The sequence below is a fragment of the Manacus candei genome, unplaced genomic scaffold, assembly GCF_025592945.1.
Source record: "Manacus candei isolate 608988 ecotype Guabito, Panama unplaced genomic scaffold, ASM2559294v1 h1tg000028l, whole genome shotgun sequence".
In the NCBI taxonomy this organism is placed as follows: Eukaryota; Metazoa; Chordata; class Aves; order Passeriformes; family Pipridae; genus Manacus; species Manacus candei.
The window spans coordinates 307837-452015 of NW_026138076.1; the positions used below are offsets into that span (position 1 = coordinate 307837).

The 144179-nt window shown below is 36.7% G+C and overlaps 2 protein-coding genes across 2 annotated transcripts; one reads left to right on the top strand and one right to left on the bottom strand.

The window, feature by feature from the left end:
* Positions 1–47132: 47132 nt before the first annotated feature.
* ADGRA3 (adhesion G protein-coupled receptor A3) lies at positions 47133–102858 on the bottom strand. Its single transcript, XM_051790809.1, has 19 exons — positions 102454–102858; positions 88628–88699; positions 81119–81190; positions 79728–79799; positions 78725–78796; positions 77044–77204; positions 75973–76186; positions 74954–75118; positions 67060–67261; positions 63801–63950; positions 60940–61101; positions 60474–60677; positions 59150–59363; positions 58795–59003; positions 53969–54093; positions 53298–53421; positions 51302–51447; positions 48902–48997; positions 47133–48713 (listed from the first exon to the last, which is right to left on the bottom strand). Exons 1-19 carry the CDS (start codon positions 102726–102728, stop codon positions 47471–47473), a joined length of 3978 nt encoding a protein of 1325 aa, XP_051646769.1. The 5' UTR covers positions 102729–102858; the 3' UTR covers positions 47133–47470.
* Positions 102859–130877: 28019 nt separating this feature from the next.
* On the top strand, positions 130878–136776 carry LOC127472127 (cytosolic beta-glucosidase-like). The gene is made up of 4 exons (XM_051789820.1): positions 130878–130923; positions 131268–131330; positions 135498–135725; positions 136748–136776. The coding sequence occupies exons 1-4, from the start codon at positions 130878–130880 to the stop codon at positions 136774–136776; spliced, it is 366 nt and encodes a 121-aa protein (XP_051645780.1).
* Positions 136777–144179: the final 7403 nt, after the last annotated feature.

Genomic DNA, 144179 nt, shown 5'->3' on the forward strand with positions numbered 1-144179 from the left:
TAGTGGCAATTCCAGAATTCTATTAAGTAAAATTATTAAGGATTTTAAAATAAATGGGCAATTTATCTTAGGCTAGGAGTGTTGTGCCAATTTCATTAAGCAAGAAATATACTTAGTAGTCCATACTTAGAGTTGCCATAAAATGTTGCATTTTCAAATTTCTTTAAAACCTTTGAAGGTGCATTTGCCTGTGATATTTTCAAAATTACTGTAACAGATTTGACATATGGTGTTTTTGAAAATCACAGCAGAAACTGCCTACAACTGTTGAATATCTAATCTCAACAGCCTGTCTACCTAACATACTACAGCAGTGAACTGTCACTAAATAACAAAAGCATATGCATGCCTTTTTTCCCTTATTATGTCTTTGTACCTTCCATTCATTCCCCTAGGTGATCTACAAGCCAAACATCATCCTAAATCCAAAGTTTAGCAGAAAATCATGAATACAAATGTCTTTCAATGTAAGAAAGACAAACACGGAATTTAAAGCTAGACTTCTTTCTTTTTTCCTCCTTCCTTTTCCAAATGGTTTAGATTCTTAGAGTTTAAAATCAGAAGAAACTTTTACAAATATTTTTAGTGATTTTTGTATAACATAGTTCCTGTTTCTCCAATGGTATCTCAAAGGAAGAAGGTAGTTTTCTGTCAAATGGTTTTGAGTTTGGTTTTCCTCTTTGTTATAAAGGAATCAGTTTGTTCAAATCTGTCCTGGGGATAATATTCAGAAATACAGTTAGTATAGAATACAGACATTAGTAAATTGGGTTTATGGCCCTAAGAAGTTGGCCGTGAAGGCATGTAAGTTGAAGTCTAGAATAAAAAAAAATAAGAAATAGTAGAATTGAGTTTTATGATGTATCTTCCTGCTTCTTATGTCATGGATATTAATGTGATCCTTCTTCTCAAGGGCATTTATAATTAGATAATAAAATCATCATTGGTATCTGTATTCAGGATGTTCAGACTCGTAACCAGGACTCAAAAACCTATTTTGATTCCTGTATCTCTAGGTTTGACAGTGAGTTACAAACTGTATGTGATTATATCTTCTTCTGTAATTTTTGTGCAAAGTTGAAATTATTTTGATGATAATCTGAATGCATCTGGTATATCCTTGACAAAGCACTTCCAATGAGTTCACCAGGAAGTTTTTATGGGACAGACCATGACAATCCTTACAAGACTGTATTTTAAAAAGGGCTTGTTGAATAAGATCACATTCTTTGATAGTTCTTTATGTTTCCCACTTTACAAACAAGAGAACCCAAGTAAGGGAACAGTATATTACAAAATACCATAGACTATACATTGCTCTTTTTTAGATGTTTTTGACCTAAAGCTTAGATTTGAACCTCCAGATTTATTCGAGCTCTTTATCTAGATTTGCTTTCAAAGTTTCCACTGATCAGGAAGACCTGATTTGTAACTTATGAACCAGTATTTGTCAATTTGTCAATTTGACAGCTTGAGGCTACTGAAAAGCAGAATGATTCAGTTTATTAATATATGGACAGAAGTCATTATGAAATAAGTCTCTCAGAAAATGCTGAGAAAATGTATTAGGGTACACATGAATGCAAGTATAGGTGCCATTTTTATATAAATTATATATGTTTTCAAACAGCTAGAAGCTGGAGGTTAATATAGGGGAGACTAAGCTCAGAGATTAGTTGTAAATTTACATGATTAAAACCAGCAACAAACAAGTAAGCTTGATAAGATGTTTCTAGAAGCAGTTCATTCAGTAAAGACTAAGTGTCTTTCACAAGCAGTCTAAATTCACTGAAGAAAAACACTAGGAATTTTCTGGATGAGATTTTGCTGATGTATCTGGTAAAATCTCAGAAAAGAAAACCTTGCAGACGAAGCATTTGCTCAGTTTGTAGGCTTCTTGGCATCACGTTGACACCAAGACACTTCCCCATGTGGGCATTACCAGAACCAGAGTGCCTCTTCCTTAGCATTTTCGCAATTTCAATAAAACAGAGTAAGTTTTCCTGGTGTTGTTCTAAGTTACGTGGTTAGCCAGAAGTTAGGCTCAGGGATTCAAGTGGCAAAATCCTCTTGCATATACTGCATCTGAGTCCAGGTTGATGTAAGTATTGACTATTGCCTAAATAAATAAGAAAAACAGAAAATAATGGAAAAAAAGGTGAAAGCAATAAATACAATACTAGAGTTACAATGAAGCAAAGTCTTTGAATGTCTGCACATTTTAGGATTATATTCAGTATGTTCAATTTTAGGAATAGTTTTGACTATTTTCATATAAAAAACACTGCTGAGACCTAAAAGTATGCTGAAATTAAATTTATCCAGTGTTGACTTGATTCTAATTTCCACCAAAATCCTTGAGAAATATAATACTAGTTTTAATGAGAGATAAACAGGAGTTACTTGTGTGATCCAAATAGCCTTAGTTTATGCTATTTGATTATTTACAAGTATTTAATCAACTGGTGCTTTCACACCTTTTTGTTAAAAACAATGTAACTAACTGAAGACACTATATTTACATTATAATATAACTAAAGTCTTATGTCATAAATATGTAGGTCTTAAAGTGGGGGGGTTAACTTATGACAAAACCAAGAGAGAATGAAAAGGGCTACTCAGAGATACCTGTAGGATACCCAAATGGCTTGGCGACAGAGACTCAGAAAGTGATATAAAATGAGACTGCTATTCAGCATACAGTATTAAAAAATGATCAAATTCAGCTTACTTAGCAGGTACTTGCTTCCAATTAGCCAAATTCTCTCTAAAATTCCATCTTCTGCATAGTACATTCAGTACTGCAGAGAAATGTATCAGTTTAGTCAAGGTCCACATACTGTAACCTGCAAGGTCAATAGCCTGCTTTCTTTGGAAAAGCCAGGAATGAGTTATTTTTCAAATGTAGGTTTGTACAGTGAACATGAACCATGTACTAAGGAAGTAGGAAGCTCATGTTTCCATCCTCTACCTGAGGAGATTAAAACCCCTGTCTACTGTTTCCTGAAAGAATACTCAGACTCTCAAACCATAGAGTTTTTCTGTGCTTTTTACTGAGATTGTGCCAAAGGAAGGAAAACAAAAGATTCATTAAGCACAGATGAGAACCTTCTCGTACCATTAAGCTGCAGCATTTTTCACCTTGAAGAATAGATCCTCCTGTTCTGGTTTCTGAATGAAAAGCAGTTTGTGTAATTTAAAGAATCTCTAAACATTAACTATTAAATAAAGAAGGCTTTGGAGGATTAGATGGCAGGTCAGTGGTGGTTTTTAGGACTTCAGGATTGAATTAAGGCAAAGTACCAAGTCTCCCTCCTTGTGTCTTCTGACAGGTGATACCAGCATAATACAAGATGACTAATGATTCATATATGGTTCTTCTATTTTCTCATGCCACAACAATCTATTAGTGTATTAAAAAAGATCTATTGAGCTGGTTCCTTAGCAGGTATATATATTAATTTAAATATGAATTAATTGTTGCCTTATTTCATACTGTAATAATGTAAAGTGAACTGGTTTCCCCATTTACTAGCAACTTTAATGGATGTACCTAATTAAATTACAATATGATTAATAGATACTTGAATATAGACATAAGAAGCTTACAAATATTGTCTGTTTTCTTCTTTATTAAAATATGGCATGTTTTTGGCATCACTTCATTTCAGTTTTAATGACCAAGGCTTAGGAAGTGTTCTGCTGAAAGTGATTAAGAATGGAGACTTGAGGTTTCTTCCTGAATTAAATTAAGAGAGTTTCAGTGTCCTTTTCAGGGTCCAGAATTCACTTCAAGATCAACTGTTCTACAATAACATAACTTACAGACTTCTGCTCCTTGCAACTGTCCGAAGTTTCTCTCGGTTCTGTCTTTTAGTCTCAGAAACTAAAATGTCTTTCATTAATTTCAAGTCTTGCAAAACTCTTAATCAGCATTATAAATAAATAATTCATCCACACTTTAAAACAAAGGATATATTAATGCTTTAAAAGAAAGAAAAACAAAACAGCACAAAACAGACACACTTCCCTCAAGAACAGACAAATCCTAACTGCTGAAAACTCAGTTTTAGCAGCAGCTGGTTTTTGGGTGTCTGATAGAGTGCAAGTTATAAGGAAGATATCTAGAGATAGAAAAAGACTAAATCAAATATGTCCTCTTCCAGCAGTTGTGGGATTTAAAGTGTCAGGCATTACATTTGCTTTTTACCAAAATTTCCATGCTGCAGCAAATTCTCTTTATCAGTCATTTAGGTGCTATGGGAATTAACTTCATGGAAGTGTAAGAGTCAAGAGACTGTAGATATCAATATGCTGTCATTTCACAGTATGTATGCATTACACACTAATATTTGGCTGTGTCTCCAGAGTACTTCCCAATGAACATTGAAATGCTGTGTTAATAACAGATGTGACATTATTCAAAAGATAAAAAATGCGTATAAGTATGACACCAATGATATACTGATAGAAAACAGTGAGGAAACTGATAACTGGGGTCTTAAGCATACCCTGCTCCTAATGGAACAGCTAGAGCATGTGTATAGTTCAGTGCAGGTCTGATATCCCAGAAAACTCACAGAACATTTAATAGATAGTTAAATTTCATGCTTTACCACTTGCATTCTGTTTATGTAGTCCCAGCTACAGAAAAAAACAGTTACAGAGGAAATTACCATTTATTTTGAGATATCTTAGAAGCATAAATATTTTCTTCAACATCCTAACATTTTCATTCCATTTTTAGGACTGATAGTTATGAAACAGTATGCGTAGGATTTAATAGACACATACTAAAAGTGCAAAAATTAGTTAGTAAAGATTTTACCCTAATCAAAATAAGAAAATAGGATTACAGTAGCTTTCATACGTTCATTAATCTTATTCAAGAAAAACATGCCAGTATAGTTTGTTTACCTCTTATTGTTTTAGACAACTATAAAATATTCTGCAAGAGGCTAGATGATAGTCTAGTTGCTACAAATCAACCACACACCAGTGAATAATTTAATTCAAATTTGTGGTGGTATGTGCCACTAATAGTGGTTTTTTCACATACAAGGTTCCCAGTTTTGCAGTAAGAGGGATCCAAAAGGCAGCGCAAATTAACATCTCACTGGGGACTGTGGGGATTTGTAGTGTGTGAGCTATTTCTAATTTGAGCTCTCAAAGAAATTTTCCTTTTTGGCTTATGTCACTAATGATAAATGAGTCAGTTGGCTGTTGAGCATTGCCAATCCATTACAAAGAGATAAAATTATGGCTTTGTAATAGTGAAAATTGATTGCAAATTTTAGCTTGGTAAAGTTAATACCTCAGACAGAAAGAACCACTATCAGTCATTGTACTCTATTCTAAAATGAAAGCTCTTATTCCTGTTCATATAAAATGTTGTCCAGGTCAACAAGATTCCCAGCAGAAGGTCCAACAAACAGTTCACTCACTCTGCTATATGGCAGATTTCCAGCATATATGCATTGTCTGATACGTGTGACAAAAGCAGATATTTCTGGTACCATTTCTTACAGATCAGGACAGAAGAGGCCTTTTAGTGGTCCCATCCTAGAACTCCCCATCTTTCTCTACAAATGGAGCCTTTTCTACTTTGTCTCTGTTTCAAGTGATGATTTCAAGTAACAAGCAAAACTGAGAGTGTTTATGAGGCCTCTTAACTCTCATACTGCCTCTCAGTGTGAGACTTGAACATCTTCTTTCCCCTACCTCTTTCCCTCCACTCCAGCTGTACAGCACAGTCACTGTGAAGCAAAGGGGATTGCCTCCCAGCATGAGCTGCACCCAGTGCATAAAGCCTGAGAGCATGGACAATGGGTAATACTAAGCTGAAGGCAGCACTGTACCTCCCCCTGGGTCCACGTGTTCCCATGGGATAGTGGAAAAAATACTCCTCCAGTCGTTGCAATCCTGCTGCTACCTGTTGGCAAGGACACTCATGACCAACACTGGAAACCCAGGAAACCTGCCTCTTGCATGATATAGCTCCATGTCTGAAAGCAGTGAAATACCTGTTGACAGTCCCCTGTGCATGAGGAATGACTTCTTCAATGAGGAATGACTTCTTCAATGAGGAATGACTTCTTCAATGAGGAATGACTTCTTCAATGAGGAATGCACCTGGGGAGTGACTTCTGGACAAGTATGCTCTGGGAGGAACATTTTATCCTCCTATGCAGATATATCCTGGCTTCCCCTTTAGCAACTAAACACAGATAAACTTATTATTCCTCACATCATTTCCAAGGACTAAGAAGAGTATCTTTACTCCTGTCAGATTTCATTAGACTAGGTGCTCCTGCAAAACATGCCAATGGTTTCTAATTAAACTAGCAGGGGAAAAAAATGCTTGATGTGGTAGCTAGTGCAGAAACTGTACTGTCACCTCGCTACACAAATTTCGCATTTTAAAAATCTTGACATGTCTGTAAATCAATGAGCTATTTTTATTTGTTTACCTGATCGTAAGCTGGCCAAACTTTGAATATATTTATAAATGCTGATATATCCTGTATTAAGAACTGCAAGTTCAATATAAAGCACACCTGAGCCCACTGAATTTTGTCAGATATTTATGTCATCTCATTATCTATCTTTTCAGACTACTTCACCTCCATTTCAGTTTCTTAATGAAAAACAGTCATTTCTCCTGCTGTTTTGATTTAGTATTTTTCTGAATTTCATACTTACTTGTGTAAGATAAATTCCCTATTCTGTTACATCTCCTGTCTATTCTTTAGAGTATTATTGTCAAAAGGTTATGCCAATTCTGCTGTCTATATAGCTGAATAATTTAACAATTGGTGGACCTGAACTAGGACATCAAGTTGATGCTTCCTTATATTTTGAACATATGAACATGCAGTGCAAATTTTGATCCAAGCTATCCAAAATAAAACATAGATTTGTGTAATAATTATTTCATTTTATGTTATTGTTTCTCTTAGATATAAGTGTAAGCAAAGTCACAACAATGCATAGTCAGAAAAGTTATTACTGAGAAATCAACACAGTTCCTATATTCTAATTTTATTTTCAAGAAATAAATGAGTGTTTAGGCATGATTTTATACAGCAGCCAGTTGTTCATTCTGGTGAAGACTTAAGCCTGGGAGAATGACTACAACTAGACAACAGCTTTCCCTTGGCATTGCCAAATTATTTGAGTTACTCAGCAGAGCAGGAAAGTGCTGAATTGCTTCAGTTGCTTGTTGCTGGTGGAAGATCACTTGGATGCAAGACAGGGTGTGTAGTTGGTTCAGAGGCTCCATGTCAATTTAGAGTAAAATTCCAGTCTGGTTTGTGTTCTTTCAGGAAAGCGTGGCAAAGGTAAAGACAGTTTGCAAGTAGGGCTGTGCACTCCTTTTAAAGATCTGTTTTTCGGGATCAGCTTTTTCGTCTTTTTGATGGCACGCGCACACATAGTCCCCTCAAACACTGACAGGCATGTAAACATGCACATGTGTTCATGTGGCAGAACTTCCTAAAGACAATGTTGAACTGCTGCCTATCTAAGTATGAAGATACGGAGGAGAGCAATCTCATTTCTTGATCTGGGTTAAGTCACTGCTCAAAGCATTATTTTTATTAATTCTTTAAAAGCCTGGAATAACTCCAAGCCCTGTGTCCCACAAGCTTTGAGGCTTTCTCTACCTTACATTAGTTTCCTTCTATAAAAATGGAATCTGCCAGCTTCCAACTACAGCATGGTGTAAGTAGTTCTCAGTTCTTCCTTCTGCAAGATTCCCACAGCTGACAGTTTCTCTGCATCCTGTTTTGAACAACATTCCAGCCAGCCCACACTGCACCCAGCATGTCATAAGCTATTGCAGCAGTCCTCTTGTTTTTCTCCTGTAAAAATTCTTCACCTTTTCTGCTTTCTGACAATTTGCCCTTGTTCTGACTCCTACCTTCTCATAGTATGGTGTCACAGTCTGCCAAAGATGGTGTGCCAAGAAAGAGGAACACATCTGCTTATACATCTTGGCTAGGTCAGCAGAAAGAGAACTGATTTAATAACATTTATTTTTTGGAGATTCTACCTTTCCAGCATCCAATATAATCAAATCAACCAGTGAAATAATACCTAAACTGCCTATTTTGCCTTCTGTGTTGCAACCATAGCACATCATCTCGGTTCTTCCAGATGTGTTAAAGTAACATTAACTAAAAAAATCTAAGGCATTTTGGAATTGAATTAATTTTATCTCAACCAGTTAAAAACCTACATTTGGATTCTGAGAAGGTAAGTTGGATCTTTAGTTAGGAATAAGACCTAACTAATGTACCTACAGTCATGAGTCAGACAGTGTTTGAAAGGGAAGATTTCACCAAAGTAGTCTTTTAATTCCACCAGCAGAGTTAGACTACCTCCTAATGCTCTAGAAAATGCCATCCTTTGCCTTTGTAAAGTAACAAAGACTTCATGGTTTCTTTATATGGAGTTTGTATCAGCTGAGTAAGAGGCAGATAAGGTTTGTATGGTAATAAGAGTTGGAATTCATTACCAGGGGTAGGCAAATGAACACAATAAATTATAAAACAAAATAAAATTGTCAAGATGCATTTTTGAAAACTCAGTGATTTTTCAAAAAGATTTTCTGTACCTTTCACAGTGATTAGATGTGACTAAACAACTGGCAGAAAATGAAAGTGTTAATTGTGAGTGTCTGGGCAGCTACAAAAATTAACAATAAATTTGTGTTCACTGAATATGAGATAAATACAGACTGTCCTGATGGGAGAATGAAGTCTCACTGCACAGTACAAAACTACAGGTTAGGGACAGTGTCCCAAGAGTTAGAGGAAAAACTTTGTTTAAGCACCAGCAGAGACAAATGCTGAAAAACCATTGCCAAACTTTATATTTGAGCCTCATATTTTAGCTAGTTTTTATTCTGATTACTAACGAGTTTTTTAAGCACTATCAGTACTTATATTAAAGGAATCACCATGGTAACAGAACTTTTACAACCTGTCATATCTCCATTTTTTTTGGAGTGATCCCATTGAGTAGGAAGACACACAGTGCTACTGTTAATTTATTTCTCCTGCGCCTGTGCTCTTACACTGTCTCAGAAAGTCTGATAACCCTGAGTCATGTTCGTCCTCAAAGGCCTCTAAGATGAGGTAAACAGGGAATGTTCAAGAAACTGGTGCCCAAGTATGAGGAAACTGATTCAAAGGATGCATTCCCTGCTACCTCCATCACGGGACTGGGTTGCATCTGCTGAAGCACATGGTTGGCTTCACATGCAGCAGCCAACCATTCAACTTGAAATGACTGCACAGAATTTAATCTGATATAGCACAAAGATTTTTGCCTTTACTATATTTTAAGTTGATGATTACTATGCCTTAATCCACCCAATACCCAATAGCTAGACCCATTGACTATGTGACCGATCCCTCACCAAACAATTTTCAGAGGCAGAAACAAATTGACAGTGGAACTACTTACGTAGAGTAAAATTGCTTTGGGTACATTTTTGAGGATGAATTTTGGAGTGGATTTACTCCTTCACATAAAAGATTTCTGCCACTAAGGTTTAAGATGGCTTTAAGGTGGCCTTAAAGCAAGCATATAGATAGTTGAAATGGGTAGGATATACTATGTATGGAAATTCAAAGTACATAACAAAAGGACCTAGGCTTAAGGTGTTTATTCTAGAGTCCATAGAGACATGCTCTTAGAGCTCATGGGTTGATACCCGCATGTAAGAAGCATTAAATAGCCCTTTGTGACTAATACAGGGATGAGGATCATAGGTAAATTCATAAAACACAGACCACAGTTTTCTTAGTTCTTTCTAGGAATTTAAATATGCTTCTTAAATTCAGATCCTCATTGTCAGAGTCTCTTTTTCTAACCAGTGGAAACCACCTGAGAAAGATCTGGCCATAGAAGGGTCAAATCATCTTCTGGAGATACTTGATTCACTTTTCACTGGAGATGTCTTATTTTGTCAATTATATAAGAAGTCTAGAGCAACTAGGCTCCTGGAAACCTCAATTAAATACCTAAAATTTTTCAAAGTAAAATGGCCCCAGGAAAATGGTTCCAAAAACTTCAAATGCACCATGCTCTGATATAATTCAGTTAACGGACTTTCAAATTAGTCAGAAAATGTGATCAAAGCATCACATTAAGGCACTATTAAGAGGAATACACTTTGATCATGACTAATGAGGTGCAAAAGCAGAAAAAAAAGACAAAACTTCTGTGGAATAAGAAGATAATTAAATATGAGAACTAATCTGCCTTATTGACAGGGCAGAGGTTAATATCAGTGCATAGTTAGGTATATGTTATTATCTAATTCTCTAACCATTTTTTTTTGTGAAAGCTGAGACTACTTGTCCTGACAGTAAAAAAGATCTTATATAAAACTATGATGTTATAAATGGGTGGCTCTAATTTATTTTTTCTATACAATTTCAGGACTCAAGTGTCAAGTCTAAATTTTAGGGTTTGGAAAAACTCATGAGGCTTTACTAATTCACCACAGGACTAGAACTAACCAAATACTCAATACATTGATTAGCTTTGTATCTCTCTGTGAGATTAAATGACAGAAAACCAGAAAAAACCTGAGTTATTCTTTTTTCTAGTAAAAAAAGAATACTTAATTTTTTTAGATTTATCACTTATTTGCCAGATAATACAGGGCCTCTGGTTTATGGATAAGAAATCTGATATTGATGTGGCTTGTATTGCAAAAGAGTATAGCCATGCTACCGGACAGAAAGGAGGACCCTGTGCTCTATGCTCTGCTGATCTAGCACAATATATAGGTGATAATAAAGTTAGATTTAAAGGGAATTTAAAAGCTGTTAATTTATCACAGTTTATCTTCAGCTCTCATTGATCAGGAAAAGGCTGTGCTACCAAAAAATGAAAAAAAAAGCCTTATAAATTACATGAATCAGCAGTTCTGATGTATTGTCACAACAGTTGCTAGTATAAAAAATAATAAATATAACACAAACAATACTCAAGATCTTAGGTGAAATTTCAACCCAGCAGCAGCTGGTCGTGATACACATTTTTAAGCAGTGCAACAAATTTTATACTCCATTTCCCTACCATCAATTACATCTAGCAGCAACAATGATGTATAAATATTATCCAATAAATAGCATATAATTATGATGTATAAGTATGCTATGCTACCTTGAGTAGGTGTGGTATAGTATACCTAAATATAGTGGGATATAGTATGAATATTATATTATCCTATAATTATACTATATATTGATATGGCATATATGTTATTAATAAAATTTTATTATAACAGGCATTATAAAAAGCAGAGTCACTAACATTTATGTCACCTTCTAGTAATATGCATATAATAATCAAAAAAAATATGTGGAGTCTATAGCTTGACTATGATACAGGATTTTACTGACCACTTTTTTATTGAATTAGTGCATTTATATTTTTAATTTAATTAATTTACTTACAGATCTGGCTAAGAATCTCTTTCATATTGTGACCACTAAAGCTAGGAAAAAAATATTTAAATTTGTCAAGTTTGTTGCATAGTTAGAATTCAATTTATACAGCCTGAGAATGTCATCCATGGCATTATGTCTTTTCTGTCTTTTCTCGTTGATGAATGACAGGCCTTATACTGAAATAAGAGATAACAAAACTAAACATGTTTTTGAGCTTGAGAAATGGAAATGCTTTTAAAGGGTGAATTAGAATTACCCTGTGGAACTTATTAATAAAATATCACTGATCCTAAAAGTTTATCTAGGATTATTTGGACAAGATGACCTCCAGAGGTCTCTTCCAGCTCCAACGTTCTGTGGTTACAATGATTAAGAGTTTAAATAGCAAGAAAAGTAATACAGTAATAAATTCAGAGGATTTAAAAAAAAATACACAGTAGGGGAAAAAAATCTCACCTGCATTATGCAAATTTCCACAGAAAAAGTAGAAAGAAATATTCCCCAGAAAAGTATTATTTTATTATTCTTGCACTTTAAGTCATTGTTCAAAAACACCAAATCCTTTCTTTAATATATACTGTAAAATATTTCAAGGTAACAGTCAATTCTGATAGGAATTTGCAGGACATAAACTCCAGCTACAGTGGAGAATTGACTTATGAAGTGTTACTGGTTATGTATTAGACTATTTTAGCTATGATTTTCCTTTTTTATCTAGTTTTAATTTCCTATTTTTCAGCCATCAAATTTTTGAAATACTAGATAAGAGAGTGTGTTACTCTGCCTCTTCTTGACATTAAATGAAGTTGGTGGAATTTTTGACCCTAAAGTTTAATTTTAGTGTAGTAAAAACTCGAGATCTATGCTACGTACTCATTCATTAAACCTATATGTTACTACAATCAGAGAAACATCTTATTGTTAGAAACTCTATGCCATCAAATATAAAAAGATCAGTGCATTATGACAAAAGTTTCAAACAATTGAAAAACATCATTTTCCTTTATGTCTTCAGGTAAGCATGCAAATTATGCAAATACCAAAGAATATGAGGGGAAACATTTGTAAGAAGTGAGCAATGGGTCAGATCTCACTCAGCTATCCAAAGTTGTTGCTTGGTGCTCATGCGAATGTATTTACAAGCATCCCAGTGCATTTTTAATTCTCCACCATCAGGGAAACATTACAGAAAGAAATACAGGGACAAGAGTCTGAAAATTTTCTTCTCCTTAACATTCTGATTGGAGAGAAAAACATCTCTTCCCAAGTATAACTGCTATTACACTTCAGAAGATTTGAGCATTATTGCACTCAATATTTTAAAACTATAATGTACAAAAGACAATTTAATTAGTAGTAGGCATATTTCTATATCAATTTATATCTGTATGCCTTTAGCATGTAATCTGTTCTGGACATCAGAAAAATAAGAGTTTCCTTCAGAGGCAGCAAGTGCTAGGAAAGCAGAAGTGACGTTCATGGACAAATAAATGAGTCATGGAATGCTACTTGTTCTGTGAACCTAAGCATTGTGTTAGTCTGATATAAACAGTGAAAACTAATATCTTGAAAAATTAAGAATGTTATGTTGTAAGCTACTCCAAGTTGCGATTAAATATTGATGTGGTATATATACACGGGTCTTATGGAGTAAATTGCAGAGGTCAGTGTTATTCTTTTTACCAAGTCAATGGTAGTTCTCAAGCCAAGAAAGCTCTGTCCGGGAGACACTTTATTAAGTTCCATTTCATTGCCATATTTTAAGCAGAAAAGAAAGTAGCAGCAATCCAACTATGAGAAGATGATAATGGGAGATTTGACAGGTAGATAGTCCTGTAGGTACCTATGGAATCATCAGTGCACTTCCTGGTATTAAGAATTAAGAGAGGCTCATCACATCTTCTGCTTCCTTCCTTCCTCTTCTACACCTGTTATAGGTTATAAATCTGAGAGAGGGATTTTTCTTTCCCTGCTTCCCTGTAAGAGAAACAGAGTTTCGAATAGGGAAGGGGGAAGGGAGGTAATTAACCTTACAAAGGAATTAGCTCGCCAGACTGCATTCCTCACTGATGGACCATCAGAGAGATTGGGGAGAGAGGGGAGGCTGGGTCTGTTCAGAGGGGAGAGGGTCAGACAGTAGAGTTGGTAGACGGGGGGGGGTCTGCGTGCAGGCATTTGGGGAGAGGGACTGGGATCTGGTTTTTTTTTTTTGGTCATCCTGGTCAGCTCGGACTGCTGGCTTCAACTTGCCTGGCTGTCCCACTCCCCGGATTTGCTGTGTTTCATCAGAGAGTTGCGTGCCCACGGGAGAGAAGGGAGGAGTTTTGAGACGCCATCACCTGGGACAGTGGTGAGTCCTGTGGGAGTGAACTACTTCCCTTCCCTTTTTCCTCCCACTGAGGGAAGGGTCCCCCATTTCCTTCTCGGCTTCTCCGCCCTCCCTTCCCCCCGGGCCCCTCTCCCCACATGGTGACCGCCAGAGCCCAACAGCGCCCCCTGCTGGCCACGACAGGGAACTGCAGGCCCTGCACCTCCAGCGATCCAACAGTGCCCCCTGCAGGCCACGGTTAGGACTGCGCTAAAGGACAGAGAAGTATTCAGTCAGACCTTTTTTTTTTCCTAGGATTACTGTCTAGTTTTTTTGTGTTCTGTTACTGGTTTTGCCAACATACATATATCTTTTAATAAAGGGTTGTTATTTCTTCTGTTTTTTCCACGCTTCCTCAATTAAAGCCCCTTAATTTTGAATTTACAATTGCTGAGAGAGAGGAGTTTGGTCTATCTTATAACTCATCCTCTTTAGCAAACATTCCAGTCTCCTCAGACTGAGACAACACTTCATGAAGAATGGGTGATAAAACAAGTCTTGTGATACTTCTTGGCTTTTGTTAACAGAGGTTCTTCAGGTTGGAGGCATTCTTTAATTTGTATTCACTCTCTTTCGAGAGTCTCTGTATGTACAGTTACTCTCACTTTTAACCTGAGATTGAGATCTGTCTGAAATCTAATTTGGACTAAAAAGTCTATCTTCTATGGATTTACTTCTTAATTACATCTATATTATAAGAGTTATATTAGCCTCTATTCATTGCTCAATGTTCCCTTTGGTTCCTGTAGGTACTACACTGCTCTCATGTTTACATGGGCTCCAGTAGCTTTTATTAGTCCTTGAAACTGCCTGGTTTAGGCTGCTTTAATTATCAAATGGAAAAGAAAGATTATTTATTGACAATCTTAGCTTTTTGGTAAGGTAAGAAATAATATAAAAATTACTGAATTAATTAAATAGAGTAGCAGTTTTTTCCTATATCAAATTATCAATGAATTCCTCACTTCTTATTAAAATGTGTGGGGAGTAGATTTTTTTAAAAAAGCAAACAAGTAAAAGCTGATGAATATTTGTTTATAATGCTGATCAATATGTCTAATAACCTTTGCTATCATTTCCATGAGCAAGAGTGTTTTTCAGTATTTCTAAATTAATACATTTTTCTTTGGCCACAGCGTTTACGATTGACAGATGGTGGCTGTGCAGTATATTTTGGAACAAATGCAGCTAACAGACTGTAGGTGGCTAGTACATAGAGCTGGCCAGTCTCAGCATTCTGTCCATGTATGAATAGCACAGTGTATACGGTAATTTTTTTGTTTGTTTCCTATTATTGAAGATACAATTAAATACTCTGAGTGTGAGTACAGGAATTTTTTTTTAGAAAGGACCAGTTCTTCAGATGGTGGGAACTGTGTTCACTTGACTGATCAAGCATGGAGCTAATAGAAACATGTTGATTTAGGTAATTGAGGGTGTGGCCACTAGTGCATATATCAGGAGTCACAGAGAGATATAAAGAAACTCTAACGCATTTGTGAAAGTTTAGCATTTTGTCTTATCCATACAGAATGAAAAAAGTGTGGTTTGTTCTATTGGTTTTATCCATCAGCTAGAAAAATGGTATCTCAGTCTCTGACTAGACTTTGCAAGATGCTCTCATAACATGAATAAATAATCTGGATTGTATTGCAAGAACACCAGCAGGCCATCAGAAAGCTAAACATGTGCTGTAGAGCACTTAAAGGTTGGGAAAAAAATGGTATATTCAGTTCTGCTTCTGCTCAGGAGACAAAACCAAAACATTTTTTCACATATCCCAACAGAAGGCTTCATTGTACTCAAAGATGAGTACAGTTTTAGAGAAAACGGGGGCAAAATTTAAAGGGATTCTAATTTATAAAAATTTGATTTCTTAGATACAAACAACTGAAATGTGCTTATTCTCTGATAATTCTCATCCTAATCAAACTATAGATATAAAAGCTCTATTGTTACTGTTCACCTGCCCTATCTAACCAACATGCTTGAAAAGGAAGAAGGTAGCTTCTGTAGGAAACTGGGTGAAACAAGGACTGGCAGACTGTGACTTGAAGGCAGAGCTGAGCCAGTTGTGTTGAATGCAATGATCAAATGAGTGGTAAGTTGCTGAAGGTGGTTTTGATCTTGACTTCTTACAGTGGGCTTGGCTTTTTGTATGCTGAGGGATCAGGAAAAGGTGGCAGTATGAATAGAATCTTTGTGAAAAGAAGAAGCAGCAGCAGAAAGAAAAGTGCTGTTGGAAAGCTGGAAGCAGGAAATGGCTGTGAAAAGGAATTTGGTCACCAAGATACCCCAAGAAAATGCAGGAGATTGGTAAGAATAATGTCCCGGCAGGAACTTTGCAGAATATAGAAGACAGTGTACATCAGTGTCTTCCATGTTGGGAAAGTGTTAAAATCTGCTGACAGAAGGGCTAAAGGCAGGAAAAATATACCTTTTCTATCACTCAGAGCAATCAAAACTGGGAATATGTCTCAATACTTCTAAATCAGCATGAGGAAAAAATGAAGTAAGCATCAAAGAGAAGGGTAAAAAACTTTCCCTGCATTTAAGAAGTTAATTTTGAAAGCAGACTATTGTGCAGGGTGATAGAAAATGCTCAACAGCAAAGGGAGAAATATAAAAAATTGTAAGTCAGGAATTGGCAGGAAAAATGGGCCCTGAATTTCTAAAGACATCTTTCATGGATGCCAACTCATTTAACTACAGAAAGAACTAGAGAGGTGTGTTTTGTAATTAACAGGCATGAGGTGAAACTGGCTGCTGTAGATGAGAATGGGAGACCCAAAAACAAGGTGCTACCAGGAACTGGTTTTACTGTGCCAGATGGGTACATTGACAGATGACTGTTATTAAACTCTGCCTCTGTTTAACTGATGTGTGAGATAAAATCTGAGAGGCAGAGGCCAAATAAGGGAGCAGCTGAGGGTCTGAAAACCTTCTGGCAAAGAATGAGCTAAGAAACATGTTTTGTATTGCAAGTCTTGGCCTGTATTTGAAAAAGACTTTAAGAGGAATGTGTACAATAGCTAGCTGGATTCTCTGTGGGTTGTGAGGTCTCGAGACTAGCTGTTAAGATTTTGTGCTACTTCACTACTGATCTTGAGAGAGGAAACCAGGCTTGTGGGTGGTTGGAGGAGGAGGATGAAAATCACTAGGCATTTTTCATGCAATCTGTCTGAAACTCATGATATGCTACGAGATACTGAGGTATACTACTGTCATATGGTGTTCTAAGAGATGTGGCTGTCACACACAATGAAAAAATCGAAAAATGTCTGCATTTGAAGTTGTTTGCAGTGAACAATGTCTCAGCATGCACCGGTGTAACTGGAGTACAATCTAACAGTAGTAAGCAATGGCCACAATATTTACAATGATGACCATTAATGTCAACATTCTGTGTTTTTTTTCTTTTCATTCCAGATAAAAACTTGTGATTTACTTCTCCTCTTGTACAAATAGATCAAGGTTATCACGTACCTGACTGAGTTCATCAAGTTCACCACTTACATAAAAAATTGAGCATGATTCTTCCTTCTTTCTGTAAAATACAAAATGGCTGAAAGTAATCACATTACCATCAAAATATGTTTCATAATTGCTTATTTGTTCTGATTTTGCAGGTAATTAACCTTTTTTAAAAAGCACTGAAGCTTTAAAAGATTAAATAATCCTTGGCAAATACCTCTTGACTTTTGACTTAACCACCTGCAATGACCACAGCATTTGAAAGAATTTTTGTGAGGCAGCTGAAAAGTACCATGATTGATCCTTTTCTTTGGAGATGTATTGAATAGAAACTTGGGCCTGGTGAACAAGTGAAGCACAGCTTATTTTTGTATTGAGCTTAACACTGAAATTACCATGGTGATTCTCCAGGATTTGATGTAGATAGGTAGGTGTGACTTGCTATGTTTACAGATATGTAAGCTAAGTTAGTTCTTGAGGTGTCTCTGTAGAGAAAACCATGGATGTATCTGTCTCAGCGAATTGGTGTGATGCAAATTTCAAGTAATTACAGTAACACCTTATTTTGTCTCTAAATATCATGTTGTTAGGAAAAGAAAAAATATTGAGTGGGGCGATGAATAAGAAGACTGTTATTCAAAAAATGTTTGCCTGAAATTAGATAAAGCTATGAAGGGGAGAAAAAAATATCTGTGTATTACTGTCACATACATAGACAATGAGAGGGAATGAAAACCACAAGTGAGAGAAGCTACCTGCAAAAGGATGGGCGAGTAGAAACCAGAAGGGTGAGGTTGGGAAGTAATTACAAGCTTGATGATTAAATCCTTTGAGCACAAATGGGGAAGGAACACACACTTTCAGAACACTGAACTTCAATGCTGTAACTGGTGGGAAGGAGACTGTGTCTGGTCAGGAGAACTCAAGTGGCTTTTTCCTTAAAGGAAAGTCATAATATTTTTGGACAGTTATGCAAAGAAAGCCAACAATCATATTTTTTTGAACAATGTGTTTCTAAAAATGTAGGTGTTTGGGAAGAGCTTAATAGATGGTAATAGGTGAAATTAATTGGTTTTGAGATTTTATTAATAACATGCTTCATGTTGAGAAGAGGAGAGGAAACAAAGGTTTTGGAGCATGTGAGGAAGTTATTGAAGAAAAAAAGATATTAAAATCTGTATCAAAAGTTTATGGCTTTTCAGTATCTCTAGAAGAGATCTAGTGGTATACATACAGCTAGACATTAAAAGAAAGAGCTAGCATTTCACTGAAGTATAGAGGATGACCACTGGCATTTCAGGAGCAGTAATTATCTTGAGTTCTGCTTGATAAAGTAGTTGTGGAATGAACTTCTGCTAATGAGTTGAAGTTTCCCATTTTACCTGAATACTTCTTTTATCCACTTTTATACCTTGTTTAGAAGGCTGCCACTTTCCTATTATACCTCAGTTTAGCTAATGCTTGATTTGTACTGCTGTACCTTGGATTCATCAATGCTGTGAGTGAATAAACAGCTGGCATTTGGAGTAAGGTCACTCATTTATTTTGACCAAATGACTTATGTGCGCCCCATGGGCATCACTGCTCTATGAATCCCAGCCCACACGTAGAAGTAAGCTCTTCTGTAACTACCAACCTGCAGATCCAGCCTGGCTTAATGACAATCAGACAGTGATTTTCTTTTCCTTCCTTTCTTCTTTGTCAGTTAGCACAGAGTCTGCAAGGCAAACTTATGATCTATGCTTGAGGATAACTAGAAAAATGTCTCTTAAATGTGTTTCAAGAAAATTGATCATTACGAGAGAACTTGCCCTCAACTTGCACTTTTTGACTGTAATGGCTTCAATGGGAAAAATGGTTGTTTAAAATGTCAAAGAAAAATACTGACTACACAAAATAAAGGTTTGTTGGGTACAAAAGTGCTACTTTACAAAGTCCCAGTCAAATTCAAGTTGAATACTAAGGAATTCAAGGAAGATTATATAGAACCGAAGGATTTGACAGTTCAAACTGAGTACTCACGAGACAATTTCTATAGTAAAGTGACTTGACAGACAATTTAAAAACAAACATAAATCACTATTGCTTGCATATTAATAAACAGCATGTTGGAATATTGTCTTTCTACTAGAAAACAAGTAGCTGTGAGAGAGATAACAGCTGGTATGGGAATCAGTAAGATTTTTGTCTCAACTTACAGATACTGGTTAATGGCTCCTTGTATAACATGTGAATGAGTATAACTAAAGTGTCATAAACCTCAGGAAATTCCCCAAATGCTCAATAGTAAGAGGGAAAAATCATGTATGATTTTCAAGAAAACTGCTGTTTCTTAATGTTAGGAAAGGTTCTATCATGTGGGCTGAACAGCTTGGGTATGCTATTCCTGCTTCTAGTCCTGCCAATTGATTGAAGTTCATCAAAGTCTCTCAAAAAGACCTTGAGATCAGGTCACTTAAATTTTTACATATGAATGTCACTGTTGGATTCAATAAACAAATTGTATGGATAAGATGATGATGATCATCAGAACAAGCAACAGTGCAAATCATTACTAGTGCAACTTCACCACTTCTTTATCTAAGTACAAGAAATGGTTGCTTGTTACTCATCTACAGTAATTAAATTAATATGACCCACGTGGTATTTTTATAGTTACTAAATGTGTCCAGATGTGGAAACCTCCACTTTCTTGACAACCTGGGAAGTATTACTTCAATAAAAGGTATTGAAAAGGACTTAATGCTCTTGACAGTTAAGTTACTGATCAAATATTGACTGAAATCTGTGGAAAGATTTCATTAATTTTATGATATTTTGAACCAGCCCTGAGACTATTGTTTTGTGTATTAGAGACTTCCCAAACCAGTAACCAAACAAGGCATTTGTACTGCAGGTACCAACATATCATAAATGGGCATATCTAAAGTAAATTCCTCTGGCATCACACAACTAAATACTTGGCTTTGATGATCATCTTCTGCTTTTCTTGCAGCTCAGCTACCTTTTATAGGTGACAAAGAAGACACTCTATTTGTGTACCTAGAAAGTGCCCAAGTCTCTTCTGTGCTGTACTCCTCCCACATCATGAATATCCTTTCCTTAGACATCTTACTCAGGTTGTGGATTGAACATGAAATAGTAGTTCTAAACTTGACACTGATGCATGACCCTAGACACTGCAAAGGCTAATTACTTCTGAGAACTATCTCAAGTGCCTTGTACAGTAATCAAACGGGAATACTGTGCTAATACTGTAAATGGAGCAAAGGTCTCCTGAGTCCGAATCTTAACTGCAAGGATTTTTCTGTTGATGGGGGAACTTTCTGCCCTTGAACATATAACTGATGGCTTTATGATGATTTTCACTTAATCAAAACCTATCTGTCACTGGAGTTTTTTAATCATAAAGGTCAAAAGCTTTTCATATGCTTGCTATCATTATTTCAGTCTCTAACAGAATTTATTATTGAATATGTGTAGCTTGCAGAATGAAATATGCACCACAAATTATGTTTGACAATTCTTTGTGTATTTCTGAATAAAGCAACAAATCTTAGATCTGATATAGGAGAAGTACAGAGGAGACCTAAACATAAAAGCTCCTTGAGAGAAACGAATTAGCCAGACAAAGAGAATGGGTAGACAGACAAATGCCCTGAAAATATGCTCTGGCTCCATTATTTAAATGTTTGCATGTAATTACAGAATGTACTGTACATGAATTTTTAGACCTCATCAGCCAAAGTGTACTTAAAATATTTCAAATTAGATGTGAGGCCCTGTTCTCCCTTCCTTTTGATGTCTGAATGCATTGACATTAGGTCTAAATTACAGTCTCTGTTTTGGGATGACTACATTCGAAACATCATACCAGTTTATAAATCTCAAAGTGCAGTGACTTAATTCATCAATACCTGTCTTTGCTTCTTACTCTTTTTCATCTTCTTTTCCTTCTATATTTATATCCATTTTATGTAGTTGTTCTGGTGTTTGTGGTGTTTGTGAAAACAAGGAAGTGCCTTTTAGAGAATATGCTGAAGATGGGATGTAATAGATCTCATACCTGAAATGTTATTTTTTGTTACTTTGTGCACCAATATTTAATTTTTTAAGCCAGAAAATCACTGATCAAACTTTCATACAGTGATTAAAAACCTGAAGTAGACTTGAAGGACAGTAAATCAATGGTTTCCATATTGAAGCACAGGCTCTGTAACATATCAGGAATGATGAAGACTCATACCTCTTAGTTGTATACTTCTTCAACAGGGCTGGGGGCTTGGCTACCTTGATTCAGTGGGAGATATTTCTCTTCTCTCTGCACCTGGAGACACATCACAAAGCCAGCTAATTGCCCAGAGTTTCAGAAAAGCTTGATTAGCTTTGGGAACACTGAGGAATGCCTCCCCATGCCACCTACTCTGGCTCTGCTCACTGCTGCAGATTTCTCTTCACGTACTCACAGTTTAGTTATTCACAGTAGTGTCTGTTTGCTTCACAAGAGAATAGCTGCACTCCCATTTTCAATGGATTCACCAAGGAATGAAAGACACACAGATCACTCCAAAGTGATCCAAAGACACCAGGTGTTTACCAACAGGATGGGAATGCTGGATAACTAGAGCTAGGACTACTTTGGGTGCTGGAGCTGCAAAATGGAACTTGGGTGAGAAAATAGAGTTTGGAAGAGGCACCAGCATGCCTTCAAAATGTCTCCAGTGCTAGTTGCAGTTTCTCTGCTAAGAGTCTTTTCAATGAAGAGCAGCATGTACAGCCTCCATTCATGTAATAACCTAAGAGCTGGAGAATCAAAGACCTATATAAAGGGGTAGATGGAGTTCTAAAGGGAAAAGGAGCATCACACAGCACAAGAGGTGAGGGAATGAACTGCGAGGAACCAGGCAATCAGGCAAGTGTCCTTCCTGTTAACAGAAATCCAGATTTCAAGGTGTAGTGGAATAGCCAATTTTGTATAATCAACTGATTTCATGTGCTGGGAGATGTGATTTTTTACAGGCATGAATGGGAAGCTGCTTTGGCAGATCCTGTTGGTTACTGAGAACCCTTTAATTCCCTTTGTGAGAACTGCATGCTCTGGGTTGTGTTTCCAAACACTGTTTTTACATCTTTGACTATCTTTATGTAATATGTTACCATAGATGTCTAATTGAGTGAGGGTAGGGGTAGGGAAGGATGTAAAAGTTTGCTGGCATGTTATGTGCTTTAGATCAAGCAGAACATAACTTGCTCCTTTGGCAAGTGGTCCTTCTGCAGAATTGCAGATAAATACCAGATGCGTACTCACTTTTTTGGCTCACATTTTTTGTTTTGAAATGTGTTGAAACATTTTTCTGAGAAGGACATGGTACCATCCAGAATCTCTGTCAGCCTTGCCTCATTGATTTGACTGGATATGTGCCTTAGCTGTAGACTAACCCAGGAAAATTTGTGGATTGCACACCTATTTCTCAGCTTGAGGACATAAACTGGAGGATAGAGTGCTGCTTCTTGCTCTTGATGTCATCACTTTTCTGAAGGGTGATAAATATGTACAAATAGAAAATTATAGATGAGACTGTCATCTAAATCTGAAACATCCCTTAGTGCTGAGGACACCTGCATTAACTTAGGAAATTCTGAGCTTTCTGCTACTTTGTTACTGTAAAATATTGTCTGAACCATTTCTGTGGTAGCTTGTTACAGAAAGTTTGATCATGTATATAGTATTCTTCCTACATATTATCACAGATACTCAATTTATCCTTCCCTCTGACTATCCAAATCCTAAATTAACACATAAAAAACCATGGGTAAAGGCACCCAAATTAAGCCCTTAGAATTTCTGAGGTAAAGTGTTTTCCAAGCAAATTTGATGGTGCAGTAGGGATGACTTTTGAGGTAATGAAACTCTCATGGGAATAGACAATTGAAATGCCAAGTCCTTAGCAGAGGGTCTTTCTTAAAGCTGCAATTCCTGGCTCTTTTCTTGAATATCACTGCTGCCTTTCCCACCACTGAAAACATAGTAAAGGAATTTTGTGGCAAGGCTCATTGACACTTCCTTAAAAAATGAGTAAAATAAATGCACAGCTGAGAATACTCATCTGCTGTTTGTTGTATATTTTACAGTCCACCCTGATCCCTCATCCAGTTTTTGTTTGTTTGCAGATTTGTTGACCTTCTTCACCTGTTTGTAAATAATTTGCATTGTTTTCTGAGTGTAGAGGACAGAAAAAGGGAGATATTTTGGAGAAAACTGGAAGAAGAGGTGTAGGAGTAAGAAACTTTTCATGTTGCTTCCTAATTCTGGTATATGATAACTGTTGTCCACTAATTCTTAGGTCTTGGTGGTGTTAGACTCAAATAACAATCTGTTATTTCTTTCTCCCATCTTTCTTTTAGGAATTACATCTTTTGCCTTTGTGCCATTAAATATCTCTTTTATGTAGGTAGAGTAAAACTGTTCTCTTTAAATCATTGTCATAAATAGTTCCATATATGTCTATATGCCAGCACTGTAAATCTTTCATCTACAAATTTTTGAAAAATAGCATTGTATCAGTTTATAATGACATATTCTAACCTTCTTAAGAGAAAACTATTAAATTCAAGCAAATGTAAGCATTACGGCAGTGAAATTGGCTTTTTATTTTTTACTTTGGTTTCTGCTACTTAATACAAAAGGGAATTTCTGCCCTTATAAGAAGACTGACAAATCCTATTGCAAAAGTTGCTTAAATAATTTTAACACCATATATCCTCTTAGCTACCCTGTTCACTTCTGAAAGTAGCAAGCTGGGAAATTATTAGGAAACAACTAGTGTCAAAACCAGCTTAAGTTGTGTCTCTGCCCTCTGAACCTTGTGCCTCTGCCCTTACTGGCTCAACTCAATTACTTTTCCCAGATGACAGTCACTAGTAAGGAAGTTTTCACTCATATGCAATGTATATGCTGAGCTAATTGCCTTCTAGAAAGGAGAAAAATCTTCTCTCTTTCATAATAGCTAAAGTAAGCAATAGTGATCCCAGCCTATGCCATATAGAGAGAACTTAGTGAGAACTATGCTGAGGAGATAAAAAGGGTTCTTCAAGTACTCTTTATGCATAATGCTGCTTGACAGTGACAGATATTGCAGGAGGCAACTAAAAAAGCAGGGCTGGGTAAAGAACTGATTGCAAAATCTGTGTGAAAAGTGAAGTATTCCTCATGGGGTTTGCACAGCATCTAGGGACAGCTGAACTTTCTATCTTTCAGAAAGGTCCATGGGGAGAAACCACCGCTGATTTGGGAATGAAAATAAGATGTATATTTTTTGTAAGTAAATAAAATGAACAAAAGAAATACCAGATCCCTTTCAGACCAATACAGTTGATGGAAATAACTTGGTGAAGGCCCATCTATCTGCTAGTTCTTAAAGGTCAAAAAGAACAAGGTCTGTCTTCATCTGGATGGTAAAAGCAAAAGGCTTATCAATATAGAGCTAAACTATATAGTAAGGCAGAAATTACTTAAACAGAGTTAACATACGTGATTTCAAATATTCAGTTTGGGTGTTTGAATATTTAAGCTTGGGGTATTTAATCCAAACACACACACCTCTCCACTAAATTAAAAAGAATTTACTGTAATCAAAACTTGGATCATTATAACTTAAATACCTATCTCACAGCATACAGCTCTAAGTTGACTTCATGCTATGCATGAAGTGAACAAATTATTTGAAGACATGATTTACAAGAATTAGTATGCAAAGAAAAAAGATATCCAGAACTATTATTAGTAAAAACAGTAGCCACTCTTCTTACTCTATTTGCTAAATCATTTCATTCCACACGAAAACACCTTAGTCATGAAAAAGCCATGTTGCTCTGAAAGAGTGTCCTTTTTTCTTTTTTTTTCTTTTAATTTAGTTTTACTTTTCAAAGTCTAAAACCTTCAGCAGAAGGGAGTTGAAGCACATGTTAATCCAGTGCAGCAGGAAAACAGCAGTGTGTGTTTCTCCTTGCTATGAACATGAGGGAATGAAAGAGTTCTGCCACATCTTAAATGTTTTATACATTCACTTATTGCACAAAAGGATTTCCTTGTGACCAAGATTAGTTTTTGAAGGGAAGAAACAGAGTCTTGTGGGATTTGTTCCAACATGGTAGATTCACATCTGGAGATTCCTATAGTATGAGGTAGCTAAGATACATGGGGAAATGTCTTATCTGAGTGAATCACAACAAGACATAGGTATCCCACTAATAAAAAAGGTTTCGGAGCTTTGGTTTTGTACTGTGTGCAGTACTGCTGTGGTTGCAAAACTGAAATTGCATTGCTCACAGATTAAATGATGAAGTAGCAAAAGTTCTTAACTTATCTAAGGAACTAAGTTCATTTTTTGAACTATATTATCAAATAGTGTCTCTATAGAAGTGTTAAGAGAGATGAATTAAGCAGCAAGCAGAATTAGTACTCATTTTCACATGGACTTTGTCCATACCTTACTTTAAATAACATTTCCTGCTCTAGTGTATTCTGCTGGCACATTCATTATAAATTACAAATAGCAGAGGAACAATGTAGATTATGGTATCTTTAATAAACTTTAATGGCTAACAAAAGATAATGTTGTAAAACAATCTTATCACTTTCCAACTGAAACTGATTTTCACTTCCATGATCTCTAAATAGTATTTGGAATCCAAAAAAATGATATAATATTTAATCAGATTAGAGCACAAAAATCTATTGACTCTCCTTTGAGACTTTTTAAAATTACAGCATATGCTTTGTTAATCAAGCTCCTTGTTGCTGAATACAGGAATCACTGTCCTCCTAGGAATGGGTTTCTGTGCCCATTTAATGCAAGAAGTGACAGTGTACAATAATCTTACTATATTGGTAGAAAGCATGTGACTTAATGCTTTTACTTTCCTCAACTTAAATTTTCCAAAAGAAATGGATTGTGTTATTCAGGCTTGTGGAATTACTGTGCAAGGCATGCAGCTAAACTTGAAAATCAACTCAATGATGTTCAAAGCTCTAAAAGATACCTCAAAACTAATCTCCCTTTTAGCCATGGTGAAACTCAGAATCAAAGAATCACAGAACATGCCGAGTTGGAAGAGACCAACAAGGATCATCAAGTACAACTCCTGGCTCTGCACAGGACCATCCCCAAGAGTCACACCATGTGCCTCTTGCACATTGTCCAAATGCTTCTTGAACTCTGTCAGGCTTGGTGCTGTGACCACTGCCCTGGGGAACCTCTTCCAGTGCCCAAACACCATCTGGGTGAAAAACCTTTTCTAATATCCAACCTAAACTTCCCCTGACACAATTTCAGGCCATTTCCTTGGGTCATGTCACTAGTCATCACAGAGAAAAGATCAGTGCCTGTCCCTTCTCTTCCCCTCACAAGGAAGTTGTAACTGCAATGAGGTCTCCCCTCAGTCTTCTCCAAGCTGAACAGACCAAGTGCCTTCAGCTCCTCCTCATACAGCTTCCCCTCAAAGCCCTTCATCATCTTCATTGCCCTCCGTTGGACACTTTCTAAGAGCTTTCTTATATTGTAGCACCCAAAACTGCACACAACATTCAAGGTGAGGCTGCAACAGTGCAGAGCAGAGTGGGAAAATCCCCTCCCTTGACTGCCTGGTGATGCTTTGCCTGATGCCCTCCAGGACATGGTTGGCCCTCCTGGCTGCCAGGGCACTGCTGACTCATATTCAACTTGCCATCAACCAGAACCCCCAGGTCCCTTTCCATGACACTTCTTTCCAGTATCTCATTTCCCAATCTGTATGAACATCTGGGGTTGCCCCATCCCAGGTGCAGTATCCAGCACTTCCCCTTGTTGAACTGGTGATTACCCAGTCCTCTGATTTGTCCAGGTCTCCCTGCAGGGCCTCCCTGCCTCCAAGGAAGTCAACAGCTCCTCCCAGTTTTGTGCAAACTTGCTTAGTATCCCTTCCACTCCTGTGTCCAAGTCACCTATGAAGATGTTGAAGAGCACAGGGCCTAAGGTGGAGCCCTGTGGAACCCCACTAGTGACAGGTGGCCAGTGTGATGTTACCCCATTCACTATTACTCTCTGTGCTTGACCTGTGAGCCAATGGCTCACCCACCACACGATGTGTTTATCCAGCTGTGTGCTGGACATTTTGTCCAGAATGATCCTGTGACGGACAGTATCCAAAGCTTTACTGAAATCCAAAAATATTACAAAAATTAGCTTCCCTTGAACAAGTTGGTGGGTTACCTTGTCTTAAAAAGGAAATCGGGTTTGATAAGCAGGACTTTCCTCTCATGAAGCCGTGCTGGCTGTGACTGATGATTGCGTTGTCTTTCAATACCAAAAAGGTGCTTTTCAATACCTCCCAGAATAATCTCCATAACCTTACCAGGCACTGAAGAGAGACTGACAGGCCTGTACTTTCCAGGGTCCTCTTTCTTCCCCTTCTTGAAAATCGGGACAACATTTGTGAGCTTCCAGTCAGCTGAGACTGGAAGACTACAGACTCCCAAGACCACTCAAAAATCAAGAGAGGTTGTGCAATAACATTAGCCAGCTCTTTGAAGATTCTTGAATGTATCCCATCAGTGCCTATAGATTTGTAGGGATTCAGCTGGAGCAGCAGATTCCTCTTTCATACCAGGCTCATTACATATAATTTAGAGCACCTCTTGAAGTAACAGTGAGTGACATCTAATACCACTATGAAGCAAGAGTCTGAAGGAGTTTCCCAATTTGGACAAAACAGTGCATTCAGTTTTCCTTCTGATATTCCACACAATGTGTTAAACAGGAAAGACACATTTCCTGACCAGACTAGGACTGATTGGGAACGACACCCTAAAGCTGTCATTGCTTAAATACACCAGCTGAAACATCTGTAGGACCTGCCTGAGGCTATTTCCTTGTACCCACCCCTCAGAATCCTACGCCAGCATTCTGTCAGTTTTGTGCACTAATTGTTTCATATATCCAGCTAGAGTAGTGGTAATTAAGAATAATTGGGAAAATGCTGGTTTTAATCTTTAAATGAAACAACCAACAGAATTTAAACTGTAACAGGAGTAACAATTACTTAATAAAAGTTGTCTAATATTTCTCTTACTAGACTGGATTATCAATAACAGTGGCTCATTCCTCTTGTAGGAAAATATAACAGTGGCAGAAAATCAATGCTTTGAGATAAACATGAAGTCCCACTCCTGTCTGACAGCAAAAAAAATTGTGCTCCTCTTCAGTACAGATGATCTTGAATTTATAAATTATATTGATGCTCCACCCTTACCATATTAGTATATCACCTAGCTATAAACTCCACACACATAAATACTTGATACATTTTAGCCCATAGGAACAGACCTCCAAATTTCAAAAGCAAATCTTAAGTCATGTTGTATTTTTGTGGAGCTGGGATAATAACAGGAGGTGTCAGCCAGCAGAAAAGAAAGATTTAATAAATTTTGGAATTAAAACCGAATCATACAATATAAATTCAGCATTCTATTCAAGAAAACATTAACATTTTATAGATCTTTGGTCTTGTTCTCCATTTTCTCAATTTAGGCTCCAGGCAGTTCAGGATGCTCGATTTATACCAATTACATGTGATTGCCTTGTGTACTCTGTAATGCTTGGAACAATCAGGGGAGGTAAGCATCTCTGTTTCTGAAGCAATAATAGGTTTCATTTCAAATATGTTCATTATATAGCACATACTTTGAAACATAGATAAATCTGATTACTTCTTTGTTTACATCCAACTACATGGTAGGATATTTCTTGCCTCAACACTCTGCTTGTGGATTCTTGGCAGGGTAAAAATCAAAGAAAAATAAAGCTCTGAAGGATTTTTCTTTTTTTAAACCATCAGGGATATAACCCAGTCAGTAAAATACTTCATTTATCTGGGAGAGAACTGTGTTCATTTAACAAAAATCCAACATTAACAATACTGTGGGAATGAACTACACTCCAGGCTAATGTTGCTTCAATGCCTTTCCTTTGGTTCAATTAGTTCCTGTGTTAACTAATAAAGAGGACAATATTACTTAGATAAAATCTACCTTTATTTTTAATCTTCTTATTATAAATTAAGGATTTGTATTTTGTTTCTTTAACACCAACATGGCTCTTGACTGGAATCTCCTGAAACTGATTAATTTTCCAGGTCTGCCAGGGGGAAGCAGACTCTTGCCCTTCTCCTTGAACAGTACTGGAAATGCCAGGCTTTGAGTGTGATCCATTATCAACCCCTGTTACGTCACTGTGGATTCTCACACTGCAGGGTGTGTCAGAATGTGCAAGACGAAGCATGGAGACACTCTTCTTGCTGCTCAGAGCATGCTCATGGAGTAGAGATGAAGACACCAGAGAGGACTACATATCACCTGAGGTGAGCAGAGGTTGTGGAAGCAATGTTCATAGCAGAACCCTCCATGTCTCCTCTCCTAACAGACCTGCAATTACAAATGCTTGCTATCATATTGCACTCCTCTGTGTACGTGCTCCACTGCTCTGTTGTGCTTGGTTGATCTTGGGATTCCTTTTTTCAGCCACAGAGAGGGAGAGCTCCCTTGCTGAAGTTTTCTCCTGCCAAGTGGTGTGGATTTGAGGGAAGGGGCTGAACATAGCATTTCTGCTTCCTTACAGTCTGATGTTGCACAGAACATTACTGCTTCTATCCTAAATATGACCACATACTGTTTTATGTGTATAACCTGTCTTACGCATGGCACAAAAACACCTACTATTTGGATCTTAATGAGTCTTGAGTATGGAGTAGAACAACAGCAAGGCTCTTCAGGAACTTTTGAGTATGCAATTTATTATTGAAGCAGTAGATGGAAGGAAGAGGATCAGAGAAACAGAAGGAGTGAGACCTTATGTGTGCCAAACACCTTGGACATTACAAAGGTGGGCCAAGGATTGTAGGGGTGCAGGGGCTGATGAATTCAAGCAAGCAGATCGGGCACATGGCAACCTCCTGACTCCTTAATAACTTGAGGACTTGCTTTTGTACGAGTCTTCTCAATTAGCAAAATCCCCTTTTATAATGCATAAATGTAGTTAAAATACTTTATTTTAACCTGGATTTTTTTTCTGTACCACAGGTGTAGGGCCTTTGGGACACATCCTCTTGTATATGACTACCAAGTTTACTCTTCGTAGGAACAAAGATGTTCTGAACAGAATTAACTTTAGAAATTATTAATAGTGACTCATACTCTCTCATAGACTCAAAGAAAATGAAATTGATGGAGTAAATGAATACTCAGCATAAGGGTTTGTAAGAGCAGGGCCCAGGACAGAAGCCTTTTCAGTTCACTTCCTTTCAGACACTTACTTAGCAAAAACTGCATTGGGACTGTGGCTTGTTTTTCAGAGATTAAGTTAAAATACCTTTATGCAATTCATCACGAGGAATTTTCAATGGTCAGATGGCAGGCTGGAAAAAAAATAGATCTTTTTTCTGAGCAGAAAAACAGTCCTGTCTAGCTAATCCATTAGGGATTTAAATTCTTCCTTTTGTAGTCCGCAGCACTTAATCTGATTTTATTCAACCTGTGTTGCTCTTCTGGCCCTCTAAATCTCTACAAATATGAAAACAAATGATATTTTTTTATAAAGGACAACTTATTAATATAAGTTTATAGGTTAATGGTTCATGATGTTGCCCTTTCTCTTCTCATTCCTCTCTGTTTTCACAAACACACTCAATTATTTAATTTTAAAACCCACTAGTTCCATCGTAGTAAAACTAGTTTCCCAAAAACTAAATTATCCATGTTTTAAATATTATAATGGGTGAACATAAAAATTTTGAATGCTTAAAAATCAAGTGCCCCAAGTATTGCCTCAGCTATTAGTGACTCTCACCAACTTTCTCACAGTGCAGATTGAAATCACCTGCTACTTCTTCTCTCTCTCTTTACTTGGTATCATCTTCAGGTTATGGGCACTGAAAAGAAATGGAGCTGCACACCACACACAGTTCATTTCAGGATTTGTCTGCCGACCTTTTTCGGTGTTCCCCTTTTATTAGGGTTCCTTTGTAAATAGCACCTGGTGTTGTCATTCAGTAACCAGAATTCCCAGGATCATCCTAATCTGGTGCTTTGATCCCACACATTCACCTTGCATCATGTGGCGCTGTGTTCAGCCATAAGAGAAAAACAGATGCTGCTATGCAGACCATTAAGTGGTTTTCCACTTTGAGAAACACAACATTCTCTTTATCAAAAACACTAGTCAAGGTCAAAACACTTCTTTTAGATCCTAATTAACTAAATGCAGGTGCTGCTGGCTTAACTTGTTCCCACACAAATTTGCTTGCATTTTTTGTAATTGATTTCCTTTGGCCATTCTCTGTACTGACTACACTGCAGGGATTGGCAGTGAAAGGGTATCTTCATACCTCCTGTGGTATTCATGTGTTGAGATCAATAGTGCTCTGTTACTGCTCTGTTACTGTTCCTCAATAATTAATTGTGGCTAGTGAGCCTGGTCTGGTCCTCTCTGATTCCTTTGGACATGGTAATTTCTGTTAATCCCACCATAAATCAGGCTGTTAGACAGTTGCTGTGCTAAAATAGATGTCATTAGCTTTCAATTTCTGCAGTTACTGATTATGAGGCAGCTCTTAAAGGCTACTGAATGACATATGCTAAAGATGACTTCTTCACACATACCAAGATTTTATTGCGTAGGAGTCTTGTGAAAGTAAAGAACAGAACAAGTACTCATTCCAGATTTTTTTTCTGTATTTTTGACATTATATTTTCTGCCTTTTTTTCCCCCCTGAAATTAACAGCTGGAGACTGCAGATTTAACTGTTACTCAGTGGTTCATCACCATGACAAGTGTCTGAATTCAACAAAATTGACTTAAGGAGAAGCGCTGAAGTGAGTTGCATGACAGAATTTGATTTAGAAACCTGACTACCAAATGCCTAAATTATGCAAATGAGATTTCGATACCAAAAATGTTTTTTGTCTAGAAGTGCATCTTGAAAGTTTAAACTTGGAGAACTCTGCATACTGAAATGAAGAGCAAGAAAAGATAGAGGAAAAAATGCACTGAATATGGGAGAAGAATATTTTAATTTACTATGTCTATGAAAATGAAATTGAAAACATTGCAGGAAATTATTTAAAGCCAAATTCCACTAAGGCAAACTGGGAGAGCGCTTGTGACCTGTTTTAGAGGCTCAGTGGAGGAGCGAGAGCAGTCACTTGGTTCTGTAACTGCTCTCTCCCGTTCTGCAGTTTCACATCTGACAGCCCGGTGGCACAGCTGCTTCACTGTGTCTCAGCCCAGCTGCTTTGACCAAAGTAATAGTGTTTGTCAGGCACCTTTAGCAGGAAAGAGAGAAAGACAGACACATTTTGCCATATCCACAATTGATGTTCCGTGGTTCCACTGGTTGCAAATATACTTTTTGTGCCTGCTGGGACCTGGTAACCTCTCTGAATATACTACAGCTGATCCTTCGTCATGCACATTTTGAAGTGCTGCATTAATTTGAGATAGCTTGGTAAATCATCTAGAAACCTTAAAGTTGCTTTCAAAAGTTATTAGCTCACTCCTTAATAAGAATTAGCCTTGTAAGTGCATGCCTAACTTGTGTCATTGAAGTGGAGGGTGAGGCATTGAATGTGATATTGATTCAGGGCAGAACGTTGGCAATCACAGTAAAACAGCACTGCTCTGGCCTTGCTCAGAGTCAGGATTTGCCAGCTCAAGCCCAGCACCATGCTGATGTATCCTGCTGTGTTGTTGTCTCAGATGGCATCACTGTACTGTACTGTACAGTACTGCCCACGTGTTTATACAACTGTGGCTGGAATACCTCGGAAGTCTTACCCTTATATCCCATATATCTCATATTGTGATATGATGTGCACTATAAGTTAACTCCTTGTACTCCTTTTTTAAAATGCTACTCCTTGAAGCAGCTGTCTTCTTAGTCCAATTTAGTTGGAAGAAGCTCCTTTTAAATATTTACTGGGAACTTTTCTCCTTCATAACTTCCCATTTACAGTTTGTCCCAATCTCAAAAATATGTTTTCATTTTGCAACATTGAATAAAAGTCCATAAAACTATTTGGTATTGCCATTTTTATTACCCTGTCCAGTTTTACCAGAACAGTTTCCATTTGTCTTCCAGACTTCTTCATGTTTCAGTAACTAAATGAAGAGATTATAGATCCAGTTGGCTTTACAAGACAAAGCCAAGACTTTTGCAGCAAAATAGTTAAAATCATGCTTAGATATGAGATTGACCTGAAAATATTCTGTTTAAAGTATTAATAAGTGATAGTTCTGTGCATTTAGCCATGATCCATCATTAGCCTTACAGTGTTCTGAAGGGATCATGAAGATGACTTTCAGCAATACAAATCACATACCACACTTTATATCTTCTACCGTAATATGCAATTTACACAAAGTATTGTTGACTTTCTGTAGGAAACAGTGGTAGTCAGTCTATTCCATCAAGCAGGTCCCAGTCTCAATCTGACAAGAAGGTGTCACTACTTTCTAATGGGACAGTATTATCCCAAATCAGTCATGATCTGCCTGGGGAAAGGCACCCCTGTAACATGCTGATTGGAATGACAATAGGAAAAATCTCTGAAGGCATATCTGGTTCTATGTCAGTCTGTTGAACCTTCTCAGGCAACTAATAGTCCATTGTCATGTGATTTACAGGGGGATTAGACTTATAACTTGTTGGTCAACTTTTCTATGATGAGTTCTAAGAGCTCCTTTCTCAGACAAAATGAGCATGATATGAATTGGCTTGGAGAATAGCCTCATCATTTGCCTAGATGCAAAATGACCATTAATTTCATTATTATTTTCATTATTATTATATTATTATTATTATTATTATTATTATTATTATTATTATTATTATTATTATTATTATTGCAGTGTAATGAAGTACAAATTCATATTCAAGGAATTTTATGCTACTTTATGCATCTGTAATGCAAACCATTTCCACCCTGACTTCCACAACACAAAGTAAAGCTGCAGAACTTCTAATGAATGAATTAATCATAGAGTTTCTTTCAAAACAATTTTTGTAGTGGTAATAAATCCCAGAATTGCCATTGTTGTTCCTAGGAAAATGAAAGTGAAAATCCCAGACCCATTAAGAGACCAAAAAATTTGAGGCAAGATTTTGGAAATAGTCAGTTAACTGTTGCTGTTTTAATTCATGCATTCTCTGACCTAGTATTGTGGTTCAGCTTGCTCAGTGCCAGTTCTTTTCTTGGGGCAATTCAATTTGAGAAAATTGCAGTATGAGATCATATTTTTTGTCTTCTTGGCTATGGGCTAGAGGTGGAGAAAATTCAGTTTTGCCAAGGTAAATTAAGTTCCTCTCCTCATTGCCACTTTTGCTTAGGCAGGTAATAGGATTTGCATTTTGTTAATTGCTTACGGGTGAGAGGTATAAAAAGATTTTAATTTAACAAAGAATCTAATTTTGGATGGCAGCCCTTCTCTCATCAATATTAATCCGAGGCTTTACAGTATTTTCAAGGATTAGTACTGACTTGGGAGAGAGAACTCCTCTTTATACCATGTTGCAGTGGTGGGAAGACAAGCTCAGTCAGTGATTCTGGGGAAAACAGAGCTGCCCTTGCCAGGGGATACCCACATGTTCTGCAAAGATTCACTGACTGTGGTTTTTGCAGTAAGGCTACTGGGGCAAAACAAAGAACTATGATCTAGGAAATATTTGCATATTTGCTGCATATTCCTCTAGCTCAGCTGCCTGCAATAAATCACACATGAAAGGATTTTACACTGCAGTATAGAAAAATGTGCACCTTGCAATATAGCCTTCAGAGCCATTTTCTGGGGAAAAATGGACATCTGCCAATGTAGTAAATTGTATTTTATAAACAAAGAAAAAAGCAGCAGCAGCAGCAAACAAAACCTTGATGACTTAAAAAAATCAAACCACAAGAATGTGAAATGGGATTTTATAATGTGTATTTTGAGTCAGAAGAAAAGATGTCTGTGATCTCTGTGAAAGTAATTTATGAGCTCCTAAATCACCTGGGATCTTCTGGAAATATCCACAGGCAATTTTACATTCTTTAATTAACTACCAGGGGATATTTGGAAGAGGGTGAAGCTGATGCATCTTATACACACACCCACACATGCATGCACACAACCCCTCTTTTAACTTGTAACAAATTCAAAGAAATTAGCAAAAAATACAGAATGAGTAGAATTACACAGAGAATTTGTGTTCAGTTCTGACATCAGAAAACACAGGCTTCTGTTAGCCTGGACCCAAAGTTCTGTTCTTTGTTCTTAGCCCAAATAAAGTTTCTGTTTGGCTAACAATAACACCAGCAACATTTCCTTGATATAAGTGGCTGGTTTATTTTTTGGTCATAGCTTTGTGCTTCCTTGCTTACCTTGTATCTTAAGTTTCAGAGGCTTTTAAGGATAGCTGAATATGGGGAACACTGGAGTCCATCAAATTTACAAGTCTGTCAAGACTCACCTGAGGTGTGTATGGTAAACATGTACATAATTTGAGCATTCAAGAGCTATTGTTGAAAAAATGTTGTTAGTTGTTGCTCATGCAATGAATACTTGAAACTCCTAAATTCATTTCATGCTTTAAGCAACTTAATATCACTTGATAATACATTTCTTGTATCTTGAAGGAAGTTTGTGTGATAAAAATTGAAGTTATTATCTGACTGCATAGGTTTACAGATGGCATTACTTGTTTTAACTAGTGCATTCATTAGCAAATAATCCCATGAAAATTATCATGACAACTCAAGACCTAGTAGACTCCTAAACAGAATTTAAAATTGACTCTTCTAGCTCATACAAGATGCATGTGTATTGAATTCTGTTGTTTTCCTAGAATTGTCTAAGGAAAGTTTTGATTTCCTGGTGTTTCTTGATACCTTTATGATTATTTTGCTGCCATTTTAGATAGAATCTTAATGACTGCTACACTTATGTGTAGCATCACTTATGTAAAAATGACCAGGAAAAATCCAGAAGACCAAATTTGTTATGGCATGGATTTGTTATGACAAGGGTTTTGTTATTGTTACATTCACATATCTATTTCTCTTCTGAGACTGAAAGGTGAATATTTCAGCACTGTACTCTTTCAGGAGTGCTGGGTTGCACTGAGATGAGCATATTCCTGTCCCTAGCTTTGAAATTATTTCAGAATCAGTGTCATTATGTTACAGTTAATAACAGAGAAGAAAGTCTTTCATCTCCAGAAGCAATTTACAGCTTACAATAAACTGGCACATAAACTCTTCAGAAGGATCACTTTGTGCATTAACTTCTACTGCATCTTACAAATCTATTTAACCGTGAGAGTCAAAATGTTTTGCTGAGCGGACATTAGAACCTGCCATTCTTTGATTAAACTTCTCACATGGTACAGTGAATGTTAAAATAGCTCCTTAATACAGGTGCAGAATACAAAAAATACAAGTTATGTATGCTGGGATTTTGAGCAAAAGCTTTGATTTTTGTTAATCTGCTAATACAAGAATAGCATATGAGGGGCTATTCTTCATTTTGCTGGTATTAACATTGGAACCAAACTTAAGCTTTAATACCAAGGCCAGCTGTTATCTGTTTCCCTACAGCTTTAACTTCAGTGTTTTGATACATTTTAAGGAGTGCTGATTTTTATTGATTATGAATCACCTCAATCTGTCTGACTCAATTCTTAACACATAAGTGGCACACACACAAGACAGAGATGTTACCATAAATCAGGTTGCTTAATGTGACAAATATATTGGGCAGGGCTGGACAAGCAAGTCTGTATTCTGTGTCTGGGATTCATAGCTAGACTTTTTAAGTATTTGGAGTTAATTGTTCACTCATTTCATAGGTGATCAATGAAAGCATCAAAGTAATTGAATAGATTATCTACAAAATAATGCAATTATTGGTTGGGAATACGTGTATGTTGTTGTTCTAATACGATTTCTGTAAGAACCCAAATACAAAGACTTTGGCAGTTTGGGAGGGGGATGTTGGGCGTTTTTTGAGCTTCTTTTTCTTCTATTGCACCAAATTCAGAATAGGAGTTCAAGGGTTGGTAGTGCAAGATTTTGCAGAGCTAATAACAATACAAGGACCAGAAAACAATTTTATGTGTTGAATGCATATTAGTAAAAGGAAAAATAATGTAAGGATTTATTTATGAATGCAGTAATACTTGCCAGTTTTCTGCCAGAGCTGCACGCCACTCTGTTTTCTCTGCCACCTCTATAACTGAAGTAGACTTTCATTTCTGGAGATGATCTTGACTGTGTTCTCATTTGGGAACTTTTTCCATTTTAATGTGACTGCAGGCAACTTTGAAAGTCTGCTCTCTATTGAAATCCATGGCAACACTCTCTCTGACTGAAACTGTCTATTGTGACAGGCTTGCACTGCCTCCTCACCCTTCTGTTATTACTCACATTGTTACTTCAGATTATTATTGTTATTATTATGTTCCACCTGTATGTTTGTGATGAGTTTCTAATACTTTATTTTGCCCACAACTGGTACAAGTGCCATGTCACTAGTAACATAACAATGTATTTACAACTTTGTCTTAATAAATTTTCTCCTCTATTCTTCCTTCTCAAATCTTCCTGGGATCTTTCAGGCCCTTGAAGTTATTTCTGCAATCATAGCCCTTTGGAGGCGTGGGAGGACTGGGAGGCAGGAGCAGCAGCAGACAGTGGAATCTGGTCTTATTGGCCTCAGAGCCCTGTCATAAATGTAAAATCTTTCTATGAATCCCCTTTTCTTTCCCATTTTCTTCTTCCATTCCCTCTTCATCCATCCTTTTATGTTTCTTTGCTTCCTGCTCGCTTTTCCGTGAATAAATGGAGCACAGTTCTAGGGAATTTTTGTCTCCCCACTATCAAATAGATTTGGTTGTAAGGCTACTGAAAGCATAAGCATTATTTAAGTCTGAACAAAGGAAATGTCACACAACTTGCAACTTGAAACACACCAACTTTAATTTTGTCCTTGAAATGAAGAAGGGAATCTTTACTTATTAAAGGCTGGATTTTTTTTTTTTTTTTAATTGCAACTTTCCTTAAAAAAAAGGTTTGACATACAGATCTGAACATTTTCCCAGTACTCTTGGTTCAATTATTTGCTCTTTGTACTATATGTAGAGTATTGTCTCTCCTGACTTTGTATGCTTTTAGTTGTCCTTCTAGGTCAGAGACTAGCTGTTGTCATTCAAAGCCCACAGAAAATTTGTGGGAAAAATCAGCTTTGCTGGCTTCTTCCTCAGTGGGCTGCAGGCAGCTGTCTTTCTTTGTATGAAGCTTATACTTCTGGAGGAAAATAGGAGAGCTGAGATGGATGGTGTACAGCATTCTGCATCTTAGGCTTGTTGCACAAAACCACGAATCAACAGTTCCGTTATTAACCTAAGATTTCAACTTTCTGTAGGTCATTTGGTTGATACATGCACTATTTCTTTTTCCTTATACTTACTGCCCACAAGTCAAATAATTTCAAATGAGTCTTTCTGTAATTCCTCCATGGGCTGAGAGCTGCCAGGTGATGTGCTATGGTGACAGCTCTCCAAAGGACAGCTTTTCCAGACTGAAAACCAGGCTTGTTACTTGCAGCTGTTAAATGCGAGGTCAAGGCAGATCAGTTGTACAGGTTAGGTTTTGGAAAGGAGCATGAATTTTCTTCCTGCTGCATTTTTAGTATGTTATTCTGGGTGAGCAATACCTTACAGTTAGCAGGTAACTCTGACTGCCAAGGCTGGATTTGCTCATGGCTAGCGTGAGAGCATCAAATCACTGAGATTCCACATCTGTGAAACAAGGAGTTGGGGCCTCATTATCACAAAGGTGCACGGTACCAGCAGCTCCCCTTCAAAACACCTGCCTGACAGCACCCTGACTTTGATTTCATCTGTGCAGAACATGCAATTGAAATGGCAAAGCACAGGGAATGAGGTGTGAGCATTAAAAGGCACTCGCTATAGTTCTGTAGTTCTGGACACCTATTCTGTAATAAATTGAAAAACTTGTCCTAATGTAAAAATACACCCTAACAGTAACTTGCATCTTTTCAGCATGCACAGTTTGAAAAGAAAAATTAACTTCCTTAAGGAAGTTTGCATATGTCTTTTTTTAATAGAGATATATAAACAGCCTTTTTTCAGTAGGCATATATTTAGAATTTCTGTCATGTGCTTTCAGAAATAAAAGGCTTTTTATTTTCTCAGGTATTCTTCTGAGCATTAAGAATGATGATTTAGTATTCTCTCGAGAAGACAAGGCTAAGGTGATACTTGTGGAAAAGCAGAAACACGTAAGAAAATTAACAGGAATAATATAACAGCTCTTAGAGACACCTCCAGACAAGCTTTTGCCTTTCTGTTCCAGATGCAAAATGACATCATGCTACCAGAGAGCCCATCATCTTTACATAGGTAAACAGTTGTTGTCTCCCAGAAGAAATCCTGTGACCTTGCAGAAATTTATCTTCTCTGCTTTCATTTCACTAATGCTGAACAAAGCTTTAAAAAACACTTCACAGTTAAATAGAGCCATCCTGCTGCAGAACCACTACTCTTGGGGAAAAGGGAAGGTTGTCCAGGGGACTTAGGGTGGGTTTTTTGGGTTTTGCTCATTAGATTACACAACTTTAGGGGAAAAAAAGTATTTTAGGAAAACAGAAAATTATATGGATCCTATTAGGAAAGATACTTGACATATGTGTTAAACAAGCTGAGCTACCAACTTGCTGAGTTAGCAGCTGTTACCTGTTAACTTCGTGGAGGTGGGGAAGGGAAAAAAACTCCAAAAGGGCCTGTTTAGGTTTAGCACAAGCTGTTTGACAGCAGGGAAGAAATAATTTTACCCTAGTCCTAGGACTGTGGTAATTACACTGTCCTAAAACAAGGTGTTTTGGGAACACAGATCACCCCGCAAATCACTTTGGCCATTAATTGCTGCGGTATTTCTGGCACGAAATCTCACTCCAAATAATTTTTTTGTGACACTCCTGGGTCTGCCTGTCTGTTTGCAGACAAAAGATTCAAAAACAGCCTGGCAGGGGCTGAATTAGAACCATCAGATGTCAGCAATTAAACTCCAGCATTATCACCATGTCTAGACACGAGGCACTCTTAGGGCACCTCAGTGCAAAGAGCAGCTTCATCTCTGTATCTTTACCACAACAAACACACTTTTACCTATTAAGCAGTATTAAAATTTTGCTCATTCCTTTTGGGATCTGCATCAGAAATCTGTTTGGTTTCATTGCCTGGGAAGGCTTTTTGCTTGTTTGCCAGATTTTGTTGTTTATTTGTGGTAAGCATTTGACTAAAACTCTTCCCATCTCCTTTATCAGAAATACTGGGTAAGATTAGAAAATTCTCCTCACAATTCCCCAAGATTTCCTTTATACATGAGGTTAATTGGGAGTTCTTTACAAAACTAATGAGCAAGACATAAGCTGTCTTTCCTAGTCTTGAATCTAGTAACACTAAATATAAGGTGGCAAATATAACAGGCAAGAGGAAATCACACTGGTTGAGCTGATATATTTAATTAATTAAACTTGCCAGGTAGCTCACTTACATAAAAGAAAGGCAAGAAAAATCTCACACTATAAACCAGTTTTGTCAAAAAGATGGAGACAACAGCATTCTTCTTGTTGGCTATTGAAGGTGACAGGAAAGCTATTGAGCCATGGACTGGAGGGAACAATTGACACTACTCTGCCTGGTGCTATCATTGTGCAGGGGCCTTCATTTTAGATGGAAAGATGCATTTCTTGGAAACCAATAACATAAAACTGTCCTAACTCTAAATGAGGCATCTTTTTAAAGCTCATTTGTGCTATGTATGAGGTTCAGAGAAAGCTTCAGCTATGGGATAACCAATGACCTTACTTTACAGGATATGATAATGTAAGTCACCACTAGGGACGTGTTGATGTACTGGTGGTGGCTCCCACATCCAGATCATGTTTCATCTGAGAGGTACTGGCCAACTGGGTATGTCACTCCATCATGGTATTTTAGAGCAATCTGATGGGTTGTTCATTATCCACATGTGGAAGGAACAAGGTAGTGGTGAGTGCACCCATTTTTTTAATCAAATCTTGAGACTGTAATGGCCTGAGAATAGGCATATTTACATCTGCAACTGTATTTAATAAAAATGGCCTTTCAACTATCCTTTTCTGTTTCACATCAAAATCTTCTTCCTTGTAAACACTCTCTGCCTTGTAGTTATAAAGCCGTGATTAAACTCAAGTACAGTTTTACTTGAAAATTTGTAATAGTAGTACATCTTCAGCCTATAAAAGCTGAAGATTTACTGCAGCCTGATCCAGTTAAGTGCTATGTGTCAACAGAATCGACAAGTTCATGTATTACAGCTCCTGTAAGAGCCTGTTGAAGTTGCATGTCTGGCACCTTTAGAGATAAGCCTCTTAACAAGTAGATGCACACTACGTCCGAGTATTTATTCTATTTTAAATATCTTGCTCAGCAGCTCCAGATGTTACCAGGGATGTCTCTTCCACTGGGAAGAATACTGTCCTTCCTATATGTTTCTACTTCACCAGTTGCATCCAATAGAAACATCATCACCTAATAGATGAAATTAAGTCTCTGCATACTGCAGATTTTTGCTGCTCAGATTTGGACTCTGCTTGATAGGAACAACTTACTCATTATGATTTAAAGGGAAATTGCTGCAAACAATTCAGAAAGCTTCTCCACAGTGTCACAATGTAGAAACATGCTGGGGATTGCAGCAGACAATCTGTGTTAATGTGTAGCTGGTAATAGATGAGGAACAAGGTTGCAGGAGGAACATTTGATGCTGACAGAAACAGAATGATCATAGTCATCAAATAGAACTTTAAGTGAATAAAGGGAAAATGTCAGGTATGTATTATATGAAACAGTTCATCGTATCAAGAATCCCATAGTGACTACACAGCAGGCCCTTTTTAGCCTTTGCAAGTGGGCTGAAGTTTTCCTCCTCCAGGTGAAAGCTGAAATTTACTTAGAACACAAAACCTTTATACTAAAGAAAAAAACAAGACTAATTTTATGAAAACTATGTCTCTGAAACAATCTCTAGATGCTTATTTTAACATTTAGTATTCTTTCATTCATGTAACTTGGATTTGAGGCTTTCCAGTGATGTCCCATTTGAAGAGGTATATTAACATTTTACTATATTCAGCATTTAAGTATCAAGTGCAAAATTTCAAGCATCTTCATCAAATAGGAACTAAAAATTTCTCCTCAATTTTATTTCCCTAGTATCTTAAGTCTTGCCTGATCTATTTCACCACAAAGCTCAAAGAATATAAGATTTATAGGTATTATTGTACTGAGTAAATGCTGACTTCAGAAAATGCCATGTTCAGCTAAGCACTTAATTTGTATAGTCAAATTGTATATTTTGGGATTTAACTGTGATTAATTTTCAAGAACTTCCATCCTCATTAGCAATTGCTGATTAAAGGCTGTTTGGATTTTTTAAACTAAAGTCACATTAGATATGTAATCAGCTGGCTGTGAGGCATGCTTTGAGGTCAGCAAGCTCCATCTCTGCACCGACTGTTCAGCTTCTATCTTGCATCTTTGTAGAGTCATCCTTCTTTTGACTCAAGATTTGGTCTATGATATATGAGTGAGCCACAACTGCAGGCAGCGAAGAGGCCTGATCAGCAGCACCAGCTCTGCAAGGGCTTTTTAAGAAGTGGCTGATCAGTGAAGATCAGGTAGAGGCTGCTTTCCTCACCACCTGTAGCCAAGGACGGCTATTTCCTACCTGCTTGTATGGAGGCAAGTTTCAGCGATGAGGTGGTGTTGGTGGGCTAGTATTACAGAGGAAAAACTTTGCCATACTTACAATCTTACTAATCTAACAGTTTTCAAAATTTAAGTCTTCCATATAAAATAAATTGTATATCTGTATTCATAGATCCCACCACTCAATTTCCTCCTCCATCTCCCCAAATGTGCATATTCAACCAATCCTGGAACCAGAGAAGGTATATAAACCTAATTTAAACTAAAACCAAACTCCTACAACACAATAGACCCCATTTTTGAAGACAAGGATTAAAAAATCACATTTAAATTATTTTATGTTAATCTTGAACTCCAAGAACCGTATTTCTCACAGATATCTATGCCATTAATCTCTAAGATCTAGAAATTGTGACCCAACAAAACCAATGCAAACTGATCCTTCACTTTGCTCAGGGATGTGAAAAAGCAGCAATACTACACATCAATAGCTTCAGCAAGCAGCAGTGTTAACAGAGAACTGCTAAAAAATGAAATTAAATAAAAACAAAAACTTAGCAAAAAGTAATTGTTTCTTCCAACACCTGAAATATTCCTTAACCTACACAAATTTAAAATAATTAGCATCAAAGGTGTTCTGATAACACATTATGTCTGAACAAACAGTGATACAGAGAACTCTTCATTCAGTAAAAGGCAAAATATCTGCATCTTCATGTCTTAATTATACATTCAAGCAATGACTGTTGCATGTGCTAATTGTCTTTGCAGATGTTCATCAAGCAAGTGAAAAGTCCTTTTCAAAAACATCTCTTTGCTCATGATAGTTTTTTCAAAGGTGTCTCTCTAATCCAAAAGTGAGTTTTATTTCCTACAGGTATTTCCTACATTTCCACATGTATTAAATAACAAAAATACTTACGTATAATATAGTACGGCTACCACAACTCAAATTTTAAGCAACAAATGGAATAAGATTTTAAGTACTTGGCTACTTGGTTACCCAATTCAGACTTGTCACTGTTGGGTGTTCTAGTTAAGTGTATCTGAGCACAGCTACAGGTCTGACATTCTCTGTACTCAAAAACTGTGTTAAACAATTTGCAATGTATGGACCCATTCAGGTAATTACTGCAGCCTCTAATAGTCGGTTTGATAGTCTGAATTGATCTTGGATGCATTGTACAAAGCTCTGCAACAGGACAGTGTTGTTAGGATTTGGGTTCTATTTTTCCTTCTTGTGAGTAGTTACCATTTAAGAATTCTTTAAGGAACATTTTGGCAAGCGTATGACTCAGTTTTGATTGCTATTCTATTTTCCTGATTTCAAGAGAGCAGCTTTTAGCTTGTATCTGGCCTTACAGCTACCATACGGATAGGCACTCAACAAAAGAAACTTAAAGATATTACCAAAGAAAATAATTTAAGCAAAACCCAAATATATATAAAATATCTACATTTTAAAGCTATTTGGCAGCGTATCTAATGCATCTTAGACAACTGAATGCTTTGTAATTGCTGTTTGTGGGTTGTTATTTGGGGTAGGGGTTTTCCTCTTGGTGGCAAAAATACATTTTTGGATCTAGAAGTCAAACCCAGCAACTTTATCCTATCCCATTCCAAGTGCAGCAGGTCATGAAAACGGAATTGCAGAAGTAAGTGTAAGGGCATGTGCTAAGAGCAGCAATCATCTCCGAGACGAATTTGTATGTTGCACAACTGGCAGCAATTTAATCATTGAGGGCTCTTCAGATATAGTCTGTAGCCCAAACTCAGATACTTTTAGATTATATTTAATCAGCTGTCTACACTAATACAAATAATTTAAGCCTACTTTATATTATCTTTAAAATTATAGTGCTAGAAAAATATAATCCATATATAATGTGGAAAAATGTCAAAAGAGCCAGATTCATTATTATCTGAACAAGGTATGACAGGGACTTAGAGTAAGATCAGTTATCCTTTAGAATCCCCTTGCCCATTGCCTATAGCATTTGCCACCTTTTGCACAGGTTTTGTTGGAATTGAACACTAGTTCAGTCTTTCTTAAAACTGATCCTGAAAATGCCTTTAAAATTAATTCTATGTGTAATACTTCTGCATAGCTTGATGGTTTGCCCTGTTTTGATGAGATGATGAAGAATAAGCTCTTCTCTAAGTACCTAATAACTATCACTAGCCTTGGTGCATATAGGGTCATTAATGTAAAAATATTTCTTAAATCATTGCACTAATAAACATGCTCAGTTCAGTCACCACTATATACATAGCTACATTTGCTTTTAATATAAGAAGTACTTTGGCTCAGATGATAATAAATTAAGACATTATTCTCTGATACAGGCAGACAAACACTGCACAATACACTTATCTGCTGTGTTTCTCATGAAGAATCTTAAATTGAAAGAATCTATGTAACAGAAAGATGGAGGGCAGGTTATAAGACTCTAAAAAAAAAAAGTGGAGTTATTCAGTATAGTATCTTATTAAGGAAACTGGAAACACAAAATCTTCAGGATTTTTCATATTTTCTTTCCGAACAGTGTAAAGCAAGCTTCTTTTCAGAGCTGTAATTAAACTTTGAATGAAAAAACACCTACATCATTCCAATGGAAAAAAACCCCCACCACACAAGAAACCCAGTTTTGCCTTCTGTGGAACGAGAAAATAACTACAATCATTAATCAGATACCTAAAGGAGAGCAGATAACACAAAGTGGGGTAGTTTGTATTATCTACAAAAAAAAAAAAGGGAGAGACTAGAAACAGCAGTAGTTAAAGCTGGTTGTCACCCCGATAACAGTGAGTGTATTTACCCATTTATAGTAGTGGCAGAACAGACTTTGAAAAGCAAGTGTCACTAGGTTTAAAAGAAGAAGAGTATAAGCACACCCTGGTTTATGGCTAAGAAACTTTTGATGGTTTTACCAAGGATAGGGATTGAGGAGAGGAAAAAAAGTGTCAGTAGGAAAAAGGAGTTGATTGCAAGGAGGCATACGTGAAAAAATCATTAGAGTTTGCAGCCAGATGGACAATTCCCAAGTTCAGAGCTAAACCAGGCATTTAAAAAGCAACAGATGAGCCAAGGATCTCCAGCAACTGTGATGGCCTCACGGTGTGCAATACAAGTGACATGTATAGGGGAGTAGAGAGGCAGCATGTCAGAGTGCTGTTAACTGTAATCTCAGGGAATGCATTAACAAACATATTTTTATTTAATACATGTGGTTTTAGAAAAATGGGTATCAGTACCAGAAACAGGTAAAACCCCAAGCATTACTCTGCAACTGCAACATCAAATTTGTCACAGCAGCAGGATGACACAAAATATGATCTTGTTTACATTGAGGTGTCAACAAGTATAGAAAACTATAAGTATAAAAAAAGCTCATAATTGACAAATAAGCTATTCTAGATTTCATTTTATATAAAGTATTTTTAGCTTGACTCTTATTTTTAATTACACTGTAATTAAATTTAAATTAGCTTAACTAGAACTTTTATTTTTCAAAATTTGCATTATTGTATCTGTTGTCTGTGACTGTTCATAACCTTCTCAAATACAAATGATTAAAAAAAATTTTAAAAACTCCATATGAGTCAGGTAATTATGAGGGCAAAACAGATTATTATTCAAAAACATTATTGAGTAAGCGAAAATTCTGTACAATTGCAATAAAGTAAGTCACAACTATCTAAAAATATAACTAACTTATGCAGCAAGTACAAGACAATGATTTGGAGAAAACAAGTTGCCTGTATACTAAAAAATCCCTTTAAAACACAGCTTCTTCATTTCAACCAAATTCTAGGCCTTATGAAAGTGATTGAGCTATTTGTATTGTCTGTTTGAGACACCAAGCATTTTCTTTAGTAACTGAAGCTCCTAATTTTCAGATACTGAACTAGTAAAATCAAGATGGCATTCAGTGCAATAATATTTTAAAAAACCCCAAAAAATAAGTCCAACTTTTGGCTGCTTGGGAAAGTACTATTTATTATACATTTAAATACAAATTTGAAATGTGTTGTGGACATATCTGCAGGGTTACAGGTAAAAAATAAAAATGTACAAAGTTGTGTTCTGCATCTCTAAAGACTGATGTTTCAAAAAAAATTTCACAAAATACCAAGAGTTCATCTCTGTAGGAACAGGAAGGATAATAACACATACAATCTTTTGCTCAGCAGATTATTTTTGTTCCCTCCCTGCATAAAGTACCTAGAGTTTGTAAACAGTCCTTAAAAGTGTTAATAGCTTTCAGGAATGTGTAATCACAGTTTATATGGACTTGTCCCATAATGAATTACAATGCTACACAGTAGTTTCGTGTTTCCATAACCCAGTTCTAATATTACCAGTACTGTCTGCAGTGAGCAAGGGTCCGTCCTGTCCACTGCTTTTAAGTGGTCCATTCTGAATGGCTAAATTTAAGCCATAAGATTTTTGTTGGTTTTCCAGTTCAGCCACTATTGGTTTCCTTGGAATATCTTTTTTGTTGTTGGCAGCTATTGTTTTTTCAGTATTCCTACTACTTTTTGGAAGCGTACTGCAAGCATCACTGCTGTCTTGTTGGGACTGGTTATACTGGCGTTCTCTATATGCCAAATAGGCTCTTCGGCTCCTTGAGTGCCCTTCACTGTTGCTTTGTCGAGTTTTGGGTAAGCCATTTTGCACACTTCCTTCCACACTTGTGGGAACATCATATGCATATTCCCTCAATACTGCAAGCCTGCTGGCACGATGTCCCTTGCTTCTGTTCTTGTGATGCCGACTCGGGTGCCCGTTTGTCCGAAATTGTACCTCTAAGGGAGCTACGTGCATTTTGATATCATTATCTACTGAATGTTCAGTCAGACTGTTATCAAGCTGAGGACCTGTGTTCAATGGCAGAGAAGTAGGGTGGCACTGAGCTGCTGCAGCTTGTAAGTTAGTTAGTTTACAACCTTGAGATGAGTTTTTTAGGCTTGAGGCACTTTTATTTGTGCATGAGGATTCTGCGCTACTGTTGGTGCATTTTGGGGCCTCTCCGTTAGTTCCGCTGGAACTGGAGGGCTGCACATTTACTTGCACTGAATAGGTACTCCTTCCCGGGCAGCAAGTTGTTATCCAAGCATGCCTGACATCTTCCCTGTTAATGCAATGGTGCACCATAAGAAAGGCACTGAGGCATAAACATGTTGCCCCAAAGAAACAGCTGAAGATCAGGTCCATGGGATAATACAGGGAAACGGACAGAGCTCCAAAGATCCACAGTGTGACATACAAAACCAAAGTAAGGCCGACTCCCAGAAGCTGTGCTTGAAAACTGTGCTCATTCTCCAAAGCAGATGTGGAAACCAGTGACACTGACAACGAATCCTGATGAGCCAGTTCCCCGTGTTCGTTGGTGGCCAGACGCTGCTGTTCCTCGATGGGTTCCTTAAGTTCATATTTGCGTTCAGGGTGACGTTTTAGTTGTATAAATATGCTGAGAAAATACATACAGTTTATGAAAATTATAAAGCTAGCTGGTCCATAAAATGCTCCTAAGCTAGGTTCCCAAGTCATCCAGCAACTGTAAAAGAAACAAACCAAAGAACTAAAATTAACATCTTCTCACAAATCACTTATCTTTTATCAGTTCATTGAAATGATCTTGGCTGTGCTACATTTTCTGGAGGAATCAGAATTAATTGCAACAAGTATTGGGAGAAAAGTAAACCTATGAAATCTTTTCAGAATTCTCAGTTATGTGGTACTTACTAAGGAGCATTAGGTCTGCTGCCATAATTTCGGATGTTTGCTGCAGCTGTTATTCCACAAACTATGATAGGGATCCCTCCACCGATAAGGTAGAACCTAAAAAGGAAATCCAGTATATCAATGTCTGCTTCATGGCAACGGATTTTATTCAGTCACTATGAAAGAAATAAGAGCTTTCCAGGATTTGAGAAATATGTAAGTTCTTTATGAAAATAAGGTGAATAAGCTTTGGGCTTTGGCAACATCAATTCTTCTCTAAGTCTTCCTCACAACAATTTTTCTCCTCCTGTTGTAAGCTGCATCTCTCTCACAGCGGCTCACTCCCACCTCCCACTTGCAGACACTGAACAGAAGTATACAGGATTAGAAGGAAGAAGCAAAAGCTGACAGTCAGAAGTTGTAAACTGCTAGAAGAGAATATGAAAACTTAAAAGGAAAATAGTAAGTGGTATGTCTCGTGTTCCAGAGATGAACTTGCCTAATATATACTGTAAGGAAAATCAGCCATAAGAACTCATGCTACTTGGAATTTTTTTGGGGTGGATGGCTTTGGTGGATGGCAGGTTGGGGTTTTTTTTAATTTTAATGAACTCTGTAATTTTATAGTATACATCTCCTGCTTCCCTGTGGGGGTATTAATGAAAACTATACACCTTCACAAGGACAAAGGGCATATGTTGTTGGAGTATCTTTTCATTCCAGTTTCTATGAATTCAGATTGAATTCATTAGTGGTAGGTCAGTTATTACTGACAATCATTCCAATTAACGGCACTCAGTCCTGCAGCTTACATCAAACCAGTCCAAATTCAGATCAGAACACACAAGTGAAAACTACTACTGTGACATATGGGTGAGCAGTTTGTTTTATCAACAAGAGACACCTATTCTGATGGTCCTGGACATTTCACTAGAAATTGCTCCTGTATCACTTGAGACACACAACAGTCTGAAATAAATTAAGACTTTCTTGTAAATTGAGATACACTGAATGTATTATTTAGTTGCTGAATCCTACAAAGATCAAATTCTGACATTGGTTTATTCTGTATCTCGATGCAGTAATCAGAAGCTGGCCAGATGGAGCAGATTTCTGTGGCAGTATGGGTACTACACAACAGGTAATTTTATTTTGAACATATGCCTAGAAGACAACTGAAAAAACCCCAACTTTCTGTGGCTCTTCCGTGCAAAAACATCACACATCTATCTAACTGAGGAAATTCCTGATCTGCAAGAAGTTGCACACTGAGGAAGTCTGAAAAATCTAAAGCATGTTTGTTCTGTTCTGATACTTGTCTCCAGAGTTGCCACCATTGTCACTCATGAGGTGTTCAGATCTGAAATTGCATGTTTGTGTTTATGTCTATGCAAAGCTGAGCCTGTGAGACAGGTAATTTTATTGCAACATTTTCCAAAGCAAGAACTTCTAAACAAATAATAAGGGATGAGGGGGAAAAAAAGTCATAACATGTTAAAAAGGCTATTCAGTATCCTGCTGAAGGCACAGCTGGTGGTGAGCATACAGTGAATACAAAAGATTTACTTCTTCTTAAAAGAAAAATAATAAAAGTTAAGGAAGGCAAATATAGTAATGAAGTGGTATAAATAGTTACCTTCTAACTTCCCAATTAAATACTTCTATATGCTGTATATAGTACTGCAAATTTTACTTGAAGATAATCAGAAAAGCATTTCTGTTTTTCTTCAGTCTCTACTTCAAAAATCAAGCTCTTTAAATATTTGCCTATAACCAATCAAAGGTAATCAACTTCTGCCACCTTGTGGAGAATTTCAGCGTAGCAGTTTTTAATTAATATCCCCGGGCCCAGGAGGCAACATGAACAAAGTATGACAGTATTTTCTACGAAGAACATGTCACACAAGGTAAAATTCATAGTTTGTCCCATCTCCAGGATTTCAGAAATAAAAATTCTACGAGGAATGCTTCACAAAGAACACTATTTTCATTTGATAATAAGTGACACCCCTATTTTTCAAATTATTTGGAAACAATCTTTGGAAAACATTAAACTTTATTTACTGAAATTGCAGCGTTTTTAGCTGTGTGATAATACAGTTCTGCACATTCTTTCTTCTATGATAATTTAATGGGTTGTGTTGCTATCTAAAGTCTCTATCAGACCCTCAGTGTGATGCTGAAACACTACCAATTTCTTAACTGACATATCATCAGCACAGTTTTGCATCTGTAATACACAAAGACCAACAATCCTTCAGCTCACCCTCCTTAATATAATGCTGAGGAATAGAAAAATCTGGAAGGAACTTTACTGACCTGGAAAGAACAAAACAGTAGTGACCTGTTACATTTTCTGCTCAGAATATAAATATATCAACCTGGGAAATAATGACTCACAAAAACAAACAACAGGCTCACCTCAGCATTGGTCTGGGTGGAGGAGGTGGCTCATCAGGATCTTCACACCTTTTTGCCTTTTTGGTTACCTGCTTGTAAATATTACGAGATGTCACTCCCAACCACAGTACTGTTGCAAGAGTGGAATAATGGAGAATTATCCCAACCTTAAAACAAAACCAAGCAACAAAAGAAGAATTAACTCCCAAACACTTCCTTTCTACTGAGTTAATATATTAACCATTAAACACACAACTCGCCATAATGGAAAAAAACCACATCTCTTATTTTTGACTGTTCTAAGTGTCAAATCATTGTAGTTTTCAAAAAAAAGTAAAATATGATATGCAAACCCATTTTTGCATCAGCTCAATCTGGAATGGCTACATAGCTACTGTTGCCTCTAATGGAAGGATAACTTACTAACGGGGGAAGAACTTTACTAACAAAAATTTTTCAGATTACATATCAATCACACACTTTAGGAAACTGCATTTTACAAAAGACAACTTTAAACTGTCTTGTGTTACAGGTATTATTCAAATTGAAACAAGTAAGGGAACAGCAAATTAATAATACTGTGATAAGTATGCAGCAGGTGGCAAAATACAGACAGGGATTTTAATATTATGCAAAAATAGAGAAAGTGTATTAGATATTTAACCAGCCCAAACATTAATAAAAAGTCTGCTTCACAGTAGAATCTGTTTGTTCTTGCTTATATGGCAACACTGTCATGACAGCACAAAAACAGAATGGAAGAGGTAACACTTTAGTTCCTGATGACTGCAATTTTCAATCACCAGTAAAAGTACAACTTTCAAACAGCCCATCTGTAACACAGGATTTCTCCTGAAGGATTACTGTCTCCAATGTAAGAAAAAAAAAGTATGTGTGTACGTGTGTGTGCAGACACATGTACGTGTACATAGGAGAAAGATCAGGGATATTTTTCATTGCAACGTTTTGACCTGTCAACCCTAGTGTAAATTCAAACAAAAAGCACTATGGAATATTACAGTGAGCAATTAGAAACTTTTTTTGAATCACTGGATGCAAAGAGAAAACATGAAAAAAAATCCACTGACATTTTTCCAAAGCAGCAACTGCTATTATACTAAAATACTGCAACTGAATTGGAGACAGCCAAGTCTCAGAAGAGCAAATCATTAAAAAAGAGAAGTCTCAATAAAGCTAGTGATGTTTGTTTAGAGAAAGCACGCAGGCTTGAAACACTTCTCTCTCCCTCCCCTTCAGTTATACTGAGCAAGTGGAAATAAGTAGTTTAATACCAGATTTCACATGATCTGTAAAGGTCACATACAGGCCTATAAAGTAGTTTTACAATAGGTAAGTCTCAAAAATAAAAATAACAGACAAAGCTTATTTTTTGTGACAGCATTTTGGGAAAAAAATTTCTGCTGCACTTCTGAAATACTTTTCTGGTTTTCCAGTACTGAACTAGTTTTATCTTCACGACTTCTTGAAAATAAAAGAGAATCTCTAACTCTGTTATGAAGACAGAAAGAGTTGAGGTTGTTCAGCCTGGAGAAGAGAAGGCTCTAGGAAAACCTTATAGCACCTTCCAGTGCCTAAACTGGGCTACAAGAGAGATGGAGAGGGACTTTTTACAAGGGCATGTAGTGACAGGACAGTGGGTAATGGCTTTAAACTGAAAGATTAGATTAGACAGAAGTAATGTGGGTGGTAAAATACAAGCACAGGTTGCCCAAAGAAGTGGCAGATAAGGTCAGGTTGGATTGGGTCTCTGAGCAACCTGATCAAGTTGAAGTTGTCCCTCCTTATTGCAGAGGCATTAGGCTAGATAACTTTAAGGTCCCTTCCAACCCAAAGCATTCTATGATTCTAAAACCAAAACAAAACATTAGTTTTTTGTCTAAATTTTACATTCTGGTGAATGCCTATATAGCACTAAAGTTCTGTAGAAGGTAAGGGGTGAAAATACATACATAGAAGTATGAAACTGATTTTTTCGAGTGTTTGTATGTTTACTTACTGCTTGGCAAATGCTGGCATTCCTGGTCTGAGTTATGCCTCCAATAAACATCACACATGTCAGGAAAATATGAAAGCTTAGGTTAACTAGCATATGCCAGCTTTTTACACTGATCCTGATCACACTGTTAAGAGAAAAAAATTAGACAATATAAAACACAGCTGACATTCCTGGTTTTCAGAAACTAGCAAGATACACATGATAAATGACATATAATTACTGTTAATGATTGTTTGACTACCATATACTTTGTAAACAAATATGATCTCTGGCCTTTATCACAGGAAATTAAAACATCCTCCTATTAACCAGCTTTATACATCTATTTGGGGCTTGATTTAAAAATTTTAGGCTTTCAAGCTTTCACATCAACAGAAATGTAAAAGGCTGAACAGTTTGTTAAATTCTACCATCATTCTTGAGTGGTCTCTACTTTCATCATGAAGCAAAAGTCAAAAATCAAAGGAAAGACATGGTTATGAGAGCTAAATTATCATACTCAAGAAAGATGAAATAGCTATTTGCTTAACTGTTAGTCTTCATCAACAATTTTTAGAGGGAAAACACCACCAAACGCATATTACTATATCATGCCCCAATCAAAAAGAAAACTTAGTCAGTCCCAAGCATGTTAAAACTAATTGTTTTAGTCTAGTAATTTTGATTCATACCTGTGATGGTATATGTAACTGACCATGATCATCAACAGACACATTAGCAAAACCACAGCAGTGGCATAAGTTACTGGATGCAAAAGATCAGCTGGTTGTGTATATAATTCAGCTTCTGTCAAGTCCTGACAACAAAACCAAAAATAACATTAGTCCACTGTATCTTACTATTTTTTGAGGGTGAAGAAATGACAAAGTAAACACAAATTAAGAAGTAACAGGAACCTTCCAGATGAAATGTCTTCTTTCCCTCCCCACTCCCCCCAAATTGACTCTCTAATTATTTATTTGATGTTCCTGGGTTTCTTCTGCAATTACCTGCTATTCTGGCTGGATTCTAATCTTACAGAAGTAAACTTCATATATGCTTGAAGTTACATAGACGTAAGCAGCTTTTAGACGCATACCATTTTCTTCATCTTAAAATACTTGTGTGTACAGCATGTAGAACAACTGTGTGTTTAAGTTATGGTTATCTTCTTCAACAACCGGAAGAACACTACAGAAAGTGACCTCAGCAATTCTGTGAATGATGCTATAGACTGAGGGGACTGATCAACAGAGTGGAGGATACTCAGAGGGATGTTGGTGAGCCAGAGGAATGGGTTGATAAAACATCATGACATTTAGCAAAGGAAAACATTAAAAGACCTGCATCTGGGATGAAATAACCCCATGCACACAAAAATATCGGCTAGGCACTGTACTGATTAGAAAACAACCAAAGAACCACCCGAGATACTGGTAGACAAAAGCTGACCCCAAGTCAGGCTATAGGTGACACTGCTAAGGCCACACTTGTGTGAGCACAAAGACAGCACATGGGTGAGCTGATAATTCCCTTCTGTTCAGCACTGTGCAGCACTCTCCTCAATTTGAGGCTCCCCAGCACAAAAAAGGCACTGACATACTGGATGGAGCAAGTCTAACAGATCACCAGGATGATCAGCAGGCAGAAGCACACAATGTCTGAGGCTGAAGATGTCTTCAGTCTTTAAGAAGGAATGGAAGAGGGTAGAAATCTCATTATTATATTGAACTACCTACTGGGGTGATATAACAAAAATGGAGTCAAACTCTTCCTGGAGCTGAACCATGAAATGATGAAAGGCAACAGACATTATTACCAGCAACATGGAAAATTATGATTGGATACAGGAAAAAAAATTCTGAAGCAGTCACATACTGCCCAGAAAGACTGTGCTCTTGGAGATACTGAAAGCTTGAATGAATATGACCTAAAGCAGTTTGATTTGACTTTGAAGGTAGTCAAACTCTGAGCTGGACCAAATGGCACCAGATGTTCCTACCAGATTGTTATTCTATGATTACTGTTTGACCAGAATAGATAGTTGATTACTCAAAGAATTCAACGGCTCCATAGCATCAACTAAGTTTTCTGAATTCACTCTGAAGTGACATTTTCATTTTCTGAAGGAACAGTTCTGTTTGGAAGCAGTTACTATTTACAAAACTTCCAGGGGTGGACATACACAGGCACAACAGGATGACTCAAGAAAACCCCTTCAGTCCCTTCCAGCAGAAAATAAAGTAATTCTTCTTAGCTATGATTAGTGGAAAAATCTATTTTAAATAATTTTGCAGAATGGGTGGATACATAAAATTCTCTCACCTATAATTCTGAGTTAGTCACTCAAAGTTCTAAAGCTGGCAAAGTTCAAAAGTGTGCTAGGGAAAAGGAGAACAGACTTGGCATTCAGAAAGAACAGAAAAACATTACGAGAAAGTTTCAGTTTGTTTTGAGAAAAATCAGTGATATACAATCTGGTTTTAAGCTTAAGACAGGTAATCTGATTTCATAGACAGGAAAAGAGTTTTTGAATTGAGGCTTACAATTAAATTAGAGTCAGCGGTCTCTTCACCATTCCTTGAATTGTTTTTTGATCAGAATATAAATGTGTTATTCCTAACTAACTCAACAACCTCATTTCAAACTAATTTCATCGGATTGTCAGTTTGATTCTTATGTGTTTCGTTTTCTTTGGCACTTGGAAAAAGATCATAAGATATTATGCCTCAGGCAGCCAGTGTCATCTGATTTCAACACTACCCATGGCCTGGATGATATCCAGCTGGAGATCCCTGGGAACTCACTGCTCTTACAAGCACGAGCTAATATTTTGTCACACCTGGACCGTGATTGTCGGGGAACTGAAAGTGCAGGACAATTCCGGTTACTGCTTCCAGACTGGCACCAGGTAGCATGATGTCATGCACATACTGGTGCAAATTTCAAGAACAAGAGCTAAAAATCACAAGATCTACAATAATCTAAAACATCTGAGAAAAACTCAATATGCTTTGCCGAGCTAGCAAAGGCCTTGACCCAGTATACACTAACTCAGTGGAATTTTTATCAATTACTGACATTCTTTATCAGACCTGCTAAATGGAGTGAGGGGAGCTAACAATGCTATTTCTGAGCTAAACTGATTCTAAATTCAGTAAAAAAGAATGACAGTAAAATAAAAGTAGAGATGACATTAAGAACATTAGGGAGTTCATATTCAACTAGCAGAACTCTTGTTTCTTCTCAACCACCACTGCTGCTTTTTTAACTTTGCTGGAAGCCTATAATAATGAGTTTCCAGGTGAATCTCCTGCTTACCACTTCTATTATTAAACAGTAGTAAAGATAATTTCCAAATAAATACAAAGTTCTACAACTGTATCTGTCTAAATCACTAGATCAGACAACTAGACACTCAGTAATGTTTCCTTATCAGAGGACTTTACATGATGTTCTGAAATGTATGAAAACAGGTCAATATGTTACAATGTGCTTTCTTCTGCACACATACATACTAAAGTAAAGTAGCCTAAAAGAGAGTGAAATAACTCTGGTTAAGTTATTCACCATCCAGCCAGGATGATGGACTACCGTGTTCAGGTTCCTTCTACCACTGCTGTCCATGTATTTGACGTTAATGAGAACTGCTGAATTAAAAAGCAAACTTCTAAAACTGAACTCAAAAGAACTTCCTCTGAGCCTGGGATCAGAACCCAGACTTTCACAACACGATGAGAGTTTACAAATGAAAAAGGTTATTATGGCTTTTTGGTTAATATACAGATAGGCAGTATGCAAACCTTCTTCAGCCTTAAGACATCCAGAGCTTCTGCAGCCTGTTAACTGTGTCCAAGGAACATATATCAGCTAAGTATTATTACTCTGTGCCCCTCCACCTACCCCCATCCCTCCATTCTCTACATTTTGGTAAACAGTAAATATTAAAGGAATACCACTTTCAACCAAGTATACAATGGGAGCTACCAGCAGAAAGAGAAGAAAACTGCCCCTTTCTCTAACTTTTGATTTCTGATTGTCAACAGTTCTCACTATAATTCACAAAAAGATATTCATACAATCTTACCATGTATTAATTTAGAAATAGTCTTTACAGAAGCAGATTGAACATCCTTTTCATTTTTGTTTCTTCGGGTAACAGAAATGTGACCAGTTCAAAGCATAACCTCCCTTTACATGCATTCTACACATAAAAGTGAAGTTTAATTCCATTTTAAAGAATGCTGTTACATTTTAGGAAAGGATTATATATTTTAAAAATACAAAAAATAAATGAACTCTAGGATTGTAACAGTTTAAAGTAATTTACAACAGTACTCTCAGAGGTAAAATGAAGAGTTGCTCTCTTCGAGCATTTTTTAAAACCTTGGCATTTAAATCAATTTTATTTATGTTTAGCTTTTTGGTATTCTACTATTTAATTCTCTTTTAAGGTAGATTTTTGAAACTTTGAGTTGCTAAAGAAAAATAGCAACTTCTCATCCACTGATCATCATAGAGTAATCCTCTTTCTTCCACACAATTACATAAAAATATATATGTAATTCCACACAGAGCACATTAACTACAACAAAACCCATCAGAAATTTAAAGTTAACAATTTCCTAAACCTCTTACTATTTCATTCAGCTTCCTATCAGCCTACCATTTTTATTTATCATGTTTTATCATTTAGTATCTGTGGTGATTACTGCTGAGCAGAGTAGCAGTCATCATCTGTAAAAAGGGAAACTGCTTAGGCCAGATTCTGAAATTAAGAGCTCAGACAAAGAAGTCAGTCTTCACAACTGAAGAGCAATAAAGAAGGTGTCTTGCTCCTTTTTCTTTTTCTATGACCATATTTTAGAACTGGTTAAACATTTTACTGATATCAATATGCTAAGACTAGAGTTTAGATACTTTTAAGCAATATTTCAAAGATATTTTTGATAGTTACTAAGTGTTTTGATTTTTTTTCTATTTCAATTGATGTCTTCTGGTAATAGACCTACATACTAGCAAATGAACAGTTAATTTGCAATGAAATAGCTGTCTTTGGTTATGGATCACAGGAAAAAAAAAATACATGGGAAAACACTCCTGTCCTGCCAACACATAAAGTCAACAAATTTAATCTAACAGAGAGAATACAGTTTAAAATAAAGGTAACAGTAGAAGAAAACCTGTCATTACTAGACTAAAGTTCATAAAAGCCTATTTGATTAAGGAGCTCATTAAAATGTCTTCCTATAATGTATTACTTCACATATGAAAATAGTTTTGTGTCTAGCATATTCAGTAATTAATTCCACTTGGACAGATTTCCATTTAAGCCTCACCTTACCTCAACATTTACATCAACGCGAGCAAAAACTAAAGATTTATTTATTACGTCTAGTTTTATGTGAAATTAAATGTAGGGAATGCTTGTTCTCTTTAACACAAGAAAAACTCAAACAGAATTGCATCTTGAAGCATTTTTAAGTTCCAGAAAGAAATGCAATCCTAAGTGTCATACCATTAAGACGGCATAGTTGCTGAGGGAGTAGCACTGGATGGTAGTAATGTTTTCATCAGACAGAAGGATGTGACAACCATCAGATTTCCATCCCCCTTGTCCATTCAGTAGATCGAAGTCCCACTGAGCTGCAACAGCATCTGCTCCATGTGCAATGCGCCGCAGTGTCACATTTATAGGGACATGGTGACTGGCCAGGTTTAAACCATCTGTTGCAAAGGAAACGTATGTGCACATAAATTTCTCAACATGTAAGGCGTTAGATGCTAAAACCTTTTATTAGATACACACTAGTCAAAACAAGGGAGTCAAAATGTTTCTTAAAGATCATAAAAAAGTAATAATAAAAACAAACCTATCTTGGTGAGAATAACTGGAGTTACAACTGTGCGACGTTTCCCATCATCAGCCAGATTTGTTGAATTTCCTGTTGCTGGAAAAAGCTTTCCATTGCGAAATGCAATAAGCTGAAGCTTGTAGACAGATTCATCTGCTGGTCTGATTTCTCTTTTTTGTTTTTGGGTGAAAAGGGAAGCTGGCAACTGGATAGAAGCCTCTACAATTGTGTTCTAGAAATAAACAGATTTTCAAAGTTCTAAAGAGAAAGTGAAACTCTTCATAAAGACTAAATTAGCAACTCCTCTAACTGAACCGTGTCAGAGATGAACGCATTTAGCAGACTGTGTATTGTGACAAACCTATTACACTGTGTTTCCAAATAATCTAGGATAAAATAGCTTAATCAAGTTATTAAAGTCTTAAAAAATTTTAAAAAGAAAAAAAAAGTTAAGATTCTGCAATTGCCTTACTTTTTAGAGAGAGTAAAGTTGAAGTCGGTTTCAGTAAAGTATTACAAGATTTGACTATCGGCAACTAGAAGCAGCAACCAAGGCAAACATACAGACAGAAATGCTGTAATTGGGCACTAGTACTATTCAAAACAGGATATACAGGAATGCTGTATACAAACAGCATTTAACTTGTATATAAATTATACTTGGGTAGAGAAGAATGCACATAATTTCATACAATTACATAAGTATAATTTCTAATATACACCCTGCAGTGACATTAAAGCAAATAAGGTGATTAAAAGTAAACTGCTAAGGTGGTGAACGTAACTGAAAAATACTTTTAAGGAATATGAGGAAGTTTTTCCATTTTATACACACCCACATATAGAGATATATATACGTGTGTGTGTGTGTATACACTATATGCACAGACAAACACAAAATTAACCTTTCAGGTCTGTTTTCTGTTTCATGCTTATTACAGTATCACTCTCAGCAGAGTATTTCAGATATGTAAGGAGACTGGTAATATCTGTTTAATATGTAATGAAGGTGAAAATACAGGAAAATAAAGACATATTATTATGAACTAGGGAGTGTTTCAGTTTCCATCCTTATGAAAAGGTCTGAAAGGATCCTTCAACTTAAGAACTTTGAATACCTTTCAATAGAAACCCACACCTATTTATTAAAAACTGTGTCCATTAAAAAGCCTACTTTATAATCAAACTCTAATATCCCTTGTCCCTTTAATTCCTGTCACAGTCATTCTGGATTACATAAAAATGCTAATTTAACATAAAAATTAATAATTATAAACTTGTTTTCCAAATATTTATACATAAGGTATTATTACAAAGTCTGTAGGGAAACAGAGTATCTGACCTTTAACGCCAGACTTGACAGTGTATTTGAAACGTTGCACTTGAAGCTTAATTGTTTATCTAGATTTCCATCGGGATCTCTTCTCCCATAATCACTGAGTCCTGTACGGTCTGATGTAGCCACTTTCTGAAATACGGTGCACGTCATCCCAGTGAAGCCAGCAGCCTTTATTACATAGGCCTCAAGAGCAATATTTGGAGAATACTGTGATGACAAAAATCAAACATAAAATAATTTCACACACCACAGAAAGGATAATAAATAAAGGAATTCTCTGCCTTCACAAAATAACCTGTCATGAAGACCTTTCCTGCTTATCTGGCAAGGATAAATCTGTTCAGAGTATTGCTCTTCTCCCTACAGGAATAGTAGACATTTCAGAAAACACCCACATTAAGAAAAATAAAAAACTATTTAAACTCAAGAGCAAGAAAACTGTCTTCTAAATAAATCAATTCATACTTACAGTAGAATAAACTTGAGCTCCATTTGCAAGCCGATACATAGCAATTTTCTGTAAACACTGTACAATTCTGGTACAAGCTTTGGCTTCCCTTTGTGCCATCCACAGAACACGTTCGTCAGCTAACATAATGTTACTTGCTATGTCCACCATCACATCACCAAGCTAACACAGAAGAGAAATAAGACTCTGTTATAGCTTTGAAAGTATTCATCTAGTAGGATCACTATCAGAAAATACAAAGCGACTTGACAGCACAAAACGCAAAAGGAAACTGGTTGTTCCTGTTTCAGTCACCTCTTGTCATCTTGAGATACTGAAATACTTTGACTCAGACATTTACCTCCAGCAAAGAAAAATGTTATGCCAATGTAATTTGTTTATATTTTACTTAGAAAAAAATCCATGATAAATACAGATATTTCATTAAAAGCAAAGAGAGGAATACTCCATGTTTGACTGTACTAATTGTTTAAAGGTCTATTTACAATCAACTTTAAAATCTAAAATAAACTTCAAATTAACAATAATACAGTTTGCGTGTGTGATTGAAGAGAGTAAGAGTAATACAGCAAAAATTAGCACGGAACGCTCCTGTTTCACTTCCTTTCAGCAGGTCTAACTTTTTTTGATTGCTTTCTTGCTTGTCTTTTATTTTGCATGACCTGTTTTAGGTCACAGGTATACACGAGACAGACAGTAAATACCTATAAGCAGCAGTACTGCTTTCAAACCATGAATTACATACTTTTAAGTTTATGTTCACAGTCCTTGCCCTGCCTTCTGGATGACAAACAAATACAAACTATAAAGGGAACTCATTTATTGACGCCACAACTCTGCCAAAATTAACGAGCACCTACATTGACAACATTGACCTACCCTGGATTTTCAAAACATTTAAGGAGCAGTGATAAATACTGGACCACAAAGCAAAGGTGAGTGTATTTTCTAGTTAAATTGACTGAAATGCAATTTATAGTTGCTAAATTTAGGGACTAGAATTTTCTGCTTGAAGAGAGACAGGGCAGGGTGAGGAAGACATATCCTTTACCATCCAGGCTTCCCAATGTCTTTTCAGAGGAGAGAACACAGTAGTTTGGGGTATTTTTTTTTAATCTTTAAAAATAAAGGCCAGAATTGGAATATAAAAATATTTACTACTTTTAGAACTGTCTCTCTGAGGGATAGAAATTATAATCAGTAAAAATTTTCAACAACTAACACAGAATCTCAAGTAAAATTTGCAGGCTGTAGCTGTTTTCATTATATTCTCAAGAACAAATCAAAGTTAAATTAATTGAAAGTCCTTATTATAACTTATTACTACTTGAAAAGAGGTAGCAAGTTTTACACATCAACAAATGGTGATTTTACAATAAATTATCAGTATAAGGATCCTGAACTTGAAGAACTGAAGTTGTTTCATACTTTTAAAGTATATTACACACTATTCTTTCTCCTGCTTATCAAGGTATGCACAATTTTTTCCAACTGTATTCTAACAAGACACTTTGATAAGAACTTTCTGAACATTTGTCTTCTTTCTTCTGATATTAAAGAGCTATTAAATGAACCTTTCTATAGTTCATAGTACTAATCTTTCAGAATAGCCACTGTAACACAAACTAAGGAACTAACAATAAGACGGTGTAAGTAAATAGATATGAATAACAATGTCAAGAACAAGTTTGTGGAGTAATACACTCATAAGAAATTAGTCTCATTAATAGCTACTACAATTATTACATGAAACTGCACTCATGTTCCTTGAATATACCAGCAAATCAAAGGTTGGCTTCAAATCCAACCAACTGAGATTAAAAGAAACTCTAAGACCAAAACTACCTATGAATTTAACCTATTTTTTCATATTATCCATTACCTTCAGATACGGCCAAGTAATGCCAGATTATGTCACTCTACAGACAATAAGTCACAGCTGAGAAACAAATATCCTTTTAATGCAGTAAATCATGCAGTAATCTAAAACATGTTTCTATTTTAGACTAGGTAAAAAAGCAGCCATTTAATGAACTGTGTGTGTAATTCCAAAATATGCAAAAAAAATCCAAACTCTGATTGTAAAAAAGGAGATTTAGCTTGAAAATTCTCCAAGGAGTTCTGCAAAGGATGTAGAAATAGCATTTATGGTTTGCTGAGGGGTGGATGGGTAAAATTTGCCTTTTCTTTTTTTGAACAAGTTTAATATTGAGGCATTGTAGTCTCCAACTTCCCAACATGCACTGTACAGTGAGATCAATAAAACCTCTGTTCAGCAGTGAAACAGAGAGTTCCTACCCATTGGTGGGATTATTCCACTACTTATATTTTTCTCCCCAGCAATGAGCATTCTCTAAGATTTTATTTTAATGTCTTATTTTATATCCTGCAAGATAGAAGAATACTGAAAACCTTAGAGATAAAGCTCAATATTGAATAAAGACAGCCTACCATGGTGGAAGGGGAGAATATAAGTCTTGTTTTATTCATTATTGAGAGGATCTCTGAGGCTTTCATTATTTGTATTTTTAAATAAGAGGATACCAATGAAAACCTGTGTGACCCACTCCATATTAAATAAAAACAGACTTACTGTACCTATCTCCCTGCTCCAGTGCTGACCAGAGGTGTTACTCACATTACAGGTCCAGTGAATGCTGGATCATCTCAGCGCGAATGCAAAGTCTGTGACCATGGGTCAGCAACTTCAGGGACCTACTAAACAAACAAAAACATGCAATAGAATCTGATAATCCACTAACTCAGTGCCTGCATCTAGTGTTGGGAAGGTTTCACTGCTCAGAACACTTAAGGACAAACACTATGATTATCTTTAAAGTGATGGCAAATTATCCAGTTACCTCTTTATATTTTTCAGCAAATCTTCCAAATTTCTCTATCATTTCAGCCACAAAAATAACATCCATCTTATCAGAAAAATTTGCTGCTTCAACAGTGTAAGCCAAGAGCTGTCTTGCCGTTGCCACTGCATTAGTAAGGTTGAGAGGCATCTACATAGAGAACAAAACATGAACATTTTGAAGTGAAAAGTACAAGGTAGAGACAACATTTCATCAATTAATAAATAAGCATTCTCTCAAAGAGGAGAGCAATTTCCACAGGAATGACAGTGTTTTAAGTAACCAAGGACTACCATCCTAAGATTTTAAGCAAAACATTTCCTACAAGACAGAGAACCTGTAGATTTGTACCTGCAACCACAAACTGGGTTTTGTGCTGTTGTCCTAGAAAGGAGAGAGGTACTGCACCAAAAAAAAGAGCAAAAAACCCCAAAACAGTACTGTCAAATGCTTATTTTAATTTTCACCAAAGCCTAGGCATGACAACAGAAAGCTCCTAAAATACAGCATTTTATAGCAAGAGAAGCTAAAACAAATTCAAACACACCACTGCTGTAGCATTCACTCTCAATTCTGTAATTATAGAAACGTTTGGAAAGGAATACAAACATAAAAACCAAGACAGATCTCCTGTGACAAAGCTCATGATTTCATTCCTGAAGCAAGCCACATGCTGGAAAATTCTTCACTAAATAATACACAACATCAACATGCCTGAGCTAGCAGGGACTGAAAATGGGAAATTTTATATAGCACAGTGGAAAGCTGTGCAAATGTTATCAGCTCATGTTCAGATGCTGTTTATCCATGATAATCCAAACTAGAGAGGTTCTGTCTCTCTGGTTTGTGGTGTACAGATATCTAGTCTGCCCTACTAAATTTGCAATGTGCTACATAAGCACAACTCTGTCTTTGTCCCTGCTGTCTTAGCACTTGCACATAGATTTGAATGCAACTAACAGAAGATAATTTTTGCCAATATGTCAGAAGTCATGTATTTAAAGTGCAAATAAAGTTCAAAGTCGTAACACACGCTGAACAAAGTCAACTTTCAAATTCAGATACTCTGTATAATTTCTTTGAATTTTTTCTTTAATCATCAATTACTTTTCAGCTAAAACTATACCTGTTCAGTATACACAAACAAGAACAGTGAAATATACATGTTCTTATACAAATGTTACAAGGGCATCATTCTATTTTAAACTTAGACCCTTATTCAATTTAAAATGCTTGGCAAAATTCTAATGTTCAAAACAGCTCAACTACCTTTTTGTTCAAAGGCTCTAAAGATGCTTATGATTACATTTAATATTAATCTCAGACAATAAATTTCTGTGCAGAATACTGCTAAAAATTCCAGACCTACTACATGTAAAAAGAAGGTGACTCTAAGGAGTAAAAACAACGCTAAACCAAAACATGCCACTTCTTCCCTTAAAAAAAAAAATCTGAAACCTCTACTTCAGTGTACCATACCTGTGTACATGTATTTTTAAGTAGATAAGAGGAACTTATCTACTTCACACATGAAAATTACACTTCTGCTTTGTTGAAGATACCAATCTAACCCTCACATTTTAAACTTCCTACCACGAAACTGGCAGTATTAGTCCACAACCAGATAAATGTTGGCTAACCAAAAACAGGCTTAAGTAATCTAGGCTCTTAAACAGCTGGGCTACAGCACGTAGGCAGGAGTAGCATTGAGCTGTCACAGGTCTTGCAGGAAAATTTGAATTCCTAGGTGAGAAAAAAAGCAAAATCAGCAGCATCAAAGCTCTAAATAAGCAAACACTCAACCTTGCTGTGTGTCCCACAAAAGGACACACTGATTCCCAACATTATCTTTCATCTGCTAACCAGCCATTAAGAAACATCACCCTTAAACATGTTTCTTGTGACCAAGTCATGGCATGCACCTCTAAGGCTAGGAATATAAAGCAGTAAAATAAAAATAATTATGTCAACCCTTAAGTTTATCTTGGGCCAAAAGAGGCATTTCCTTTCTTTCCCTCCCTTCCTTGCCACCTTTCTTACACCAGTGCTCATGGGTTCCCAGGGAACTAGAGCTATAAAAAACTATGTATGCAATAGTAAGCAACTGAACACAGAGGAAACAAGTCAACAACAACCCACATACACAAAATGCAGTTCAATGCTTTTGCCTCCAACTGGATTTAGCCCCAGCAAGCAGACATCAAGACTTCACTATGCATACAAATCTAAGACATCCAAAAGGGATGTTTAAATCCCAATTGTGTCAGTTAGGGGCTGTGGTGCTTCTGATATGCAGTGTGAAGTTTACTCTAAATGAATGTCACCTCACAAACTAAACCACTCCAAACTCACCCAACACAGAGAAATTCTACCCTGGGGTCAGGCAACCACCACAGTCCCATGTTAAACATGGATGGTGCTACCAACATCATCAACTCAAGTGACCAAGTTGTATTATTAAAAACAAACAAAAAAAACCAACCACCATATAAACTCCAAAACACCACACTGAAGACAATGTCATCTCCATAGTTTCACCAGTTGCAATGATACTAGGGATCTGACAGCATGCACTGGACTGGAAAACAAGCTTAGACCAGAGGTTCAAAGCTTTATGGACTAATTTACAACACAGCACCTACACATACAAGGTTGGGTACATCACTGCAGAGCAGTGCTTCTGAAAGTGTGCATTAACTAGATAAGCCTCGAATAGAGCCTGGAGCTGAAAAATTTTGTTTCATAGCTACATTTAAATTCTACAACACTCTCATACCCTGGTAAGTGCTAAAAGACTAAAGAAGCCTATTTAATACTCACTTTTTTCACTAGTTAACTCTCATTGGTCAAAGAGGTTTACAGCAACAAAAGCAGAGCAGAATTTGACTACTCTATTAGTAGAATGAAAAGAGCTGTTCTCCATTACAGCTTGAGCCTGCCTTGCTTCTTTATAGCACGTGGACAGGACAGAGTATCAGGTTGACAAAAATAATCACAACAAGCACCACTCTCTTATGCTTTATATGAGTACAAAGAATAAAATTTCCCTTGCACTTTCAATCTGGGGGCACTCAAGAGAGATACCAAACCAAGCTCTTAACCTAAACCTGTAAGTTCCACTACAGTACTCAGAGGCATGTGTTTATCATAACTGATCTAGACCACCATTATTACCAGCTTAAAAAAGATGAGTTCTTTGAGGTTTTATTTTCATTAATCTGATTTTCATAATTTGATTTTAAAGAAAAGCACAAGTTACCTGATTGAACATATAAAGAACTCGAGTCACATCATTTGCATACTGGCACCTGGAGTAGTCCTCCTCTGCCCAGTACCCTCCCCTGTCGCATCTGCGCCAGGCTCTTCTCTCATCTTGTGAGTTGCCAGGATATATCCCACTGCCAGCGGAATAACGTGTACACAGCAGGTATGCTGTGATGCCTGCCAATGTTCTAGGCCACCTGGGGAGTCAAAAGGAAAAAAATCCCCACATTTAGACAAATTTACATGACAAGTAAATAAAAGGATTAAACACTACAACATGAAATAAAGAGACACTCAAAACTAAGCATCTCTAAACTATTGAAAAGGCCACCTTGGCTCATCTTCACTATTTTCAAGCTGTTCATATTTGTTCCATTAACAAAATGAGTTCTAATGCTAACATGCTTTTTCAAAATTCTTTGATGAGGTTTCAGGTGGAGAGAAGAAGGTGTCTATAAAATAATTAAAAATAGTCTGTTTTTTTTATAAAAACCCTTCCCTACTTCATGAAAAAAATCCCTATTAACACTATAAAAACAAGTTGAAAACTAGTTTTCTACTTGTCCTGTTTATATGCATTAATGTAACTTTCAAACAACTGCATTCATATCAGTACCAAACTGCAGATATGAACAGAAGACTACATTTACAGTACTTAAGAAATAGTAGCAGTAGTACAACCACTTTGACCGCTCCTGTAAACAAACAAAATACCAAACAGAATTTAATAGGAAAAGAATTTGTTAAAAATGTTAAGAAAGTAGAAAATAATTCCTTTCACTCAAGGTATATGAAACTAAGTATGTCTTAAGAAAACTTCTAACATTCTCTCCACTTTCTCCTCTAATTTTACTGTGAATTTTTATCTGTATAAACATATACATAGATAAAAAAGAAATAAAGAATAAATACAAAAATTAGATTGCAATACTGCTTTAGTGCACTGATCACTCATGAGAGCAGAATTGATTCAAGGAAAACTAAGAATAGAAAGAAATCATGCCTGAATTCAGCTGCAATGCTGAGAGGAGAGAAGGACGGGGGCAAAGAATGCCCTGATTCTGGTACTCTCTCCTGTTCATATATGCATAAGCAGTATTTTATCAATCACTAATACTTAAACACTAATACTTAAATTTCTTAAATTTTAAAAGTAAAAAGGATACATAACCTAAATTGCAGAATGCTAAGTATCTCAAATCCAACAACCCAACATATAAGATTTAACTAAAACTGAGAGCAACAGAACTTCATTTGATCATCCCCGTTTTCTGTACCATAAATAAGTCAAGATCCTTGAACAGCCCTACGAGCTAACACAGTTTTTCTCAGTTTTAAGTATTTCAAAGGGCCTTGTCCAAAGCAGCTAAATCCAAAAACTGAACTGGGCAAACAAAAAGTTCCGGTGCATTACATTGTGATTCAAAGTTTGCTTTTATATCTGGACTGCCTGTTAGTAAATGGTCATATATTCACCGCTATGGGCCAAATTAAGAAATGCTGAGAATATATCTATCTTGGAAAAAAAATAATCCTGTGTTTGCAGGAGGATGAAGTAAACACCTTGAAGGGTGTTCCATTTCCAGGAAATTAAAAATTTAAATACTATTGCCAAAACAGACAAACTGAAAAAGTCAGGACCATTTTCACTCCTTATTCATCAGTTAAGTAACTCCTCTTACTGAAGATGCTAGGATTAATCACAGTTCTTCCTCAGAGAAGAGAATTAACTCCAGGGATGGACAAAGGCAAAAGGCTACACTTCTCATTATATTAAATAATAGAAGAGATTAACCTTTTGAGGTATACTGAAAGTCTTTATCTCAAATTCGTATTTATTAATCAGTTCCAACAGAACAATTTTAGCATGTTCAGTAATGGTAGAAAGACTCATACTGCAGGCCATTTTGACCATTACTTAGGTTTGGGCAACAAGCAACAAAAAGATGGCTGCTGATGGCATTCCTATATTGCACAGGTCACTGCAACAACTATAAAAGAATTTAAAGTAAGTAAGAAATCTAATGCAAAAAACTAGATGATAAATACAAACTAAACTAGAAAATAGGGACAAATTTAACTAAATTTTATCACAGCTTTGGCATTACACGTAACTTCTCTATATTGTAGTAACATAATTTTGTTAAGACACAGAGACTTGTTACTACAACCATCACCAGAGTATTTGAATACTAGGAGAGACCTCAGATTTTTTGGGTATCATAGCAGAGCTTCACCCAGCCTAGCAAATATGCATTCCCTTACATTCAGAGCCTCAGCAGCCACTTCAAGTAGTTAACAGAAGTGTCACCATCAACCACTATCAGAAAGGAAAACTTATACTAGACTTGGTGGTAATGGAGGTAGTTAAAAGAAAAAAGAAAAATTTAAGAATAATTAGCACAGATTTTTAAATGTCTGGAATTATCAGAGGTATTTTAGAGAATGGAAATTAATTAAAAGAACAGGTATGGATTCTGCAATGGTAACATAAGTTTTTTACCATCTTTTTGCCCATAAAGAAGAAAAGGCAGCACAAAGGACAAAAATCTTCCTTACTAAAAATAACAACAGCCTTGTTGTGAATTGCCACAATCCCAGCAGTAACTTTAGTGCAACATTACATGCACTCTAGCAAGTTAATAAAAACTTCACACTGTATCATATCTGGCCAACTCTGATCATGGAGAGAGCAAGTTATGGATGTGCTGGGGGGTGGGAAGGAGGGATAGGGGGATACAATACATGTAAACTTATCTAAATCACTGAAATTCAGTAGAGACTGATTCAACACAGAAATAAATTCTGTTTCAACACAGACTGGAAAAACAGGTACAGAGATGAATACTTCTATGTTCCCAATTCTTATGTTTCCATAATAAGCCTTCAATGAATGAAGCCAAAGAGAACACAGGCGGATGAGGACAAGTAATAAATCAGCTGGCACAGCTGTTAGAAGACATGCAGGCCCACAAATACCTTGCATAATACACCCAAATCTCCACTTCCAGAATGCAGAGTCAGGTCTACAGAAACACGCTACTGGAGTGCCAAAACATAAATTCCAAAACCATTTATCAATGCTGAAATTTTTATATTAAGTTTCCACATCAAAGATGTCACTTTGAAAGCGGTATTTGTCTCTGTCTTTATAGACAGTTTTCTAAAAGTTGTATTTTTCCAAAGCATTTTCAGTTAAAGTGTGGTTGGCTTAGTTTTGACTGAATGTATTGCCTTACAGACTGAGTGCCACATGGCCTTAGGATAATTTAAATTCTGTGGTCCTGACAGATGTTTATGACAGAACCGCCAAGACAAATATTTTCACTGAAAAATGGCACATTCTGTTCCTTTTCTCACTATACACATCTAGTGGTACAGAATTAGAAAAAGAGGAAACAGTTTCTCTCTGGTTTCTCAGATTAGGACTCAAATGAAAAAACAAGTTTTTCAGGAGAGCTTTAATTACTATGTTCTTAAACAAGTATGATTTCTAAGCTATATATATATATATATCTTCTGGAATTTCTGTAGCCATCAAACAAAAAAGTGAGAGTTTGAGTGTTTAACACTACTTCAAAGGCTATTAGATTTTTATAAGATTATTTATTTGCCTTTTCTCCCTGTTTTTATCTCCACCTTCCTATTTTTGTTACCCCTCTCTTTCTCTTTTGTTACTGCTCTTTTATTCCTGCTGAGTTTCCTTTGTGTTCATCTCCCTACATGGTATTTTATCATCTTTTGCCATGACCTTCTCAAAAGAATACAAGCAACGCCAGACAGTCTTATAGTGTGTGCTACTTTTAGAACAAATTTCACAGAATCACAGAATATGCTGAGTTGGAAGAGACCCACAAGGATCATCGCGCCCAACTCCTGGCCCTGCACAGGACCCCAAGAGTTACACCGTGTGCCTGAGAGTATCATCCAAATGCTTCATGAGCTCTGTCAGGCTTGGTGCTGTGACCACTTCCCTGGGGAGCCTCTTCCAGTGTCAAAATACCTTCTGGGTAAAGAACCTTTTTTAATATCCAACCTAAACCTCCCCTGACACAACTTCAGGACATTTCCTTGGGTTGTGTCACTGGTCATCACAGAGAAGAGATCAGTGTCTGTCCCTCCTCTTCCCCTCACAAGGAAGTTGTAACTGCACTGAGGTCTCCACTCAGTCTCCTCTTCTCCAGCTGAACAGACCAAGTGACCTCAGCCACTCCTCATATGGCTTCCCCTCAAGGCCCTTCACCATCTTCTTTGCCCTCCTTTGGACACTTTTTAAGACCTTAATATCTTTCTTATATTGTAGCACCCAAAACTGCACACAATATTCAAGGTGAGGTCACACGAGTGCAGAGCACAGTGGACAATCCCTTCCCTTGACCAGCTGGTGATGCTTTGCTCCCAGGACAGGGTTGCCCCTCCTGGCTGCCAGGGCACTGCTGACTCATATTCAACCTGCCATCGATCAGGACACCCAGGTCCCTTTCCATGGCACTGCTTTCCAGCATCTCATTCCCCAGTCTGTACATACATCTGGGGTTGCCCCATCCCAGGTGCAGAATCCAGCAGTTTCCTGTGTTGAACTTCATATGGTTGGTGATTGCTCAATCCTCTCTCTAATTTACCAAGGTCTCTCTGCAGGGCCTCCCTGCCTTCAAGGGAGTCAACAGCTTCTCCCAGTTTTGTGTCATGTGCAAACTTGCTTAGTATCCCTTCCAGTCCTGTGTCCAAGTCATTTATAAGTAAAATGTTCAAGAGAGCACAGCCTAAGAAGAGCCATGTGGAACCCCATTAGAATTTAGATATCTACAGACACATTTTACTGTTCAAACTAATTCATTATTTGTATAATGAATTAGAAAGCTTTCTACTAAACCAGACATAGAAGGTGGGTAATTTAAAACTCAAAGCTTTCTGCCATAATCTCACATACACAAAACCAATCCAAATGCACAGTGTCATGAAAAGAAATGCTTTGTGAGGAACAGTGTCCCTTATCCTCTTCCCTCTCTCATTCACAATACACCTTCTATGGGTACGAGCTGTTTTGCAACCAGGATAGGGGAACTGATTCCAGCTTCAACTACATTCTCCTTATTCCCTATTTTTGCTAAATGAATGTTAAGTTGTACTATTCTCAGTCATGAACTGTTTCCTCCCAATACCTGTATGAGATGAGCTGAGGAGGCATTCTCTTTCAAAGGAGTTGGAGAGTACATCCCTCCAGCAGGGTTCAAAAGGTGAATAATGACATGAAATTCTCACCATCCAAACAAACGCTATGTAAGTCTGTATTCTTAATTTCTTGTGAGTCTAATTTTCAATATCTTTCACAGTTTACCTATCGGCTAGCAGAAGTGCAAATGTGGACTGTATTAACACTCTTATTTCACTACTCTTTATAATTAGGTGCTCAAAATTTATCACATATACATAAGAGTAGACAGCTGTGGGGGAAAAGATGGTTCATTTATGTTTAAGTACTGTAATTTCATTTCAGGGGGAAAAAAAAAAGCCAGTCCATGAGATTATAAAAGAATTCTTTCCTTCATATATATTAATTCTGTTTTGAAAGCATTCATTTCCTAAAATGAACAATAACTTTAAGTTACAATGAGCTTTTATATCATAATTTAATTAGCTTACATATAATCCAGTATTTTTTAATTATTACATCCTAGTAATTCTCTAAATTTAGCATGATAATTACAATTTTAAAATATACTATGCCCAGGGAGTAACAGCTCTCAAAAAGTTAATTCTTATATTTAAGAAAGAATTCTATCAACTACCATCATAAAATTATGTTAAACACAACAGTTAAAGGATTTACTGAAGTGGAAGCACTTTAACATACAAACTGTATTTTCAATTTAATCATTGATTGTAACACATTCAGGGATATTAGCTGAGTAAGACTTAAAAGAATATTTAAATTAAAGCAAATAGATTCTATGATGAAGTTTTTGCCTAACCTTTATAAACTATGCTAAACTATTACTGAGCCAAAGACACTGAAGACAAACGTTTTTTTGCTACTTTGCTATCCCATCTCTGCAGGGATAAAAGTCTAGATGCCAGTTTTGAAACACCTTCCAAGCTAAAATGACTAACCAGTTCCAACTAAAAAACTATAAAATCAAATTCACCTAGGATCATTTACAGCCATCTGCTCTGAAGCATTTCTCACTAGTCAAAGCCTTATTTCCATATGCTCTCAAAGGTGAAAAATTACTCTTTCTTATTACTCTACCTAAGTTATGAGTGGAAGTCTGTTATAATAAACCCAGATATCGTGAACTTTTTGATAAGCTGAACATTTCCTGAAATCTTATTTCTTTCTACTGAATTCCAGAGGGGGTAAATCCTATTCCACTGAACAGTCACTGAACAGCACAGGTTAATTTAATGGAAAACACTTTGAAATAAGCCTTTACCATCTGTTTTCACCTTTAATGGCTAATCAAAGAAGAACAATTCACATTTGTATCATAAAAAAAAAAAAGCATAAGTGATTTAAATAGATGTGTTCTTTGATGAATACAGCATGCATCTGTTTGACTTTCTTCGCCTTTTACCTTAAGCAGGAAGTTCTCATTTTCTAATGTAATGCTTATCCCTGCAGTTGAAACCACCACAGTGTAAAAAGAAGATACGTACAAAGTTTCTTATATAAATAACTCCTTACAATGTGAAAGTGTGGTTCTTCAGTAGTTCCAAATTGCCTCTGTGCAGCAAGTGATCTTCACACTACTTTCTTTACTAATAGCTGCTCATACTCAGTCAGCAATTGTCCAACTAATGAACATAAAGAAGATGAACTTGGAACTAATGCTCTCAGTCAGGACTTTACTTAAATTTTAGCTACAACTGGAGGAGGCCTTTTGTACCTGAAAGCTTGTCTTCCCTCCCCCCACAAATTATGTCCCAACAACATGCTTTAACTTACTTTTCATTTCTTAATATAAAAGATTTATGGTCTTAGATCGACTGTATACAAAGATGATGACTTCAAAAAACTCTAATGTACACAGGGAAAGATTGTAACTGTAAACAAAAGACCAAGCAGAAGATCAACATAGCCAAGCAGCATAAGAAAAGTGAAATGAGCAGATAAAAGCAGTTTTTACAGCATTAAGAAACCCTATGCACCATAGGGAACACAATGCTATTACATATACTAATTCTCAGTAGGAGCTACTGCAGGGAGGTATAACACAGAGTAGTTATAAAGGGAATTACCTTACATATAGAGAATCTATACAGAAGCTATCTGTTACAGCTGGCACCTCCAGGAGTAACGTGTTGTTAGAGTAACCAGCAGCAGAAAGATCAGAAAAGGGAAAACAGGTGAAGAGATAAGAACAAAAGATAAAATACTCCGCAACACCCAACACAGTGGAACATCAGAGCTGCCACTACAGTCCCAACAATCATTAAAAGGAAGCAGCACCATTCATATTACTTACTCTAATACAATGGGGGAAAAACCCCAAACTATGTTGTGTACTTCTCATATAGTGATTCTGTTGTATGCGAGCAGAAAGATTTTAAATAGAGAATTATAACCTGGTGGAAATCACCCTATCACAGTATGTAGTCCAACTCTAACTTACAGGTAATCTAAAAAAGTTTAATTCCAATAATTTCATTTATATATTTCAAATATAATAGCTTACTTTCCATATCTTTCAAGGATGTGTTAACTGGCTGAAAGTTTAACATTTCATGGTATAGTTTCATGCACTTCTGTCAGCATATAATACTTTTAAACAGGTAATCTATTAAACACAGTTTACAAGAAAACATCCACATAGGTGCCTTTAAAGCATAAAATCTTAGAAACAAGATTAAATGGACTTTCTTCTGAAAAAAACCCTGAGGTTACTCACCTGAAATCCCCTTTATTGTTCACAACCCTCTCTGGAGGGCAGTACTGTGCAGAACTTTCTAAGACCACAATGTCTACTGTCCTTGTGTTATTCCCACGTCTGGTTTGCACATGACAACCCCAGTTTCCTGTGGAGCCAGCCTGAATGTTTGAGATTGTCAGTGCACTGGGAAGATAAAACAAACAAATAAAACTCAGTCTTGCAATAAAATTTATATAAGCTTTACCAAAAGATGATATACAGAAAGACAATGGAGAAACAAATTACATACAACCATGAGTGATCTTACTAAACCAGAGCTATCTACAACTCAATGTACTGTAATTAATAGAGAATTATTTACTATTCTTCAAACTCTCAATTTTGCCAAGGTAGGGAAGAAAAAGAACAGCCATGGGAAAAAGTCCCTTGACTTCAGAAAGAAGAAATGATAAGTCCAAATTCCTTATGTGTTACCATTGCTCTTCAACACAAACCATTCAGTTGTTCCAGAAAGGGCAAATTAAAATAAATTTCCAAATGCATGATTTGTTATAAGGATCAAAGTACTAATTTACTAGTACAACTACAGGATATATAACCACTCTGTAGATGCTGAGTAAGTCTAGAGTGAGGAATCCAAAAGTAGTTCAGTTAAATGCCTTGTTTTCAACATTTTCATCATTTTAATATTCTGAGAGAACAAATGTGGTCTACCACAAACATATTTTACATGAACTGCATTGAGTAAAACTTGAAGAAAATTAAAACCCTACTGTAACAGTCCTGGGCAACCTGCTCTAGCTAATCCTATTTTAAGCATGTAGGTTTGACTAATCAAATCTCTAGACCTCCTTCCTCAAAACTTATAGTTAGGAGGAGATATGTGAAGTTACAGACTACTTCCCTACTTGGGATGTTTCTGCCTACATATGTTCATTCAGTGAGGATATGAGGGGACCTTACTGGTTATGGAAACAGTCACCAAATCAGAGCAGAAAACAGGGAGTGGGAAATACGTTTTCTCCCTATGGATTCACCTTGCAATCAGTGAGCAGTTATGAATCATGTTTTTTTCAACGAAAATCCCCTGGGACTCATCTGTTTCCACTATCTTCCCATCCTGATACCACAGGACTTTCATGTCTTGATCAATATATGAAGCCATACACTGGAAGGGTAGACTATCTCCTTCAAAGACAACCTGACGATGAGATGGAGTCATATAGAAAGACGGTAATTCAAGCGGTGGTTCTAGAATTCAAGAAATAAACCCACAATTAAGAATCTGTTATAGACATAATTTTCAAAAAAGGAGAAAAAATACACTCAGTATCAATTATTGATATAACTTTGTAAATTGCATCTTGCAAGACTTATATAAACATTTAGTGCATCAGATATTGAAAAATACAAATTATCATCATATTCTTTTTCAAAATATGTACTCCTTTAATACATTTCAGGAATCTTTTGCTAGATCACATACGAAAGAGTGAAAAACAAATTTGAAGGAAAAATATATTTATGCATTTTAGTTCTTCACAGCTTCTCACTACTAAGACTCAAAAATCACAAATACATACAGTTTTTAATTTTTACAGATGGAATAATTGTAATAAAAGAAGAAGTTGAGCAAGTTGATAATGGTTTTGTCACGAGAAGTCTAATCAAGAACAGAATCATCATGTAGGAAAGTAATTGAAGATCTTTTTAACTTCAGAAATTTGGGATTAGAATAATTCACACATCTAAAGTCAGAAAGCTAGACTCTGGAAAGAAATTATCAGTTTCCAATTCCTCTTGTGAAGTTTAGGTAAAGATCTCTGAAAAACACAGGTTAGCAGAAAAAAGGAGTTTATCTCTTGAGAATGCTAGTCATCCTTTGCTTCTACAGACTAACATCCACAATCATCAATTTACTTATTTCCAAAAGCAAGCAACACTGAATCACAACTAAAATTCAGCCTCTGAAAAGGATTCACTATTACCACTGTCATACAAGTGCTGAATTTTAGGAAAACAAAACAAAGCAGAGAAAGTTTTTTCCCTAATATTAACAGAACATAAAATGCTTTAGAAAACAAGTATCAGTTGCCAGGAGTGCTTACCACAGGTCAGAAGCTCCTGCTTAACACCAGTCACCGTCTGTGACTGAAGTGACTTGGGATAGGCACATTTTGTCTCACGTACAGTTATATTTCTTTCTTTTAACCACTGATGCATCCACAGTATGTTGCAATCACAAAGAAGATAGTCAGTCTGAAATTCTCTGCAACAAAAAATGGGTATTTACAGTGATAAACCGAAAAACTCCAAGGTCTGAAAGCTTGACATCAACAGCTGTGCAATGCCTTTCATTGACACAGACACGCAGACAATAAGCAGTGAAACTCCAGAATACAGTGGAGTTGCCTGCCTCTACCCACTAGAATATACTCTAATCCTCTGCAAACTGTGATCTGAGAACAAAAGAATATACTCCCTGAAAAAAAGGAATTCTCTCCATAACTGAGGAACATCTAATACTAGCACATGAAAAAATTTCTAGCAGTTTTGTTCATGGAGGGTGTTCATGCATATGCATCATAAATTAAGAGCACACTTCATTGCTTAATTTTATCAAATGCTTTAACAGTAAAATTAAGAGAAACAGCTTCTCACCCATTTCTCTTTCCAGAACCACTATTCAAACAATTTTAGTCTGCTTTATATAAAAATCATAAGGTTTTTAACTGATTCATAGAGTCTTCTCTGTTAAGTTAGTACTTTCTACTAAAAGGTTATACCAAACCTCCCCACAGATGTCTGTTGAAGTCAGCTAAATTAAAAGACATTAATATGAACTGATTTTAGAAATTAGTATTTTATCTGTTTAGAAACAGTTAAAAATATACCAAAACATATGGCTATGTCTACACCGTTTCTTATGTCTAGTGAAAACTTCTTTTTCATTTACCAATGTCTAGAGGACAATACAACATCACAGGCAGAACATTTCAAACCCGAAATCAACATTCCTGTGAAACTTCATTTGGTGTTTGTTCACAGGAATTCCTCCAGATACACACATTTTTAATGTCAAGGATTATATCCAGGTTCTCCTGTCTGATCTGTGGTGTTCTTGGACAGTAATCTTTACATACACAATTAAAACACCAGGAATAAAAACTTACAATTAAAAGCTGGAGGAGGAAAAGAAACATTTGCTTTTATAAAAAAGAAATTAACTCAAGTGTCAAAGCCAGAAATCAAAGCTTCTGAGAAAGTCAGTACAGGAAGCCAATTGTCATGACTACCAGGAAAAAATGCAAGCTAATCATCAGCACTGAATTTTCTTCATTTACTTTCTTCCTTACAACTCATGACTCTAAGAGAGCAAAATAACATGAGGTGGAGATGTACCCACTGTTACATGTTACAAAACTATACTGCTATTCAGAGACTAAGATCTTTCTTAAAAGTATTTGTTCCCCTTGTTATAGAGGTATAAAATGCTATTTATTTACTATAAATGATAAATTCAGAATAAAACTTTTGGAAGCCCAGATGCCAATAGAGCTTTGTTCTTTCAGAACTATGTAACAAATAGCGAGCAGCTTTTGAAGGGGGTTGTACAAAGACCCAAATATCTGTACATACATACACCTGCCAAGTGCTTATTCAGATAAGAAAAAACAGTTAAGAGGATTAAAAGTAAAAATGCAAAACAAAGCTAGTGTATATAATATGGTTTTTTGTTAAGAACACAAGGGATCATGCAAATCAAGATTGGATGCAGTAAGTACTTACAGAGACCTCAGTGAACCAAGATGATCAAACGTTCCCTGCGTAACTGTAGAAAACAGGTTTCCAGAAAGATTCCTGAGAAATAAAAGTATCATGATTTTAACTTATGATCAAACAACCAACATATGAAATAAAAAATGCCCACCCTCTTCAAGATAACACTATTATTAAAAACTACAATATACTATTATGACACTCTCTCATAGTTCACAAGACTGTAAGAATAATAATCAGGTGTCAATAGCTTAGCAAAATATCCCAAAATAAACTGTTCCCCAATACTTCTGTTTTAGCTGAAGAATTTTAAGACTGTAAAAAAAAGTGAATGCAAATACTTGATTTTTATTTAAAGCAACAACCAGCACATGTTGAGCATAGCTTTCAAGAAGTTTGAAAACTTCTCTGTTCACAGTGAACTGATGTATTCCTATTAACACGCTATAAGAAGCATGTTTGATCAATTAGAATATTTTTAAAAAATATTATACATACCACTTCCTATATATATATATATATGTATATATATGTATATATATATATAAATAAAATATATCAGTGAAAGCACTGTGTGAAAGAAGCCAAAAACCAGGGCAAGGAAACATTTCATAATCATACGTGTTATCCTCTAAAGTAAATGAAGAACTACATAACATGCAAGAAAGCCAGCAAAACATACCCACACCGATGCCATGTTACAGGGCATGGATATTAAAAGATTCTAAAACTCTGAAATATTTTTCTAAGGAAAATATTCTGTACAGTCTGCTAGTCACTTCCACCTCCCCTGCTATACCTTCTGAGAAAGTGGAAAACTGTTGCCAAGGTCAACAGAGCACGGAATAGTATGGTTTGGGTTGGCCCCACTGCTCTTTAAGCTTGCTACTGAGAAACAAAGCTGTCTGTCTTTCAACCCACACTTAAACAAAGTACTCCGCTTGAAACAAAGAATGTTAACTTACATAAAGCTAAAACTTAGGTGTATTTATATAAAGCAAATTATACTTACAATCTAATAAGGTTTACAAGTCCTCTAAATATATCTGCATTCAGGCAGCCTATTCTGTTATTAGTTAAGTCTCTATAAATAGGAAAAAGGAAAAATTAGAATGAACTGGTTTATTTTCAAATGACATACAGTCTGCTAACAGAAGTATATGAACTAAGATTCATGAGTAACAGATTGCACCACATATATATTTGGTCTTTTTCAGCAAAACCCCCAAGGTACTGCTATATAGCTGTATACACATGCATATAGACTCCTTAATCCATTTCTTAAGTAATTATAATTGCCCACATACAGTTCAACAGGCTGAGCCTTATCGGGAAATTCTCTTAGAAAAGGATAGGCTTACATCCCTACCAAATAAACTTTCATATTAATATAGCATATCATCACATGTGCCACATCATTTAATTTTTTAACGTCAGAGACCTATACTAGTGCATTTATTATACATAAATAAGACTACTTCTATATTTATATCTAGATAAATATTTAAGTGTTATATATTTTTCAATATAGGTCTTAAATCAAATTGCCAAACATTCTTAAAGGAATAAAAATTAAGCTTGCAAGTAGTAATGATCTAGAACTAGTCCTTCAATTTTATTTTTAAGGCATTCAAAAGTGCAATTACCAGCATTATTTCCTTTTAAGTGAACCAGATCATCTGATCAGTGACAAATCAACATATATACCATAAAAAATTAAGAAAAGCTGGGGTGGGAAGGAGGTAGTGGCAAAATCACCAAGACTTAAAAGTTGTTACAGACATTCCAAAAATCTGGAGTGTTAAAAAAAAAAAATAAGGGTAAAAAAAGAAAAGAAAAGCCAGCATGCTAAAATCTTGTTTTTCTAGTTTCATCTGGTACAGAACTTTTACAGTCAAGGCATAAATCCCCCAAAAATGTGTTAATGGGAATTTTGGCATAACCTTCAATAAAGCAGCATTAACAGCACAGTAACTTCAGCATAATATTAATAGTAAGGGACTCTATGTTCCACTCTGCCCTATGGAAAAAAAAAATCGTAAGGAGTTTAGCATTTAACAAAACAAGACTTGATGGCATCAAAGCTCTGAATAAACATTCACCCAGTGATGTTTCAAGCCACTGAAATATAAGAAGAAAGGAACAGTACAAGAGACTGTCAGTGAGAACAGTGCGACTGCCAAGCCACAAGCAGCGGATGTTCTTCAGTCATAAGACTGAAAGCAGGCTTTGTTTTACACATGTGTGCATGAGTGTGTGTATAAATTTAGACAGCATATATATATATTCAACTTTTAATATATAATAGCTTTGCTGTCTAAATTTCCAGAACCTAAGACTTACTCTCTCTGAGGGTTGTTGTGTTTGTTTTGTTTAAACTGACTAGCTAGATATAGTACTTACAGTCTTTTCAGAGATGAAAGCCCCAGAAAAGCTCCTGGATCTATAGTACTAATAAGGTTGTTCTTAAGATCCCTGTGGGGAAAAATTAAGACATTACATGTACCATAAATTACACTTTAAAACAGATATACATGCATGAAGATACACCAAACTTGCCTTAATTTATTTGAGAATCTCCAAGAAAAAAAAAAAACAACCCACATTTTTACTTTCTTTGATGTAGCATCTTTCAAAATTTGAAAATCTGTATTTTAACTATAAGGAGGAATAGAAACAGCATGTATTCCCTTAAATATACTATCAGTTCATATCACATGAAAGAGTATAGAGTCAAAGATACTTTTCCACTGTGTCTGAATAGCTTACAGTTACACAGGGTGAGACATTTGCTCATTACACAGTACGATACTGTTTAGCACAATGTTGTCTTCTTTAGTCTATCCAACTTTCAGTACTTCAGTAGTGCCCAACATCTACCAAAAGGAGCAAAACATGATCCTAAAAATACACTGATGACACAACATTGCAAATTTCCACCTACATTGCTGGCACAAAAGCAAAGCCCTGGCTGAAGATCCCAAACAAAGCTGGTGAAATAACTCCAGAGCAGATTATTAAATCTTAAATTCCCAGGGACTCTAAGGAGAAATGTAAAGTAACCATGGCATTAAATTGCTTTACAAGTGATACAGGATCTTTAACTCCCAACTTGAGATATTCTGAAGATACAGCTTAATTTGAAAGGTCACAGAAAGCAGCTGACAGCATTATATGGTTTTGAACAAACTTTATCACTGCATGAATGCTAAAATTATTTCTACCTCCTTATTCACCGAAGATTTTTATTAGACTACTATCTGAAACTTCACAGACACGTATTAGTACAAGTAAAATTTCTCATTCCTTGGTAATATCTGAACATTTTGCATTCAAAAGGAAAATTAGTGACTTCATTTAAAAGCTGTTTTAATATGCAAGAGTAGAAAAAACATCTCCTAAATCTACTACAACATTAATTCTTCCTGAAAGAGAACAGTACAAGAGGATAACATCTACCATCACAGAGACATGCATGACTGAAAATATAATTCATCCCAAGATTTCACAACAGCATTTCCTGCAGACAGATTAACTAATCATAGTACAACAATGTCATGGCATGTGGATCAAACTTGAAGCTGTAAATAAAAATTTTTAATACTTGAAATACTTTAAATTTACCTTGCAATACATTAAATTAATTTTCATATACACACTTCTCTTATCCCAACTTTATTTTCTTGCCCTGTACAATGGCAGTATCAGGAGCCTGAAGAACTGGCTCTTTCAGCAGACTTTTAAACACAGTACCACACCATGACAAATCTGAGAATATTAAACGTTATTAATTGTTTATTTACCAACAGTCTTTGGAGTAGAGAAGAAAAATTATACTTACTGTTCATATTTTAAAATTTCAGCTTAAAATCATGTAACTCCCACTTAAAATCTCACTGTTGAAAACACTGAGGGAGAAAAACCTTGACAACATGCCTTGGAAATCCACTAGTCTAGGCTATCACTGATCTTTAATTTCACTCCACAAAGTCAAAGAGTACTCCCTGATAAAGCTCTTTCTGAAATCCATTGCAATGGATTCATAGAGATGAATGTCCAAAGTGTTGGAATTTTCTCAATCTGCAACTACAACAGTCGGGGAGTCTCTGTTTTGTTTTTTTTTATCCCTCCCAGTGGCAGTCCTTTGTAGGCACTAGCTACGCATCCATCTACCAAAAAGTATTAGGAAAGGAAAACTGTGAAATAAGAGATACCTAAAGATGTCAAAATTAACAGTGACATGTCTGGCAGCCCTTCAGAAACAGTAAAAGATATTCACACACAGGTTGGTACAACTACCAGGACTCCAGCATCTAGAGCAGTTTTGACATGAAGAAATTACAGTAATGGTTAAATCAAACACACTTACATGATTCTCACATAAAAGGGTGGGAGAGAGACAATCTCATTAGGAAGTTGCATTTGGATTTGAAGTTTTCATTGTTTTTATGCTTATAAATACTTATAAATAGTTTTAGCAACAGAAAATTAATCATCTCAGACTTTGATTTTAAATTTCCTTGGCAAAGTTCAACTGACAAGATATACTTATTTGCCCAAATAGAAGAAAACCTGTCCAAAAAAACCCAAAAGACGAGGATTTGAGTTAGGGTAACATCTTTTATCTTACAGTAACTACATCTTTTGTCTAGCAATTAAAAATACTGCTAAAAAAAAAAAAGGGGTAGTAAGCAATCTGACACTGAGAACCTATTGAAAGATTCTAAATTTTCTCCTAGATCTAAATAAGAATGCAAGTAAGGATGCCCCAAATTTATCAGTGAAGGTGACTAACTGATGTTACAACAGTAGAAAAACTTAGGTTTTAAGGAGTGTGTTGAGGGTAGTCATGTAGTTCAAACTGTGGCACAAAGTACAACTAAATCAGATGAACTGCCCCACTGTTACGTACAGTAAAGCCCTGAAAACCTCAAAGGATGCTGATTTTACCATCACACAACCCTCTGTTTAACCGTTTCCATTATAAAAGATATTGTTGTGTCCAAATGGAACAGTCCTTTATCAAATCCATGATTAAGCGGGCAAATAGCAACTTCCTAACAAGCAAAAACATTTTTAAGAGCCTCAATGCCACATCCAATGTTCTTGTTAAGATGTGAAAAATATCCTAATGAAAGATTACTTAAATTTAACTATGGTTGAAAAAAAAATCCTTTTGTTCCATTAGACTTTAAAATGAAATGTTTTAGTAGCTAGTTGTCTATGATTTAAAAGTTAGCATCACAGAATCTTCTGAGTTGGAAGGGACCTGCAAGGATCTCTGATTCGAGCTCTTAAGTGAATGGCCCACATGGGGCTCAAACCCACAACCTTCGTGTAATCAGCACCAAGTTCTAACCGACTGAGTGCATGTATACATACTTAAAAATTTACTGCTTTCTGTCTCAGCACAATGAATACTGTCTTAATTATTAATAAAGCATCCTGCAGGCACAAACAAACTATGCATATATACACATACCAATATGTATACATTATTTAGCTTTCTCAACTATCATTGGATATATTATCTTTTCTTCCTTAACACAATTTGAAAATCAATGTCAAACAGGAAACATATGAGCTACCATGGACTTTTCCTATAATGGAATGCCTTTTCAAAAGGGAAGTGAGGCAAGAAGACAAAGTAAGAAGTTGCAGAAATAGATTTAACATTACACAAAAGTCTTCCAATCCTTCCCACACCTCTATAGGGTGTAGATTTTACGCAGGCAAATACAACAGAGGTTCATGACTCAATTTTTTTGTTTCACAGAACCACAGAATGGGTAAGGTTGGAAGGCACCACAGTGGGTCATCTGGTCCAACCTCCCTGCAGGGTCATCCCAGAGCACATTGCCCAGGATTGCATCCAGATGGTTCTTGAATATCTCTAGTGAGAGAGACTCTGGGCAGTCTGCTCCAGTGCATGGTCACCCACACAGTAAAGAAACCCCTTTTCATATTCAGGTGGAACTTCCTGTACATCAGTTTCTGCCCATTGCCTCTTGTCCCATTGCTTGGCACCACCAAGAAGAGCCTGGTTCCATCCTCTTGGCACCCTCCTTTCAGATATTGATAGACATTGATGAGGTCCCCTCTGTTATCTCTTCATGAGACTGAACAGGCCCAGTTTCCTCAGCCTTTCCTTGTACCAAAGATGCTCCTGTCTCTTAATCACGTTCATACCCCTCCAGTGAACCTTCTCCAGGAGCTCCATGTCTTTCTTGTACTGAGGAGCTCAGAACTGGACACAGCACTCCAGGTGCACCTCACTAGGGCTGAGCAGGGGGGTAGGACCACCTCTCTCAACCTGCTGGCAGTGCTCTTCCTAATGCACCCCAGGATACCACTGGCCCTCTTGGTCACAAGGACACACTGCTGGCTCATGAACACCTTGTTGTCCAGCAGGATCCCCAGGTCCTTCTCTGCAGAGCTGCTTTACAGCAGGTTGGTCCCATGCCTGTACTCGTGAATGCGTGCAGGACCCTGCATCTGCCTTTGTTGAATTTTGAACTAATATCAAAATATAGCATAACAATGTCACAGGACATTAAATATTTAGCATATTTTTGTACAGACACTTTTATTACCACTTAGCACAGTTGAAGTCTTTGACCTGATTACTATTATTTGCATGCTTTCTTTCCTGCAAAAGTAGATATAGACATAGCATAGTCATTTCCTACTATAATTAACAAACATTTCTGTCCTAGTTAGAACAGATGGGAGCAGCTCATCACTGTATGGGTGTAACCCAAAACTGTGTATTCTATAGCCTTCCATGCCATTTCCCAGAAACTGGTATCAATAGACTATTTACACCCTCTACCCAGAGCAGCCTGACTCCTCAACCTATAAACTAGGTGTTAAGAGGCCTGTGAGATAGGAGGGCGCTCCTGTCCTCACACCCATTGTGGAACTCCCCGCCCTGAGGGAAGTGCTGGGCATTCCTGCCTGAACTGGAGAACATATAATCTTGGAGTCTTCGGACTTTTTTAACCACTTGTGGGATCCAGAGGAAGACTGCAGACCACCGCTCTCGACTGGACTGCAACCACCACTTTTGACTGGACTACAACCACCACTCCCACCAACAGGTTTTCCCCTCTCCTTTTACTTTGGACTCAGGGGGCCAAACAAACACCACTCTGTTCATGCCCCAGGGTGCTGGGTTATACATTTGGGTTTTGTGGGTTAAAACCAATTGTTTGTCTGTATAATCGTACTTATTGTATTATTTTATTAAATTCTTATTCTGATTTATAATCTCTCTTTTGAGTTGGGTTCATTTCCCCCACCGGTTTACCTTTAAACCAGCACATTTTCACCCTCCAGTAAAATAAAACTCTTATTTTGGTTAGCTTATCCACCTCTTCACAAAATAATGGATTAACAAATTCACACTTTCATAAGTTAACATATACAAAAAAAATTATTAACAAATAGATTTGAAATTGCTACTTGGGGCCACCATTTTTAATGTACTTCCTCACAGTTTTGGTGCATACAAGCAACAAATAAAACAATCTCCCCCTTTCAATAGTAACAGTGAAGAATTGTCAGACGGGGATAAAGTCAAGAGATATCACATTTGAGTAAAACGATAACCTAAAGTGCAAGAACTTGCCAGTTGTAGACACCATATATCCAAGTTTACCTGAAAAATTAATAAAATAACAGAAACCATTTCAAAAAAGGCAAATTTTTATTAAAATGTCCAAGAACTAAACAAGTTTAGTACATTACCAGATGAATTATGAAGTTGTGATTATTGATTAAAATTCAGTCAATTATTATGCAGACACATGTTCCTGACATTCATTTAATTTACTTTTTTCAGAGGCCTTAGTTAAATATATCAATACATCTAAAGTCTACCTGAAAACCACTAAAGAGAAATGGCGAATATTTTTGCTGTCAAGTACAACATCACAAAAAAGGAACAAACATAAATGAAATGCATATAAAATTGCTCTCCTAGTAAACAGTAATGTTAAATGACAATGATACTGTCTGAATTAACTATTTAAATGCTGACTGAATTTATTTCTGTTATCTCCATTTCATCTCATAAATTAAACATGGGGAAAAGAACTCATCTACAAAGAAAGAAAACACTCATAAGGAGACAATACGAAGTATGAGTAACAAGAAAAAAATAAAAATAAGCAAGAAACTGTCAAAAAAATGCAATTTTCAAGGTTTGTTAGTTATCACAATGAAAATTAAGGAAAACCATTTGAAACTGAGTTATGTTCAACATAATGTGAATGTTTAAAATAGTTTCTGTGGCTTTCAACTAATTTTCCTTTTACTCTTGATTATCCATTTAAGTTTGAAAAATTATTTTAGGTAAAATAGTAGTTTCTGTCCAAGAGCACTTAAGGCAGAAAAGTTTACTTTTATTACAGCTAAATATCTATTGCTTTTAAATAAGTCTTACACATACAACAAAAAATAATCATTAATAACTAGTGTATCACACAATTTCTCCCTCCGTTTACGATGAAGACACTTGGCCATTATTAATCCTTTGCTGATGCACTAACTCCTACAGCAGTGCATATAAAAAGAGTTCTCATTCAGATGAGACCACCATACCTTCTAAATTACTGCTATCCCAGCTCACTTTAAATGCTCCAAAAATGATGCCTTCCTGATGTCTTTGCCTTTTCATGAAAGAAGATACTAAAATAACCTAAAAAAAAACCCTTACAAAATATATTAAAAAAACCTTACAAATCACAGGAGTTAAATGGAAGAAAGCCACATTCCTATGATTTTAAAGAAAATTAGGATTTGGACTCATGGAGAAAATATAAATTATCATCTCAATCTAACTAGAGTTTCAAGTATTTCCTGTCTGAAAATTGTAATGAGTTTCAACAAATAACAACTGTCAGCAGATGCCTTTATTACCTAAGCAAATGCCATCACTGCTGATAGCCTGGCTTCTTTGGCACAACAGCTTACTTCTCCAATAAAGCTCATCTGCCAGTGCAAAGACAAATCTTTCTTCTGGTACGTGGGAGAGGAAGTGGTGGAAGTGTTTGAATTTATTTAGGTCAGGTGACTGGGATTGGAGCCCTGAAGTTTTAGAGGAAGAATAAAATACTTTTAATCCCCTGAAGTCAAAAGTCGTTTGGAACTCTTCCTAGATGCTGTGAGATGATTATGAAACTGGCTACTTTCCCAGTCAAATGGCCTAGAAAAACCCTTATCTCTAAAGTTTATGCCTGCTCCCAGGTAGATCAACCTGCCAATCCTGAACTTCTACCAGCTGGAAAAAAGCTGACTGTAACAGAAGCTACAATGCTGCTTCTTATCCCGTAGGCAATATGTCATCTGAAAGGGAAAGTGAAAACAGGAAGCAAAAGATATCCAAGAAGCTACTCCCATCAGACTCACTCCTGCCCCCCGTACATTCAGTATATACCAAAGTTGCGACGTAAGCACTAAAACTTAAAATATATGTCAACAACAAACATCATAAATCTAGCCTCTTTTAGAGGCTCTAATACATCCGCTTCCCCTACAAATATACTTTGCAACTGTTTGACAAAGGGTTTGACACTTCATAAGAAAAGAAATTAAAGAAGTAATTTTTTTAATAACATAAGCTTTTGTATTACAAAACCACCACCAACAAAGCAAATCCATTCGTCATATCATTCCAGCGAACTTCCCACTGAAGCTGCCCTCTCACCTGCAGGTGAGATAATCCCTTTTTGCTGTTACATGCCATTCATAAAGAGAACGCTTAACTATGTTAACTCTTCAAACACAAAGAAATATATGTTCTTTATCTTGATGTCCTTTAAGACATTTTGTTCTCAGAATTATTAATGGAACCTAAACAGTATATCACTTAATTTTTAAAGTGAAAATAGCTTTTTAAGAAGTACTTACAATCTTTCAAGAAGGTGTAATCCAGAGAAGGAGCCATTCTTCAACTCTGTTATTTTATTGTTACTCAAAATCCTGTAAACAAAACGAGACAAGAACAATATATTATAAGTATGGTAACAAAATTATTTGCTGTAGCTTACACTTCTGGCATAAATATTTTTGTTTAGCAGCCTGTATATCAAACTACAATGCCTAGCTCATTGTCTTGAGGTGTATACAACAGCACTGCTTAAACATTACCAATGAGAAAAAGAGGATTTTCTATGTTATATGTCCTAAGTACCATGCAAGCTTACATATTTAATATCTGAAATAAATATATCAGTCTAGGATTGTTCTAATGGAAAAACCCAATTGGTGTAGTAGAAAATTAAGTATTAAAGAACAAATCTGTACATTCGACATTCTTCTCTTCTGTACCCATTTTGGTTTTCCAAACCAGGCAGCACATGCCTGTTTCCAATTTCCTCCCCTGCCACCTCCAGCCACACACACACACACACACACACACACACACACACTCACTTCTCCCAGGTTGTGCCACCTTTCCCAGCCATTCTTCACACTTTCATCCTACTTCTCAATGTAATCTTTTTAAAACATCTGCAAATAAGCTCAGCAAGCATTCCTATCTATCCTTTCTTCTCTCTAAGGAACACATAACTATGAATCCCCTCTTTCATTGAAATAACTGGATCAGGCCCATCTAGCCAAGTACCCTATCCTCCAAGCACAGACAGTCAGCAGATGCAAATTATCCTCAAGGTAGGAAATCCTTTGCATAGCTTGATGTTTCCTTACTTAGAAGGACCTGCTTTCTATAGAGCTACATAGTTCTCTGGTGGTATCGGCAACACTCCTTACAAGAGGCTTCGCAGTACAATGCTCCATTCCATAAAGAATGCCTCATCTCACTCGTTTTGAAAACACCTTCTGACAGCTTTATTTGATGTTCCTCAATTCTTACAGTGAAACACGCAGTAATCAATCCCTACCTGCCCTCTCTACCATGTGTAATCAATCCCTCCCTAATGCTAAACCTTCTCTTTAGCATTATTATGTAGAAAATTAAATGTCTCCTTACAGATGTAAACCCCATGCTTTACTTAATTATTCTTTACACAAAAGTCATTTGTGCCACCTTAAGCATTTCTGAGCTCTTTCCAGCTTTATTACACTCAAAATTGTGAGGTAAGACCACCAGAATTGAAACAGTATTCAACACACAGACAAGTCACAAATCTACATAGTGGAATAATGATGTCTGTTTCCTACAATTTCCCTGATCTGCCTTTATCACTTGTGCCAAGAATCTAAGATTCCTGGTCAGCTCAGTGCCGATCATCCTATATATTATGACAGAATCGTTTTCACCCTGATACATTTTTCATTTTTTTCTACAATGTGCTGCTGCTGCCATTTTATTGCCCAATTAGTTTCATAAACTTCTTCCAAAATTCTTTGTTTTACCCTCATCTTCATTACATCAATCAACTCAGCCAACTATATCAACCCCTTACTCACAGTTTTACAGGTCATTAAGAAATAAGTTGCGCATTACAGGTCTCAATGACTCCCCTTCACTGAGAAGGAGAACCATTTACTTCCACACTCTCTTATACCCTTTAGCAAGCTAACTACTGATACAATGATCCTCCACTGAAGACTGACAGGGTATTTTCATCAAATGCCTTTGGCAAGGGACTGAGACACACCTTCTAGAAAAGCATCTATGTCTCATTATACTGGATCATTCTTGTAAATATTTTGCTGATTCTGAAGAACTCCAAAGACTTGTGGGGAAGAGCTTCCCATTAGAGATGATGTAAATTTTACATGGTACCTGTATCTTTATCCAGGTAGCCAATAATTTATTATAGATTCTACTGATTTGTTCAACACAAACATCAGACTTGGAAACATGTAGGTGGTGATGCACTTACAAAAATGAGCATTTGTCATCCCTCCAGTCTTCAAAAATCAAGTTAATTCTAAGAAAGACTTCAGACATTCATCATATGACTTCTTCATCCCTGAGTTCTTTTAAAAGCTCTCCAGTTGCACCATCTTGTCCTGGAAATTTATTCGCTCTGTCAGACTGTGCCACAGCTTCTGCTACAGTCACTTCAGTTTCAGACAGCTCCTCTATCAAGTGCATCCAGCAAACGCAACATGTCCCTGCACTTCTTCACTTACACCAATTACATCTTCAGGCTGGATAACTATTTCTGCACCTAAAACTGACACTATGAGATTTCTTTCTGGTCTACAACGTCTTTCAAACATCCTTTACAATAGCCATAAACCAAACACACCCCCACACCTCTCTTTCCTCCAATGCATATAATTTACCATCATCTAATGACAAGGATTAATACTTCAAAACACATTATGAATAAGAAAAACTAAAATACAGAAGTAATTCAAGAAAACTGCATCATTTTGACACAACTATATATTACTCTAAGCAGTTTTCTTCTTCAGGTTTCTCAAAGATTGTCTCAAGCCTCTGTGGTTTAGACAAACAATGTGCAGGCACGTTTATTTCTAAGAGCTCTGGCTTTGAGTCACTCTATCATCTCACATACAGAGTCATGACAGCTGAATAAAACACCTGAAAATCTTTCCATTTCCAGTTTGATGGAGGGAATTTGAAGCCGATCTTAAATTGTTAACAAAGGTAACAAGTTCTGATGCCAAAAGGAGATCCCATTCCTTCTCCTGCCGTTATTTCTGCGGGTCATCTTAAGTCATCTCTGGTGCCCACTGCTCCACAAGCAACAGACGTTAAACTACACATTTACCCAAGGAATCTTGCAAGATATAAATTTATATGTCAACTGCAAAGTGTGATCAACATACTATGTATGCTACACAATCCCAGGTGAAGACTGATCACTGGAATGGTGAAAACTATGAGGGGAAAGAAATACTTAAAAGTATTTGCTGAGAATTTGCTATTTTATGTGCCAATAATGCCTGTGACATGCACTAGAGTGTCAGCTAAGAGCAATTGCTCTTGTGAAAATATAGTTCTGTAGTCAACTACATTAAGCTATCTTACAGGAAGAAAATAAGAAAATTGCCCCTTGGCTGCAGCTGTGATAACTTAGATGACTGAACAAACGAAACAGTGTTGGTTTTTTTTTAAACACACATACAAACCAAGGAAGCCTGGGTACTCTTAAAAAATGTGTATGTATTTCAAGGAATCTTTCCATCAAGGAAGGCACAACATGTAACAGAAAACCATGAGACACATTTGCAAGACTGTAAGTGTGGTGGTAATAATAATAATTATCATCTACTAATGGGAATGCCTGCAAAGCTAGTAAAATTTAGTTGAAACATTAAAATCAGTTTGAAACTACTCTCACTTCTACTCAAAGACAAAAAGGTTTCAACCTAAATAGTAAGTATTATCTGTAAAAATAGTAGGTAGAGGATTAATTCAGTAAACCCAATAAAGTACACCTTTATTTCAACATCCTTCCTGGTTTCAGAAATGTATGCAGGAAGAAAAATAGTAATAATATATAAAGAAATAAATGAAGGAGCTTATAAAAAATCATTAATAGTTAATGTAAAGTGAACATAAGGCATAACATCAGCAGCAAGAAAAGACAGACCAATTTCAGACTTATGGAGAAATTAAAAAAACAAACCATGAGGTTCATAAAACATCTAAATCAACGCAAATAACCAAATTATAAGCCTTGGTAGCACTAAAGTAACTTGCATCTTAGTTATAATTTACTTCATCTTAAGATTTATTAATTTATCTGTACTTTTGACAGAAAAAGACGCTATTCAAAATGCAGCCAGAACCACTTCAAAAATAGATATAACTGACTGAACTGACTGAACTAAATAAAAGTTACAGTTCTGTAAAAAAAATTATATTTCTGACATTGCCTATAAAATAATAGGTCTAAAGTAGAAGCCTTTGAATATCTGTGCACAAGGTAAATTTCTCTCTTGAGTATGATGTACAAATTACAGTCAGGCTGATTTAGTATTTTCTCTGCAGAGGCTGTTAGTTGCTCAACCATAAAGGTTTAGTACAATAAATGATGGATTTTACAACACACCATATAACCAAAAACACTTCATCACACTTAAAAATGTTGTAAGTATAATCTTAAAAAAAATGCAGTTTAGAACTTGCTATTAATATATTTAGTCGATACATTATTTGAAGCATTAAGAGATGTGGCATAAGAAGACAAAACACGATAAAGCATTCACCTCAAAGTAGATGTTTTATAGTCACTTTCACAGTTTCTGTGCATTAATGTACAGTGAAAGATGGACTATTATGTACTACTTAGACACAGGATATTATTTGTGATCAATAATAATTCTAAGTTACTAGTTTAAGACTATAATTTTTCCTATGAGGCAAGTAATTCTGAAAATATGCTAACTTTTCCATCTTTAGGAAGTTTAAAAAGAAAACAGTAGTGAGCTACCACTGAGATGAGAGCTCCACTCATTCCTATCTTGTTCAACTCTCCTTTAACAAATGACTTTGCAATATAAATGATGTATCTGAAGATTTCATGAAGGTGTTTCCACAGCCCAAAGGGATTGTTGCTCCATATCAGATTTTTCTTTTCTTTTAAATGATCAACAATGCCTGCTTAGAACACATGCATTTTGCTTGTCCAACCCTTACATATCAGAAAACTAAAATTTGGAATTAACACAGGCAATGTTAGTCCCTGTGTTAAAAAACACAGCCATGGGAATTAACACAAAAAACTTGGAAGAACAAGCAGCTGAAAAGTAGGTTCTAGAAAGAATCATGGACATCTCAAATCACCTCACAAAACACATCTCCCTCTTCCTTTGATTGAGCAGGAGAGTTGTAGAGACAGAGGTGATCTGAAACAATGCACCTCAAGAAAAAATATAACACTCCCCTCAAAAAACACCTCCAAACTCCCCCCAGCTTTTCACCTATTCCAGAAACACTGCTGAAATGTTTCTTTGTTGAATATAGCTTGGATCAGAAAGCCCTTTTTCCATTTTGCTCCATAAAGTAGCAGAAGACTTTGGCAAACATCTGCAAAGAAACAACTCTGACTCTTAACTTATTGGTGAGACCTTTAGCAGTAGATGCACAGTTGGTAGCCTGCAAAACATAAATGCAGTCGAACCCAAAGTCTGTCTTTTGTACTACAAAGAATTTTAGCAATAGATACTAAAGTTGATGTACTAACTTCTTTATACAGAAGGAAAAAAAAATCACAGCTGTTTTTACCATTAAAATAAGAAAGTAAGCACTAAGTGGAAAAAGTTTTGTCCTGTGAAATGATTTTGGCTAGTCAGCTATAAAACAACCATCACTAAGACAGCAGTCAACGAGGCAGGAATTCAGAATGCATCTCCAAACTTCACATATGAATCCTTTCAGTAGATATTATTAAAACACATATATCCATTAACACTCCTAACCTGTAGTCAAAATGGCCATCAAGATGCCTGTATGAAGACTGGGAGACTGTAACTTTTAGTTGAATGCTGAAGTAGCTTCCAGAACACATTTTAAGAGATTCAAATAGAGAGCCAGGAAATAGAAAATAAATCAGATCATTTCACAATGACTGTATACTCTAAGGACTGGGAAAGCGGCCACCAGCACAAGTCAGACTAAAATAACCATCTGTGCAATGAAGAAAAATGCTTTCTGCTGAAAGTTGTGAACATGTAAAAAGGAATACATTTTTCAAAGTTTATCTTGTAGAAGCTGATTTAACACAGATATAAACCCAATATTTTTCAACAGTTAGTATTTTGCCTTCTAGTGAGTTACAGGTGTCAAAAGCAATGTAGTAATGGATTGAACTGAACATGAACAGTACTTGCTTAAAAGTAACTCTGAAATGAAAACACTTCACCAAACTTTACACAGTGAAAGAACTAGGAATCTTTCCAAAGCCCCTAATGAAAGGAGACAGTATTTTCTAATTCAATAAAAGCATTATAATTGAGGAAGCTTAGCAATGAAATATTTGCAAAACAGAAGTTTGGAAGAGATAAAAGATTTCCTATGCCATTTCATTATAATGCAAATTAAACAATATTACAATTGTAAACTAAACCACTCACAAGTAATGAAATTACTGAATTAAAGCTCTATTTATATTGCTCAATTTTTAACTGGTAATGTGCTAACTTTATATAATCTAATGAGGAACCTTTGGTTTTCCTACACAATCCCTACATTACTCTAGCATCAATGATCACTATGCACTGCCATTAGAGAAGTTTTTTCTTGATATTCAGTGGCCATATGCTTTATTTATTGCTTTTCAACTGTTCTTAAGGAGAGAAATTTATTTCTAGAGAAATGCAGTGTCAATCACTGGAACAATTCAGCAAGTTTTTCTATGTAAAAGTACTAAATAATAATCATCTTAGAAAAAGCACAGAACTGAGGGGCAAAATAGAATGCAAGAATAAGTAGCAATGTTGTTGAAAATTAAATTACTTTCAAAATAAATTATTGTGAAATTACAACCTTACCAACCAAACCTCTTTCTCATACTTATCCCACGTTCAAAAGCCTACCTAAGAAAAAATTCAGAGGACACAGCAACATCCAATTTCTTCCAACACTAACTCTGAGTTGCCATTTCTAAAAGCTAACAAAAAGCACAGGTATTCTAACCCTTGTGACCATTGCATTTTAGGAAGCTTCCTCCAAGTTCTCTCTCCCCTGCTTTTATCTGTAGCATCTGCATTATTTTAAGAGATGATGATCAACTTTTTCTGTAGTAACCATCCTGTCTTACTACCTTCTGCTCCCTCCTGAGTTTCCCACTTAGCCACCACTTGTATACTTTTCAGGATTCCCACTGACTTGCAGTTGAGTGCATGTTTGCCCAACCCAGAAAACCTCCATACATACATGCCAAGAGCGTAACTCACTTCACAAGAAATACTGCACATGGATGCCTAGCCAAACACTCCTAACTTTAGCTGTTATGGTAAATAAATTCAATGTGTCATATCAGAGAAGTATTAATTATAGCATACACTGTCACACCCAGTCTCACATGAATTTACACCTCCTATCAGGTGTACCAGCTCTCTAGAAAGTGCTTTGTCTAGACACATTAACAAACACTTCCAGTCAGATGCTGGCACACAAAGATACATCTACAAAAATTTATATCCTAATCCTACAGAAGTAAACAGTTTTTGGATAGTTTAACTCCCTGAACTGACTAGGCATGGAGCCAGACAAAGGCTAGTACTGAGCCAGGGAAGGGAGGAAAAAACCCTCAAACATCCACACAGTGAGAGACTGGGAGGTGAAGGTACAAACATCAGCTCCAGTTTAGGCTACAGTTTTACTGACAGCTGGATGCAGATGTAACATTACTCAACCAGAGGGAGAAAACTCCTCTGTCATGTCCTTGCTTCTCATCCCTGTGTCAGAAGCTGGAAGAGAGGGTTGAAGGGAACCTCCTTTCTCCAGCACAGAACTGTAAGGTCAGCTCACTACAACCCACAGAAACTTTAATGAGCCCATTGACACACAGTTTTGAGAATTGCTTTAAATTTGTTTTAACACCAGAGGTTGTTATCCTAAAACAAAAGTTCGAGAATCAGTTGCCTGGGATGTTTGACAGGATGTTTTTAAAAATCTGAGTTTCAAGGTAAAACGCACTCTATAAAAGGTTAGCCAAAAACGAGTTCTTGTATCTGACAGAAATAAGCCTTTGTGTTCAGATGGAAATAGTGGAATTAAGCTGCCTATTTCTTAAATGTCTTTAATCAATCTGCATTTATTATGTTTGGGCTTTTTCCCCGCAAAGAGCTCTTAGTTGGCCTATCTTACCAAAAATGTCAAGTTCCTACTCCAGAAGTGACGACTCTGCAGCCCTGCCAAAACTGGCTGACCAGCTTGGATCGCACACATCACCAAAGCAGCTTGGCTCCTTTGGGACCTAGAACCTCTGCACTGCAGTGCACTGGACCCCACTCACTTTAAGGCAGCCTGGAGATCTGAAAGACAGTAGTGTACTGCACCACTGGACATGCCCTGTGGCATTACAGCAGGTGGAGCCACAAAGCAGTAATCCATATAAACACTCTAAAGGCAACAAGACATTGCAGTTTTCACTGCTAAACACACAAACAGTGAAATATAAAGGTGAAAATAAAATTCTCACCTATTTACTGTGCAAGGACTAAAGATATTCAGTAAATTATTTATTATAATTAATATTTAAAATGTATCATTTATCTCACAAAAACATACTTTATCTGAAGTTCTTAGATTTAAAACAATTTATTATCAATGATGAAAAAGAGTGCTCAACTGTTTTTAATCTTCATGGATTAATTACTAGTACAAAGAAAGCATTTAAACTGAATAGATTAAATTATAGACTATTATGGTGATGATACAGACTAAATAAGGCAGTAATGACAAATCCATGAACCTGCAGATATAAACCATTAAATTATGAAAAATCTAAACTTGCAGCTCCACAGTTGTTTTAAATTACAAAAATGACCTCTGAAATGGGACACAAGTAGTGATTTGTTCTTCATCCCTCCAGCACAAATTCTAGTTTGAATTCTTTTACCCTTGGCATTAAATAAAAGTTTTAGTATTTTGCAGTTCTGCCAAACTGAAACAAAAACAGGAGTACTACTGATCAATAAAAGACAACAATAAAAGAAAAAAGTATTAGTTGTGAAGATAAAATCTGTCTTCCTGAGGCTAAATACAGCATAACACATTGAACATTAAATACTCACTGAAGGGTTTATGAACACTTAAAGAACATTGCTTATATAGGTAGCTTCATAGGAATAAAGGTATTGGGTAATTTTACATTAATAGCGTAGCTCAGAGAATTTTAAAAAATAATTTTTTCCATTACAAAAATTTAAATTTGCTCTCCAGAATTTTGTAGAACTTCTCTCTCTCCACCTCCCTTATTTCCAACTCACCAGGAAACAATACGTAGCTCTGATGCAAAATCTGAACCCCAAGCTTGTTGTATCTATGGTACAGAAGCCATATTTCTAATTACCTCATGTATTTAATCAAAAGTATGATAATCTCACTGTAAAAGGCACCTAAAACAATTTAAAAATGCTTATATAGAATAGTTTTTTGGAAAAAAACCCCAGTATGAATTGATACAATCATTATTGCATGAAGACTATTACCAATTACAACCCAACACGTGTGTTAAAGCCATTATTGCAACACTACATGAAATAAGAGAACACTATTCCAACTTGACTGTGTATCCCAGTGGATACATATAAACAACATAACATGCTGTCTTCCAAAGCTGAATAGTTATTCAGATGGAACTACATATTGCAATTTAGAAGAAAACGCTGTTCAAATTGTGACTTCAGAATTTTCTTGCAATGTTCAAATAGACACAAAAGTGTACATGATAAGAGAATACTGTATGTATATCCTGTAATAACAGCAATGAATCAGCGTTGGAAAAGTACATACAGAAAAGCACAAATGTGATTTTTAATATGGTTATCTTCTCAACAAGGGAAGCCATACAAGTTCTGACAGATATATACTGAATAGTTCTACTAGAACACAAGCCTACAAGAAAATGAAACATTCTAATGACTTTGAAGAGTCGGATGTCACTAGTAAAAAGGCACGTACATGTACTGTGAATTACTACATTGTGGCTACAACAATTCTCCAGTACTGCTTCTGTACTGCCACGTGTTCACAAGTACAACGCATTTTGCATAGCCTACATGTCCACTAGTCAAAGAAAATTTTCAGCTTTAATGGGAGTTATTAGCCCTTTGTACCTTCAAAAAATGTTACCACTGCCCAAGTTATTAGCACTGACCACTTAAACAGCCTAAAATTGACTATTCTAAAAAAAAAAACGAAAAAAAACCCACAAAAAAACCCAAATCAAACCGAAACAAAAAAAAAAAAATCAAAAAAGAAAGCCAATAGCTGTCAAGAGTACCACTGAGTTAGTAACAGAAATATACTTTAAAAGAAGAATGAAACTTCCACAGAAGACATTTACATTATGTGACTCAGGTAGTTACAATGTAGTCCCAAATTGTGATACAAGCAGCTTCCTACATTGAGAGTGACATTTTCCTTTGAAACTTTTTGAAATTTTGAATTTGTGTTACAAATGGAAAAGCTGCAAAGATATTTGGAAAGCCAAGTTAAGTATGCATTTGAGCTCCTTAATGAATGCAGTTTTATGTGATTTTATTTAGGAGCCGAACACAAATTGTAACATTTTAAGATGTTTCCCAACAGCAACTCAGTTAAGTGTGTCTTTGAACAGCTCTGAACACAAATCCAAGTCAGTGCTCTGGCTTGTAAATCCTAAGACTTTTGTAAGTGCAAACACTGATACTCTTATGTTCCTATAGAGATATGTGGTTAAGCAAAGTTGTTTGTAGATCATTAAGTCTCCTGATCCAGAAACACAATTCTTTACTAAATATATGTTTTTTCTGTGTTTCTTTAGACTCCTATTCCAATAGCATATACATAATGGGTAAGTAAAACTTCTCAACGAATAACAAGTATCACAACTTCAAAGGCTTGTCTTCAGTGGAATTACACATTCTTTTCCAAAGAACAAAGTAATGGCTAATATCCAAAAAGTTATGGCATCATCATTTGAGCTTCCATCAAGAAACACAACAGCAATGGATATCTTATCTCAGCTTCTATCTCAAGAGTACAAGGCATTCCTTACCTAAATGCGCATCATGGCAATGGCTTCAGCATCTACTGAAACTCAGAGTAAGTCAGACAAAGTACAGAGTTAACAACACATTGGTGAATGTATCTTCAGACCAAAAGCATCTCATCTGGCTGGTTAAACTACAAAGGTCAAAGTAATCTATGGTGTTCATGTAGATACACCCTTCATTTGCATCCCCATCAGCTGTTATTATATAAGGCTAGGAAAAAAGTCCCTTCCCTAGCTATAACTAAACTGGAATTCACCTTGGAATTTGACCTACTCTGCCTAGTAAAGCAACAGCTAGTTCTACCTGGATTCTAAAGGAATTTCAATTTAAGTAATGTTTATGATTTCTGGCAGTATGGTAATCTCCCATAAATATCTTTCTGTACTTTAATACTCCTCTTCTAGTGTTTCCTTTATTTTGTCTCTTATCAATTGAAATCAAGTTAAGATATTTTTTCTGAATTATAATTCTAATAACTGTATTCTATAATATTGGCCCAAATTTCTGGTACAATAACATGTTTTGTGGCAAACACAGGCTAGGGCATTTCCTAAGTTAAATGACCTTGCCCAACTTCTCAATATCATTGCTGACCACTAACTACAGTGGTGTGCAAGAAGGAAAGAAGCTGGCCAGCATCCTCAGATGCTACTCATTTATCCTAATTTCTAGCAGTTCTCTCATTTCCTCACTTTTTAGAGACTTGTCCTCAAAAACATATCTCTGGGGAAAAAGAAATTGTAAATGCTAAATGCACAGTAGTTGATCTGCTGGAAGTCTAAGAGTCTGACCAATGATAAGGATTAAATCACAATTTCTAAAATGCATATAATCACTTAATTTGCCTCATTCCAAGCTCACTCAAAAAATAAGAAATTATATAAAACTATACAGATCCTTCTATTTAAAATTGGTTTGTGCAAAATAAAGAGTCAACATAAAAGAAAACTGAATTAAAATGCAGCTGACCTACACAGTGATCTATTTTCAGCTATTTATCTCTGAAGTGATCAACTAACACAAAAAGATATAATAGAACTAGTAGTTATCTTAATAGAAGAATCCCACAAGAATCAAGATTCAAGATAACTCAAGGCAGTTTGACTCTAATCAGACAACCTTCCACTATCCATCAAGTGCTGCAATTCTAAGTACCACCTAGGAAGAAAAAAGTAATTTTTGGCAAAAGATTAAATAACAATTAACCAAGCCACTACTAATCATGATGTTAGTGAAGTGCCACTTGGCAACAAACCCCATAAATCACCAACACCTTCCATCCAGGTTAAGATGGATTTGGTAATAATAAAAAAATTAAAATATAATAATAATAATAATAATAATAATAATAATAATAATAATAAAACACAAAAACCCAAAAACCACCAAAAACCAACCAACCCACAACAAAACACTCAGATATGGAAAGTCATGCCTCAAGAGTCAACAAACTCAAAAGATTCTAAACCTGAACACAACAGTTAGTATCCACTCTCTTAGAAAAAGCAGGACCATTGATTTAACACTCCCTGCCTTATATTTAAGCAAAATTTCAAAGTGTTCATTACATTATATCAAGAATTATAATATTTACTACAAATAACAATGAAAAAATATAGTTTCTTGCTACATCTACTAAAAAGTTCAAAACAGAAAACTAAATGTTTCAGAAGTTACTATGAACTTCAAAGGCCAGTTAATCGAAAGCAACTAATCAGCATATGTAGATATGCTCTATATACACACTAGATATTGAAGGAGTATGAAAACAAGATGAAAGATGAACCATTCTTCCAAATTCTTCTGTCACTGTAATTATGAACAAATATCCACTCACAGCAAGGTTGCTGTGTTTTATATCTGCTTGTCTTTCACAGCAATCAGAGCTTCAAGTTTTTTAAATCAGCAATTCAGTTTTTTGAACCAAATGATCCCCACAGTCAACTTCAGCATATCAACAATATTATCATCTACTTTATCAAAGTTTTTATGGATAATACCATATTTTTAACATTTAATCAGCCACAAAGCACTTGAAGCTAACAAAGACTAAAATACATTTGTTGTTCAAACAGCCATTACTTTCTACTTTTTACTTGGTTTTCTACTTTAGAAACTTGATATAGGAACATTTATGGTCACTTCTCACAAGTAATTTACAAATATTCTCTGAACCCTTGCAGATTGCCAAGTGAGGACTACTACTTAAGCTTATTTTTGGCTTTCCCTTTTCTTATAGGTCCAGGTCCAAGCATCTGCTGGGTCCTCACCTCAGTAAGGCTTCCTGAAGGAAGCCCTTCCTTGGTGTTTTGGTGCTGTCAAAGTTCACAAAAGGGGCAGACAGATTGTCGTTCTCATGACAGAACTACATACATTCTGTACTTTTTAAATGTTGGATTACTAATAGATCTTTCAAGCCTGTTTTCTACTTAAGCAGATAAATATGTTGAGCTAGACCCCATAATTCAGTTTCTTTTCATCGACTCTTTTGTCTACTACTTGACGGCACTTGCCGCTGGGGTCCACTTCCAGGATCAATGTGATCCAGTGCCGATGATGATCCTTGCCCCTGCCAGGGGTGTTGGACCACATGATCGTTAAAGCTCCCTTCCAACACAAACCACTTTATGAACTTCTTTGCTAGAGTGACCGGTTAATCTCTCACGAAGGAAAACGACTTCCAAATCCATTTCTTACTTCGGAGTAAATCGCGCATCGTGTTTGAAACTTATTATTCAAATGGGTAGGACGGGTTTGCCTCAACACAAAACCAGCACGCCTACTGAGAGATGCGGGGGAGCGTGGGGATGCTGTTCTACGGGGCGTTAGCGCCTCTGCGGGACGGTCCCGCCCCTCCGGTGAGTTGCGGGACGCTTCACCCACTCTAAAATCACCATCCTGGGAAGCTAAGGGAACACATGAAAAGCACATCCGCCCCAGGGCCTTTCTCCAGCGGCAGAGGGGGGTGACCCGCGCCTCCAGTCCCGCCCCACCTCAGCCCGCAGCACCTCAGCCCGCATCCCCGCCCCGTCCACGTCGCCCCGAGGCCGCCCCCACCCCCACGCGGGGCCGGTACTCACAGGGTGACCGTGCGGTTGGGCAGCGCCTCGGGAGGCAGGACCTGGGCGAGCTCCAGGTTGCTGCAAACCACCTTCACCTCCACGGGGCCGCCGGCCGCCGCTTTGCCGGCGCTCTTGGGGCGCCCGTCGTACTTGCAGCCCGGGGGCAGCGCGGCCTCGCCGCCGCCCAGGGCCGCCAGCAGCAGCAGCGCGGGCAGGAGGAGCCGCGCCGGGCGGCGGCGGCGGCAGGGGCAGCGCGGTGGGCGGCACGGAACGCGACGGCCCGCGGGCGGCATGGCGGGGCTGCGCTGGGGCCCGCGCCGCTCCTCCCGGCCACGGGCGGGAGAGGCCGGCAGAGGGGAGGGAGAGAGGGAGGGGGCCGGGCCCGCCCCGGCCTAGCCCCGCGGGGGCGGCACCGCCGCCATGCGGTGTGGGCGGGAGTCGCGTCCCTTTGTGTGGGGCCGGGCGGGCCGAGCGCGGCGGCAGCGCCGCCTCCCGCCGGGGCCCGACCCCGCGGCACCGAGCGCGCCCGCCGGGCCGCGGCACCACCGCGCAAGCGCCGCGGCGGCGGCCGTGCCCCTGCGCCTGCGCGGCGGGGGGCTGGGGGAGAGGGAGTTGTGGGGCTGGGGGAGAGGGAGTTGTGGGGCTGGCGTGTTTGTGGCGGCCGGTGCCTGCGGGACCCCGCGTTCTGCACAGCCCAGCGCCCCTTTGGCGCTTCGTGCGCCCTGTCCCCCTCGAGGGGTCGAAGTAGAGCGCTTTGGTTTCTCTCTCTGCTTCCATAATTTGCCTCGTGCCCCTCAGCTCCACTCTAGCGAGTGGGAGCGTTGCCGTTCATGCTCCGTGGAGAAAGGACAATCCCCTGCTGAAGTTCTGAATGGCTTTCCAAATTCTTAACTTGAAGTAAGCAGCACTTGTGAGACCTTTGTCCTCAAATCATCCCTGTAAAACGAGAAAAGCAGTTATTCACACTTGACAGCCAGAGAGCCACATTTTCTAAGTATGAACCTCAAATGTGAAAAAAACCCCAAACCAAACATAAAAACCCACCACCACCACCCTCCCCTGTCTACACATACACACAAAAAGACCCCAAAACCAAAAACCCGAAAAGAACCCTACCTACAACGTGTGTTTTCATTGCACACTTGGGCTACTTTTCTGGGTGTAATTAGGTTGTGTTCTCATATTTCCTTGCAGCCAGGCCAGCCAGGCGCAAACGCTTCTGTGCCAGCGACAGCTGAAATTCTCAATACATTCTTTGCCTGTGGTAGGTGTGAGGAGAATAAAAGAACTGTTACCTAACTCTCAATCAAATTGCAAGAACGAGCAGCACCTACTTTAAAAATTTTAAGATAGATTTTGCAGAACTTGTGGGAAGTTCTGGTCCCTCACTCAGAACTTAAGGGTGCTCCATCCTTGCAGGTGGTAAATAGCACCCTGCAAAATACCTGATATTACACAGAATTTTAGATATTGACACACATTTTAGATATTGACAGTAACAGCTGCCAAAATGAGTTTTACAAAATCTTTAACTTAAGATGTCCTTGAATAATGTCGAACACTCAGATTGTGACTCGGTTTTAAGCATAACCTAATGAAAGATTCTGACAAACCATCAGAACTGTGGATTGGAGCAAGAAGAACAAGGTTACAATAAAAACATCATAATCACCTTTTACTGTGGCCTCTTACAAATGAAAATAGAACCTGTCCCCGTGTACTGAGATTGTTGACCAGAGTGCAAAGAGAACACAGGTCTCTGAACTTTAATATTATGTTTGTGCGCCACTGAGTCACTCAACAGGACCAACCTGATCTGGGTGAGATGCGAGGCCACTGTTACACTGGAACTAAATTAGGTCAGGGCACAAAATGCAAAGTTGACAATGCTTTTCTACTCTTATGCTGCAGTTATACCAACTGTAAGAGAAGAGAGGTCTAATTAGCATAAAATTGCCCAGTGTAGAGTTAATTCTTCCATTTTGGGCTTTGTTTTAAACAAATTCAGGCTGCAGAGGGAGTTTGTATTAGAACAGTGCTTTGTATCATAGAACCTTATCATTTTTGATCTGCCACCAGGAGTTTTAAAGCTGGATTGACTGTATCAAACCATGGCCCAAGATACCTTTTCCCTCAGAAGTAGTGCTGGGTTAAACACTTCTTCCCTTTTGCTGCCTTCTTCCCATAACTTTTGGCTGCATCAGTAACATGTCCTGATTCACTGCACAGCTACATAAAAGGTTTGTGCTGGGTGAAGGATCAACATGGAGAAAGGGCATAAAATTGCCTCTTGTGGCAGCACAGGGCAGTTTGTGCCAGTTTAGACCATTGATCCCACCAGAATTTTGGCTTTGCATCACCCCAATTTCAGCATAGCTAATCAAGATTGTACTACTGAAGGGAACATTCTCATGGTTTCCCTCAAGCTACTTGCTTCTCTACCTGGTCTTACATTTGTGGCAATGCATGTGTTTTGACTAGTTGTATCAGTGAGATGATCCATATGGTCGCATAATCTAAAGGTGATGATGGGAATGGGCTTCTGGTGTCTGTGATCACAGCCCATCTTAATTCTCCGTTTTCCCATAATCCTGGAGAGTCAAATTTGTTGTTATGGCTTTTCATCTTAATGTCTAATTGTGTGTTACTTGCCCTTTATGAACTATCTGCTCTATTCTTTTCCTCTCCACTGAAACCACCCCTACTAAGATCTCTAACCATGGATCTCAGTTGCAAAACTACAGTTTTAAATTATGCCTCTGTTTAAACTGCAGCTGTTGAAACCTACAAGTGTTGTTCCTGATTTTTATTCTAAGTTTGACTGCTTCTGCAGTGAATCTAATTCCATGGTCTATTGTTCCTTACCTGTCTTCAAAAAGCTTGAAGGCTTCAAGGAAAAGTCTCTTCTTGAAGGCTTATGCTTTTCCAATTATCTTTCCTCTTTCGTGCAAATTACTGCAACTTCCATTCTGCACCAAATATTTGAAAATGTATTTTCTTACATTGACTCAGGAAAGCTCATAATCCAAAACATATGTCTCACAGGAGTCACGTAACAAATTTCATGTGTGGGTTTTTTTTTTAACTGTGATATACCTTTGTCAAGTTTATTAGGTCACTACTTTTATTGTAATTGTAGTGGTCTAAGGATATAAAAACAAAGTTACATCATATGTCTGTTTCAAAAACCAGAGAGTCCTGTTGCTCCTAGCTTCTCAACAGCCCCTTTACCTGTAGGTTATATACCCTCACTCTTGCTCCATCTGCTTTAGTTATCTGATTGTTCAATAAACCGATTCAACTCAACAACTAAGCTAGCCTTTTTTTTGTGTTTAGTTTTCTGCCAGGTTATTGAGTTGAATCAACTCAGAGAAAGGTTAAAAGGGTGTCAGAGGTGGAGAAGAGGAGGGCACGAGGGAAGAGAGTGAAACCTCCCATCTAGGCAGCAAAGTAAGCCATCCTCAGCAACTTCAGGAAAGACAAGGTTTGTATGGGGAGGCAGTATCTTTTATTATAATAGCTAATACAGCTGTGAAAAAAGGAAGCAAGCTGTTCCCAATACTTACTGGCTGTAGCTGGGGTAGCAGCTACTCTAAAATATTACCTCTTTCTGACATTGTTTGTTTCTTTTTCTGTATTGAAAATACTCAAACTTTCTTTCCCTCAATCCCCTCATTCTCCATCAGTGTTGGTAATTTTGTTGGTGCTTCCTCGCAGTGGGACATTAACTTGAACTTTTTTGAATGCACTTTGCTTTCAGATTCCCAATAAGCATACTTTGTCCTTTTCTGTGGTTTCTCTTCCCTTTATAAAATTTGCCACTAGTACATTCAACTTTGAAAAGTAATTTAAAGTGAATGTACTAGTGGCAACTAGGGAAACCACAGAAAAGGACAGTTTTTCCTCTCTTCTTTCTAGTCTCCTAATTACTAACTTTTTGTATCCAGTATATTAAAGAGGGGTGTGGGAAAGAGTGGAAGGCAACTAAATTCTTATCACTGTTTATGTGTAAACAAAGGTAGCTTTGGCAGCACTTCAAATTCTTTATTTGTCCTCAGATCACAGAGATAAATAGGAGCTTTTATGTGATTTGTGTCTGTCTTGCATTCCGATTCTTTTGTTACTCCTCTCCTTTTCTTTTATCATCCCTTATTTTATATCCTTGCACATTTTGCTGGGCTATCATCACCTTCACTGAAATGAGTGCTTTCTAAATCTCCTCTCAAGGGACTCCCATGTTGCTTCATATCTTACAGGTTTTTTTCTTGCTGCCACAGTCTTCTACCTACCACATTTCATGGACTGGGACATCATCAGCTATGTTTTGTTTGCTACAGCAATTATCAGGGAAGAGGAAGCATTTGGTTGCCCTCAGCCATGTCTGCAATACTGTGGTTATTTGATATTCCAAGTACAGGGAGGTGATGATAACTGCTGACACATGCTGGCTTGCTGTTGGTAACCACTAAATCCAGGTGGGTGCAGAGTCACCTTTGTACAACAACTACTTCTTACGCAGCTGCAGACTGTAGTATATCCTTGCCTCTGTCAGTCAGTTCACTGAGTTACCCCAAGCTCTGCTGTGTGGAATACACAGATATTTCCAGATGCTTGGCTAGTGTTTGTCATGTTGGATATTCTCCATTTGTTCTCAGACACAGAGATATTCTCTGCAAGCCCCTCTCCCAGTTTACTGCAGTCAAAGGTCAGAGATCCTCAGTGTCAGTAGTATAATGGGAAAAATAGAGCTTTTAGCCTCAGTTGGGAGTCTTAGGAGAAACACTATTTCCCTTTACCTGATTGTTCCTTTAAGTAGACATATTTCAAGAATAGCAGACATTCATTGACTTAGTTTGTCTTATAGAAAATGTATAAAACATTTTGGAAATGTATAAAACATTTATACAACAGCCCATGCTGTTTATTTAGAGGTGTTTGGGTTTGGTTACCAATAAATCCCAAATTAAGTGAGAATTAGACACTGAAATATTTTATATTAAAACTTGAAATACCACCAGATTTCTGCAGAAAGAATAGTCAGGACCTGAACATTCTCATGCTTGATTTTCACTTTCTTTGCTGTGCATGAAGGAAAAAAAACATTCTATGTGGATTCAGCAGACTCATATGGGAATCTCACTCCTCTTCTGCTGTTCTAGTCTATAACTGTAGATGGAACACTGACTTTGAAACACAGTTCCATTGCTAAATTTTAGAAAGCAGTGTGTACAGCTTGAAAATATGTAAAATCTTTTGGGAAAGATTTCTTTTTAACATACAGTTCCATCATCACTTTTTCAGTGTTTGGCTTCCAAATAATTGGAAGCTTTCTGTGTATCTTATATGAATTCTCATAAAAATAAAAATAAAGCTATAGAAATATGTATTTGCATGGAAGAGGAAGAGATAAATATAGTTTTCATACAGCCTAGGATTAAAAATTTTCTAAAATGTGTGACCATCATTCCAACCCCTTTTGAAAATATTTACATGTGTTAGGCACATTACTCAGCATTAATGTACTTATAGGCTCCCAAGCAATAATCTGCTAATAAAAATGGAAATAAAATAGTTTTCCTTCTACTCCTTACCATACTTTGTTAAATACTTCAATAGGTGTTATAATGTAAGTAGGTTTCAACCACTCAGAGTTGTTGGGAAAAACAAGTATGAAAACAAAAATTGGACTATTTCATTACTAACGCAGTTGCTCTTATGGCTTAAAAGAAGGCAATGGCATTCCAAGATGGTGGTGATTATGTCTGGATAGATAGATGTGGATTTGCACTGTTGTGTGAACAATGCATATGAAAGAAAAACTGTCTGATGCTTAAGCAATTCAAATAGTTTGGAAGTTAAACTTCCTTAACAGGAATACTTTGAAGTATTTCCTTCACTCCCAAATCTTATCACCTTAGATTTTACAGAACATTAACCCTAGAAAAGTCCCAATTTTATTGGCTGCGTAATGTCGCCTGAAGCAAGAGATTCTCTTTTTCTTCCCTGCATGACATCTCAAACTCAGGCGGAGAATTTAGATGGAAAAACAGAAGGGAAAAGGCTAATATAATAACGAAAATAAAATAGACTACACTGGCCAGAGGCAAGCAGCTGAGTCTCACACTGAGATGGGACTGTAGCTCAGACAATATCCCGCAGGACTGAGCTAGGCCTGGGCAATAGTAAAAATGAAAAGGGGGGATGATAAGAAGCTCATCTGGACTCAGAGGTGTACCCACAGCCCATGGAGCAGGAGTTATGAACACATGGATGACAATAAATAACAAGTTCCCTTTGAAACAGAGGTTGGGGTCCTTACTGTCAAGAAACCAAAATGCATCTACGCTCTATATGGCATATGGACACCTGGCACAGTCAGTACCATGCAGAGAGGAAGAGGGGGCAGGCACTGATCTCTTCTCTGTGGTGACCAGTGACAGGACCCAAGGGAATAGCCTGAAGTTGTGTCAGGGGAGGTTTAGGTTAGATGTTAAAAAAAGGTTCTTCACCCAGAGCGTGGTTGGGCACTGGAACAGGCTCCCCAGGGAAGTGGTCATAGCACGAAGCCCGACAGAGTTCAAGAAGCATTTGAACAATACTCTCGGATACATGGGACTCTTGGGGATGGTCCTGTGCAGATCTAAGGGTTGGACTCGATGATCCTTGTGGGCCCCTTCCAACTTGGCATATTCTATGAATCTGTGAGATGGAAAAAAAGCAGTCAGTGGATGGGAGAAGCAATGAGTCTTACCGTGGCACTCCCTCAGAACTCAAACCCATACCTTTCAGCAGGTGGAGCCACAGCAGTAGGTTATAGCATCGCTGTCTAGTTGCAGAGCTATGTCATTAGAGAAGTGATCTCTGTGGCACCCTCGATTTCTAAATAAAGCCACAGTCTAAACAATCTGCAGTGAGACTTGTACTGATCCAGTACATTTTATCCATAGGATTATAGTTCTGGTAAGCAATCACAAGGCATAAAAAATGAAGCAATAGGAAGCATAGTAATAAATAGCAATTAATACATCATTATAGGTTTGCTTCTCAAGACAGAAGGAAATGGGGAAAACAATACATTTTGATGTCAACATCAGCAAAATTTCTGGATCTTGATCTTTGGGTACTTAATCATCCTGACATCTAGGCACTTTCACAGAAGTTTTGGCAGTGAAGCTATCCAGGGAAAACTTTTTGTTCAAGCAGGCCCCGCAGATTGCTTTTTTTGTTTGTTTGTTTTTCAAAACAGTGTGATTTTATCTTGATAAACACAGCACAGTAAACATATTTCAAATTGTCTTTTGTACTTCTCAGGCCATTGAGATTCAAGTATTTAATTTAGACTTCATTAAACAGTTATTATATATTAAACAAATAGCAGCTACATACTAAAACATATTTGCAGAGTATTATGGCAATGCAATAGGTCCATATCAATTTCACTGTTATGAATCTATTACATAACTTTTAATCCTTGGTGAGTGTTTAATAATCAGTATTCACATAACATACACTAACTGTCCTATTAAATCTGAATTAATTGTGGCTCAGGGAACATTAATTTAAAAGGTTACCTATTTTCCCAGCAGATCTGATCTTTGTTTCATATTTTTCCATTAAAATTAGTGTTAAAGACAGAGTAAATTTGTTTCATTTAGAATATAGTTATTAAGTGCTCTGAATACCTGTGAATCATGTTCTGCTAAGCTTCTCTGCTAACAGCAATGCTAAAGATTCTCTTCCATTTTCTTCTAGTGTAATTAGCATTACCTGGAGATAATAAAATATCACACATTTGTTTAGGAAAAGTAATCCCTGTTGACTGAAGGAACTGACATTCAGCAGTTCATTAAAATTAGTGAGTCAAAATTTGTCTCTGGGATTTGCATATTTCTAGTTTGCAAAATGACCAACTCTCAGGAAGGGATGTAAGATTGAAAATTTTTGAAATACTTACTTCTTAAAATGAATCATGATCACCACAGTGATGATATAAAAGTGCCTCTATCACTGCAGTCCTCTGCACAATGAATATGAGAAGCTGCAATAATGCTACATGTAGACCTTGATGAAGACTGTACAGACAAGAGCAATAGTTGGCATCAGAGTGTTTTGGTATGAGAACTGAGATAATTCATTGGAGAAAGGGTCAAGGTTCCTTGAAATTAATACCAGGAGAAAAGAATCACATAGTCTAACATATACTATAAGAATCCATCACAAGTCCATATTGATCGCAGGAGATTGTATCTTATTCAAGCTCTTTAGAAAGATATTTATGAGAACACCCAGAGGTAGAGAATTCATTGCTTCTCTTAGTAATCTATTTCCAATGACTGTTCACCTTCAGTTTTAAAAACAATTTTTGCTATTTTTAGAAACTAGTGTAAAGGCATTATTCAGCACTCTGTATCTAATTCGCAGGGTTGTGTCCATACACTGTAATCGTATCACTCTCAGTCTTTTTACAGCCAAGCAATGCCTATCATACAAAGGTATTCCCAGCCCTTCTGTGGATCTTGTCTTTACCCTCTCAAGTTCTTCAACTTGTCTAAAAAAAGTCACCAACACTATATACAGTATACCAATACTAGTCTCATCAATGCCATATTACTTTTTTCATATTTACCAGTATTTTCTATGACTGTGTTTTGTTCTTCTGCTGGCTGCACATTGAGAATTAGTGTTTGGGAGCCCACTGAACTGTCTGTCTGTTGTTTTATAGATCTACCTTGAGTTCTTTGTCTTACCTAGACACCATGCCCAGACATACCTTTATCTGTGACAATATGGTGATGCATGTACATTTTTAAATACAAACAGTACAAAGGGCTGCTCCACATACTGCCTGTTAGTTTTCCATGAAAGACTCCATGTTTCTGAAATCAAACTTTTGATGATGTTCTGCTGATAGACGTCATACCTTGATGCTATAATAACATCTGACATCCAACCCACAAGCACAGCTGAACAAGGTTCTGTCTCCTTTTCCCAGAACTGTTCCCACCAAAACCTGCGATTTTCCAATTAGAATCACAGTGTAATTTAGATTAGAAGGGACCTCCCTGTTGTTAACATATAGCGCTGATTTCTTTTAAACCAGAATGCAACTTTTTCTGGTGCTGTAGCACTCAGAAAAATGATATCTGCGAAGTTACCTCAGTCATTTAAACTTTATGTCAAGAAATATTAAGCTCAAATATATTTAAAATATGTACTTTTAAACCCATCAGCTATTAATTTAAATTTTTTCCTGTTGATCAGTTCAATCCTGTGTTGAACTTGTATTATACTTTTTCAGATTAAAAGTTCATGCAGGTCATTATACTTTGAATACTGGCACAACAGTAAGATTGCTTCTGTTCTCTGAATTTCATTCAGCTTTACAAGACATTAAATGGAACACCTCTGAGTAAGAGAAGTGCTTACCAGACTCTCTTTGTAGTCCAATGCTCAAGCTAATTGAGCACTTTAAAAAAAAGTATCCTTTATAGATGCTTTATGGCATTCTCCATGCCCACAACAGAGACAAAATCAAATATGTTATTTTTACAAGACTTCCAAATATCTAGTTCTCTACTGTATTTTCTCTGCTGCTTTGCAGACCTGTTAAGTTTGTCCAGTGGTTCATATTTTGCGGCATCTTGCAGCTGGGCTGTGTTCTCATAAGTTTGCAATGCCATGTTGTACTTTTTCTTCCACTCTATACCACTGGATACCAGATTGTATTGTCACTGGCAGGCTGAGTCACAGAACAGGATGGAGGCTGGCCTGATATGTCACATCAGGTGAGCAAAGGATTGATGTTCAAAAGCACATTCCTAAAGCGTAGATAAGCACTGGCTGGCTTCACATTTGTTGTATAGAAACTTATTAGATTTTGAGTCTGTATTTGATGCAGAGATAAAAGAGTGTTATGAGAGGACTCTTCCACAACTCCTTCTAGGGTCTTGATTATCTGATGCTCTCTCTCTCGTGAAAGTTGAATATTGATGGAGCTGATGGCAGTCATTGCCGTGAAAGAGTACATGCCTCATAATCTTGTCCAGTCTGAGAAAATAGGGAGTGTTTAAAAAGAGTTAAATTGTGCTAGTTAAAGAAATCATATAAATAGATTTTCTATCCTTTACTTTGTTTACCTGTTCTTGGTTGACCATTGAGTTTAAGGCCAAGATCCAAAACAGTGATGAGATTTAAGTAATAAAATATTCTTGTGAGTTAGGTATCAGATGCTTAAGAACCAGATATTTTATGTTTCCCTGCAATTTTCAAATAACACCCAGTTTCTTTGCCTTATTAAAACTCCATTTTTTTTGCATCTCATTGTGCTGGTTTTAGCTGGTGTAGAATTAATTTTCTTCACAGTAGCTAGTGTGGGGCTATGTTTTGGATTTGTGTTGGAAATGGTATTCATAACACAACGTTGTTTTAGCAACGCTGAGCACTGCTTACACGGAGTCAAACCCTTTTTTTCTTCTCACCCCACCACACCATCTAGGAGACTGAGGGTACACAAGGAGTTGGGAGGGGACACAGCCAGGACAGCTGACCACATGTGACCCAAGCGATGTTCTATACTATATAGCATTGTGTTCAGCATATAAAGCTGGGGGAAGAAGGAGAAAGGGAGGCACAGTTGGGGTGATAGCACCTGTCTTCACAAGTAACCATTATGTTTGATGGAGCCCTGCTCTCCTGGAGATGTCTGAACATCTGCTTGCCCGTGGGAAAGGGTAAATAAATTCCTTGCTTTGCTTGATTGTGCAGCATTTCCTTCGCCTGTTAAACTGCCTTTATCTCAACCTACGAGTTTTCCCACTTTTATCCCTCCAGTTCTCTCCCCCATCTTCCACTGTGGAGGCGAGCAAGCAGCTGTGTAGGGCTTAGGTGCTGGCTGGGGTTAAACCAGAGATTACATAATTTCTGGCCCTTACCATCTATTTCTTGCACTGATGTTGTAGCTCTAGCTCTAGTTTGACTGGAGCAGTGATCTTTAATCTCAGCTGATTCACGATCCAAAAATACTAAACAAACAACAGTGCCAACGTTTTACTTTACTCTCCCTCTCACCCTGAAGAAATACACACTTACAGAAAACAAGAAGTACAGGCGTCAAGAGACGGTATGATCTTGTAAGACAAAGGTGGCAGGCACTTCTCTAGTCCTGTTTAAGCAGAACTTTCTCCTTTGCCCACTGAATCATTTGTTAATCAAACTAGATTTTATTAGTCAAGTGCTACTGTTTACTGCTCAGTTTAATATCCATCTCCATTTTTTGCCTCTGGAAACCAAGTGGAGGCTAAAATTATATTATAATTTAAAAGAAGAGAATAAGTGAGGGTTGAAGAAAGATGAAGAAGAATTATAGGCCACTAAATTTAACTTCAGTACCTGACAAATAACTAGAACAATTAGTAAAGCAAGAGCAATCAGTATGTAAACAGGTTGGAGAAAATACAGTGATAAATCGGTAACACATTTGTAAAAAGCACAAATGAAGTGAAACCAAACTAATTGGTTTCTTCGATGAAATAATGAATGCGTAAAGAAAAAGTGGAAGACATAATTTCTTAATATTATTAAAACACTGATACTGGTTGCACATGGCATTCTCAAAAAGAAGCTAAATAAATTTGGATTAAATAGAACGAGCATAAAATGAACACACAGGTAAATAAATACTGAAAAAACTTTTCCAGTTGAGCTGATAGCTGAGAGGAGATCAAAACCACCTTGCATGATCAAATGTCTTACATAGCTCAATTTAGACATGAAGAGGATTTTTTTTGCCTTTTTTAAAGTTAACCCCCCCCATAAAACAGCATCTCATGTAAGAAACACCTAAATAAAGAAACTGAGCAGACCAGCAAAAATGACAGCCATTTTGGTTCTATGCCAGCACCAGAACAGCTTACATCAGCATAATTTTTCTGCTACACAGCTAGTTTCTTTATTTAGATATATTAAATACTCCAATGCATATCTAAATAGAGCTTTGATTACTGTAGGATTATCTCAAATTTTATTGATGTTTCTTCTGTTGACTGATAGTTTTGTCCATTCATCTAAAAATCGTAGGATTCATGAAATGTTTATGCCTTTTTGTTTTGACTGAGTGAGAAAAGATGTCTAGTGGCATCACATGTCTCTGGGATCTTTTGCTCTGTCTTCTTTATAAAAGTTAATATTCTTATGATTATCTATTTGTTTTTACAACAGCGAATAGGCGTGCTGTTGGCAGGCATGGCCACCTATGTGTTTTGGCACATAAGAGATTATTTTGGCTTTTAAGAATACAGAACAAGAACTTTTTCTTGTCTCAACAGCTGATGTGCTAAGAGACAACTGGTGATAGAGACATGAGAGCCCAAGATATCAATGAAAGGGTCTTTGTAAGACTTATAGACAGCAACTGTAGCAGGAACATCAGAGCCCGCATCATTATCAAGACTTTTCATTGCAAATTAGAGAAAAGGAACATTTTTAGAAGTCTTAAAGGAGGATTATAAAGTTAGTTTTGCAGATTCTTTCGAGACAACCTTCCCAGGTGGAGGAGCACAGCACACATCTCAACAGGAAGTGAGCTACTCAAATCTGACAAGAAAACATATGTATTTTAGATGTTAGAATAAAAATATAGTATTGCAAGGGCACATCAGTTAAAAAAAGAAAGAAATGCAGAGCACAGAGAATAGGCAGATGCAATTAACAAAGTGTTTTACACAAGAAAAAGCAAATACCATTATCCCATTAATTGTTAAAAAGTTGATTTTGTCTGCGCATAGAGATTTCAGTAGTGTTTATTTTAAAGTATAATGAATAAATATCCAACGAATAAACCCCTGGTCAGTAAAACTTTTGCCACAGTCATTTCTACACTCTTAATATAGTCCAAATAGCATTAAAGTTGAAGTAAATGCAAAATCGCTTCTGACTTCCCCAGAAATGGCTTTGCACTCATAAGCAGTATGCCTTCTAATTTCAGTACCACATGACTTGAATAGTTAATTTTTAAAAGGGCAAGGATAAAATATCATTAGATAGATTGGGGTTACAAAGTTAGCAGCTTATATTTAAAATACTAGAAATATACTGCATTGAGTTCTTTCAGGGGAAGTATCGCATGTAAAGATGCAAAGAATAAGGTAGCTGTTCTCCACCATAATGAATGCTACCTCAAATGTGCATTCATTCCAGTACAATCACAATATTATCTTAGGATAAATTTAGAAGTTCAAAACATATAATAAAAATGAATGGATTTAGGTTTTTTCCCCCTTATAACTCAGTTTCTAGGTAGGCACGTTCATATGCATATTAGATTGCAAGTGCTGCTTGCTGAGAACAAAATAAAGGATACATGCAATTTACAAAGGATAAATTTTGCTTATAATGAGTGGACTAGACAGTAAACAAGAGTGACTGTGGAGTTGCTGCTACTGGAGACCTATATGGCTGGGAGTTGATGCAGTATGAAAACAGAAGACATGAGATCTGTTAAGTTAGTCTCAGCAGGTAGTAAGGGCATTTTAAGAAACCCACACATCTTTTCTTTCTGAAGAAGTAATGTGCCAGGCACTTTTTTCAAAAGTTCCTGAGATTAGTGCATCCTATCTAATGTCCCAGTTTTTACATTCCAGCTAATTGCCAGGCTTTTTTAGACATTGGTGTTTTGAAGCAACACGGTGAAGAGAACAGAGATCATGGCCTCCAAAGTTTACAATTCTTCTTTGTAAGTTAGAATGGATACAAATACCTAACATTCTACTCTAGAACTAAAACCATTACTTGTAGCATACCTAAACAGATTTATTCATAGGTAACAACACTTAAACTTAAAATGTACCTAAGAACATCTGATTTAGGGAGATCTGGTCAAGCTTATAGCTCCAAATACTTTTAAGGAATGTTTCCTGGAAGATATAGAAGGGTAGTTCTTTCCTTTTTAATTGAGAAGCTGTAGCATAAAGATGTATGTACAAACACACACAGATAAATAGTTCTCAAACAGTTTTAAAGTGATTTTCAGATCTGCCCCACGGAAGTGCATGTGGTCACATAAATGTAAGTAAGAATGCAAAACAAGAGAACAGATGTTAAAATAATTATACCTATGTCCTTTCTGAATGCCTCCAGCAAAAAAAAAAAAAAAAACCAACCACAACTGCATAAGGCAATGGGGGTTGGGTGGTTCCCTGAAGGTGAATACATTTGAATTACAGCTGTATATGAAATTTCAGGCTCAGATCCTTATTGCTCATAATTACTGTTCTCCTAGTGCTAGTCTACAATGAGAAACAGAAAAAGTTAAAACTTGGAAGATTCTTAAGTGAACCAGTAGCATAATTCATTTTCAAAGACATACCTCCCACAAATCTCTAACAACAATATTTTTCCAATTAAAGAGGTACAGCTTCTTCTGAAGTGTAGCAAAGAGTACCATGCAGAGGTCTACTTACAATTATCTAAACCAAGAATCAAAGACAATATCTGAGTAAGACTAGGTGTCAGGAACAGGAAGATTTTCAAAAGGCAGAATTGCATAACCAGATGACATTTAGCCAAGGGAAATAGTGCAGTGTGTATTATCTCAGTTTCATTGAGCCTAGTCAATCTAATTGCCATTTGCAATCTGGAAGACAGCTTTTCTAACATAGCATTGGTTCAGATCTCTTGTGGGGCATATATCCAAGACATGCAAGGCTTTGAAGACATGCACTGAAAAAAGCCCTATAAAACTAGCCCTTGCAGATGCTGCCATAGGAGATGCACACAGCTGTGTATGGCCATGGTAGCACCAAGATCAGCCCAAGCTTGCCACCCGGACATTTATGTGACTCTAATAGATTGCTAAGCACAATTGCTATCACAGTAACAGTGCTAACAGCTCTTAGACTAGTTAGCTGAAACTCTAAACTCAACCTCTATAAGTGCACAGAGCTAATCACAACCTTCATTACAGAATAAATTTACTGCCAGAAGAAAGAGCATCACTCCTGACATGGTGTTGAGACTCCCTGTTTCCTTAAAGTGCCTTTTGTTCAGTTACTCAGCCTAATTTCAGTTAGAGTGAACAGATCTAATTACATACAATTGTCAGCTTTAGTACACAGGGCCTAAGCCTTAGCACAGGGTGAGAGAAAGTTCATTTGCTCACTGGAGGTTCACGTGTCTTCTTCTGAAAATGCTGATCATTGCCAAACACAGAATATTCACATAGCTGGATGCACTGAATCTAATCCAGTATCTCATACCTTATGATCCCAGCTGATTTCAGGTTCCACTGAAAAAGTACTAGTTGTGAAAATCGCAAGAGAAAGGGGAAGGTGGGATGACCTTCTCAGGCCAACTGCAGGCATAGGGAGGCAAACCTGCGTGAATTACAACTAATTCATTCATGATATAGGAAAAAAAGGAGTATTGAAAGTGCCTCAAAAGACTTCAGTTTATGACAAATTAAATTATTCCATATGTGAAAATAAAATGCTTATTTTAGGGTCTTAAAGATACACAGCTGAAGACCTTCTTCCTCTCCTAAATGCAAATGCTATTAAAATCACTTTTTCAGCAATTAAAGAGCATTAGGTAGACTTTCAGTGAAGATAAATTTACCTCAAAAATGTATTCATCACTCTCTTCAAAAGTAAAGCCCCAAAGCAAAATGCACATAGTTGCCAGCAGCTTTAGTTAAAGCTAAAATTAGCCATGCTGATTAAGTGGATTTTGCATAACCTTAACTATTAATCCTTCATATTGGTCTTCTTTTCTTTGAAAAATCTTTAAGTACTAATAACCTAAAGGTTTATAAAGTCACTTTTTAATACTACTTAGTTAAGATTTAATCCTTTGTATAATAGTTAACATTGGCACCATCTTTTAATAGCCCAAGATTTCTAACATGCACTTGCTGAACAAAACAGACATTTTCAATTCCAGGGAAATAATGGCAACACACACAGAGCAGAAGAACTTTGATTTAAAGAATTAAAAAATGTACTTACAAGAGATAAAATGAAGCTAACAGTAAATTAATCTCTCAGTTTTCACCCTTTCCTTAAATAGTGTTCTTTTCATGCTTAATTCTTTCCCCTTCCATTTTCTTTAACTCAGCTCCTTATTTTCTAGTGGCTAGATTGCCTCCCATCTTACCTGGCTAAGGAAGGCATAAATTACATTTTCCAGTGAGACCAATAATGACTTTGACTTCCAGTCTCTTCTTGAAAGCAGCCCCTGTTTTATAGACGCCTCCTCTGAAAAGGTGAGATAGTACTGAGTCTTGGATCATTCTGTTGCTGTCAGAGGGAAATTAAATTACCGCCTTTAAAAGTTGAAATTGTTCCTATTTTCAGAGTAGGTCAAGGAGGAATGAGGTTCTTCATAAAGTGGTGCATCTTTGCAGACTTTGACTCTTGTTTAGAGCTGGTCCTCCTAACAAAGGGTGCTCTCCCTAAAGATTTATCTAACACCTTTTGCTTCAGATTTGCTCGAGGCTAAGAGTGCAAATATTAGTTACCCAAGCTCAGCCGACACCTGGAAGCTCATTAGTTTACCGTAACTCCTTTGTGTGCCTCAGCATTTTATAGCATTTGCTCATCTGCCTGTTTTTTTACAAAAAGTAATCAACCTTCACATTTTGTAATAATTTGCATTTTCTGATATTTATTTTTTTTAGCACCAATAATTTGAAAAGAGTTTGGCAGCCTCAGTAATCCTGCTTCCTTTACTTTGGAAAATTAACAGAAATCCAAAAAAACCTCAGAGCTATTATAGGTAGCTGGTAATTATAGCTCACACCTCTGTTTTGCCAGTCAAACAATTAAAAAAATCAATTAGAAGGCAAATTATTAATTGAGCACTAAACATTTTTGCTCTTTTATATCAGCTAAGCTTTTTTCATCTGTGTTCAAGCATTAATTTTTTAATTGTTTTAAACATCACTTCATCAGCAGTAAACTCAGAGCAGCTGACAGTTGTGTTTTGTTTATATATTTGATCAATACAACCAGCTGAAAACTTTCAGGTCATTGATCATGTCATGTTCTGCTGAGTAATTGGCCAGTAAAATGGGATGTTTGGAAACTGATGACTTAGTGGTTCAAGGGTCAGTCCAGCAAGAAACTGAAGCTGGCTAAAACAGACTTTCTTTTCCTCTTTGTCTTTTTCTTTAGTAGGTGGTCTTCTGGATGATCCATGATCTCATCTGCAGTTTTCATGATGTTTTTCCTCTTTATTAAGGAGAGATTGTTGTTCCATTGATCACTTTAGTCTGCTGTCTGTACTGCGTTGTAAAAGTACTAGTAATGGTATTTCAGATGGTGAGCATAGTGACATTTATAGGGTTTTTTTAATGTTTTCTTTCTATCCTTTCCAACTATTTATGACTTTGTTAAACTTTTACCTTCACAGTTGAAATTTCTCAGATATGATCATTGACCAAAGGTCAATTTTATCCTAGGGGTCACTTATTAAGTTTGAGAAAAAAAAGTCATCCAGTTTTGTGATCTTAAGTCATGTAACAGTTTGCTTTTTCTTACATGAAGGGTTGTGGGTTTTTTCTTACTAAACTTTAAGCAACACTCATATCTGATGACTTTGAAATTTAACTCAGAGAACACTTAGTATAGACATGTTCTTTTCAGTGCTTTCTGAGACTGTTCCTATTTGGTAGAGTTATACAGATTATCCAAGCTATTTTTCTTTTTTAATGGTATGGGCCATGTGTGGAAAGAAACAGAGCTTTAAGAAACAAATGAAATTATGAAATTGTCAATGTTTGGGAACTTGAATGATTTCCTCTTCTCTTGATGGGATTCCTGTCTCACAATAAGTGCATACAGGTATTTATCTTGCTAAATGACGCAGTGACTTTGCATGAGAAACAAGCACCCAGGAGAGATTGCACAGTGGTCAAAGAATCGTAGAGACACAGTGCCTGCAGAAGTGAGTGGGATGAGCGAACTCATGGGATTTTACAGGTATCAGGTGCTGTGAGTGGGATAATGGCATTATTCCATGGAATTTCCTGAATTATGCTCAAATAGCCAAACTTTTTTTTTTTACTATTTCCAGCTTTAAACAAAAGTTTCCTTCATTTGTCATAGTGATGAATGTCTACACAAACCTATGAATATATATACAAATATAGTTTGAGAAGAGTTTGTATTCAAGCTTTAATGATTGTCAAGAGGATAAATTTTAAAGTGGTAGTTGGGCAATGATAGAGATAAACCACAATGGAAAAGCATAGCAGTTTTTTGATGCTGCTATTGTTTGCAGATAGGTTTGTCACATCTGTTAAAATTCTAGTCCTATAGTCAAATACTTATCCATCCTCTTAGTAGATTGTGATCACAACTCACTTCAAAAGCAGTTATAATTATGTCTTTTATAAAATCACCTCTTTCCCTTACAGATTCACAGGAGAAATTTGAATGATAAAAAGGTAATCTCTAATGTCATTACAATTTTCATATTTGAACTGGTTGTATACTGAACACATGCCTTTAATATTTCCTTCTCCACAGAAGCTGAGATTCTATAGTATTGACTTTAATAGGCAATCGTTCAACTTTTAAAATACAAAGTAAATTAAGTACAGGAAATGGTATTGTGAAGTTATGGTTGAAAAGATACATTTCAGCATCCACTCAGCAGTACATGCAGGTTACTGCAGAGAAGGGCAGAGATATGTGAATTTGGGTTTCAGGTCTTCTTTCTGACATTTTAACTTTTCAGTTACAAAGCTCTGTTAATGTCAGTTTTTGAAGGAATGTATGAAGCTTCATATGCTGTTGAGCATTTCAAGACGTGCTTTCCGGAACAAAGCAGAACAGTATACTTGCTTTCAGAATATAGATAAATATGAAAGACAATTAAAGCTAACAAAAAACTTCTAGCTTTCCATTTTTTAAATTACATATTGTAAAGTAAACATATATCTGCAGGTTTCTGCTCTTCAGAAATGTTCTCAGTGCCAGGTAATTCTGCAGTAGATGTGAGAAGGTGCAGATAGGTATTGTCCTCTGAAAGGGACATTTGCCTGATGGAAGATCTAAATATTTTCCTAATCCTGATATTGATTTCTTCTGTGGCTTTTGAGAAATCATTTCTCTTTTCATTAGGAACTCTTTTCTCCTGTGTAGTGTCTTTCCAGGGACAGAGAAAGATTTGTGCATAACAGCACTAGAATATTTTTGTGCTGGAGTGCTTCCAGTATTGTGGCAGAAAACAACTGGTATCAGTTGATTTTTTTTTTTTAAAGATTCTTTGTCTTTTGGCAGTGTTATTTCCTACTTGTGTTCTCCTTCCATTGTTTCATCTGTGAACGCTTCTCATTTTAAAACTCAGCATATTCAAGGGAAAAAAATGAAAAAAAAGTGTCAAAAAAGTAATATTACCTTACTTTTAAATACAGAACAAACCAATACCTAGAGAAATTAATGGCTGTAAAGTATGCTATGCAAATAACCAGACATTGCAACAAACAGGAGTTACACTAATCAGAAGATCTCCTAAGAAAGTGCTCTGAGCTTGCTTTGTCATGCTGACGTTCTCTTTGAACTATTGTAGGAGAACAAAGATTTTGTTCTGTTTAAACCTTCTCCTTGAATGGCAAAGGTATGCTTAAGGCACTAATCCAGCTGGATAACAATTGCAAGCTCTATAACCAATAGCACATGACAGAGCATGCTGAGAAATACACACCTTGGGTCTGTTCTAGGCGTTAATCCAAGGCTCTGTGCTGTAACTGCAGGAAAAATACTGAACCTGCAGCCTTTAGGAAACCCTTAGAAATCTTATATATAGCATATCTTTATGAGGACTTGGCTAATCTTGATTGGAAGAAGGAGAGTGAAATAAAAATGCAAATCATTTTTGCAATACCCATTTAACATCCTATTGCCGTAGTGGAAGTTCAGCCATGTTGAAAGAAGACTGCAAAAATAGCTTTAAAAATATAAATTACAGTCATATGAACAAAGATATTTTGATGGAAGAAAAATTTAGGTAGCATTCATGTGTTATTTTCTCCTTTATTCCAGTTGATTAAATTCATTTTGGTGAAGGCTAAGATCTGATCCAACTGCCAATGACTTTAATGGAAAGCTTGTGTTGATTTTGTTTGTAGAGCCTGTGTCCATATAGAGCCTAAAATGGAAATCTTTCGGTATTCTACTTGTGGAAGTGTGATAAAATTTGCATTTTTCCACTGCACTCTGAGGAATTCTGCATTAAGATGTTTAAAAGGAAAAAAAACAATGAATATGTACAGATGAGATCTAAAACTTAAAGATTATTATGACTTTTTATTTTTTTAACTGTTGAAAACTGACACATTTTTTAGAACCAGGATATTTTGTCAGAATGCAGCATTATGATACACTGTTTATCAAAAAGATATCCAGAATGACCAAAAAGAAAAAAGGAGAGAAATTTATAAGTTCAGTACTGGATAACCAATACATGCTGCATAAGACACTTACCTGGTTATTGAGGAATGCACAGTCTAACCTGACTCAAGCTAAACAAGAAATGGATTCTTGAAAATCTTTCATCTAACACCTCTAACAATCATTGGATCTATTCTTCACTGTTTTACACCACAAGTCTGGTCTGCCTTTTTCTTTTCAGTTTCCAATTTGTGTAGGTGGTATGGATCAGAAGTGTCTGAAACACGAGGATTTTGATGGAAGAAAACAAGACAACTTTAGCATCTCTAGACACTGAGTGAGGAGTGAATCAAAACTGGGACACCAGTGACTCATGCTTGTCAGCATACCTCTCTTTCCCTATCTATTAAGGTTCCTTAAATTTGGACCCAATATAAGCCTTGGAGAAGAAATACACATTACATTTTGGTTGTGTAATCTGCCAAAGATTCACTCTGCTTTGAGAAAGCTTCAGCCCCTATCAACTTCTTTGCATTAATTGGATTGAACTGTTCCTACAGATATGGAGCAGGCTCCATGCTAGAATTCAGAGGCCCAACAAAACTTTGCCTGCCATTTTCCTGCTTCTGCCAAAGGATATATGTTAAAATAAAACAAAGCAAAACCGACACTAAGTTTGGGAATAGAGGCCAGAAACAGAGTATAAAAATAATTGATAATCAGTAGAGCACAATCCACTGGAGAACTTGGAACTCAGGGTAAGGTTACTCACTCTTTGGCAAGGAAACAAATAATTGAAATAGTGTAAGCTGCAGTAATAGTCTACATAAAAGGTAACAGCTTTGTTGCTGCAACTTCTTTCCTTGGTGCAGGCTGAGAGAAAAATGATGTGGGTAGCAGCACCACCAGTGGACAGATTTTAAATACATTTAATATGCTGCTCTATGTATTCTGCTAAAATGATAATTTACAAATCTGCTTTTCAAAAGCTAGAAAATAAAAGATTGCTTTTGCCCTCTCTACCCCAATCTATGCCATAGATCATGATGTAGTCTTTTATTTACATAAGCACCTATGATTTTTTCTACAGACCTCCATGGGAATGTGTGAAACCAGAAACATTTCTAAGAGTTCAGTGTATAATTGCGCCCAACATCTACATCCTCACTGCTCTAAATATTACCTTTGATGCAATATTGATCACTCAGAAGCCAAAAGCTTTAATACAACAACCATTACTAGGTCTATTCACAGGTTCAGTCTGAAAGAGGCAACTAAGAGAGATACAAAGGAGATGGATGCAAAAATAGGCTTGCTTACCCACAAACACTCTTGTTACGTGGTTCTAAAAGTCTGGAGTATTTCATCACAAGGGGAAAAATGTGTATGATTTCACCTACACTGTGTGACTGTTCAGTTTACTCTGTGCCAAGCTAAAACATGAGGGAAGATCTAAAGAGCTTAAATGAATGAGATGCTGTATTCATTCATGTGACTTCTTTGGTAAGGAGACAACCTCTAATGATAAAAAAGGCAGTGCTGCACCATTATATCTACCATATCCTTTAATCTTTTTTTTTCATTTGTGTGTTGAAATCAAGCAAGAGAGAGCTATGCTAAACAGTTGTATCAATTTTTTTCTTCTGATTCTATTAGTTTAGCTTCAGGGTCAGGAACATGTTTTGTGATATTTCCAGAATAACATAATCCTAAGGCATCACTGCACATCTGTAATACTGTTTGGAAGACTAGAGAGAGAGAGAGATAAAACACAAGTTATTTGAAAAATAACCTGTATTTACTGAATTTCAAATAGATCTTTGAATTACTTTGTCAAATTAAAGTACTGCCGTATTACTTATCTCCCTTTCCAGGTGCAAGGAGTAGTGTTCACTAATATTTTGCAGGATAAAATTCAGGAGTACAATGTATAGTATTTCTTGCAAAAGGAAAAAAATACTTACAGGATAATGGTGTAGCACAAATCTAATATCAGCTACTGTCTCTCATAGTATGCTGCTGCTTAATAGTAGATAGTTCTATACTGCTGATATAGGGAAGTGAATTTTATGTAAATGCACTAATATAATGGGATTTCTTAATCCTGACTGGTGGAAGAAGCTTTTCAAGCATATTTGCTAAAGTCATAATCATAGTCAGTGACATGAGAAACAGTATTTCTTTAAGAAAAAGAAAATGAAAGATACAGTTTCAGTGCTATAAAAACTGGTTGCACTATTTCAAGCTAATTCTGAAAAAAAAATTGTGAGGCTCTGCAGGACTTTATACATATCATTTATACATATCATAAATGTTGAAATAATTTTGTTTTGTCAAGATATCCCCAATACAAAAATTGGTCTAAGCAAAATCCTTTCCTTGAATGTGTTAAAATAAATAATAATGATAATTAGAAAAAACAAACCAAAAGCAAAAAAAAAAACCAAAACAAAACAACAAAAAACCACCACCAAACCAACAACTTGAAAGGAAAAAAAAAAGACAGTAAAAAGGTTTAAGAATTTTTTTAGATTATTAGTGTTTTGGTGAGAAAATCTGCATATGAGTGAAGAAAAGAAATGTTTCTGTGATCATTTAGTTTTAAAACCAGGTTTATCTGATGGTTTTGATTTTTGCTTTATTGTGGTCTTATGCATCTTGCTTGAAGCATTTCCCTTAGTATTAGCATCTGTATTGTGTCTCCTTCAAGTATATTCTCTGGTGCCTAATATTATAATTGCACCAGCTTTTCAGGCTTTACATCAGTTGCAACACCAATATCAGTCAATCCATTTATTCAGATGTATTCTCACAAACATTAGTTTTCTTTCAAATTTGGTTGGCCCTGGCTAGGGATTTCCACTGTTACTGTGCCTATAAGCATTCAAACTTCCCAGCAACGTTTCTACCCACCATGTGATGTGATGAGCGCACACCTCTGCCTCCTGGGAATGCAGTGGTAACAGGGGCTGCTGACATCTTCCTGATGGCATGTGGGGTCAGAAGTAAGAAAAAAAATTCCTATGCTGGGAAATATGTAAGTTGTGAATGTTAGAATGGGAGAATAATATAGACATGATGTATGTAATCTTTCAGCAATAAAAGCCAAGTAGTATGACAGGTTTCTAAGGGTAAATGTGATTTAGCTGTTAACAAGGGAGAAGTTTCAGAAGCACCAAAGCAATCAGATACTGGGCCTATGTTTTCCAACAAACCAAATTTGACCTCTGGTTTTGTATTCATATGGACACTTAAATGATGTTCCAGTGAGGTAACCCTTGGATAAGGTGCTGGGATTTTGAAGTGTGTGTAGTGATAAAAAATGGGTATACAGGTTTTAAAGCAGAACTTGTTATGTGCAGTGAAGACTCTATGTGCATGATTTTGAAAATTTAGCTGTGTATTGAAATAGCCTACAGATTCATGACATAAATAGAGAAATTATGCTGCTTTCAAACATGTGGAAGATTTTGCCTTGTATTTTAAAAATGTTAATAAGTTCAGTTAAAGATCATTCAGATGTATCTTTCTAACAGTTGCAGTGAATCTGATTAGTTACAGCAGATATTTTCCTGGCAAAATCATATCAACCAAGTTTGCCAGTAGGTAGCTCTACAAATATCCTGAAGCTCTCAGTTTCTAGAAAATGTAGACAGCTCTCCCTGAAACGTCAGTGAAAGGATGCTGTCTCATCAAACAGGGTGCATTGAAAGGGATCAGGGGTCTGCCTGTGCTTCTGGTACTCTTTGTATTGTTTTTCATATATACATATCCTCCTTTTTTTATCCTGACATTTTTGCATGATGGCTCATTGTTTTAAAGTTATTCCTCTAGAAGATGAATGATCCAGAAGTGTGGAACGGCAGGACATGCCAAGATATAAATGAATAGAGCATGGTTTTACATGAAAGGGCTTCTGCCAGGTTTTCTACTGAAGTGTGCAAATTTAAATCTGTGGATCAATGCCCTGCTCTCTGCACACTCACTGTTGGGTCACAACATACTGACAGTGACAAACTCCCAAGCGGACAAGCCCACTTAAAAATACTGTATGGAGGCACTCAGCAATAAAGGACAATTGCCTTCACATCCAAGAACTACCAAGGACTTTTGAAGACTGATGACCAATATGGAATATTATTTTAAATACATACCATACATCCTAATGCTGTTGCCATGCTGAATTGCTGAAATAGGCTCTGGTACAGGGAGTGATGTAACATTAGTTTTGCCCTCCATTATAGTTTCTGTAGAATTATTCCCAGCAAGATTAATTTGTGTGAGCTCCTCCACTGCAATTAACTTGCTCACAACCAGCTTTAGCTCTCCAAGATATTGTGTACATATATCTGACATTGGAAAGCTTGTAGCAGCTGGCATTACATTGGCAGTTTCCTCAGCAATATCAAAATATTCAAGCTGCATGATGCAATTACCAGAAGCAGTGGGAGAATATTTTATTTCTTCAGTCTCAGGCTTTTTTATGGTCTTTTAGCCAGTGGCTCACTGTTATGTCATTCACTTCATGAAGGACAACACTGTTATATGGATGGCTTACTTCTAAATTTTCTACGAGGAAAAACTTCCATAGCTGTAAAGTCTCTAACCATCTGACTGATAGTCTGTTTTTCCAGTACCCATGCTATATGCAGAAGAGAACTGATGGTTGTAGACCTGCTTTAAGATGAGTCATTACTTGTTTACTTTTTCTTTAATAGTTTCGCCCAAATTTCACTGTTTATATCTACTGCTCAGTTACAGATTCTTGCCTAGTTTTCCTGATGTTCTTAATTTTAAATCTCTTCCAGCATTACAGATTTTTACCTGTTACCATCTGTTGATTTTTTACCCAAATATTACTCATCTGTTTTCTAAACTGAATCTCATTGCAATATTCTACCTGTGTTTCTAATTTTCCTGTGAGCCCTTGAATTATTTCTCCATTTTCAGCAGCGTGCTCAGCTCCTCCTAGTTTAATAGATCTGCAGATTTCATTAATGTACCATTTACTCCCTCTTCTAGCTCATTATTGAAGCTATTAAATGAGAACAGAAGTAATACTAATCTTTGTGTACTACACTAAATACGTCCCTTCAAAGTTATTGTTTATCATTACCCTTCATTGTTTGTCATCACCCTTCATTTCTGTCAACATGATAGTTCATTTCCAATTTGATTTAAGTTTGGGAACAGAATTTTGACACATTAGAGATGGGAGAAGAAAGGCTAATCAACAATACAGCAGAGGCTTCTAATTAAGGCTCAGTTTAAGTCCTCTGCTGCAATCACAGTGGAAGGTGGAAACTGTCTCCATAACTTAACTGAGAACACCTTAAGCTCCGTGCTAATATATCCTAAAGAAAACAGTATACTGCTGAAATTCAGGCATATGACAGTATAGCTTCTACTCTCTATTCATTAATTTTGTATTATTATTAAAAAATCAAGTTTGTATGGCAGACTTCAAAGTGTTTTAGTAAATTTGTTTTCTCAACAGCAGCTCCATTATGTTGCCAGGGAGAGAAGCTAAATTAATGAGTAGCAATTACAAAGAGAAGTCGCAGAAGATATGAACTTCTATCTTTGGTCATTTCAGAGACATAGAGTCTTGCTTCCAAAGAAGCTATATCTTTCTGCTGTTCCTTGCACAGTGTAAAATTTCAGGAACAAGATTTTAATTTTCACCACCTCTTTAAAGTTCAATTTCTAAACTCTGTAGTAAATACTATTAAACATATTTATGATACATCATTAGGAAACATCAATTCAGTGAGGAAAATCTCCTTTTCTCAAGATACAATTCCTCTGATAATAATTAACCCCCATGACTTAAAATCCAACACAAAGCCTGTTCATCTTTCACCTTAATACATCTTTCACCTTAATAAACTTCACTGAAGTGCCAAAAAAAAAATCTTTGTTCAAATACATTTGGACACCCAGGAGCTGCTTGTTTTTTTATTAAGAGTACTTGGCTTGAGCTCATTTGGTTACGTATAGTCTGTGTCAGTGCAAATGTGAAGACCTTAAACCTAGTCTGGAAAAACTGACTCTAGATAGAACTTACAGGTGTCATAGTTTTATACTTACATGTCATGAACAAAACAATGGGAAAGTGAAATACTGAAATCCAGGTTGGGGCCAGGTTATTTGTTGGATGTAGGGGAAATTTTCAGAAGGTAGGTGCATCCTAGAGGCCATCACATGCAGTGGGTCTGATGGAAATATAATTGCAAGTCCCTCTACTGCAATAAGGAGCAAGTTCATGAATTTAGAAATACAACCAGAAGTGGGATCACAAATGTAGAAATTAGGTTGCCAGAAAAGTTTGAGCTTAGTTGCTATAAGTGCAGCTTCTCTGAATTTTGAAGCTCTGCATCTTTCAGTATCTGCCTACTTATCTGACATAACCTGCTATCTCATTACTGTGAATCTGCCTTAACCTCTGAGGCAAATTTTGTTCACTTTTCCCCAGACTGCTTATGGAATATTTTCCTCCTACTCAATCTCTCCTAAAGCCCATCTCTGTCTCTGTTGATTCCTAATAGGGAATCAGCAGTGACACTTTTTAGCCTTGTTTTTATGGTTAAGCATTTTTATAAAACTTTTTATTGGATTTTTATTGCTACTCTCTCCTTTCTGCCCCTCTCCCCCCTATTATTGAGTTACATGTTTATTATATCTATTGTGAAATTGAATTGTATTATTCTGTGGGAAAAGATTTAATGTCACATTTTCAAAGGTGCCTAGTAACATTTAATGATGTAAAAAATAAACATTATTACTCTGGTTCATTAAAACTTATTGATCATGATTTAAGGTGGCTCTGACGAGTTTTACTGTTAACTGTCCTTACCTTGCAGATGAAAGCCTGAGGAGGCTGATTCAACCAGAAAACATTAACTAGTTCATTGCATTGATTTTTGGTCATCTCTATAATACACGTGAAGGGTTTGTATGTTTGTCTAGACTGTGTGTATGTTTGTCTAGACCATGTGTCAGCATGTGTTTTGGGAATAAGTTAGTATGTTGTACCTCATTTCCCCCTTTGTTCCTTTGTATTCAAGGTGCTTTTACCTTTCCTTTGAAAGACACTTGAGAAAATACTTGCCTGCTGTGAAAGCCTGATTTATTTTGCATTGCATCTGCACTGTCTGGTTCTGCAATGTGCATTTTGGAATTAAATCAGCTTCTCTGCGTCTGTACAAAGGATTTTTTTTTTCCTTAAGAAGTTAACTCTTTTATTGTGCATTTCTGGCAAAAGTATGTGCATTGAATTTATTAGTGGCTTTTCTGTATATGTTAAGGTTTCTTATTTTCACTATCAAAGAAAGTGTCAGTTACATGTAAAATACTTTGCAGAAGCAGGTCCTCACCCAGAAAGATTTCAAAATCAAGAAGTGAGTAAAAAATAAAAAATACTAGTGGTGGTACATTACAACCTGCAGTCCAATATGTGCAGATACTGACCTTGGCAAAAGCGGTGCGAATGTAGTGATATAATAAATGGGGGGAAAGCTCCAGTAAGTAAAAAAAAAAAAAAATAAATAAAAATTTGCAGTAGTGCCATCTAGTGTGCCAGGTGTTGCAGTTTTCTGGAAGGGGACAGTAAGCTACTTTCAACCCATCTCACTTGTTACCTGACTCTCCTGCTGCTGCTCCCTTTTCAGCCTGCTGACAGGAGAACAGTAACAGCATTGACAGAAGGTAGAAGAAGAGACCTGAGGGCTGTTTTGCAGATGCTGATTCTGGCACACATGCCATAAGGTTGTCATTGCTGCTCTAAAAAAATGAGCATCCACGGAGTTTTAAAGAAGGAGAAAGATGGCTGTTCTGTCTGTACTCCCATACAAATCTTGCTCTTCTACTCATTGGTTTCCCCTGTGAAACATGTAATGGCTAAAACATCCTTTCTCAGCCACTGCAGGCAAGTTTTTTTGGTGTTGGGAAGGAAAAGAAAAACAATTTTGATGCCAGAAAAGAAGAGGGGTTGCTGGATTTTGAAGCTTACTGGAAGAGGAGGAAATTACTTTTTGCCTGGTGACTAAAGGAATTATGTTGAGTAGAGGACCCACAAAGTCCTCTGTGTGGGAGGTAGGAGGTGAGAGGGAAGTGAAGGGAAACAGAGTTCTGTTCTGTGTACTGATGCTTTGTACTAGGAGAAGCCCCTTTACCGTGACCACCCTGGACTTTTCCACTGCTGCCTTTTCCACTTTCACTAATAACAGACTGAACCTCTCTGCTTTAATCCTGAGATGTGCAAGGTGCATGGCTTACCCTTCAGTGTGTGGAGCTGCACAGGGTTTATTTTTGTCTTCACTTTAGAATCTGCTTGTAAAAAGTGGAAGAGCGATCAAGCCAGAAAGTGTTGTCTGCAAATGAAGCCAGCATCTCCACAGCACACATAATGCTGTGTATTCACCTGTCCTCTGCAACTGGTACCAGAGGATATTGCTTTTCCAGTTGGATTTGCTTGGGGTGCAGCTACAGCAGCATATCAAATTGAAGGTGTCAATTTTTAGCTGTCGAAGTGTTAAGGAAGTTTCAAGTGAACGAAAAGTCTGGATCCAGGAAGGAGAGTGTTTGATCTTTGCCTCGTTATGTAGACACTACATCTGATGCGAATCATGTAGCACTTCTGTTTAAACACTTCTCACTTAAGCAGTAAGAAGAGTGTAAGGGATGTTTCAAATCTCAGAAATGTGACTAGGTAATGGAAATGGAGGAGGAAGCTAGCTAGTGAAAGTGGGGTGGAAAAAAGCAGATATAAGTAATTTTTCAATTATTTCTTGTATATTTCCTTTCTGTAGAGCCAATTTAAGTAGATTACTATTGGCTATTCTGAGACTGGACAGGAGAATTGCCTCATCAGACAGTGGTGCTCACAGGAAATCTTTGGTTAGAAACTCATCTCGAAAGATTATGAAAAACAATGAACTGAGAGGTTAACAGTTGGATCTGTGGAAATCACCCCCCAGGGACATGTGTCATGTTCCCAACTGAATAGGGGGGTTGATAAAGTGATTTGTCCAGCAGAATATGAAAGGTGCTGCAGGTTAGGGAATGTAAACACATAAACATGTAAACACAGGGACACTCACAGCCATAACCCTTCCAAACTTTATCCTTTCATAAATGTGTCTTTAGAAATCTTCAAAATACATATAGACCTGATTTTCTCATATTATGCCCTGCAGCATACAGGCACTTAAATCCCATTGATTTCCGTACCTAAATGGGAGTTGTAGATCCTAAATTGTCTTTGAGGATGTAGCCTTTAGTTCTCGGTTATTGCTGAAATTGAGAGTACTTGCCCATGCTCGGTACCTTTTAACGAGCTCAGTTCACTTCACCTAATAGACTGCACAGCTCGCTGTTCCCAGGGAATCAATATTCTGGGCCAGATTCTAACTGGAGTCCTGCAATTCACACAGCTCTATTAACTAATTTTTAAAATGTGAATCGTGTGTGCATATAGAATGACATTATAATTTCCTGCCTTTTGAGTGGCTAGATGTGCAACTTTAATGTTCTCTTAATGTATTTTTAATGAGCTTTCTTAAGGCTTCTGAGTGGGAAAAAACGTTAAAAAAAATAAATCTATAATATGGTCTAGACACTACTCAAATGACCCTTTTCTTGCAGTAAGAAACTCAACAGGGAATTCCTTCTCCTGAAAGCTTTGGAGGCTGTGCAGCTTCCAACTTAGAGGCAGCATGATTGAAGCAATAGTTCTTGTAGAGTCCAAACTCAGTTGCTGCACATATCACAAGATACACAGTGGATGAGGCAAGGGCTGACAGGCTACTTTATTTTTTTTACTGTAAGCTATGTATTTATGCACAGCACAACCTTCACCACTCTGTATATTTCAAAGCGCTAAAAAATCATACCAATTGTACTCTGCATGCTCAAAGTGCAGATTTCAAAGGTTCATGACTCAGTCAAATCAAAATCAATTTGCACCAGAACACTCAAAAGCACTTCTTCTTACTGAGGGCCATTTCTATGCTAAATTTCAACTCTCTGCTTGATTTTTTTTTTTTTTTTGAGAGAGGGAAAAGTTGCAGAAAATTCTTATAATGTTAAAAGTGATTTTTCTCACTTCTTTCATATGCCAAATAGTCAAACTGCATTAACAAAATTTCACTTTTTGGTCAGATATCAGACCAAGAAAATTTCACTCCAAGAGGTGAAAACACAACTGAATTAGAAGAAAAGTGTACTTGGAAAAGTGCATGAAAACTTGCACACTCTGATCCGTAATATTCCTGCTTTACTAGCTGCACTTAAATGGAAAAGCATTCTATTTTGTTCTGTTGTAATAATTGCAGAGAATGGGGAACATGTATCATAATAATTTATATTATTAATTTGATGATGTCATGTACTGATTTGGTATCTAAGTCTCACCTAAGTGTTTTAAATGTAAAATCAGTTCCCTATCACTGTTCTTTCCTTGCCCCAAAGCACACTAAAACTTCGGTTATGTCTACACTATGAAGTGCTGTGTAGCATGGAGGTTTCTGAGCATACTTAGAGGTGTGAGCTTGGTTCATTGAAGCAGAGAGAGCTCTGTGTAGACTAATTGTGACTCAGCAGGATGTGTTCGTGTATGTAGAGCTTTCTGTTGCCTTAGCTGAATTCCTTCCTACTCTTTATTTAGGTAGCTCAGATACTCAGGGCTGTACAAAGAGGCTCTTCGAACAGTATGAGGAATGCTTGAAAGTGGGTCTGTTTGCTACAGCCCCAGTCAGGGCTTTGTAGTGGCTAATGACCACTGGAGTAGTACTGTATACTCCGCTGAAAAACAAATGCCTTTCCCCCTCCCTCCCATCTCCTGTGCTGGAGGAAGGCAGGCAGGTACTAAGAAATCATTCAGCATCTGCTCTAGGTAATGGTTCTTAAATGAAGCTGTGTTAGCTGCCCGTTATGGCAGCTTTTGGCTTTCCTTAACTCCAACCGTAGTGAAAAAAGGAGCTGTGTCATATTGATATGGTGCAAAAAGCCTGCTCTTAGAGGCTTCTAAATTCTAAGTACCACCAAAGAATTACTGTTATTTTTTATTTTATGCACTTCTCTCAAATTTATTTATTTCAGTAGTCATGTTTGAAGTCAGATGCAGGATATAGAAAACTTTTAGTACTGTATTTTTCCAAGGAGCATGCAGAGAGAGCACAAAGTCTGTGATAAATTCTGAGATTAAGAGAAGCTCAAACTGTCTGGATCTAAAATGTGACCTACTTTGAAGGTTGTCCCATGTAAAATTTAATTTACTGACCAACCAAATGTAGATGTATCAGTGTTCGTGTGCTGCAATAAAATTCTGTAAAGATCATGAAATGTGACAATGATCTTTGAAAAGCTAGGTTATAGAAATGATATTACAGATTTTAGTAACGATTTAAATTAAGTGTCTTCAATATGCTTAACCTTGCATTAAACTTAGATTTAATAAGACAGATGTGTATTAAGTACTGAATATACTTAAGGGAGCAATCTTGCGTTGGCAGGGGATGGACTCAATGACCTCCTAATAGTTCTCCTCCATCTCTAATTTCTATGATACTAATTGATTATTAAAACACTTTTATTGAGGATTGATATGTAGCTATTATATAGGTATTAATCTTACAACCCAACTGATATTTAATTTATACGTAATTTTAACACACAGTGTCATTTTAGTTTTTAAAGAGTAATCCTGGAACCGTGCATTCACCGGGACTCTGAAAAATCTTGGTGGTAAATGAGGTTGGCCATTTTGAGGTTAATTGCAATTTTATGATTAAATCACACTTTGCAGGGGTTTACGGCGTACAGTAAGTTTACAGAGCTCTCCACATAAAAAAATGAAATATTTTTCTCATCTACAGCATTGCTCTGGAAAGACAAAGAAACTTGTAATGAAAAAAGGTGCATTTATTTGGATTAAATACTATATGTTGTTAAATGTCAGACAAAAACTAAATTTTGAATATTTTAAAGGTAATCTGTTTATCTCAATTTTGGAATTGTGAAGAAATTTCCCAAAACTCTGAAAGTTTAGGGAAAATGGTGCAGTGGTTTTGAGCATTCAAAATTCATTTCTGTGAATGTCTGGCTAAACAAAAAGCAGAAGTTTTGCAGAGCTGTGGTATTAATTCAGCTTGTATATGCCTAGGGCCGTGGCTCATAATGGCATTCCTTTCTTTTTAACAAACTGTCAAGCTTTTCAAAGGACATCCTGAAAGCCATAAGTGCCTATTTGTTGGATGTATTTCTCATACCCTAAAGGCTTTCTTTGATACGGACCGATCTTTTGCATTTATGGATGGAAGTTGCATTAGAAAATGCCCTTTGTGAAAACCTATAATATCTCAAGAGTGGCAAACATCTGATTTTTGGCTAAGGAACTATGAAGAGTGTTACAACTCTGAATGCTTTTCTAAAACAGGATTTTCAAATTGTTAGTAGCAAACAAAAATATGAATAATTGCAAAACCTAATGCAAATATGTATTAATGCTTGGAAGTTCCTAGTTACTTTATTTAAAGTAAGGAGCAGGGAGGGAATACTGCTCATTTTGCCCATGGGATTTTAAGGGGTTTGTGCCTACCTTGTGATAAATATTTACATGCAACATATGTCTTTTGATGTCAAAAGTGTAACAACCAAGTTTTGTTCTTCAAGCAGAAGGCTGGAATGCAGATGGAAAGGGCCCTAATGTCTGGGACATATTCACCCATCAGGGAGGAGATCGAGTTTTCAAGAACCAGACTGGTGATGTAGCTTGTGGCAGCTACACTCTGTGGGAGGAAGATTTGAAATGTATCAAACAGCTTGGATTGACTCATTATCGCTTTTCTCTTTCCTGGTCACGTCTGTTACCTGATGGGACGACAGGTTTCATCAACCAGAAAGGCAATTGTTTCTTAAAAATAGAAGGTTGCAGCTTTAATTCAAGGTTATTGCTGCAGTCTGGCATAATTAATCCAGTATGCTATTCTGCAGTGTAGCTTTGAAATTGCAACTTTTTTTCAGAGTAATTATGGGATGATTTTTTTATAGGTTTGCAACAACTTACTAATTAATATTGTAGATCCCCTTGGATAGCACAATCTTTTGGGATAGGATTATTATTATGTTTCCTATGTATCTTTTTGCTTACTCCAGTTTTTTTAATTGTAACTCTAAATCATTTTGCTTCATCAGAATGTTTATACTTACAGAGATCCTAGCCATGAGAATATTTTTGGATGACTTACAATAGACAAGTTATCTTATTTGGCAAGTGCATTTAGATAGCTTATCAGTATACTCTAATCTACTGAACTTCAGATTGATTATTTTGCACTGAGGGACATACTTTTCCCAGATATTTTTCTTTAGAAAATTAGAGAGGATTCTTCAGACTCAGTTAGGAACTTAGTTCTCTGACAAACAGAAGCCAGACCCTGCTCTGAAGGGTTTTCACTCAGTAGGCAGTGTAAATATGTAAAGGGATACAGCCCATAAACAAGCTGGTCAGATTGCTAGAAGTCAGATATAAAATTTGCTTCACTTCTGATTCATTTATTTTAATTCCATTGGTGGTGACTGGGGGAGATATTAAGGTCACTCACTAGGAAAAGACAGGAAAGGGCAGTTGTTCCTACAGAACACAGGGAATGGAAGAAAGAAGAAATAAAGAGAATTGTGAAGAATAAAAGCAACTGAAGCTGAACCAGCTAGGATGTGAGAATCAAAGTAGTTGGCTGAGGTCTCTTGTATGCTGGGAGGATAATGTTCCGAGGAGAAAAAAATCAAGGTATATTTGAATGAACCTCTGAATCTCACTCCTGCCTCCTACTCTTCTGCATCTCAGTTCTACCAAGAAGATATATATCGTTATACTTCTAGGGTAGTATTTGCATTGGAAATTTTTTTCATTTCCTGTTTTGAAGATGGAAGGATGAAAGGCTACAAGGGATAGGACTTCTTAGCAAATGCTCTTCAGGTTATCCTTACTGTACTAGGTGGATACTAGCAGAAGCAATATTTTCCTCCTGAATTTTGGTCATGTAGAGCTTGGCTGTTCAGTAGACAGCAGCCTATCCTCTGCATCCTGCAGATTAAGGTTTTCACCAGAGAGTGGAGGAGCCTTTGTTTCAAGATTTCAGAAAGGGGGGCTGGTAAATCTGCTGTAAACAGACCAACCAGCCATTTTTCCCTGCAGAGCCTGATTGCAAAAACCGTGCCAGTATCCCAGAGAGGCTTGAATGGAAGCCTTTTCTTTGCCACCAAAATTTACAATATATGGCCTGCTTTCACTGGCACAGCTTGCCTTTCCCTAGGAACGCTTTTTGTGGTGTGTTGAATTTAAATTTGGCTGAGTCGTTGTGGTTTCTTTGCTGTACTGATATTCCTTCAGCTGGGGCTGCAGGCACTGTAAAACCCCACCGAGCTCCCGACTGAATGGGCTTTGTTACTTAGTTGTCAGAGTGGGAGATAGCAAGCAGACATTCTGAATGCACTTGGTAAGGAAAGCTAACATTTTGACAAAACTCAGCTTTAATTTCAGAAAATGTTCACTTGATCCCCAGTATAAGCAGTTGCCTGATTAATATTATGAACTTTACATTTAACGAAAGGGCATTGGCGGAACTCCAAGTAGGCCAGATTTCATTAAGCAGGAGTTCACTTCTCTTGTGCAGTGATCTGTTGAAGCAATTGTAACTGCATAGCATGGAAAGGCCATCATCTTCTATGTAAACATTTTTACAAAGAGCATGTGAAAAATTAGAAAGCTTAAAACTATGTCCTTTCAAATAAAATCATTCGCACCAAATGAATCACTACCAATTTCACACCTAAGATGTAGGACATTTGAAAACCTTTAAAACCTTTCTAAGTTAGTGGAGTAAGGGTCTTTTAAAGCAGTGATCTTGTAGATGTATTGTTCCTAAGGCATGTCAGATTTTAGGTTCAAGCTTACACCAAGTTTTAAAAGTATTTCTGTACAATTGTTTTTACCCTAAAAGGTGCTCTGTGCAGAACAAGTGAGCTGCTAAACATCCCAGCTAAACAGCTGCTAAACATTAGGGGTTGGTGCAGAAGAAAACAGAAGTTGTAGACGTGGGAGTATTGAGTCTGTGAGAATTTGATGTTTTGCCTCACTTCAGCATGAAGGTGGGGAATCAGGATGGGGAGAGATAATGACAGAAAAAAAGAACATCCTTCAGTTTCCAGTGACAAAGTGGTCCTTAATATCTCTAATCCCAAAATTTTGCAATATCTCCTCAAAACCCTTATAAATACACTTCCTCTGAAAAATGTTTTCTTCTGTATTTCTGCTTCTACCTGACCTGCAAATACAGACAGAGAAACTAGATCAGATGACTGTGGAAGGTATGAGATAACCTGGAAAATTGACTTGACATTCACATTTTTCAGAGATGCAGTTTTATTTCTCTTCATTTCCTATCAAAAGCATAAATCTTTTTCAATATTGGTGTTTAATTGAGATGTAAAAAATAAATGATAGCTGGTTGCACTTAAATGTTATAAATTGTACTGTATAATTTATAATCTGAAAATCAGAATGAGAAATGCTGGTGACCTCTAGGTAAGCATTCCTCTCAATATGGTAGAACAGGATCCTGTACCAGCAAAGGATTTCTTTTTTCACAGTTTGAGCTTATATAGTCAAATTTGTAGTCCCACCAGCAAAGAGTTAACACACACCTAGTCCCACTGAAGTCAAACAGGTTCCCATTCAAAAGTTACAGTAAGAAGATGTATTTGCTGCTAATTGCTCTTGCAAATTGTAAGAATTTTCTTTTCAAAATTTATAATTCTGGTGTATTCCTTTCTCTTTACATGGGTGCGTGCTCAGACACAGGCACGTATTTCCTCAGAATGTGGTTTCTTTGGTGCTGCATTCAGAAGGAAAAGCAAACTACCTGTGAGATTTATTGTGAATTACTTTGTAAACAATCTTATTGAGTCTTACTGTGCTAAGGGATGTGTATGCACTTGTTTGTTTAGGACAAGGCACTGTCTAAATCTGGGGTTCATAATTGATTGCTGTTTGGCAGAAGCTATTTGGCAGAAATTCTTAAGATCAATCATTTGAAGTTGGGTTAAGTTGAAGTCTAATATATCCTTTTAGGAAGAAAGTAGTATGGTGTTCTGCGTTGGCATTTTTAAACATCAATACACAGTAAGCTGAACTTGAAAATAGCAGGAAATGTATGGTAAAAGTATAGAACAAGTTTCCTGCTTTGGATTAAACAAAATCTCTGGCTCAAAAACTGTTAAGAATAATGATCTAAGCCATACATAACCTCCTAAGCATATATTTTATTAACTTCCAACTTAGTCTTCCTCCTCCTCCTCTCTGCTGTGCTTTCAACTTCTGTAGACCTTTCTCAGTTCTGTGTTTCAATACAGCAAGACCTTGGGATACATATTTCATAAGCACCTATGACTTATTAGGATATATGGTAGTCTAAGACTCACAAAAATATTATGAATTTTAGGTTTCTGAGGTTATTAAACACTTCGGTATACTTAGCCCAAGTCTCTGTAGCAAAGGCTGACTGATTTCTATATTCCACCAGCATGGTAGAGACCTATTCCTGGCTGGAGCCTCTTAGCTTAACAAATAATAATTCAAGGCCACTGTTGGCCTTTTCCAATTACCGCACTAAACCAGATAGTTCAAGTTAAAGAGCAAGTTAATTGATACTCTTTGAACCAGAGCTTATGATGTATAGTTCAATATCTAGTGTTTTCAGAAAGCTTAAAAGCAATACAGTTGTGTTTGGATGTAAGCAAAATTAAAAACACCTATTTGAGAGCTTAAAGTATCCTGATATTTAAACTTACAATGACCTCTCAGCAGCCTAAAAATAGTCCTTTAGGAAACATATTCATGTCAACCACTGCTAAATCTGAACAGAAGGTGAATTCCTTTTAAGCCTCTAGAAATACATCCCTAGTGCTGGCCAACTTTAACAACACATCCAGGAAATTAAAGTTGATCTCTGTTTTAGCAAGAGGGGACAAGAAAGGTTGGAAGTCATGAGCTTTTAGAGAGGTGAGCTAATTCCTTCTTGCAGTTAGAGGGACCGAGCAGTCTGCCGCAGTGGCAGTGTAAAAGGATGAGAGATGATTTCTTCGATAAACTATTGCCAAGCCATTCAAGTTGATGGCTAAAGAAACCAGTGCCATCTAAAATCTACTAGAACACAATGAAAAGCTTTAAATCCCATATAGATCTAATGAGGGAACTGTTGAATTCACACTATTGCAAAATGTTGAATACATGACAGTATCTTTGTCTTGATGCTGGCACAGTGATGAAGAATAGAATATTCTAGAGAAAACAGCTAATCCAGCTAACCAAATTCAAATCGTAAAAGATCAGTTTAGTTACCTTGCTGAGTGTGGCATTAAACTCTTTAAAAGACACAGTTCTCAAGGAGAGAAATGCTTTCATTAGAACAAATCTACCTGTAACACTCTCAAGCATCAGGCTTTTTCTAACACGCTTGTATCTTGCACATGCAGTCAGGCTACCATTCAGGCATTTAAATGAAAGGATTATATTTTCATGTGACCAGCACCCATCAGAATTATTTTTCTCTTGGGGAATTGCTGTCCACTGATCTATTTTGAAAATTTGCATCCTCATTTCATTTTATGTGCCTGGTTGGAAGATTTTGTGTGCTGAGCATTTTTGCCAACTCTAGGGTCTTGTAACTGTAGTCAGCATGCAGTTGAGAGGGAATATTTGCATCTTATAACAGAGAAAATGTGCAGTGAGGTTTCTTTAAATGATAAAATGTAATAAAGTTATTATTAACGCTTTTTTGTTCCCTTTAATATTTTCAGGAGTCAATTATTAATGCAAAACCATTAATAAGCTGGGAAATGGCATCCTGCTCCCAGTATCACTTTGGCTTACCTCAATCCTTAGAAAACAGAGGACACCAGAGATCTGAAAAGATTGTTAAGGCCATTCATATTCATGTAAATTATTGCTTCAGAACATTTGGAGACCGAGTGACCATTACTAATGGGCCTTATGTTGTTGCTATAGGTGGTTGTGAAAAAGGTATAGCCCCAGTATTGGTACCAGATCTTACAAGGCAGATTATAAAGCATAAAAATCACATGCTGATGCAGTTGTGGTAAGGTATTTGGAGAAAAGACTGTGGATTTGTGCCTATAGCTCTGAACTCAGATTGATAGAACCTCTCTGAATTCTGTTGAAGATTTCTGAGGAGCCCATCTGAATGGCATAAGACATTGTACAAGATATAAATAAACAAGTCACCTTGGGATTCATAATTTAATTTTTGCTCGTTGACTATAAAGAATAGGAACCTTAGTGTTTTCCTATTGCCTTTGTACCTGATAGCAATTTTACAGTTCAAAATGACACACCAGTGTTATGTCATCTTTTGAACTCCAGAAATGATCTTTCTGATGCCAGCAGTAAGGCTTTCCTGGCATGCATCTACTCCTGGCAATGGCACGTGTGGTGGCTGCCAGTACCAAGGGGTTAAGGAGCAGTGACAATAAGCAGATGCTAATGCAGGAAAGATGTTTTAGTCTTCTCATTAAAATAAGTCATTTCACTGTCTTCATGGATATTTGCACAGTTTTGCTTTTCCATTGTTAGTCATAAAAGGTCAGTTCATGGAAAATTAAGTTAATAGGGTCAGTGCAATTTGGTGAAAACTAGTTTTAGTTTGTAGCTTAGAAAAGATAGAGGGTAATGCATCTGATTTTATGGGCTTTCTTACATCTGTTCTGAATAAAACTTCTGCTCTCTTGTTCTAGGATACATATAATAACCCTATAATTTACATCACTGAGAATGGATTTTCCCAAAGTGACCCTGCTCTACTTGATGACAGTCAATGATGGGAGTATTTCAGACTGATTTTACAGGAAATTTTAAAAGGAGATATTTAAAATTATGAAAGATCAATTGTGCAAACTTAATATAATTTTACTTTGTGCTTATTTTCATTCAGCAATGACCAATAATTCTTGAAGCTAAAACTTCTGTAAATCAGAGTAAAGTGATGTGATTGGAAAAAATGTTTAGCTGAAAGGAAAACAAATAGTTTTAATGCTGTGCCCCATGTCTTGGTGTAGAAACAAATGAAAAGGCACTCCATATATACATAATTTCTAAACTCAGTTTTGTAAGGTCAAGTTCTTCATTGAGCAAAGCAACCACATTCAGAAGTGGTTATCATTCATACTTCTCACTGTGAAGAATGTAAATTTGAGGGGATCTAAAAACCTGACCATTGCATCTCATATTATCCTTGCACAATACAACCTCACACACAATGAGGTCTGTGCAACAAATTGTTTCTCTACAGGGCCATTAAGTCATTATAACTCAGCTTCTGCCTTTATGTCAAAGTGGTCAAAAGTGTTCAGCACTGATAAAGTTCTGTTTTTACACTTTATCTATAGTTTTTATATTGGTCCAATTTCCAATCTGCTAGAAATTCCTTCCTTACCTTCCTTCTGTTGGTAGTATTTTCTAAGGTAATTTACAGAAAGTAGGTCTTCTCACTGTGTATCCAGTGAAATGTACTTTAAGATGCCAGTTCATTTAGATAGCAGCATCCCTGTTGTATTTGTCCAAAGTGATCACAATCATGAATGTCATATCATAGTTCAATAGTTTTTTGTAGCCATTTTTCCATCTTCATACCTTTTTTTTACTTTTGCTGTTTATATTCTTTATTTTATCCTTACTTTGTTAGAATGTTCACTTAAAAGCTACCTTTCTATCTTCTTCCTTTTTGTTTAAAGTTGCAATTTACACTTGTCATCCATGCCAATTACATTTTTTTCTACAACTAAGTAGAAGATGCAAAGGACAATTTTCTGGCACTGAAATCAACTGGTTGGGCCCATTTGTATCTGAAGCAGACAGACCAGTTACCAACTGTCTTAGGAGAGCACTTCTGAGGCTGTGCCATATCTGGCCCCATGTCTGGAAATTAATAGTTGGCATGTGACAGCAGTTTTTTGAAGGAGTTTTACTTATAATTTTGTAGACAAGATATCTGGACTTTCTCTGAAGACGTAAAGAAATGAAAAAACACTGGATTCTCTGTGTTTGATGCAGTGGAATTCATTTACCAAATCTAGTTGTTTTACAATGTTTTACAATGTGCAGTGGCTTATCCTGAGGTAAACATTTAGGGTAGGTCTGATGAATCACACTTTGATGCATTTGTTGATGCTGTTCTCTTCATACCTAGTAAGGAATGAAGGGAACTAGCTTGGGGGTAGATGGTTATTGGGAAACATCAAGAGTTGAGTAAAATTAAGCTTTACCATGCAGTCCAGCAAAGCTTTTAAACACGTATGTGGTCTGACTGTTACTAGTGCAACCTTACCTGAGTTTAGTTACATATGCAGTTCAAAATTAAGTTGGATTGATCTTTATCATTTTATTCACTGAAAAAACATGGTGGAATGCTGGCTGAAACAGGTCCCTCTATGCAAAGATAATATAGCTATTAAATCCATCAGCTGTAAGGCACTCTATGAAGACATTTCAGTAACATTATCCCCATGTAACTTCTTTTCTGCTACTCTGAGTAAACAGTTTGTCAAGGCCACTCTGTGTGTACTGACCCAGGAATGAGTAACCCATTTCAAGTTTTCAGCTCAGATTGATGCAAAGCAGGGTACTCATAGATGTTCACTTTATTCAGTGCTTAAATGCTTAACCATTTATTAAGTGTTACATGAAGCAGAACAGTTTAATTGCTTTGCATTCAGTGTCTACTCTACAACAGTTTCTTATCTTTTGACCTAACTTTTGAAATTATTAGTACTGGCTCATTCATGCAACGGGCTCTGAGTCATGGTAGGGGACTTCAGGGATTCTACTGAGGGATTTGGATATGTCTACTTATTTTTTTGGACTAACAAAGAAATAAATATACTTCACTACAAAGGAGAGTATATGTACAATTTTTACTGCACTTGTTAATAAAAATATTTTGGTCTGTTGTATTGGATTGATAGTATCCCCGTTTTATCTTCTTTTTTTCATTAAAAACCTTCCTAGCTTTTAGGATACATGTTTACACTAACTATGTTAATTTTGACAGCCAAAATTTTCAAAATAATAGAGATCTTCCCTTTTCAAGATCTTGCATTTTAGAAAGAGCTATGTTCTAGTAGCCTGAAAGTCAGATACTTCAACATCTCTCAAACTACATGTCCAAAATTTCTAACATTTTTACTGTCATCAGGACTATTTAAATTACAAGATCTTGGAGGGCAAGAGCAGTCTTGAGTTGGTACATCATCCTTCACCTAAGGATATGACTAAGTAGTAAA

Coding starts and splice junctions, on each gene's coding strand:
- ADGRA3 (XM_051790809.1), bottom strand. CDS start 102,728: ATGCCGCCCGCGGGCCGTCGCGTTCCGTGCCGCCCACCGCGCTGCCCC. Junction 79,800..81,118: donor CTTTCATCTCTGAAAAGACT/GTAAGTACTATA, acceptor TCCTATTTATAG/AGACTTAACTAATAACAGAA. Junction 60,678..60,939: donor GAGCTCAAGTTTATTCTACT/GTAAGTATGAAT, acceptor TTGTCATCACAG/TATTCTCCAAATATTGCTCT.
- LOC127472127 (XM_051789820.1), top strand. CDS start 130,878: ATGTTGAGTAGAGGACCCACAAAGTCCTCTGTGTGGGAGGTAGGAG. Junction 130,924..131,267: donor CTCTGTGTGGGAGGTAGGAG/GTGAGAGGGAAG, acceptor AACTGGTACCAG/AGGATATTGCTTTTCCAGTT. Junction 131,331..135,497: donor AGCAGCATATCAAATTGAAG/GTGTCAATTTTT, acceptor TTCTTCAAGCAG/AAGGCTGGAATGCAGATGGA.